This window comes from Nycticebus coucang, chromosome 15, assembly GCF_027406575.1.
Source record: "Nycticebus coucang isolate mNycCou1 chromosome 15, mNycCou1.pri, whole genome shotgun sequence".
Lineage (NCBI taxonomy): Eukaryota > Metazoa > Chordata > Mammalia > Primates > Lorisidae > Nycticebus > Nycticebus coucang.
In genome coordinates, this window is record NC_069794.1 from 58,215,770 (window position 1) to 58,359,948 (window position 144,179).

General features: G+C 39.9%; 1 pseudogene; it reads left to right on the forward strand.

The window, feature by feature from the left end:
• Window positions 1-40,222: 40,222 nt before the first annotated feature.
• On the forward strand, window positions 40,223-101,312 carry LOC128566446 (40S ribosomal protein S19-like; annotated as a pseudogene).
• Window positions 101,313-144,179: the final 42,867 nt, after the last annotated feature.

The following is a 144,179-nucleotide window of genomic DNA, read 5'->3' on the forward strand; positions in this document are numbered from 1 at the left end:
ACTATAAAAATCTACCAAATCTGTTCAGATATCTAATCATGTACTTAAGCCCTGTGCATTTGTGTCATTTTTCTGTAGCAATTTTTCCACATTATAATGTACTGCTTCCAACAGAGGATGCAACAACCTATAAAATCAGGAAGATGGATTGGTGATTCCTATGCTCTTTCTGCTTTGGCAATCTGGGTCCAGGGCTCCATTCCCACAGGTGTAGTTGATATTTGCCTACCAACCACAGGGGCAGACATACTGGTTGTTTATACCAAGCCTCCCTTTAATTGGTGCATCCCTGTGCTGTAGGGTTAGTAAATATTTACAACATCAACCTTGCCTTATATGTTGGTTACCTGCAACACACAAACCCAAGTCTGTAAGTTCCCTGGACATAATTGACTGACTCCTGGGCTCCTTAACATTTACTCAAGCCCTTCAGGTGACACATGCAAAAAAAGAGGGAAAAAAATAGGCCAAGAAAGATCATGTGACCTGCTTTTAATTAGGTCATAGGACAAAGAGGCTAGACAACTAAGCTTAGAATCAAGGCTTTTCAACTGTAAGGCCAATATGCTCTTCATTAAGCATCCCAACTGATTTTCATGTGATTCAGTCCTGTCTTTATGGACTCTTTAAACTGCTGCCTTACTTTATATATTTAAGATCTGCATTCCCATCACAGATTTTAAATGTAAATTTGCCAAATTGATAAATAGAAGATGGAAGATATTTGTAATTTCTTTCCTCTCACTCTTCAGAGAGGTTAGTAGGAACTCATTTCATCATTGTAATCCCAACTCATGATTTAATGATAGGTGGGAAAGAGGATGAAGTATTACTCTGTGGGTAGGTGGAAACACCTATTTCTGAATTCTCCCTCACCTATTACTTCAACAAGAACATCCCTCAGCCCTGACCCCACCGAATTCCTTGCCTCTCCATTATTGTCAGCACCTCCACTATTGCTTTAACATAGCAGTCCTGCTCTGAAATGTTTTTACTCTCATTTAGTTACCTATTAAAATATGCCTCAGAACCACCTGAGTTTCAGCATTTTGGGAGCTGGGATGTTTTTTCCCCTAAGTGATCACTTAAAGTAGGTTTGAACTGTCCTCTGAAAGAAGAATCCCATGGAGCTCTACAGTAGGTTAAAAGGCACGACATTGAAAATAGAAATCTCTTGCATCTTGTAAAATCCAAATGAGTCTTTTGAACAAACAAAGACATCTCCCCTCAGAAAAAAGGCTTTCCTTTTCCGGTGTCAAAATCTTGGGGCCATTTGGGTTTACTCAGATCTCCAGTTACTGTCATCCTTTCTGCCTTTTTGTTTTTTATGTTGTTTACTATAAGCAGCATGAAGTTTTTCATGTGTTCTAGCTTAACCACAAATTGTACAGTTACATAGGCTTGAGAACTCTAAACAACTACAAATCACTAACAAGTCTGTACAAGAAGACATTGAAAATCCAAATTCATCTCTCCCAAATGAGGGGTGTGCTAACAGGAGGAAATATAAACAGCATGGAGAGAGATACATAAGAAAGGTACTAACACACCAATTCAGACTCTCGTCAGACATCTCTTTGGCGCCCCTGTCAGCGGGAAGCCAATTATTTGAGAAAGAATGAAGTTTGTTTTATGAGCACAATATTATAAATGCAGCCCCTTCATCCCAACATCAAGGAAGAATTCTGCATCTCCAATAGAAGCCAGCGGTGTTGTGCAGTCAATGAGGTGGTGATGTGCCTAGGAGTTTAAAGCTCTGGTAGGACTATGGGAGAAATAAATGAGCTCCTTAGCTCCCTAAATTTAGCTTTTGTGATTAATCTGTGACACTTAATTTCTGTTAACCTGCAATAGAAGGCTATGGCCCTCAGAACACAATAACTAATGTCTCTGCATAACTCTTGACCACATGGGCTTCTTAAGGTCTCTAGTATGACAAGCCTTTAATGCCACTGGCACTGGAAGCTTATGATCTTCATCAGAGGGACAGACACAGAAGCACGGAGCATCACTCTTCATTTCATTACTTACTGACATTATTATTTTTTAATAATGTAATTTTTCTACAAAGAAACCACCTTTTAAAAGTTTGCACATTAAAAAATATTTTCATTAGATGGCAATCTTTGCCCTTATTCTGAACATGAAAACATCTAGTTTGTCTAATTTTGTTTATCCCTTTCCTTCATATTCAAGGGAACAGATAGCAAGGTGCTTAATTACTTTGCCCAGTGTGCTTGGCTAAATACTGGTGTGAAGCATGTCACTGTGCTCCTAAACGCCTGCCAAATTTTATCCAGAGAAAAGGAACATTTTACATTAATGAGAAAAGAAAAGGAAGTGGGCTATCTGATAGATCTTTTGGGTGATAGAAATATCACTTTTATACCTGAGTACTGTCAGTGTTTCTAACATTATTACCATTATTGTCTTCGTGAACCAGCCTAAGTTTGATCTGTAAGATTAAACCAAACTACAAATACTTAGCCTCATCATGGCCTTTCTGTGTAAAAGATACAAAATTTCTTGAAATGTTAACCAGGAAGGCTATGTTAACCAGTGTGATGAAAATGTGTCAAACGGTCTATGAAACCAGGGTATGGTGCCCCATGATCACATTAATGTACACAGCTATGATTTAATAAAAAAAAAAAAATGTTAACAGAAAAAGAATGAAAAAGAAAGAATCTACTCACTTCCTTAAACTAGCTGCTTGACTTCGACAGTTATTTTCGTACAATATTTGCTCACTTTCTAAAGCCAAAGTTGTAATTTCTGTTGCAATTGGTTCTTTGACACATAGTTTATTTAAAAGCATATTGTTTAATTTCCAAAAATTTGGGGGATTTTCTAGTCATGTTTTTACGATTAATTTTTATCTTAATTCTGTGGTCAGAGAACATACCCTGTACGAATTTGATATTTGGAAATTTGTTGTGACTTGTTCTAGGTTCCACCACAGGTGTCGGGTAAGTGTTCAATGCAAATGAGGTCAAGTATGTTAGACATGTTGTTCAATTCTGCTATATCCTTAAAATTGTTTTTGATCATATTTAGTCAGTCACTCAATTAACTAAAACTATTGTGGATTTATCTTTTTCTCTCCTCTGGTCTATCAGCTTTTCCTTTATAAATTTTGATCCTTGTTTTGTACCTATACAGTATTGTCAGTGTTCCTTCGGCAGATTAACCACTTTATTATTGTGAACATCTCACTAATAATTCTTCTTGTTTTAATATCTATTTGGTCTATTATTAGTTTAGCAAAACACTTTTCTTTTGATTAATATTAACAAGAAATGTCTCTGTCATCCTTTCCCTGCCAACATTTCTGCCTGTTCATTTTTTAAATTGTTTAAGCAAGCAACATAAAGCTTTTCTAAAATCTGGTTTGACAATACTTGTCCTTTAATTGGAGTATTTAAGCTGTTAATTGAAGGCACCTACTGACATATGTGGGTCTAAATCTCATCCCTGCGATACCCGTCCCTGCATGCGGCATGTTCTCTTCCCTCTGATTTTGTTCAGTTATTTTGTATTATTCCATTTCCCCTTTTGTTGTCCTATTTGCTATACTCTTAGTATTCTTTTAGCAGCTACCATAGAACGAAACATGCATTTTTACTTTTACCATGACATAATGCAAGGACCTGAGGGTAATTCAATTTCATTTATCGATTCTCCAAACTTTTCTATTTTTGTCATGTGTCTATCCCATACTTATTAAATTCTACAAAGCATCAGTACATTCACTACTTATTTTGATTGAGCCATATATTTATCCTTTATATTGCCTCTCATTTTCTCCATGCTTCTACCTGGAATCATCTGTCTGAAGAACTTGCTCTAGTTACTATGGTGAAGTCAACTGGGTAATAAAATTCTTTCAGCTTTTGTTTGTCTAAAATATTTAGTTTGCCTTGCTTTTTAAAGGATATTTTTACTGGGAAAGAATTCTAGGATGTTTATTTTTTTAATTTTGAATAAATAATTTCATTGTTAGCTAGCTTCCATTGTTTCTTTGGGGAAGTAATATGATGGTTTTATTTTGGTTTCTGTCTGCTTTTAAGATTGTCTCTTTTTCTGCCAAGCATGGTGGCTCACGCCTGTAACCCCCACATTCTGGGAGGCCGAGTTGGAGGATCATTTAAGCTCATGAGTTGGATACCAGCCTGAGAAAAGTGAGACGCCATCTACTAAAACTAGAAAAATTATCTGACTGTGATGGCCCTCAGCTATAGCCCCAGCTATTTGGGAGATTGAAGTAGGAGGATTGCATGAACCCAGGAGTTTTAGGTTGCTGTGAACTAGCCTGATGCCATGGCACTTTAGCCTAGGAAACAAAATGAAAACTCTTTTTTTGAAAAAAATGAATTCTCTTTTTTTCTTTGGTTTGCAGCAATTTTACTAGGATATGTCTAGGTATGGAATTTTATATATATATATATATATATGAGCATCATAGCTCACAGCAAGCTCACATTCCTGGACTCAAGCAAGCCTCTTGCATCAGCTCCCCTGAGCTGCTGGGACTACAGGTATGTGCCATAACACCCAGCTAGTTTTTCTATTTTTTTTTAGTAGAGATAGAGTCACTCTTGCTCAAGCTTGTCTTGATCTCTTAAGCTCAAGCAATCCACCTGCCTCAAGCTCCCAGAGTGCTAGAATTACAGATGTGAGCCACCACGCCTCGTCTGGTATGATATTTTTTATATTCATCCTAGTGGAGATCTATAGCACTTCTTGACTCCTGGTATCTTTCATTACTTTTGGAAATTCTTAGTCATAATTTCTTCCAGTAGGGTTTCTCCAACAGAAATTTAATTGAGGGGTTCTAAATGCAGATATGTTTGGCCTATTCATTATATCCTATATTTCTCTTATGCTGCTATTTTCTTATGACTTGCCTTCTAGGTCACATATTCTCTCTTTAGCAGTTTTTCTCATCTGCTGTTAAACCTACTGAGTTATTAATATATCATTTATCATTTTTATTTTTAGAATTTACATTTGATTCTTTCTGAAATTTATTATCTCCTTAAATTCTCCATCCTCCCTTTTATTTTCATCATGTTTATTACATTTTTCAAATAATTTCAATATCTATATCTTATCCAAGTCTGTTTTTAGTATGTTTTTCTTTTCCTGGCTTTCAGGAACATAAGCATTTCTCCTAGCATTGCCCAGTAATTTTTATTAAATGCCAGATATTGTATATGAAAATTTAAGGAGTTAATTTGAGACTCTTGATAATGTCAGCTTCTTCAAGAAAGTATTTACTTTTGCTTATGGCAAGGAAGGGAAAAATCATTTTATTCCCCCCCCCACTTTGGAAATAATTTTTTTATTAAATCATAAACACATAGATCATGTATACATTAATGCATTTGTAGGGTACAATGTGCTGATTTCATATAGAATTAGGAGCATTTACATCACACTAGTTAATATATACCTCATCTCATTTACTTAATTATTGTATTAAGACATTTATACTCTTATACTTAATAGATCTGACATGTACCCTTGCATTATGCACCATAGGTGTGATCCCACCATTCACCCTCCCTCAATCTAACCTCCCCTCTTCTCTCCCGTCCCCCCCTTCTCCCTCCTTCATCCTGGGCCACAGTTTTGATCTCTTCTTCATTGGTTTCATGATAGTACTGAGTACATTGGATATTTTTTCTTTCATTCTTGAGATACTTTACTAAGTAGGATATGTTCCAGCTCCATCCATATAAACATAAAAGAGGTAATGTTTCCATCTTTTTTAAGGCTGCATAATATTCCATGGTATACATATACCATCCATTCATGGGTCAATGGGCACTTGGGCTTCTTCCATGACTTGGCTATTATGAATTGAGCTGCAATGGACAATCTGGTGCAAATATCCTTGTTATAAAGAGATTTTTGGTCTTTTAGATATACACCTAGTAGAGGAATTGCAGGATCAAATGGCAGATCTCCTTTTAGATCCCTGAGTATTCTCCATGCTTCTTTCCAAAATGAACGTATTAGCTTGTACTACCACCAGCAGTGCAGAAGTATTCCCTTTTCTCCACATTCACGCCAACATCTGTAGTTTGGGGATTTTGTTATGTGAGCCACTCTTACTGGAGTTAGATGATATCAAAGTGGTTTTGATTTGCATTTCTCTGATGATTAAAGATGATGAGCATTTTTTCATGTGTCTGTAGGCCATGTGCCTGTCTTATTCAGAGAAGCTTCTGTTCAAGTCCCTTAATCTGATCAGAGAATAAGCTGATTTAAATTGGGGCTCAGCTTTGTGGGGCTGGTCTATTTTTTAGTCCATGCTTGCTTCAAGGATGTAGCCCATCCAAAGCCCTAATTAAAACTCTAGAGTTAAAAAGGAGGTCTGAAAGGATATTGATGGCAATGAGTATAATAGTTAACCTGATGGTTTCAGTAACACAGCTATTATGGTCTAAATGTGTCACCCAAAATTCCTAAGTTGAAATTTAATCTCCATGTGATAGTATTAAGAGGTGGGCCTTTTACAAGCTGATAAATTACAAAAGCTTCACCCTCATGAGTAGATTGGCACTCATACAATGAGGTGTGAGGGAGCTGTTTCTCCCTTTTTTCCCATTTCTCCATGTGAGGGCACAGTGTTCAAGGCACCATCCTGGAAGCAGAGTCAAAGCCCTCAGTACACATCAGACTGTCCAGTGCCTTGATTTTGGACCTTCTAGCTTTCAAAAAATATAGGAAATAAACTTTTGTTTTTTATAAATTATCTAGTCTTAGGTATTTTGTTATGGCATCACAAGCAAATTAAGACAAAGGCTTTTTAATTTTCACTTTTTATCTAGGTCTTTCTTATTCCCTTGCCTGCCCCACTGCTAACTTCATTTTCTAGCCTTTCAACAAGCTGAGTAGGGGCTGAGGAAAGGATTGAGGGAAAAGACCCTATCCCAGAACACACACCCACAAGTTATCTCCAACACCATTTCCAACATCATTCCCAGACCCATCACCTCACTCTCCTACCCAAGTGGTGTATCCCATGCAGCCCCTTTATTGGGGCCACCTTATAGTGACAATTAGACCTTTTAAGCAGAAGCCTTTCAAGATATCTCTAAACTTTCTACTTACCTCCGTGTCCACTGCAAGACTTCTGTCAGTCTATCTTCAGGAGCATCTCCACACAGCCTCCTGCTTATTGCATTTTCCAAGCCAGTGCCAGGCCCCAGACCCTGCCTCCAGACTCCAGAAGACATAGTTTGCCCTCTCCCTAGACTCTCTGTACTTAGCTCTGCTCCCATGGTAACATAGGAACAGACATGTTTCTCCCGCTCAGCCCACAGTCAGCCAGGGTGAGATGTCAGGCTCCCCTTCTGACCAACACCTGTCCTTCTTTCCAGTCCCTTTTACATGGTATAGAGTAGGGAGAACTTGCTTGCCTTTAACCTATTAGGAAAGGAAAGAGTACAAAATGCTGATTCATTTGGGTGCAGAGTACAGAAACATAACTATAATGGCTTAAAATGAGGTTTGGATGATGAAGGACATGTTTTAACTCCCTTTTAATTAGTCCCTATTTTAAAAGTGTTTCTTGTCTTAAACACAATGGGCAAGGTATTACTTGTCCTTTATGCTTCCACCAGAAGTCAGGAATTTTGTACTTCTATCTAAAGCAAATTGCCATAAGATGCTATGAATTATTAATTACTTGATTCTAAAACATTATTTTTTAAAACCTAAATGTTTAACTTAATAGAATTTTTTTCCTCTGGAGAGGAAGATTTTCGAGTTTAGAAAGGACACAAAGAATATAGGCTATTACCTCACAGTTGGCATCCCCTTCCTACCGAGTGACATAGGATCAGCATTGAGGACTGACTTTTAAAATAATTTTATGTTATCAGACTACATTGGACAAAGCTTTCTTCTCTCTATACTTTCATGGGCCATGAGATCAGACTATTGCAGCCATTATCACCATATCCGAACTTCAGGAAGCCATGTAAAAATGCATATTCATTGAAGACACTGAGTTGCTTTTCTTTATTGATTCATTTCCAAACATTTACTGAGTGTCTCACTCTGGGCTCAGTGCTGAGTTACAAAAGCCAAAGAAATGGTGACTTCTCTCAATGAGTTTGCCGACTAATGAAAACTAAAACTTGGCTGAGCAATGACAGAGGTATGCACAGGGTGCTGTGGGAGTCCAGAAGAGTGCAACTACCCCGTCTTGGGTGATGAAGAAGAGCTTTCTTAAGCAAGTACCATTTGAAATAGCTTTTTTTTTTTTTTAAGCATCATTCAGTAGATATTTATTGGGTATTTGACATGTATCAGACATTATGCCAGGCATAAGTACCAGGAAAACAGTGAACTTTTTTTTTTTTAACTAAGTGATTTTCCTTCAATCATTTGAGTAAGAATTAGCCAAAGGATTCTCAGTTTTCTATCCTGGATAATTGTGTAGATGTTGTAATACCAATAAAGATGGAACATGTGTGACCAATATTTAGAAAGAAAGATCATGACTTTAATCTTAGAACTTATAAGCTTGTGCTACTGGCCCAAAGAAGCAAAGATGGCTGGTAAACATTTGGATATAATAAATAGTTATAAAACTGGGAGGAGATTTAGGCTGGAAATATAGGTTTTTAAGTTATCAGCATATAGTAAATATTGAAATATCGATGAATAAAATCAGAAAGGGGAAATTCATAGCAGGTTTACACTGTTCGGGGCATGAAATCTGTTTGAGACTCTGATGAAAAGAATGCACTCTCTTTTTGTAAAAATGTACGCATAACTTTTTGCATATAACTTACAATGAGTATATAGATTCCCTAGAGCTTATTATGCATGTACTTCAGATTAAGAAAACACAGGATGTGATAAGAAGGGAAGTGAACTGATGATTGAAATTTTCTGAGCTACAATCAAAAGTATTGATGGTCAAAAAAGCATATGAACAAAGCTATCCACACAAAGAAAGCTTGGAAAAAGTTGGTTTTCTTAAATTAAATGCTTTGCCTTTTTATAACTCTTTAACTATATAGTGCCTGCCTTTGGAACAGTACCATCTACAAAGCACATTGCCACAAAAATCCAAAACCAGAAGTAATTTTGAAATATGCATGTGACATGGATTTAGTTCTAGTCCTACATGGGTCATTATGAAAGTTTTAAGAAATGTACATGTCCACATAGACAGGAGCAAACAAAGCTCTCCCAGCAACGCTGATAAGCCATGCAAGGTGAAAACTCCGCAGGTGAATCAGATAGGAGGTGCCAATGGTGTTTCTCGGAAAGGAAATAATGGAACATAACACTGTCTCAAAACTTTCATAGTGACCGTCATATCACAGTTCCAGAGAACAGACTGAGCTAGAAGTAATGAGTTTCCGTTTGTAAGGATTTTTACAGCTCAAGAGGTATTGGCTTTTCTAAAACTTTCCTTTTCTCTAGGTTGCCCCAGCACTGTGGGGCATAAGCCTCATTTCATTCTTCTTTGCTTATAAGTCAACATTTCCCCTTCAAAATTTTAGGGTCCTTGTAGATAAGGAAGGACAGATTCTTGTTTGTCTTTGCCCATAATGCTACTCCCTCTCCCTCAGCCCCCATACACCTAGTTACAAAGTCTCACATACATATTTGATAAATATTTGTAGAAATAACCTGAATTGTCTTTCCAGGCACAGAATCTTCTTTATACTAATAAAGCAGAAATAAAAAGTGTGGAAGACAATAAAAAACAGAGGTTCCAGATGCCTCTTTGTAGGTGAGGTCTGATGTCTCTCATTTCTGCAATAATTTTGCAATAATTGACTGGAAGAAGCATCGCGGTAAATAATATTAATCAGCCCAGGGTCTCCACACCACACTTTCCATGCTTGTTTCATGCTATTGACTGAAGAAAACAGAAGATAAGAAAGATGAAAGTTCTCAGAACCAAAGGATAGAGGACTTCTATTTTCACACTACATAAAAAATTATCTCCTAGACAAAAGAAGACTATTGTTTATGCACCATGAAGGACAAAACAGGTGTTAGTACAAGAATAGATAATCTCAGGGGTCACAAAGTGAATCCTTCGCTCTGCATAAATCAACACAAATCAGGAACATGCATGCAAGAATTAAAGGCAATTTAGCCTTGTTTGCCATGCAACATTGTAACTAAAGCTGGTGCTAACTGACTTGTTAAAACATTTCACAGGAGCCTAAAGGGAAGCCATTTTCTGACCTTTGCAGATTTGCAGTCCCACCTACTATGAAACGCAACAGAATGTCGATGATGTTTTCAAAAGAAATTGCTGGAACTCCTTGTTGATGCCTTCATACCCAGTGACAATAAAACTGCACTCACTGTTTACAAGGAGCATTTTTGCTCCGTTCCTATACACAAAAAGCCAAGTTTGCTGCAATATCAGACAGGGCAATTGTCTGGTTTTGTGTTGTTTTGCTTTTTGTTTTGGTCCAATTTTATCGGTTTGCCCATCTTGAGCTATCTAAAGGGCGCTTAAACCCCAATGACTGGCGGTGCCCATAGTTCAGTGGGTAGGGCACCGGCCACATACATCCAAGCTGGCAGGTTCAAACCTAACCTAGGCCAGCTAAACAACAATGACAACTGCAACAAAAAATGTAGCCAGGCACTGTGGCGGGCGCTTGTAGTCACAGCTACTTGGGAGGCTGAGGAAAGAAAATGGCTTAAACCCAAGAGTTTGACGTCACTATGAACTATGACGCCACGGCATACCGGGGGCAAGAAAGTGAGACTCTGTCTCAAAAGAAAAAAAAGAAAGAAACCAATGACTCACAATTCAAAACCATGAAATAAAATTAAAAATCAGATAGACACCAGTTTCAAACTAGACTTGACATAAAGTGAACCTCTTGAGCCTAGGGTAAGCTCTGGCCAGAGCTATGAGTTACCCAAATTATGCATTTTTCTATGGGAATAGAGGATCTGTTCCTTTTCCAAAATTATTTCACAGAGGCTGAGGTAGCTCTGGAGAATATAAAGTATTGTTTTGATCTCCAATCCCCTGCTTCAAAAAATTCTAAACCAAGAAATCAGTTTGTCCTAGACTAAGAAGGTGGCACAGTAAACACAAGGCAAAAGAATTGCTCTTCGTCAGGCTCAGTGTCTCGTACTTTTATAGTGAGTCAAGTGCTTGATTCAGAAGATTGTGGAAGAAAGTTAGGCCCCGGAAAGGAGGAAAATGGCAATGTTAGAATAGTTATTGGGAAAGGAGGAAAAATAAAGTTGTGATTCCTCAGCCCTAAGGATAAAAATCTGACATGCATTTATTTTTAAAAATCTGGGCCTCACCCAGGAACATTCTCTCACTCTCTTCCCTGTGTTCCATCACATGATAAACTCCTAGCCATCATTCAAGCCTCCGCTCCTCTGTGTCATTTCTCCTAGCAAACTTCCATAATACCATGAAAACAACTCCTTTCTCCCTCCTTCACATGTCTATCTCACTTTTTTTAAGAGAATGCTTCCCCCACCACTCCAAGAGCACCTTGAGGACCTTGGATTACAGTCATCATTTTCTTCCCAGAACTTATCATTATGGATGACACAAAATTTTGCTTAATAAGTATCTGCTGAATAAGTCTTAGTAACTAACAAGAAAAAACAATTAACCCCCAGATACTTAAATTAGGTAGAAAACGAATAGAACTCCACTCACTGTGTGTCATGAAGACCTAGTCTGAAATTAGGGAGGCGCATCAGAACACAGCAGCAATGAAATCAGCCTTGGTTGTTACAACCCGTGAGCTGGACTGGAGACAATTCAGAGAGGAATTTCATCAGAAAAAGGAATGGAAGATAATTATCTAGCCTTTTAGGTTCATTTTTCAAAAGGATTTTAGCAATGGGCACACATTTTCATCCAGAAAAGCATGAAAATATTTATCCAAAAATATCCCCATGTGCTCTATAATTATATTCTGGGCAAAAATGTTCTATACCCACAGCAGTTTTACATATCACACAGGTAAGGAAATGAGGAATCTTCTCCCACTCAGAAATTGCTCAGTCCTGTTTATGAGCAGATACTTAATGCTATATGTAAAAAGACCGATTTTAAATGAACACTGAATGGATGGCTGCACAGATTACCATGGACACTGTCCAAATGCAGCCACATGGCATGATAGGAGCTGAAAGCTTATTGAAAACATCTATTCCTTTTTAATAAACCAATTCGCAAAAGTACATTTAGGTACATACTGGGTTACTTGAATAACTTTCTCTGGAAGAGTCTCTCAATTCTCTTCAGTGAAGAGGCCTATATGATGATCTATATTATGGACATTCCAAAGACACATGCACGCACACACACACCCATGCATTCACATCCATGTTTACTCATACACACACACATATACTCTCTCTGTCTCACACGCACACTCCCAGTTAACAAGCTGCGAGACAGCTCAATACAGAGCGATCATTTTCAGAATAGCTAGTTCCTAGTACTCAACATGATGAAAAGGAGGTAGCTAAGAAGTTCAGCTCAATCACCAGTTGGATTTTATGGTCACTATTCAGCAGCACTCCAAGTCCTATAAATTGAAGTATTTGATATTACTGCTCCCACACATACCCAAATCACTGCTAAATATTAAGACTAGCTGGCAGGTCTTAGCATTATCAAAAAATAATCTTGATATTTTAAATCTCAAAAAAGTATGCTATAATCACAAAATCTGGACTATTTAAGATAGTGTGTCTTAGGCCTTGAAGTACCTTGATGCTTCTCTAACTCCAGTGAATGAGCAAAACTTCCTGGTTTCCCTTAGTTTTTACTTTAACTAGACTTGAAACTTGACTATGTGCCCATGGCAAATGAATGAATGACTAGATGGGTAGAGAAACATTCTCCAGTTCAGATTAACTTCATCCAGGAGGAGTGAATATGTGGTGTTTGCCATGATATGTGATGGTCCTCTCCTTTATTTTTTATTTTTTTTAATGTATTTACTTATTATTCCAGGTTAATATAAGGGTTCGTGTGATTAGGTTACACTGTTTGCATTTGTTAGGTAGAATCTAAGTTGTAGTTGAGCCCTTCACCTGGGATGTGTGCCATATACCCGCACATCGTACCCCTATGTGAGAGCTTGGTCCTCTCGTTTAGAAAAACAAAGGGGAAAGCATGCCCAAGAAAAATCAGCCTTTCCCAGGTGCATCCACGGCCCAGATACATGTTTATCAACATCCTGTTCCCCCAGGTGCTTGACTTCATCCTGGAAGCTTCGTTCATTTAGAGAAGAGACTGGATCATGCACCTACTCAACATACAAATTGTCATTGTTTTTTGCAATAGTGACATGAGAGAGAAATGACTCAGCTTGTACCTCTGAACAAAGGGGGAAGAACTGAGCAATTGTCCAATGACACTAATCAGAGCAGCAGAAAAAAATGTATTATTCATAGCCTACTTTTTCCTTAGTTGAAATGTTTTGACCAGAAAATCTGATAATTATTTCAGATTTACACCTCATTTGTCTTATGTAAGCATCATTTCACTTATACTAAAGATAACAGAGTTATCTCAAAGGTTTTTGTGTAATCATTGGTGCTAAATAAATGAAGTTTTGGAGTAGACTCCCCCAAGAAAGTTTAAATAAATATGTTCACAATTGTGTTTCATAAAGGTTTTACAGAGTTTACATGATACTTTTTAGCCAAATAGAGATTCAGAGAGAATGAATATAGAAATACTTATGGAATCCAAATGAAGAATAAGATCGGATTGATCTGACAATATGTACTCTGCATTGGTTATGTGTGCCTACATATATGCACACAGATTCAAAGACACACACATCTGTATACCATCCATATATGGAGCCTGACAAGTTTGTGAAATCATCCTAGAAAAGGAACTACATGCCTCATTGCTGGATATCACCACAGTCACCTTCAAAGTACTTCCCTTGGGAAGCTGTGTACTGAAACCAGTGCCTGGTCCACCCTTCAAAGCAATCTTGGAACTCTTTTTCTGGAATGGCCATGACCTATCATCATGTTGCCCTTGATGTCCTGAATGTGATCAAAATGTCTTCCTTTCAATATTGTCTTCATCTTCAGGCAAAGAAAAAAGTCACTGGGGCCAGATCAGGTGAGTAAGGAAGGTGTTCCAATACAGTTATTTGTTTATTGGCTAAAAACTCCCTCACAGACAGTGCTGTGTGACTAGTGCATTGTCTTAATGCAAGAACTCATTTTTGCACACACCTTTTTCATGTTAAGATTTTCTTAACTGTTCTTCTATCCGTGTTTACTTGGTCTGCTATGTTTCTGATGATTTTGACAAGCAATTTGGCAAAGCTTTGCCATGTTTTTATCAGGGCTGGTCACAGAGGCAAGTTCACAAACTTTCTCTAGGATGAGTTTACGAACTTAAATTATCAGACTCCATACAATGATAGCTCTAATAATCATTCCAGAACAAAAGTTCTAAAATTGCTTTGAAGGGTAAACTAGGCACTGGCATCAGTGCATAGCTTCCCAAAGGGAGTACTCCAAAGATACCATAGTGATATTCAGCAGTGAGGTAGGTAGCACTTTTCCTAGGATGAGTTCATGAACTTAATTGTCTGTCCTCGTATACTATATGCTGTCTTTAAAGTTATCACACCTCAATCATGCTGGCTGCATTTTTAGTATTTGTAGCATCTGCAAAGCTACAGTAAAATTAAAAATAACAAAAAGACAGCAAATGGGTCTTTGAAAACTATGCCAAATAAAAGCCCTTTTAGTTTGAACCAAACCACAGTGTTCAATTTGCCTCTGCCCCAGACAAAACAGCATCCATTTGGAATGCTACATGAAAATGTTTTGCTTTTGTGGAGATAATTGGCTCTAAACAGTCATAGTAATTAACAGCATCAGGTAGCTTGGGCAGCATTTGGTTGCCCATTGCCTATTTGTTTGTTAGCAAATGGGAGGGTGTAAGGGTGATGGGAACAGATGGGAAAGAGATGCAAATACTTCATTGGCACCTTCCATGGATGCCTCATGCTGACTCTCTCTCTGTGGCACATCATTAGTGCCTCTGACTTCAGAGCCAGGTCTGAAGAGCCCCGCAGGCCAGCACAGATACCACTAGCTGGGCAGCTGCCCTGCCCCACATCCTGCTCCTTGCCCTCCGCATATCTGGAACAAAGAGAGAATTTCTGTGCTAATAACTTCAATCTCTGAGCACTTTGGTTTCACGGTGGAGGACTATTCTTTTTTTCAATAGTAACACCCCAATAGGGCTGTAGTTATAGGTTAATTAGGCATAAAGACAAAATGTGAAAAGACCCAGCTGTTCCTCTCAGGGAGGATCCCAGACAGTTATTGTAACTGATCACTATCTTCCAGCCATGACTCTCTAGTCTGGTGACAGTACCAGGAACCAAGTGTGGCCAAAGTCATGGGGAAGGAAGGCCAAGGTGGGATGCTTGTTTAAAAAAAAAAAAAAAAAAAAAGAGTAGGGGGAAGGGGAATGAAAAGGAACAAGGAAAGAAAAGAAAATAACTATAAAGAGCCATAATAAAAATCTTTGGATAAACATAGTGTGGCTGATGTTCATTGAGCAACTAGTATCTGCTGGGTACCAGAGCAAGCAATTTACAGAACACAACACTGTGAGCTTGATATTTGAGAAAATAAGGGCTTAAAAAAACATGTAAAGTGGTTGGATGCCATTTATCTAGTAAATACCAGACTGTGATTCAGACCTGGAAAGTACTTTCCGAAGGCTCTCCTGGGAGTTGCACAGACGGAGTTCTGCCCTGGACCCACTCCTGTGTAGTCAAATAATTTCCAGCAGATCACTGACTTTCAGTATCTATCTCTAGAGAAAAGAGTGGACATTCCAAGTATGGTTGACAACCTCCTACATCAGAATTACCTGACAAACTCTAAAAATACAGATATACCGGTGTCCTCTTAAACCTAATAAATCATAATCTCTATGGTAGTACCCAATCCTACCTTATTAAGATCTTTAAGTTCATTACAGTGTAAAGAATGTTCAATCACTGATCTTTAAAGTATCTTCCAAATCACAAATTATACGTCATTGGTAGTTGATATGGCATCCAAGGAAACTACCTCATTCATATTCAAATTTTGCTTAGTTTAAAACTCAGAATAGTTTCATTCAGTATAAAGTTTTTTACTCACAGGAAATGATTTCAATGACTCTCCTTTATTTCCAAAATTTAAACGCACCTTCAAAGAGTAAAGATTAATTTCTATAGGACAGGCACAACGGGTCATACCTATTATCTCAGCACTCTGGGATCCTCCTTAAAGCAGGGGGATCACTTGAGGTCAGGAGTTTGAGACCAGCCTGAACAATAGTGAGACCCCTATCTCTACAAAACATAGAAAAAAAAATTAGCCAGGCGTGGTGGTGTGCTCCTGCAGTCCTAGCTACTAGGGAGACTGAGGCAGGAGGATCAGTTGAGCCTGGAACTTTGAGGTTACAGTGAGCTGTGATGATGCACTCCAGCCAGAGCAACAGAGAGAGAGACCCTCTCTCGAAATAAAAAATAAATAAGTAAAATAAAATTGGTTTCTAAACATCAGGAAACAAAAAACCTCAGGTTTGGGACTGTTCTACAAATTCCTTCAGCCATAGCAGGAGGAAATCAGACCTTTTGAAATCAGACCTCTATTGGGACAATGTTAAAAATAATTGAAACTCTTTTGAATGTATGAAAACTGAAAAACATAAATAAATAAAACTTGATTACACCTCCCAAACAGGTTGAACCATTTGAAATTGCTTTTTCCTTGCAAAAAAAAAAAAGGCAATTTCACATAGTTCAACCTAATGTGTATGCATATTTGTGCGTGTATATGGGTTGTGACCACAGTATTTGAATATCAACTTGTGTGATCCTTATTATTCAATGTTGCCCTGTTAATACATTCTCAATAGATGCTAAGTGGTGATATTGATAATGAATTTTCTAATCAGCTTCCCAGCCTGTGTACTAAATCCTTAAATCTTAATAAAAAGTTGAATATTCCCATCCACAGTAGACTAATAAATAATCAAACTGAAAATCCACTAACTTACCTTTTCCCATCCATTCTCAACCATAATCTACCACACAAACATGTGCCTCCAAGCCATTAAGAGCACCTTCCCCAGTTCCTCTGCACATGTGGGTTTACTTTGTCTTTTGAAAGGCAGCTTCATGGACTAACAGATTTTGTCATTAGCATATTTTTCCCCTGTTGGGAGCCAGTTTTTTCAAACTAAGTATTCAGTGTTGTCACTAAAAATATATCAATAGGAGAAAGAAATGTGAAAGTTAAGAATTAGGCAAAATGACATACATTTGCCTGGATTGCAGATGAAATAAAAACAAGTGAGCTCTCACTCTGCCAAGTGAAATATCTGTGCCTTTTTACCCCCCTCTGTGTCTTCCTCCCTGGTGCCCAACTCTTGGTGCCAGAGGGATTATTTGGCAGCAGTGAACTCCAACTGAAGCTTCTAGTAGCTCTCATTCAGCGGTAAAATTGTTGTCTTCCTCTGATCCTCAGATTATGGAGATGAGGAGATGAATGTATAGCACTAAGATTCCCCACCGAGATAGCTTTTCACTCTTTTCAGTAAGAAAAAGATCAAAAGGAAACTGGCTAATTACCATACCAAAGGAGACAAAATCCCTAGAGCTTTATCGTTGTTGCAATCCAATAATAAACAGCCGAGTACAAAAAAGATTATTTGATAATGACACGCAGAATTGAAAGCCTTTGAAATAGCAGCTTCTGGAAAAAAATATTTTTGGAAGGGAAAATATCCATAATTATACAGAATAATGCTTACACATGGGGGAGCAGCTCTGCATTCCTGTGAGAGCTACTTGCAGAACGGCTCTGCCTAAGAACTGCGGTGTGGATCGCATTTACCTGCAAAACTCAAAAAACCTATAAAAGGTTCCAAATCCCTTCCCCAGTAAACATTTTGCTCTTTCATATTCCCTAAAATTAAACACAAATTTTGTGTCTTAAAAATAAGAGTCTCCTTTTTCCAGACCAGCACCCAATCAAAGGCTTGAGCTCAAAACCAAAGAAATTTGCAAGTCTTTAACACTCATTATCCTCTCTACAGCCTGTTCTGGTTTAGAAACTCTGCAGTCTCTGTAAATATGAATTTTTTTCAAGGGAGGAGAAGAAAGCAACTGTTTAATTACAAACAAGTTACTATGGGACACACACATAGGAATCCACCAGGCCTAGAGAGAGAGACGGCCTTGAAAGAAAATCAGGCCCTTATTCTTTGGGTTTATGTTAATATTGTTGCACTTTTCTTTGACATTGAAGGCACAATAATTTTTCAGGAGCCACAGTGGGTTGGGCTAAGTTGTGAACCCACCTGCCTCTTTCTTCAAGGCATACAGAGACCACATTAGTCATCATGAGGCCATAGGTCAACACTGGACAGCTAGATCAGGCTTCCATATGTGAAGCTGATCCTCATCCAAATCAACACCAGGACCTCTGAGGGACAGGGACAGGAGATGGTGGGACTCTGAATGGGGGCGGGGGTGGGGGTGGGGGGCAAGTGCTAATAGAAAATTTCTGCATTGAAGAACAGGAGTTGCACCTGAGCCAAGATCCAGTTTCCATTTAAAATGCCTACCAGCCACACAGAAAGTATTATTTTGCCTGGAGATCACCCAGGTTATTATAATAGACTTGCCAGAGATCCTGGGCTCTAAGTCATTTGCATTAAAAAACCCAAAAGCCCAGGTTTTTAATAATATTTTATCTTATTTCTAATCAAATGAATTATCATTAAAGAGTCAAACAGTAATGAATCTCTTTATAATTTTGAGTTTAAATGAATAATTCATCTCCTATTTTATAGATCTCTTTTTTAAAAACAATAAATGGATGAGTAGTATGCCTTTGGCCCTCGAGTGGCCCACCTTTCTCCCTGTCACCTTTATGCCCTTTCACTGGACAAGATCACTTATAGATCTTGTGATCTTTTTAGTTTCATACACAATTCTTTTTTGTTGTTCTTCTTCTATAAAAATTGTCCTTTTCCAACGCAACAAGCCCCAAATCAGAATTTTACTTAGAAAACGTGTCTGCAGAAGTAAAATAAATGCCATTTACCCACCACTCCAAAGTATTAATTAGACTTCACTGTTTGCCAGCTAAGTACCAGAGGAACCCATGGTGATTAGCTGCGCTAATTGGAATTTCAAGTGGTGCTGATAACCACAGAAAGATAATAGGATTATACCTTTCCTCCCTGAAAAAAAAAAAAAAAGAGCAGCTTTGTCATAACTGTTTAGATGATGGCTTTAAGCTGTTTCACACCTAACTACACCCAAGGAAAGGGAACATTTTTAGGTTCTATTTTTATTACTATTAAAAAAAGTTCTTCCAAATAGCAGCAAAAGTAGAAAGGAAAGTCCCTTTGTCTGGGTTACTTCCCAAAAAGCATGAAATAGCAACTTTACTTGGCCACCAACAGGAATTCAAGCTGAGTCGGAAACTCAGCTAATTCTACCCCTCCTTGCAGGAACATATTTTGTTTTGCTTTGCAGAAACTCTCTCAGAAATTTATGAACACCTTCCATCTCCCACATGGCCAGAACTATAAATATAATTCATCTTTGGGAAAGCTGGGCAGATGTTATTATCTGCATTTTATACATTTAGAAACTATTGTTTGCAGAAATTAGTGAATCTTTTCCAGCATTCTCTTCACTTGAGAACATTCCACAATTATAGAAATGTAGCAGTTTCCAAGCCTGACTGTTCCCACAGGTGGCGAGAGGCAGAACAGAGTTATAATATCTTCTGTCTGCTCTGGAGCCAGACTCTGGGCCATCCACCCCAGCCCAACTGCCTTGCGTGGGCTCTGCTGCCTCTGTGTCATCGTCACAGATAAAACTCCTAGTGCAGGTGAATAGCTGAAAACCCTGCCAGGGGGATCACACTCACTATCTTGACATCCCTTCTGATTTCTAGGCCAACCATTGCAAACTACGCTATAAACAATCATAAAAGAAAATTATACCAAGTTATAAAAGGGGTGAGGTCGGAAATCTTCCTCAGATGTCAAATATTTAAGTGAGATAACGTAGATTTATCTCAAGTAAATATGAAAAGCAAATGCTGGCCCTAAATTTAATAATACTTGCAGTCTAAATTCTGATGGCCATGAAGCATAGAGTTTATTCTCTTACTAATCAGGTTCTTTCAGCAACTTGAGGAGCAATATGGTATTTTATTAAGTAAAGGGGTAAAGCCAAACCTACATTGCAAACCTCTCTGGCCTAAAAGAAATCTTGGGTCTATTTAAACTGCACAGCCACTGGTTCTGCTCACACTTGAGAGCATGACTTCTCCAACACATGGGTCACCTGGAGAATCACAGGAGAAACAAAGACCACATGGAGTTGCCATAGCAACTTAATTAACCCTGAAAAGCCAATTCATTTCTACGTATCCCCATCATATGTCCAGTTATAATTTTAGACATGCTTTGGGTTGAGATATTACATCTCCAGAAAAATCTCTATCTAAATCTTAATATTTTATCAGAGAAAGCAATGATTACCCAAGATCACAGTAGTGAAAGTAAGTCTGGAGAAACTCAGTCAAAGGCAAGGCTCTAGAGGAATCAAAGAAGAAAGTGCAGAGATGGATGTAGTAGTGTAAAGAAAAGCAGGAAAACGATGGATAAGCCCTTTCCGAGGGAAATCAAACAGAGGGCAAAGGCTTACTAAGAAAAATATAAGTAAAGACAGTGGACTTCAGGAACAGGATTACCAAAAGTAGAAGTTTGCCAACAAGTGAAGTGAGTTGAACCAAAATTTTGCTCATTTCCCTTGGCTTGTCAAACAACCAAAACAGCTTTTCTGGTTAATTTAATTTTTAGGATAAATAATGAATAAGTTTCTCATTAGAATAAGTGTCATGCCAGAAAATAATTTATCTCTGTATCTAAAGCCAAATACTATAGACATGGCTCTTAGAAAGTACTCAGAGTTTTGAGGGAGGGAGAAAGAGAGAGAGAATGTTGATTGAAATATTTCTTTTAAAAATCCTGAATCTCCATGTGACTATTATTGGTATATAGAAATGCTTCCAGGAGACTCTTGGTGAAGTCTTTAAGGTCATATCATCAGCAAAAAGTGATAATTCATCCATCCCTTTCCCAGTTTGGATACTCTTTATTTCTTTCTCTTGCCATATCTGGCTATCACTTCCAGTACTATGTTGAATAGAACAGGTAATAGCCAGCGCCCTTGTTTTGTTCCGGTTCTTAGGGGGAATGCTTTCAACTTTTCCCCATTCATTATGATGTTGATGTGGTTTTTCATATATGGATTTTATAATTTTTAGATATGTTCCTTCTATATTTAGTTTCTTGAGGGTTTTTATAATAAAACGGTGCTAGATCTTATTGAATGCATTTTTTGCATCTATCGAGATGATCCTGTTGTCTTTGCTTTTACTTCTGTTCATGTGGTGAATCACATAAACAGAATTTATTGATATATGTATGTTGAATCATCCTTGCATCCCGTGGATGAAGCTCAGTTGGTCATGGTGGATTATTTTTTTGATATGCTGTCAAGTTCAATTTACTAATATTTCATTAAGGATTTTCATGTCTTTTTTCATTCACATCAAGGGATGTTGGTCTTGTAGTTTCTTTTTTTGTGTCCTTTTCTGGCTTGGTATCAAAGTGATACTTGCCTTGTAGAATGAGTTGGGGAGGAGTCTATCTTTTTTGACATTATGGAATAATTTCTGCAGTATGGTTACATGCTCTTCTTTGTGGGTCTGGTAGGATTCAGCTGTGAATGTATCTGGTCCAAGGCTTCTTGTTGTTGGGCCAGATGCTGCTCATTATTGGTCTCTCTGTTCCTTCCTGACTGAGTCTTAAGAGTTTGTATGTCAAAGACTCAATTCCATTCACAATACTTACAAAGAAAATACAATACCTAGGAATATTCTTAATCAAGGAGGTGAAAGATTTCTACAAAGAGAACTACAAAACACGAAGGAAAGAAATAGCACATGAAAAATTAAATCATATCATGCTTATGGATCAATAGAATCAACATTGTTAATATGTCCATACTACTGAAAGTGATTTACAGATTCAACAGAATCCCTACCAAAGTACTAATGTTATAATTCACAGTTGTAGAAAAAATAATGCTATGCTTCACTTGGAACCAGAAAAGAACCAAAAGAGCAAAAGTAATCTTAAGCAAAAAGAGCAACACTGAAGGCATTACATTATCAGATTCCAAACTATACTACAAGCATGGTATTGGCACAAAAATAAAGACATAGACCAAGGGAACAGAATAGAGAATCCAGATATAAAACCATCCACATACAGCCAACTGATTTTTGGCAAAGCAGACACAAATATGCACTGGAGTAAAAAATCCCTATTAAATAAATGGTGTTGAGAAAATTGAATAGCCACATGCAGAAGAATGAAACAAAATTCGTATTCCTCACCACTCACAAAAAATAATTCAAGATGCATAAAAGACTTAAATGTAAGGCATGAAACCATAATAATTTTAGAAGAAAATGTAGGAAAAACTCTTGTAGATATAGGCTTAGGCAAAGAATTTATAAAAATGACCTGAATGGCAATCACAACAACAACAAAAAAAATAATTAAATGGGACTTTATCAAATTAAAAAGCTTCTGCATGCTAAGGAAATAAGCAACAGGTCCAAGAGACAACCTACAGAATGAGAGAAAATATTTCCAAACTATACATCAAATAAAGGGCTAATAACCAGAATCTACAATGAACTCAAGCAAATCAGCAAGAAAAAACCAACAACCCCATTAGAAGGTAGGCAAAGACATGAAGAGAAGCTTTTCAAAAGAAGATAAACAAATGATAAACATATAAAAAAAATGTTCAACATCTCCAATCATCAGGGAAATGCGAATAAAAACTACAATGAGACATCACCTTATACCAGTTAGATTAGCTTTTATTAAAAAGTGTAAAAGCAATAGGTGCTGGCACAGATGCCAAGAGAAAAGAATGCTTATTCACTATTGGTAGGACTACAAATTAGTACATCCTCTATGGAAAACAGTATGAAGATTCCTTAAGGAAATAAAATCAAACCTACCATTAGATCCAGCAATCCCACTACTGGGTATCTACCCAAAGAAAAAGAACTGAGTTTTTTAATGTGTGTGTGTTTATGAGATAAAGTCTTGCTCTGCCACCTGGGCTAGAGTGCCATGGCCACAGCCTAGCTCACAGCAACCTCAAACTTCGGGGCTCAAGCAGTCATCCTCCTTCGCCCTCCTAAGTAGCTGGGACTATAGGTGCATGCCACCATCCTCAGATAATTTTTCTATTTTTAATAGAGACAGGGTCTTGCTCTTGCTCAGGCTAGTCTCAAAGTCCTGACCTCAAGTAATCCTCCAGCCTCAGCCTCCCAGAATGCTGGGAGGATTATAGGCATGAGCCACCACACCCAGCCAAGAAATTATTTTGTCAAAAAGACATGTATGTTTGAATGTTTCTTGCAGCATAATTCACAATGGCAAAGATGTAGAAAAACCCAAGTGCTCATCAATTCATAAGGAGATTAGCAAAATTTGGCATATATATATATATATATATTTGGTATATATATACCCTGTTTCCCCGAAAATAAGACAGTGTCTTATTTTTTTTTTTTTGTAGAGACAGAGTCTCACTTTATGGCCCTCAGTAGAGTGTTGTGGCCTCACACAGCTCACAGCAACCTCCAACTCCTGGGCTTAAGCGATTCTCTTGCCTCAGCCTCCCGAGTAGCTGGGACTACAGGTGCCCGCCACAACGCCCGGCTATTTTTTTGTTGCAGTTTGGCCGGGGCTGGGTTTGAACCCGCCACCCTCGGTATATGGGGCCGGCGCCTTACCGACTGAGCCATAGGCGCCGCCCGACAGTGTCTTATTTTAAGGTGTGCTCCCAAAGATGCGCTAGGTCTTATTTTCAGGGAACGCCTTATCTTTCTTGTAAGTAGGTCTTATTTTCGGAGGATGTCTTATTTTCGGGAAAACAGGGTGTGTGTGTGTGTGTGTATATATATGTATGTGTGTCTATACATATACACACCATGGAGTACTATTCAGCCACAAAAAACGATGAACCAATGTCTTTTAACATTTTGGATGGAATTAGAAACCATTATCCTAAGTGAAGTATCTAAAAAAATGGAAAAGCAAACACCACAAGTACTCACTATTAAATTGGAACTAACTAATCAACATGCAGGTGCCCAGAGGGCAGCAAAACTCGTGGAAATCAAGCAGGGGGAGGGGATGTGAGGAGAGGGATGAAAACCTACCTAACAGGCACGATGAACACTATAATGGGCTTACCTATAGATACGACTCAAGCATTTACAAAAGTGATCCATGTAACCAAAAACATTTGTGTCCCCTTAATATTTTGAAATTAAAAAAAAAAAATTAAACAATTCACGGATGCTCAAGTTCCTCATACAAAATAATGTAATATTTGCACATAACCTGTACAAATTTTCCCATTTGCTCTAAATTATCTCTAGATTACTTATAATACCTAATACAATGTAAAAGCTTAAAAAGAACCTGAGTCTTTGCCAATCAAGAAATTTTAATAACTGCAACTATATCTGTGCAGTGCAAAAAATGATGATCCAGAAGGTCATCATATAGGAGACCAAATTATATGTGTACTTATTGCCCTAGGGATATAACTCTAAAAACATTTAGGTTTGAGTTTTAGTATTAGTGGAAAATGGAAGGTCAGTGCAAAAGAACTATTGGAAACTGGAGAAAAGGAGACCTCAATTATGTACTGGCAGACCAGTTAGAGAAACAGTCCCTGAGGTAATTCAAAAGTTAAAAATTGATACCCAAAAGTGGAGTACTGCTACAACAAAACCTGAAACTCATGGGATTTGGAATTGTATAAAGGCAGAGGCTTCATAAACCTTAAGAAGATAGTGGTAGTTAGAAGAGCAAAGAGATTATTCCAGAACCTGGAGAAGAAAACCCAAGTTACATGTGGGGAGATTAATTAGCAAAATTGTCACCTACAGTAACATGGAAAATAAAAAAGATGCTCAATTAATTTAAGGATCCAACTATGGTGATATCTATGCAGAATGTTGAAAGTAGAACCTGGCATCCATTAGTTGCCTAAGATAAGTCATGGAAAGAGTAAGATAAACCAAAGAGTTAACTATTCTGTTTTTGAGCAGAATTCAAAGAAAATGCAAAGGACTTTAGGGTTCAAAAACAAAGTAAATTCTTACCTCCAGTGATCCTTGGGAAAATGTCCTTTAAGTAAGAAATTATGTCATGGAAAGCATCAAATCCAGGGCACTACTATTAAAATGGGTCTCAAAGTCAAAATCAAATCAAGGATGCTGATTTCAAGATCTCAGAAAGATTTGGGGCCTTCCCTCATAAACTTTCTTTGATAGACAAAAAAACTTCTAAGGATCCTCAGTCTTTCTCAGCTAGGAAAAAAAAATGCCTTCTAAAAATATTCAAGGCATTATCCCAGGGCACCCTGACTCACAGACAGAATTAGAAAAAGGTCAGTCTTGAACAGTTTTGTAGGTATACTTTTGTCTAATGAAGTGAACCCCTAATAAGCTTTATAAGAAACCCACAAAGTTTTAAAGAGAATTGTACTAGCACAAGAGTTGCCAGACTGTACTAAAAGAAACAAAGACATTTCAAAATGAAAGGAAGCCTCTGTGCTCTCAATCTTCTATGAGCAGGATGAAGATTGAAAAAGTCATTCAGTTGCACTTATGAGCCATGGAGAATCCCTCCCAGATATCAGAACTAGAGTTACCCAATGACTGATAATATGTATAACTAGATTTTGAGGTTGCTAAAAACTGGTGAGTGCTGTATTTCTCTAATTTCCCCTTTCTTTAATGGGAACTTTTATTGCAGGGTTTCGATCCTTGCTTCACCATTATAGGTTGGTGATTATGGGATAAATACAACTTAACACTTCAATTCATAGGTATTCAGATAAGAAGCAGCCACACTTAAGGAGCCTCATCCTTACCTAGACCTGATTTATATGATGAGATCCTAGACTTCAAGCCCGAGTCTGAAGCTACAGTGGAATGAGACTTTGGGGGGGGTCTCATCAAGAACAGAGTTTAATTTATTGCCTCTATAAGAAGCATGAGAATGATTAGCGGTCAGAGGGTTGACAATGATAAAGAATATTCTGATTGCCATCAATGAGCTATGCCTCCCACCACAATTGTGGACAATTGTGCAAATCTCTCCCAGATTGACTCTGGGCCTGACCATGTGACTACTTTGATTTATGGAACATTACCAAAAGTGATGTAAGCGAAGGATTGATAGACACCTGCACTTATCCTTTTAGAACACTCCATCTTGAAACCCACTGTGAGGAAGTTCAAGCTAGCCATTTGAAGAGAGCACTTGGAGGTAGAGATGCCCAGATAGCCCAACAATTATACTAATGAATCTGAGTCAATCGTCACGTGAATAAAAAAGACATTTCGGATATTCTAGCCCAAAAGACATTGAGCACAGATGAATTTTTCCCACCAAGCCTTGCCCAAATTGCATAATAATGAGCAAACGTATGACTGCTATTATTTTAAACCACATTTGGGAATGGTTTATTATACAGCAATAGATAACCAAAATGAGGCGAGTGCGTTTTCATTTTTTTAATTATTTTTTCTTTGTATAAATATTCTGTGCGAGTTATGTTTCCCATTGCTTGGAATTTAATACCTAAAAATATGAATGGAGGGGTCCAAATTCCAGTTATTTGAAGGTTCTGTTTCACATGTTTCTAGTTAATATCATATAGGAATGACCCTATTATATTTTGACTTATGTGAGAAAGCAAAAATAAGCACTAACTTCCTAACAGAAGACTAAGATTTTTAGGACATACTGGCACTGAGATCACAGGAAGTTATTCACCATCAAGTTTTCCTGTAGTATTTTCTTTGGGGCAATTATCACTGCATGTAAATACTAATTTATTTGGTCAGTCTTTTCTTATCCTTACCCCACAGAGGAATTTAGCCTCCAGTGTGTCTTTTTCATTGTTAGATCCCAGCACCTAGAACACTGGTGCATAGTGAGAGTTTAATACACACTGTCTAAAACAGGATGTTAATATAGGATATATTTTTAAGAAAAAAAACTGCCATTATAGGTGCCTGATAGCATTTCTATTCCTCCTCTCCTTCATGACATGTAGAAGACACTGTTTCTTAGGTCCCCTGCAGTTGAGTGGGGTCATGTGACTAGTTCTGGACAAAGGCTGGGACCAGAGTGACTTGTGTCACTCTGTGTCACTTTTCAGTTGAAGCACTTAATATCCAGTGCAGGCTTCTTCATGGTCTCTTCCCCTGTCATGGGAAAACCAGATGGAGCTGCCTGGGATGCTTTGCTCCCCTGTGGCAGACGACCCCCTGAAGGAACTGCCTGCCCCGTAGAAGACTTCGCCTCAGCAAAAAATAAACTTTGTTACATTAAGTCATGGAGAGTTTGGAGCTGTTTGAACCTGCAGCACAACCTAACTTATCCTGACTGGTGTAGTGCTTGACAATGAGTTTGTAAACACTTTGAACTCAGTAACTATAAAATCCAGACGGTCATTTATAGATTTAGTGATAATTTATTGGGTGTCTATTCTGTACAAGGTACTGTGCTTAGTCAAGGAATAGAAACAAAGGTGGATTAGACACTGCTTTCAAGGAGTTTATAGTCTGATGAGAGAGATAAATTGTGTACATAATGAAGTGTAGGACAAGGTATAAAATTGTGAATGTCATAAAACAGGCACAAGCAAGTGCTTTAGAAATTTATCCGAGATGCATATGATAAATATTTCTTAGCTCAGACCCTTATGAATATGACAACTTATAAACGCAAGAAGAATGACTTCCTGTTCACGTGTGCCAGAGAGCAAAGGTTTGAGCTGTTAGGCTTTCTGTTTCCCTACATTCTCATTTCTCTGTACATCTCCATGCTAGGCTTGTTATGAGTTTAATTGAGTTCCTTCAAAATTTATGTGTTGAAGTTCTAACCCTCAATGCCTCAGAATGTGACCTTAGAGACAGGGTTTTACAAAGGCAATCATGTTAAAATGAGATAATGACAGTGAGTCTTAATTTACTATGACTGGCCTCCTAATAGAAGGAGAAACTTGGAGACAGATATGCACACAGGGGAAGGAGCATCAGGACAGAGATCAAGGCGATGAGTCTACAAGCATTGCCATCAAAACACCAGAAGCTAGGACAGAAGTATGAAACAGATTCTCCTTCATAGCTTCATCCACCCTGCCAACACTCTGATCTTGGATTTTTGGTCTCCAGAACTGTGACACAACAGATTCCTGTTGTTTAAGCCCCTCAGTTTGTGGCATTTTGTCACAGAAACCTTAGTAAGCCAATTATAAGCCTTGAATGTATGCACCAGGAAAAGGAATTAGAGCCTGTGACTATGTAGCCAACTCTGTGTTCTGCCTACTCATTATCTAGTTCTCTTTCCTCCTCTTTCCTGGCAACAAACTAAGTTGATTAGAAAAAAGTGGAAAGTAACCCCAAAGTTTTATCTACCATTGCCTATGGTAGAAGAAAGGAAGAAGGAAACAACTGGCGTTTGGGGATCATGAGTTGATTTTTCCCAACTTCTGATTAGCTCCCTGAAAAGAAATAGCGAAATGGGTAGGCAATGTGTGTGTGTGTGTGTGTGTGTGTGCGCGTGCACGTGAATGCCCGTGCTATTGCTGTTCCTCCTGTTCGCCTTCTTTCCTTCTCCAGGGAATGACTTTTAAACATGATTATCATTATTTTCCCCAAGACATTCAGTAGAACAGCAATTCCAAATTTTAAAGTGCTCTATAACCTTTTCATTGTTTGGGTTTGAAATTTTCTCAAGTTTATGTGGATGTGAATGACATTGAGATTATTTGCCTCATTGTGTTGCAATGGGTTTCTAACTCACTGACTCTCTGAGCCTTATGCACACCAACGTGGAGCACGCCCTTTGGGCATATTTCCCACTTTTGGTCCCTCTTGCTCTTTTCAATGTACAAGGTATGACATGAAGTAATGATGCGAGCCTTTACTGTTTTTTTGGACAAGTGTTTCTGAAAGCAATTCCAAATGAGGAAAACCAGTCTGTGGAGTAGTGTCAGATCCCTGGTAGACTCCACACTTTCCCCCAGGGACCATTTTAAAAGGCAAGCCTTTTCAGTTACCTAAATTCTGATTTTTTTAAATCTCACTAGTTTATAGTCCCAGCTAGGATCTAACTACACATTTTGCTTCTCCTAAAGGCAAACCAGCCATTGCCAACACACCTATATAGTGATAAAATGTGCATTCTTTGCTAGACACCTTACAGAATAGATAAATGACACATTTTCTGCCCTCTAGTGAGGATAAAAAAGAATAATAAGAAAGCAGTTTTTTCCCCTAAGTGCATATATTAACATTTGACTTCATAAAAAATGCTCATCTAAAGAACAATAATTTCCCTTGAAGTTAAAAAGTTTTATGGTAGATCTAACAGTAAAGGGAAAAGGAAAAAGGTCATGGGGCTAATAATAATAATTAGCACTTACATTGGCACTTTCTATCTTCAAAGCATTTTGTGAAAGATTATCTTGTTATTATTCTCAACATTCTTGTCAAGTTTATAAAGCTTTCTGATGTTCCCTCTAGTGTAATTCCATACAGTATGTGAACATTCCTTTGATTTTTGCACACAAGCACTGCTGAGGTTCTGATTAGCCCTCGTGGTGTCTCGTACCCAGTAAACTCACAAACTGGTGGGTAGAATGGATGATGCTTCCTAGCTCCAAAAGTATACTGAAAATTGAGGAGTCTGACTAGAGAATTAATCATCACTTTGAGCACCCAAAAACATTTTATCAAAATTGGGTCTTTTTACATTTTTCTTCATAAATAATGGACTCTTCAAGGACAGAAATTTTGTGTTTTTCATGTTGATTCCAAGTATCATTTAGACTTGTGCTGGCCCAGAGCAATGCATTTGTTGAACAAGAAAAATTAAGTCTTTATGGAAAAGTTGTTATTAAATTGTGAAGAATAAATGATACGTGTACCTCTCCTGACCTCAGGAAATTGGTACAAAAAATGAATCAGGACTTATACACAGGAAACAACTGAACGCAAAATACAACTAAATGCTATAAGGTGTGGTTGAAGAAATTAATGCCAGAGCAAAATTATACTTGGCTTTTTTTTTTCTTTTTTATTTTGTTTTGTTGCCTTCTTAACTCATTAATATATATATTATATATATGTATATGTATATATACACACACACATCTTCAGCTTTTAACCTGAAATAAAATGTTTCTGTATGTTAAATATTATATTGACTAGTTCTTAATATAAAACTTCATCCTTTTGAGAAATACATACATATATACACACACACACACACACACCATCTATTTAAACTTTCTTTCTGTACAAAACAACAAAGGTACACATAGAAATGCACAACTGCAAATATCTACACACAGCATACGCTGAACCTTAGTGGTGATCCTTAGCATAAATTACAGCTTCTGATATTTGGGGGAAGAGTAATACAGCTTCAACTTTTACTTGAAATTTTATATTTTTTTACAAATTTTAAGAATTCTGATAGAACTTTTCTTTATTAATAAGTGGAAATCTGTTTTTCATTCCTTTTCTTTTGTTTCATAGCCATTACGTAAATCCATAACCCCACTATACATTTGAATGCCCTGAAACCTAAATCTGTTATTTTTCCAAGATACAAAGCCCACCAAACCTAGGCTGCATCCCTGACTCCTCCCTGTCGAGCGTCTGCATTTCATCAGCCACAGTTCCTAGTTAGACTACCTTGTTAACATCCCTCAAATTTGTCTGCTTTCTGCACCCACTGTTTCAGCCACGTTTCAGCACCACGGTCAGCGAATCATTCCGTCTCATCCTACTTTACCCACAGCTCCACCCACTTCCCCCTCCAGATTCTTCCCTCTCCAAGACAACCTTTATTTCATCACTTATTCCGGTTACCAATTTATTGTCTCTAGGCCCCAAAGGATACGCTCCTCTGCCCTGCATCTTCATATTGGAGCGGGACCTAACCGGACGTGATTTCTTTTGTAAGCGGGCACAATATTAGACCTGGTCGGTAGAGGGCGCTAGAGGGACACTGCACGAGGCAGAGGCTTCTCTCCCAGATTGCAGCGCCATTCTGACCAAGTGCTGAGCAGCTTCCTTCCTTTCTGTTGGGCAGCTCTCTTGCCAGCAGCATGCAGACGACCCAGTGATCAAACCCTCTACAGAATTTCACCATCTCTGTAGCGGGTGGCCTCCTCCTGGGCAGTCCAACCTGCATCACCTCAGTGAGCTCCTGGCCCCTCCACTAGACCACATCGTATGAATCGGCCTGGAAGCTGAGGAGGGCCTTCTTCCGAGTTTGCTCCTTGGCTGGGTGCTCCTTCAGCCCTACGAGCAGTTACTGCTCTGGACACCTCATTCCTGTTTCCTTGAGAATTCCCTTTGTACGTTTTGGTAGGAAATACCCTTTCATTATTTCATAATTTTTATGCAGTATAATTATGTATAAAATTACATTCAAATTACAGTCATGTGTCACTGAATGACAGGGCTATGTTCTGGGAAACACCTAGCTAGGGGACATCTTCCTTGTACAAACATAATAGTGTGTACTTACACAAACCTAGATACAATAGTCTTCAACACGTGCAGCCTACAAACCTAGGTACAAACCTGCACAGCGTGTTACTGTTACTGTACTAAATACTGTGGGCAACTGCCACCCACACAATGACAAGTGTTTGTGTATCTAAACTTAGAAAAGATACAGTAAAAATACGGTATCATGATCTTGTGGGACCACCATCATGTAAGCTATCTGCGGTTGACCAAAGTGTCCTCACGCAGCCATGAATATTCCACTATGGTTTGTTTCTCCTGACTGAACCTGGACTGGTTCAACACTGTTGCTCTTTCTAAATATAAATCAAATCACATCAACTCCTGCTAAGATCTGCAATGACGTATCATATATAGCACTCAATTTAAAAATCTCTAGGTGCAAAACAAAACTCCAGTTGGGAAATGTAATCACTTAATTTGACTGCCTCTGTGCAGCAGAGGAGCCAAATGCAGTTTCAGCTGCTGCTGGTCTGTGTGCTTAGCAGACATATCAGGCCACATGATACCAAGGGGCGACTCAGACACACCCCACCCTTGTTGTTTATGAAGCTCACCTCCAACATTGGACGACCACACAAAAAACACCCATTTCACTTGCTCACAAAATTTCAGGTACACAGGAGTAAAACAAACCCCGCCTTAATAGCACTGAGTTTTTTCCATCGTTCCAGCTCAGTCCATAGGCCTTCGACACGTTCCCTTTACTGAGAGGCAAAGTACTCTGACAGGATTCAGGGCATGTTTCAGATAAACTGTGCTCTTGGCTTAAGTCATCTCAGAGTGGTTGGCTCTACTTATTTCCCTTTAAAAGGCCTGCAACTATTTGGCAATGGGTGTAGTTCCAGGCTGCTGTACCTGGCTCTCCTTTTCCCACAAACATCACCAGAAGCCCAATTCATCACATTCTTAACAGCACTCTTCAGATTTATCTGTCAGGGCAAAGGATCCAGATTAAAAATGAAACAACCATTTCACTTGCTTGACAAGGGGAGCCCCGGACTGCCAAATATCCATCCCTATCACTGGAGAACAGGACTTTAGGAAATAAATAATAAATACTTTCTGACCTAGGGCCACCTAGCCTGGAATACGTAGGGGCATCTTATCTTAGTGCAACAATTATTCCAGTTAATAGGTTAAGGGATATATATAAGATTACCGGTAATCCTTTCACACTGTTGTTCAGGGCTTGTTTGAAATGCAGGGCACACATATTTAAGGATTAGCTCCCTCTCTCCGTGCTCATACCCTTAGAGTGATACCATTTCCTGCTATCTTCTCTTGTGGAATAGAAATGAAGAATAGTTACACTCGGGGAGTTATTACAATCAGGCTCTTTTATATCTTTAAGGCAATTACAGGCAAAGACAAGAGTGCCTAATGCACAGCATTTCCAGAATTTGTAATTTCGGCATCTTATCTTGCCAAGCCGTGATAACATCCAGATGTTGCCCTATTGAAAGGTGTTAAATAGAATAAACCTCAAGCCAAGAGTACTTCCATGTTATATTTTGGAGACTTCCAAAATGTAAAAGCATGTATTTTTTTCTTTAAAATATCAGAACTTCAGTAGTTTAGGAAATAATGTTATGAAATTTTCATGAGATCTTAGAATTTAATAATGATAATAGCAGCAGTAATATTTTATTTCTTCATTTAACCAGCACTTGTATAGTATTAACTGTGCTTTTCCAATATTAACTTATTTAATTCCCTCTGTGCTCTCTCCTGGAAAAACAATCTGCACCACAAACTTCTCCTCATCAGTTGTTACCTAATTCCAGTTGGACAGTGTAAAATTCCACTTCTTCCAGGGTTATTTGCATGTAACCCAAAGAGAAATGACACTCACTGAAGACTTGCCTTTGCTAGGTGCTAAGATAAGGGTGGTCTTTGTAAATCCACAAGGAGAAGGTACTGTCTCATTCACAGAGTTTGTCTAAGAATTAAGGAGAAAGAAAATTAAACCCTAAGGTCAATACTTCTCAGCCACATTCTGACCACAAGATATCTAGAAAAGATTTGGAGGCAGCAGGATTTTTCATAGATGGACTACCCATATTACAAAGAAACCAACTCCACTCATACGGCAATGCCGGTAATGTCTTTGTGATGCTGCATCCCTGCAGACACAAGCAAGAACAGAAAGCCGTGCACTCAGTGCTCTTATAGTCACAAATGTGGGCCTGCAGTGTGCTGGGTGCTGGCAGGAGCATTGGGGACAGTGTGCTAAAGAGGAATGACAAATAATGCCACATTTGCGCATCAAGAAAGGCTTCTCAAGATCTAAGGAGAGGCCTGAAAAATGAGAACAAGTTACAGCCAGGTTCACATAGCTAGCCCTGCCCACTCCCTCAGACCCTTAGTTTTGCTGCCTTTGCTCTTGAGACTGTCCTTTCTCTTGACCTGAGTATCTGTGGGTAGAGAAATGACTTTAAAAGTCCAAAGTAAGATGCATCTCCTAAGATCTGTCCTCTTCTAGAAATTTTTTAATGATGAGGCAAACATTCTAACTAGTTTCTTTCTTTTTTTGGGGGGGGGACAGAGCCTCGAGCTGTCACCCTGGGTAGAGTGCCATGGCATCACAGCTCACAGCAACCTCCAACTCCTGGGCTCAAGCGATTCTCTTGCCTCAGCCTCCCAAGTAGATGGGACTATAGGCACCTGTCCCGATGCCCAGCTATTTTTTTGGTTGTACTTGTCATTGTTGTTTGGCAGGCCTGGGCTGGATTCAAACCCACCAGCTCTGTTGTATGTGGCTGGTGCCTTAGCCGCTTGAGCTACAGGCACAAAGGTCTCACTAGTTTCTTATTCCAAGAAGATTCTCCATGACATTTCCCAGCTGCTTTTAGGAGTGAACATATAAACTTTATGGTATCTGTAGCGGGGAGATGCAAATGACACCCACAAACCTCTTCCCCTGTGTACCTGGATAAGGCAGGGCTAGCTGTGTGTCCTAAGGACAAGAAAGAGGGGAATGTTTATCTTATATCCACCCCCAATCTTCCTCCAACTCGCCAAACCCCCAAATCCGAAAGCCAGTCTGAACATCAACTCATCCTAGGGCAATGGCATCTTTCTCCAAGGCCATAGCACAAGGTCAAGGGACCTATGCTGCAGAATCGCATGGACCAGAGATAAGAGTGGCGTCAGGTGCCCCTGGGCTGTTGAGAAGTAAAATGCAGAGGCCATTCACAGCAGGAGTATCCCAAAATCTCAAAAGCAGGCTACCCCCTCTACCAGAGTAAAGCAATGAGACCCAGGGAGAAGCCTAAAAGGTCAGGAACCATGAGGAGCCATGTCTGGGAAGATTCAGAGAAAAGAAAGGGAACAGAGATCTCAAATAACTACACAGGATTCATACCTGATCTCTGCAACCAGGAGAGGGACATACTGAAGGCTTAGAGGAAGCCAAAAGGTAGCCAGCTCCTTCATTTCATAGCTGGCAGAAGAAGGAAAAAAACCACTTACTTGTTCCTAAGGATTGTCTTCTGCAGAGATGCTTCAGAGAAGAAAACTCAGACCAGAAACATACTGCCATGCTTGTTCAGTGTTGTCTTACAGCTGCCACCTTTCACTCCCCAGACTACTTCTTTTCTCAGCTATTCAGATCCCTAGGAGCCACATTTTGTATGGATCTCACAACAGCTCCCAACCCAGCATGTCTCACATAAGGGCCAGGAGAAAAGCACTCCCTTCCTACCAAAGACAGACATGAGATTAAATGTAACTCCAGGAATTTTTGTGAGCACACATTGTTTGGGGACATAAAGATGAAAAGAAAAATGTCCCCACCCTTCCTGAAAGAGTTCATAGAGTACAAAGTAAAAGACAAATTGATAAAAATAATAGAAACACAATTTAGGCCCTCATTCATTCATTCATTCATGTATTCCACAAACATCCCCTGGTCACAGTTGGGAAGTGGAAGTCTATGCAAAGTGGTATACGAGCACAGGGACACTGCTGCTCTGCCAAGCAGAACCCAAACAAGTGGGGAGAAACCAAACAATCCAACTAGGAAAGCATTCTGACCGGTGCTTGGTCATCCTGCTCAGAAAGTGCTTATGTCAAGGTAAAGGTGAGAGTTGGGGTGTTTTAGAGTTAGCAGGGAAGAGAAGTGACATTTATTCAGCACTTTCCTTGTAACACCCCTGTGTGCTCCATAATGACCATAAGCTCTCGGAGGGCAAGATCCATGTCCCACTCTCCGTAGGATCCCAGCCATTCATCAATACCTCATACACAGTAGTTAATAAACATGTTTCCAACTGAACCAAACTGAAATTTCCCAATTCTTGTTTTTCTAACCTTACAGATGGCACCAAGGACTGAAAAACCAGAAAAAGTAAAGGAATAAATTCTGAAGTACCACTAAATTCCCTAACAGTTTGACTTTATAAGTATCTTTAATTCTTTCTCTCTATTCTTGCTAGATGGACAAGGCTAACACCTCAGATGGGTTCTCATTTTATAAATTATTCTTTTAAAGAAATCAGTTTTCTCAACTGTCTTAAAAATTCTGTAAAACGGGAGAAGAAAGAACCGGAAACCAGGAAGCAGCAGTCGGACCGTGGGTATTTGTTCCGTATTCACTCTACACATTCATCAAGGGCTCAAAAAGGGAACATCAAGGTTGCCAAATCAATAAAGTTTCTATCACGTTTCATCTCTGGATTTTCAGATTGGTTTGGTAATTCTGTTTCTCAAGCCTGCACATCTCAAGCAAACGAGTATGATTATCCATGTCTTAGCCCAGTAGGCAGTTTGTCAGAAAGCTATGACGCCAGGGCACTCTACCCAGGGCTAGTCTCAAAAAAAATGAAAAGAAAAAAGAAAAAAGAAAGCTCCCCCAGTCCTCTGCGAGCAGTCTAGCTGTCTTCCAAAATAGCATTTAAGGGGACATTTTCTTTTGATGCCTCCTACAGACTAGAAAAAGTCTAAATCACATCCCCGTCGACCTCCGGCTCTTCTTGCTCTGGCTGGATCAGTTTATGGGGCTTACTGTGGGCTGTGCTATGACAGCACAGATAAAGGACAGGACCCAGAGAGGTAACTTTATACACATCACACCGATGCTGCTGAAGCCTCGGAAGCAACGTTTCATCAGAAAACAAATCAGTACTTGAGCTCAACTGAGTCTCTTGACAGACATGACCAACCGGAAAGGACTTAAATGTGCCGCCCTAGGAACACCGGCTGACCCTGGGGAGCTGCCTTTATTCATTAATAGCAGTTCCTGAGTCTTGCCAGTTAATGCGAGACCCTCTCCAGAGACATGCTCCATCACTCCTGATTTGGCTTCAAGAATCTTGATTGCAACTTAGAGACTCAGAATTTAAGAAGAGGGAGGAGGGACAGAGAGGTAGGCCAGGATGAGTGGCAATGGTGAGGGAAAGAAGCAGGGGGAGCCACTGGGAAGGATGGACAGACACAGACACAAAGCAAGAGGCAAGGAGACAAGACAAGGAGGCAAAGACAAAAAATAGAAATGGCGAGAAGGGGAGGCTGAGGGAAAACACTTTTCAAAGCAGGGCTCATTATTCTCTTTTCGGACATGTTAGTAATAGGTTTCTAATGCCACTGACGTGGCTTGCCTTGAATTCTAAGGGCTGACAATGGTTATTTCCTGAAAGACCCGCTGAGTGGAGTAGAGGCGTGGGTTAGGCCAGCAGAGGAGCTGAAAGGAGAAGGGAGCTGCTTTTCAATTTGGAGAATGATGTTCAGGGAGGAAAGCTGTTATCGGGGAGAAAGATGTGCGGCCCCCTCCTCACCAAGGCAGCGCACATTTAGAGCTGACTGCAAAGAAGAATTGTCTGATAAAATGTTTGAGAGAAATAATTTGAGGGTAATGGAGAGAAAATAAAGGCTTATATCCATATTATCATGCCTGTGCTTGCTAATTAAATCCTTTTTTCTACTTCCCTCATTCTTGTTTGTGCCTCTATTTTTTGCACTAAAAGAAAGCCTCACCATGTTTCTGACAAAAAGAAAAAAAAAAAAAGATGAGTAATTTCTATACTATATTGTTACATCAGGAAATTTTAAATGCAGTGTTATAAATCTTTTTTGTTCACCGAATATGCTGTCAGTTTGAAGAACAACTGTTTAGCTCCTTTTATTTTATTAAGTGTGAGTTTAATTAATCACAATGGAATCCTATTCAGACTATTTTCCAACCCAAGAGGCAATTGTTTCCTCTAGCAGGATGTTTCCTTCTAACTAAAGACAGCACTAAACCAGAGAAAGCGTTAAAACCCTGATGCGAGGCATAATGAACTCCCATGCAAAGTAGTTATATTAATGTAATGGAGTTGAGATCTTAATTGCACTCATGTTTATATTTGCAACCTCCTTTTTTAAAGCCTTTTTATTTTACTAAATGGTTTGAACAACGAGGTAGGAGAGGTTACATGGCCTGCTAAATAGAGATGGGTTTCATCACACTAAAGGGGAAAGGAAATGAATCTGGGAGGGAGGACTACCTAATTTAATTTTGTAAAGTAGGTTTTATTCTCAGTTGATAATGACTAAAATTGCTCTGTGAAAGCAATCTGTCCAGAGCCAGAAAACTCCCTGGACGCTTCAAAAGAAGCATGTCCAATAGCCCTTTTTGTTCCTCCCTATGACAACCATTAGCTGCCACTGAAAAACCTCCAGCCTGAGTGCTGAATTCGGTACAAAGCAATTTAGGTTTATGCAGCCTCTGGCCTCTGATTCAGAAGAGCTGATATATGGTAAGGTAATTTCCAGCCAAACTTAAGGTGGGAGAAACGGCACAATAGGAAGCAGAAAGGAAAGTCCCCATCAAGCCTCCTATAGAATAAGCATTTGATTAAGAACTAGTGCCTGATGGGTGAGCAAATGAATGGATGGATAAAGGAATCTATCAGGGCATTTAGTCCAAGGATGGGGTCCCTCATCTGTCCACTCTTTTGCCTGTCCTTGTTCATCAGACACAGATCAAGAGAAAATATACTCATTTCCTGATTAGAACGCAATAAGGCACACACTGGACAAATATGACACCACCTTCCCAAAGCTCATCCAAGAGCCACCAGGCCCTGCAGAGAGTTACGCGGTGACCTCGCAAGAAACTTCTCTCAGCCCTCAGGGCTTAGAGTTACTGTTATTTCCCAGAGCAAGGAGTTGTTTTATTACATGGATACTAACAATTGTAGAAACTGATCATGTACCCTTTGTTCAGATTGCTGGGGAGCTCAGAAAAAATTCTGCGGCCATCCTCTGCAGTACCCATCCACCTCAGGGCAGGCCGGGGACAGTCTAATGCCACCCTCACTTGATACTACCACCTTTTTATAAACCTCAGCTTATTTGTTAGTTGGTTTGCTTATAGCTTATACAGTGGATTTTGAGATACCACTTCTGAGTTTTCTCTAAGGAGAAAATAAAGAAGGGAAGTAAGAAATAGAAAAAGAGATAAAAAACAAACAAACATGGAGTTGAGTAAGATATTATGAAGGCTTTGAACGTTAAAAGACATGGCCAATTTTCTATTGAATACCAGGCACTGTATTAGCTGTTGAAGATTTCATGGTCTAATGGGGGAGAAGAATGAGAAAAAAGCCAAATTATTCTAATCTATAGGGTCCTACTATACAACTATGAACAAACTACTACCCAGGGGTATAGGAGGGACCACCGTCATCTGGTTGGGGGGTTACTGTTGGCTTCCCCAATAATTTAACACTGTGCTGGACTGCAAAGGTGCGAAGGAATTTACCAGGTAAAGAAGGGAGGAGAGGGTGTCCCAAAGACAGGAAACAGTATATGCAAAAGTCCAAAGGCATCAAGTGGTAGGTTGTTTCTAGTACACAATGAGAAGCTTTATTTGGCAGAAATTTGTTATGCTCCCAGGTGGGAGCAGGAACAGAAGGATAGACCCTGAGACATAAATCATAGTCAGATTTGACAAGCCCAGAATGAAATCATAGGGAGCTTAGAGATTTACATACCAGGCAGTGGGAAGGCAGCAGTATCTTCAAAACAAGACAGCCACGTGGTGAACTGTACTTTCTTTTTTTTTTTTTTTGCAGAGACAGAGTCTCACTTTATGGCCCTCAGTAGAGTGCCGTGGCCTCACACAGCTCACAGCTGGGCGTAAGTGATTCTCCTGCCTCAGCCTCCCAAGTAGCTGGGACTACAGGCGCCTGCCACAACGCCCGGCTAATTTTTGGTTGCAGTTTGGCCGGGGCCAGGCTTGAACCTGCCACCCTCGGTATATGGGGCCTGCGCCTTACCAACTGAGCCACAGGTGCTGCCCTGAACTGTACTTCTTAAAAAGAAATCTATATGGATTGGAATGAGGAGGAAATGCAATAGAAGACGGGTTAAAAGGGCTGGAGTTGAGTGGAAAATGTTAAGGACAAAGATCAAATGAAAAGAGATACATGAACCTTCCTGAGACAGAATGACGGATGCATTAAGTGATTGGACACAGAACCAGGGACAAGGGTGCCTACTGTGGGAGATGGAGGATCTACTTGAGGCTAGTAACCAAAATCCAGAGCACAAGAGGAGGAACAGCAGGGACCTAGGACAGCTCCGCGTGTGGTGCCTGCAGGACATTCAGGTAGATTGCAGGTAGCTAAAAATATACATCTGGAGCTGAGGCAAGGCAACAAGCCAAGGGAATTAGATTTGACATTTTGCAGCATATAAATAGTACCTAAACAATGATAAAAAAAAAATGAAATCAGATCACTCAGGACATAGCATGTACAACACAGACAAAAGAAAATATGGAACCCTGAAATTGGAGATTATTTTTCATTTTAGCAATGCTTTTTTCTGGAGATTTAAAAAAGGATTTTCTTAGGCTTGACTTTCACCTTCCTGGGGAAGTCTAGGACCACAGTGTTTTCAGGCAGAATTAACAACAAGGTAATCTTGCAAATGAGTTTGAGTACCTTTCCCAGAGACGTCACTGAGTTCATTAGAAGAGTGGTCAGCCATCCAGACCCCTTAAGTTTTGTTAGAAAAGCACCATACAATAACTTCAGCAAGAAGGCATCTCTCAGTACTTGGAAAAGAACAAGAAATATCCCCAGGGGACCAAGGTCGTGTTTGGAAAAGGCAGCAGAGGTAGGAGACTGGGCTGTGTTCCAGTACAGAGTGATGTCTCAAGGCTGTTAAAATACATCAGAAGCTATGAATGTTGCTTTGAAAAAACAGAGGAGTATCAGGAAGTGTTAAGGAACTCATGTTGATGTCCAGAATGGTATAAACCAAAAGGACAGAAACTACCAGCTGGTTTTCGATTCCGTGAATGACAAGAGTTAGGATGCTGCAGTGTTTAAAGAATTAAAAGAAGGAAGAGAGTGATACAGAAAGGAGGAGGGGAAAAAAGAGAAACAGCCTGGAAAGGGCATAGAACAGAGGAGCAGAGGAGAAGGCAGCCAGCAGGGGCCAAACTGCTGGTCTGAGAGTGAGGGCAGGGGCTGAAGTCACTGAAATAGCCCAAAGATAAAGACAGAGTGACCAGACGGAAGAGATCAAGGACAGACAGGATTTTTTAGGGTGATGGGTAGAGGTGTAACCGTTGAGAAAATAGTTGTTACTCAATCAATAAAGTTTTAACCTGATGCAACAGACAGGTAGAAGCCCTGAGCTGACACAGACACAACCGGAACCTTCCCAACAGGACCTTATTTGGAAACAGGATCTTTGTAGATTTAACCAATTTAAGATGAGGTCAGTAGGATGGGGCCAAAGCCAACATGACTACCCTGTTTCCCCGAAAATAAGACACTGTCTTATTTTAAGGTGTGCTCCCAAAGATGTGCTAGGTCTTATTTTCAGGGGATGTCTTATCTGTCCAGTAAGTAGGTCTTATTTTCGGAGGATGTCTTATTTTGGGGAAAACAGGGTAGTACTCACCTAAAAGTGGGAAATTTGGACATAGGATGGAGAAGACAATGTAAAAATGCCAGCAGAATATGACGTGAGGACAGAGGCAGACATGGATTTGTGCTGCCACAAGACAAGGAGGGCCTCCCCCAGACACTGGAAGAGGCCCAGAGGCTTCTCCCCTAAAGACTTCAGAAGGAACGTGGCCCTATCAACATCTTGACTGATTTTTGAACTTTCAGTGTCCAAAACTATGAGATAATAAATTTATGTTATTTTAAGCCACTCAGGTTTTGGTACTTTGTTAGGGCAGCCCTAGGAAACAAATGGAAGAGAAAGAGATGTACATGGAGGTGGGGATCCGCAGAGGGTGCTGAAGGGAGCTGGGGATCCGCAGAGGGTGCTGAAGGGAGCTGGGGATGGTAGAGCCGCGGCAACTCGCCTGGGAGGCTTTCAACAACAGAACCAGGAGACCTTGCAATCCTATGCCCTGACACTATTCAGGACTCTCTTGATTGCAGTTACTAATGTGCTGCAACCTGAGGTCTGTGGGACCAGAGAGGGCAAGAGAGGAGGCGCAGGAAGACAAAACAGGATGTTGAATGCACGGCAGGGCAGGGGCTGGGGCCACAGACAGCAATTTTCTATGAGAGAGTAATACATCCCATTTGTCCAGCTGACAGAGAAGCAGCAACATAGATCAGTGAGGATCAAGACAATTACGGAATTGGGTACTTATAAGCATTTTTTTTTTTTGGACAGAGCCTCACTATGTCGTCCTTGGTAGAGTGCCATGGTGTCACAGCTCACAGCAACCTCAAACTCTTGGTCTCAAGTGATTCTCTTGCCTCAGCTTCCTGAGTAGCCAGGTCTTTTTTTTTTTTTTTTCAGGGTTTTTTCTTTTTTTTTTTGACCGGGGCTGGATTTGAACCTGCCACCTCTGCTATATGGGGCCGGCACCCTACTCCCTTGAGGCACAGGTGCTGCCCAGGTCTTTTTTTTTTTTTTTTTAATCATAACATTATCATTATTTTGAGCAGAAAACTCAAAATAGCAACATTTATGTCACATTTACTTACCATGTTGCTAACAAGGCAGACAGAATTAGGAAATTATGCAACATGGAGAAATAAACGTTTATAACAGAGAGGTATTTGAAAACTCAGTAAAGAAGAAGTTAAATATTTACATTATTCCAGCAGAGGGTTATCCATCAGAAGGGAAGGGGGAAGGGAATCTCATTTATTGAGTGTTACTTAAGGCCTGCCCCTAGCGAATCATGGAACACGGGGGCCTCTCTTAGTCTCCTCAGTGACTCTAGTTTACAAGTGAGATACCTGAGACTCATAAAAGTGAAGAAATGTGCCTGAGCTGGTGAGATGCAGGGCTGAGGCCAAAACTCCAATATGTCCACCTCCATTGGCTTATCTCTGTATCCTACATGTGGACCTAAGTAGATAGAAATTAGAATTAAATCTCTCAGGAACCTAAAGAGTCAGCAACAGAAATGGGCTGAGATATATTAAAAGGAGACCATGAAAGGTCTTAGTGGGAGCCTGGACCCCCCCGATTGGGCACTTGCTCAGCCCCTGGCCTCAAATAGCTTTTCTCTCTCTCTCTCTCTCTCTCTCTCTCTCTCTCTCTGTCTCTCTCTCTACCAGCTCTTCACTGGAAGAGGACCTGGCTCCACTCCCTGGAACCCCCCAGCCTCTACCCTGAGCCAGGTGTATGCTCCCCACATCCTGAAGTAGCTCATTACAATCAGGGGCTGAATAGTAAAACAGAAATTAAATTGACACTTTGAAGCATTAATCTCAGCACAAATTAATATTCATCAACATCTGCTATTTGTTCAGGTGAATGTTCAGCTTAAACAAAAAAAGAAGAAAAAAAAAAATAGCAGTCTTTCTACCCGGAGACAGCATACACCAAAGAAAATGGAGATATGCCTTCCTGTTTATGCAAGGAAGAACCCAGCTCCCTGTGGAGACTGCCGCTGCAACAGACCTCCTGGGGGACCAAGCAGATTTTTCAATAAGTCATTTTTATTTGGCCACTGTTTTCTTTCTGACTCTCAAGACATTGCCATTCCTTCTCAGGAGGGAAGGAATGAGAAGCAGGGTGATGTTTGTTCCATCTCAGCACTCGGCAACCAGCGCTGCCCCTGGTGTCTGCCATTGGATCGTCATCATCTGGGCAGGGGAAATTTCTTCACTGGAAAATCACCAGCTTAATTTCAAAATGTATGTGAAGAGAATTTTTCAGAGGAACAAGATGGGATAGTGGAGCCACACAGGTAGCTCTGCATGGATGGAGAATGAAGCAATTACACAGTAAAACCCTGTGCTGTTATAGCCAAGGGGGGTGTTGGATGGTGTAACACAGAAAGTATCACTGAGTCAATAATATCTTTGGAGCAAGGGAGTATTTTTTAAGATCATAACCAAGCAAACAGTTGTTCTCTTCCTGCCAAAAAGCCAGGAAAACTTCTGAAAGCCTTCCCATGACTACAGGCCGGAGCAGATTTGAGAGATACTTAGAAACATGATCTGTTCCCTGGGTAAAAGTGGGAAGAGCACTTTGGAGAATGTATTTCTTTACATTTCAACATTTCTTCCCCCTCTATCCCAGATGGTTGAAACACAGTCACTAAAATGGTAGAAATATAGTTAATGAAGAAAATAAATAAATCAAAAGACTACAAGTTCTGCATTCTTGGGGGAGGGGTAAATCCTCAGTGCATAAATCTGGTAACCAGCTTATTCCTATGTTGAATAATGATGGAAGGCTTTTGATTTTGCAAATGAGTGGAGAATGTACTAGTAATTAAGAGTGAGGACTCAAAAAAAAAAAAAGAGTGAGGACTCAAAGTTAGACTCTAGAGCTGTCTTACTTGATACCTGTGTGAGCTAGGGCAACTTACCTTCTCTGTGCCTCACTTTCCTTATATGTATGTAGAACCTGAGTGTTGTGATGGTTAAATGAGTTGATACTGGGACTTAGATCAGAGTAAAGAAACAAAACGGGTAAAGAAAAAATAATAATTTAAGAAATATTATAAAATAAATAAATAAGTAAATGAATGTATACATATAAAGCATTTGACCCAGAATTTCATCACTTATAAGTATTATATAGCTGTTAGCTATTGATACAAACTTACTATAAGAATTTTGTATTAGAAAGTCTCTGGTAATTCTATTCATAGAGATGATATTGCTGGAAGTGTACTGGTCATGTATTAAATCCATTCTATTTATGGGAGAGAAGGGAGGAAAGAGGCAGATAAATGAATGGACAAATAATGATGATGTTATGCAGTGAGAAGAGCAATGCAGAGCATGAAAGAGGTTGATAGGTTAAAGACTAGAGACCAATTTCAAGCTGAGTGATCAGGGAGGCCTCTCTGAGAAGGTGACATCAAAGTAGAGATCTGTATGAGAAGAACCAATGTTAGGTAGAGCCAAGGAAGAGAGAAGAGGGGCAGATGTTTTGTCTGTGATATGAGAATGTATGAACTGAGCAACCAGAAAGAGGTAGAAAGACCACAAACCAGTGATATGGTTAAAACCACAAACAGGGTGGGGTGGCGCCTGTGGCTCAGTGAGTAGGGCGCCAGCCCCATATACCGAGGGTGGTGGGTTCAAACCCAGCCCCGGCCAAACTGCAACAAAAAAAATAGCCAGGCGTTATGGCGGGCGCCTGTAGTCCCAGCTAATTGGGAGGCTGAGGCAAGAGAATAGCGTAAGCCGAAGAGCTGGAGGTTGCTGTGAGCCGTGTGACATCACTCTACCGAGGGCGGTACAATGAGACTCTGTCTCTACAAAAAAAAAAAAACCCACAATTATTGTACCCTCAATGAATCCCCAACAGTAAAAATAAATAAATAAATAAATAAATAAATAAATAAATAAATAAATAAATAAATAAAAAACCACAAACAGGGTGAACTGGAGTATCCATAGTAGGGGTTTCAGCTGTCCTCAATGACCTGGGGTTCATTATGATCTAATTAGCACTATAGTTTTGACACCCCCTCCCCCACCATGAGCTTTTGTAAAGAATTCTGGGAGGATGCTTGCGTACAAACTAAGAGAGTTATGAAAGGTCAGACTCCCCATCACTACCACTACCACTCAGCTTGTCAATCACCCAAGGGTGGGAAATGAAAACTCCACTTAGGGGGAGGAAGGATAGTCGCCTCACCATATAAAAGCAGATGTATGCTAAAAACTCGGGGTTATCTCCGCTTGTATTCCTTCCTTAGAACCTACTATGCTTAATAAAACTTACTGCTTGGATTGCATATCTGTTCTGCGTGTTTATTGTTCTGTCGTTATGACCCTAGGAATCACTCTTTGGTGCTGGAATAAGAACCAGGTACCGTGAACCTGACACAACCATTTCCACATAGACTGGGGGGAAGTGACGAAAACAGTGAAATCTCCGATTCAAAGCTCTGAAAAAGGAGCATACTTGGCAAATTCTAGAAATAGAAAAACAGAATGGCTGGAGGGAGATGGGTGAAAGAAAGCAGAGTAAGATAAGAGGTAAGAAAAGTAGGCAGGGGCTAGATATGTTGGGCTCTGCAAAGCAATAGGAATTGGATTCCTTCTAAAATGCAACAAAAGTCATTGGGAGTTTTTAAGGAAGGATGCCATAGGATGTTATCACTGATTTTACAAGATCACTCTGGAACCATGTGGTAAGCACCTGCTGAGGTGGCCGACCAGTGATTCCACCTCCTGATGTTCAGACACTTGCATAAACCCTTCCCTCAAGAGTGGGCCAGACCTAGTGACTTGCTTCTAATTAATATAACATGGCAATAGTGATGGAACGGCTGGCACTTCCATGGTTAAGTTAGGAAAGGCCGTGACTTGCCTGCCTTCTCCCTCACCCTGAGGAAGCCAGTTGTCATGTTGTAGACCCCCATGACAAGGAATTACAAGGGGCCTCCAGCCAACAGTCTATGAGTAACTGAGGCCCTTAGTCTAAGAGTCACTGATGAACCAAATCCTGCTTACAATCATACTTGTGACATAAGAAGCAGATCCTTTCCAGTCAAGCCTTGAGCTCCGCTGTCAGAGAACCTCACTAAGCTGTACCCAGATTCCCAACCCACAGAAACTGTGCAATAATCGAAATTGTTATTTGAAGTCACTAAGTCTTGGGATAATGTGTTACACAGTCATAAGTAACTAATAAGGTTACTGTGCAGGGGATGGACTGTAAGAGGACAAGCATAGAGTAAGGAAAACCAGTTAAGTAGATACGACAGTAGATGAAAAGAGAGATTATAGCAACTTTGGTTTGGACAAAGGTAGGTGGGATGCCGCGGGGACAAACTCAAGTGCTGTTGGAGGAAAAGGTGGAAATAAGACTAATGGAGTTTTTACTTGAAAAACTGGATATATACAGAGATAGAGGAATGGCAAGAAGCCATTCTAGATACCCACACTACATAATAAATTTAAGAGTCTGGAGTTCTGGGAAGACATTAGGGCTGGAAAGTAGATTTGGAACTCATGGGCATTTATAGATGATACGTAAATCATGCTACAAGATGAGACCCCCCCCTTTAGGGAATGTATCAGTTACATTGCTGCATAATAAGCCACCCCAAAACTTAGTGGAATAAAGCAACCATTTTATTTTGTTCCCACTTTCTGCGAGTCAAGAATTTATCAGAGCACAGTTGGAAAAGCTTATGTCTGCTCCTCCACACCAGGGTTCCCAGCTGGACTGTCTGTTGGAGTGCTATGCACGATCTCTCTGGGGACTAGGGCTTCCCAAGTATTTCTACTGCTGGCAGCTCAGGATTTCAAAGACCAAGTTTCCAACACAAGCAGGTAGAAGCTTCATGGTCTTTTTTCACTTGGCCTCTGGCATTGGAAATCATCTCTTCTGCTGCATTCCAGTGTTTACAGATGAATCACTATGCTCAACTCTAATTCAAGGGAAGGAGACATAGACTCCACTTCTGGATGAGAGGCATGTCAGGGAATTTGCATACATGTCTTAAAACCACCGTGTAGATTTAATACATATGGAAAGAGAAGAGAAGGAAATCCCATGGTGTGCTGGGGCACACAATTTTAATGTTGAACAGAGAAGGAATAACTAGCGATGGAGATTGAAACAAAAGTCAATAAAAGGAAAACCATTTGTCAAGTATGAGATCATAGAACCAAAAGAAGCGTCTATTTCCAGAGAGTAGGAGTTGCCATTGTGCTCATGAAACAGTTAAATATGACAGGGACAGAAAAAATTGGGGGATTGGTGACCAAGAAGTGCTGGTGAGCTTGCCAGGAGCAATCTCCTCAGGGCTGCTGGGATGGAAGCCCTTTAAATGGGGTTGAAAAGGGAGAAAGGAAATGAGGCATCAACCATGGCTGGTAGTGAACAAAACCACTGCCTTTGTTCAAACAGATCACTTGCAAGATCCTACAAATCATAACATCCCAGAATCTTTCATTTAGAAGGTCATTTGGTACGTGATCTTGAACATTTCTGATGTTAGGGAGCTCATTGCCTTTTATAGCAGCCCATTTAGTCAATGTTAGAAAAGTTATTTCTTCCAAAGAACTCATTACTGACACCCATTTGTCTTCATCTGCCTGAACCAGTGCACAATGTCCCTTCAGGCTCATTCTCTTAAAGATGAAACACCTCCAGTGCCTTAAGTTATCTGTGCACTTCCAGCCTACTTGTCACCCCTGAATATGCTCAGGATGCTCCTGTACACAGTGTGGCATTCAAAACCAAACTCAACAGCTTGAGTGCAGTTAGAAGATTCCACACTCTGGTCCAACCATTATATCTAAGATCCTAAGGCTATTTTAAGTTTTTGTCACACTGCTGTCTTACAATAGAAACCACCAACACTCATCCACATTGAGCCTTAATCATTATTATTGCAATTGTTAAATGTTCAAATATATATATGTGTGCATATATATGTTTTGTTTTGTTTGAGACAGAATCTTGCTCTGTCTCCCATGCTTGAGTGTAGTGGCATAATCGTAGCTCACAGTAACCTCACATTCCTGGGCTCAAGCAATCCTCCTGCCTCAACCTCCTGAGTAGCTGGGACTACAGGTGTGCACCACCATGCCCAGCTAATTTTCTTATTTTTTGTAGAGATAGGGTCTTGCCCTTGCTCAGGCTGCTGTCAAACTCCTAGCCTCAAGAAGTCCTCGTGCCTTGGCTTCCCAGAGTACTAGTATTACATATTATGAGCCAATGCACCTGGCCTAGATTTCAATCATATTTGATGCAATAAGATCAACCAATTGTTCTTCCAACGCCCAGATGCTGCCAAGCCCAGGTACATGGAAAAATACCTGGAAAGAAGTCTTTAACCCCTCCTGATATACTCTGTTGCTGTAGCTTTTTTCTTTGCACTAAGATGAGAAACAGAAATAGGAAAAGCTCCTGAGGACATTGGGGACCCAGGTCAGTCTCTGGCAGACCAGGAGTCTCTGAAGGGGTAAAATTGTGTGTTGCGCACAAGTAGAACCAAGGAAATCCTGGACCCCAGATCCACTTTACCAGTCTGGATACCCCCCCAAGCTTTTTCTATCTCCTTCCTAGATACATTAAACTTACAAGAAATCAAATCAAAATTCTCATTCTAAATTCACTCACAATACCTTTGAGCTAGTTCTTAAAAGTTTGTCAATCCTCCTCCTGTGAAACTATTGAAAGTATTTTGAAGTCATATAAATGAATATATGTACCTATAGACTATTTTTTTTTACTCTAAGAAAATGCTGGAAAGCCTGCATCACTCTAGAGCAGTGATTTTCAACTGACGTGCTGCAAGAGGCTCTTAAGTCTGCTGTGAAAATTGTTAAAGATCATTAATTAAATTATTTTTGAAAGCAGTTCAAAGCACAGTAAGTATATTCTTTTTTTACTCTTTCTTCTTTTTTGATCAACATAATTTAAGTGCACTGCAGAAGGTTAACTATATGTTCAAGTGTGCTGTGGAATAAAAAACGGTTGAAAAACACTGGTCTAGAGAGACAAAAGTCCTACAGAGTGAGCTGAGAAAACGTTGGGCCTATTCTAACAGCTCTGTCAGGGTAGCACATGCAGGCACACACCTGTAGGCAGGTGAGCAGGCGGCCTGCTGTGCTAGCCTAAGCCAAAACCACTGCCTTTTGTTTTCTCCTGGTGCCTCCTAGCCTGGAGCATCTGGGCGAAGCAGGTGGCTAACATGTTCTGAGCAAGTTGAATCGGGAGAGTCTCATTACCCCTGTCATGACTTACCCACATTTTCTCCCTTCCCTGGAGAACTTGAAAGATGCTGTTTGGATAAGAAGAAATAAAACATAAAAGTTTACCTATGAAATATTCATTTTCAGAGACTTTGTTCCAGCTGCTCAGATTCGGGGTCTAATAGACCAAGGGAGGATTAGAGGATATGCTTTAGTTCAGAGCCCTCTCCAAGTCTATCAAACTCTTTCCTCATTCAGCAGGCTGCAAGGGTGCAGATTGTACCCAGAATAAATTGTGCATTTTTATGTCTTTAGTATCTTGGCACATTTCGTATGAGAATAATAATGATTATGAGCTCTCCACAACGCATGATATGGAGGAAGGAGGTCAAACCATGTTCTTTGAAGTCAGACAGTCAGGAAAGTTACTGCAGATGCTTTCATACGCTTGATTTGAGACTTTGGGCAAGTTTCACAAAACCTTTGAGCCTCAGTTTCCTTAACCTTCAATTAAGCATAAAAATGTCTCCTCGTGGGTATATTCGTGAGGACTGATGTAAGATAACTTTAGAGAGCAGTTTTAAATATATATTATTTATAATCCCATCTCATTTTTTAGTATCAGAAAATATTTATTAATGATTAAAAATGGCAGATAACTTTTAAAATGCCATCAATGAAGTACGTACCAGATGGATTCTGTAGAAAAGCCGAATAATTTAATTATAACACAAGTTCAAGAAGTTCCCCCGTAACTTGAAGCATAAGAGATAAATGTGATAAAATATTAAATACATGAGAAACACAAAGGAAATTATCCAGAAGATCTGGTATTTATGTGTAACAAGAATTTCAGAAAGAGAGATTAGAGTGTTCAAAAGATCAATAATCAAAGAAATAAAAGAAAGTCACTCCGAGCTGAAAAAGACATGGCTCTTCTGTTTGAAAGGGTTCACCACGTGTCACATAATGAATAAATTGAAACATACATCAAGACCTATCTTGTTTCCTTTTTTTATTTCAAGTACTAGAGTGGGGGAAATCCCATAAGCAGCCAGGCTTTTTTTCTTAAACTTCACAGAGCTTTGTATATAACAAATGGTCCATAAATTTTACTTACTTTGCATTTCTCTCCCTTTAATCCACCCTGCTCAAGGATAATACCTAATCCACCAAAAACCTTGCTTTGATCATATCATTCTCATTGCAATGTGGGTCACTTCTCACTGTACAAGAGATAAAATCCAAACCCTAGCATTACCCATTTCACTTTAACTTACCTTTCAAACCCTATCTGTACCAACTACCAAAAAAGAAGCCTCAGCCCCTGCTGGCAGCACGATTGCAGTGCCCGTTCCTCTCCTCCCTTGTCCATCTCTGTGCTCTACTGGGCTTATGGCCTTGCCTCCTCTAGGGGATTCCATTTTCACCCATGTCTGCTAATTAAAAGCCCGAAAATCCACTAAGAATCAGATCAAATACTTTGCCCCAAATACCCCAAGATGGGGTCACTCTCTCCTTCCTAAAACATGCCTTACACTCACTGTATTTTTAATAAACTACTTGGCAGATGCTATTTCTTGTTGTTTATATACATGTCAGAGACACATGTCAAAAGGTATAATTTATCTGATGGGTTTATTCCCCCCAATAGACTATGAACTTCTTAAGAGCAAAGACTATATTTCATTGTCTTATATCTCTAGCATCTGATACCTACCAGGTGCTCCCTAAAGGATACCACAAAGGTAGATTCAATAACTCTTTGGTTAAGAAGGGATTACATGCAGTGGCTCATGCCTGTAATCCCAACACTCTGGGAGGCCAAGGCAGGTGGATTGCAAGAGCTCAGGAGTTCAAGACCAGTGTGAGCAAGAGTGAGACCCCCATCACTAAAAATAACTAGGCGTTGTGGCAGGCGTCTGTAGTCCCAGCTACTCGGGAGGCTGAGGTAAGAGAATCACTGAAGCCCAAGAGTTTGAGGTTGCTGTGAGCTATGATACCACGGCACTCTACCCAGGATGAAAAAGTAAGGCTCCGCTGAAAAAAATTTAAAAAGTGGTTACAGATTCAAATCCTACAGGTGCCAAGGTTTACAATGTTAGTGGCTGACATGAGCTATGTCAAAGAGAATTAGGGAGTGTGGTGACCATGGCATTTTGGAAGAAAGAATCCTCCTTTCTAGACGAGTAATCTGGTAGGAACGTGGGCCCAGTATCATCAGGTCATCTGATATTTTCAGTGAAGCCAGAAACCCCTATCTTTTGTATGTAAAATCTCCGGATTCTTAACCATTAGAAAATAAGACCATCATCTGTTTGTTGAAATACTACTGTACAAGTCCATCAGATAGACCAACCCAAATACAAATTATAAGATGCATGTTTGCAACCATAAGATCTATGGATGTGGCTGGCTACAAGATGATCAGGAAAGAGCCCTTTAGAAGCCCAGATCAACTTTGCAGAGTGGCAGGTGGAGCCAGAAAAACTATGCTGAATAGGACTTCTCATTCTATCTAAGACAGACTAACAGATGGAAAGCTGGGAAGACAAGGGAGGGAAGGCAGTAACAGTCAGACTTCAACAGGATCAATGTGTTATGTGTGGGACTTCTGAGTGAGTAACAGCCACTCCTAGAACTGAGCTCAATAGGGATCCTCCCACGCCACCAACCAACTAGTGACTCCCCCAACTCAGTCACCTGACCTACCTAATACCAGTAGGAAGCCTGCTACATGCTAATAACAGGTAGGTATTAATATGATTAACATTTAGCAAGATAAATATTAATCAGCAATATAAAAGCTGAAGTCTAGAAACTTAAAAAAAAAAAAAGGAATGCAAATGGAGAACACGCATCACTAAGGAAATTATACAAAGATACAGAGCTGAGCAAAGTCTCCAAAGACTCCCAAGTCCAAAGAAGAAAAACAAAGATTCACAGTCATTCTTTGGGGGACGTTCTACTCACTAAAGAAATTCAATTACGATGATGCTGATCAAACGAAAATCTTAAAATAGAGAAGCCACGGGAGAAGGGCTGGTTCTGAGCGCTGAATTCATTTACATGTAGAATAAGACGGGAGTTAATACACCGTAATGGCTGTACACAGAACATTTATGTTATGCTATTAACATGGAGGTTAATAGCATGAAAATAGTTAATCGGTTCCCTATTTTTCTTAACACTTAGTTAATAAATAACTGCCTACATTTGACACATGAAGTTTAAAAACATGACATCAATCTTTTTTTTTTTTTTGGTTTTTGGCCGGGGCTAGGTTTGAACCCGCCACCTCTGGCATATGGGACAAGCGCCCTACTCCTTGAGCCACAGGCGCCGCCCGACACCAATCTTTTAATATTCTTTTACATCTTATTCTCCAGACTTTAGAAAATACTTTGGGAACTAATATTTCTTATATCTGAAACATACTAATTTGCTTCATTTCACTCTTTGGGGGGGGTTTCATTTAACTCAAAGTGTAATTAATATTTTTTTATTTTATTTTATAATTTTTTTTTTCTGTACCTGAATGTTTATTGTAACCCAATTCATTTATTTTTTTTATTGTTGGGGATTCATGGAGGGTACAATAAGCCAGGTTACACTGATTGCAATTGTTAGGTAAAGTCCCTCTTGCAATCATGTCTTGCACCCATAAAGAGTGACACACACCAAGGATGCAAGGCTGGTTTAACATACGCAAGTCCATAAACGTTATCCACCATATTAACAGAGGCAAAAATAAAGATCACATGATCCTCTCAATAGATGCAGAAAAAGCATTTGATAAAATCCAGTATCCTTTTCTAATTAGAACACTGAAGAGTATAGGCATAAGTGGCACATTTCTAAAACTGATTGAAGCTATCTATGACAAACCCACAGCTAATATTTTACTGAGTGGAGTAAAACTGAAAGCTTTTCCCCTTAGAACTGGAACCAGACAAGGTTGTCCTCTGTCACCTTTACTATTCAACATAGTGCTGGAAGTTCTAGCCAATACAATTAGGCAAGACAAGGAAATAAAGGGAATCCAAATGGGAGCAGAGGAGGTCAAACTCTCCCTCTTTGCTGACGACATGATCTTATACTTAGAGAACCCCAAAGACTCAACCACAAGACTCCTAGAAGTCATCAAAAAATAAAGTAATGTTTCAGGATATAAAATCAATGTCCACAAGTCAGTAGCCTTTGTATACACCAATAACAGTCAAGATGAGAAGCTAATTAAGGACACAACTCCCTTCACCATAGTTTCAAAGAAAATGAAATACCTAGGAATATACCTAACGAAGGAGATGAAGGACCTCTATAAAGAAAACTATGAAATCCTCAGAAAGGAAATAGCAGAGGATATTAACAAATGGAAGAACATACCATGCTCATGGATGGGAAGAATCAACATTGTGAAAATGTCTATACTTCCCAAAGCAATCTACCTATTCAATGCCATTCCTATCAAAATACTAACATCGTACTTTCAAGATTTGGAGAAAATGATTCTGTGTTTTGTATGGAACCGAAAAAAAATGGCTAAGGCCGTTCTTAGTAATAAAAATAAAGCTGGGGGCATCAGCATACCAGATTTTAGTCTGTACTACAAAGCCATAATGATCAAGACATCATGGTACTGGCACAAAAACAGAGACATAGACACTTGGAATCGAATTGAAAACCAAGAAATGAAACTAACATCTTACAACCACCTAATCTTCGATAAACCAAACAAGAACACACCTTGGGGGAAAGACTCCCTATTCAATAAATGGTGTTGGGAGAACTGGATATCCACATGTAAAAGACTGAAACTGGACCCACACCTTTCCCCACTCACAAAAATTGACTCAAGGTGGATAAAGGACTTAAATTTAAGGCATGAAACAATAAAAATCCTCCAAGAAAGCATAGGAAAAACACTGGAAGATATTGGCCTGGGGAAAGACTACATGAAAAAGACTGCCATGGCAATTGCAACAACAACAAAAATAAACAAATGGGACTTCATTAAACTGAAAAGCTTCTGTACAGCCAAGGAGACAACAACCAAAGCAAAGAGACAACCTACACAATGGGAAAGGATATTTGCATATTTTCAATCAGACAAAAGCTTGATAACTAGGATCTATAGAGAACTCAAATTAATCCACATGGAAAAAGCCAACAATCCCATGTATCAATGGGCAAGAGACATGAATAGAACCTTCTCTAAAGAAGACAGACAAATGGCTAAAAACACATGAAAAAATGTTCATATCCCTATATATTAGAGAAATACTTCAGAGTTTTCTTAACCAGTCTAACCATCAACATCAGTCCCCCAATAACTATATGTATGTGACCCACAGTTATTTTTAGTACACTGAACTCTGTGCTCCAGCAACTTTTGCCACGGCCCAAATATAGATGCCATTTGAAAATCAAGGTAGGGAAAAGTCAGACAGGCTAGAAATAAGCCAGATATCTACCAAGCAAAGACATGTCTGAAAATAGAGGGCAAAAGCCAAAATCTATTAAATCAAGACTAGATGAAGACATGTGCAAAAAGTGTCTGGAAGCTGAAACTATATAACCAACAAAAAGGCAAGTTAGAATAGATGAACTGGCCACTTCAAGAGATGGGACCCAGAAAAAAATCAATCAGACATGACAGTGGACAAGCACAAGAACTGGTCTCCAACATGCAGAAATGGATGGAAGTCAGAGGGACACAACGGAAACAAGAGGATCAAGGGTATGGGGACGTGTGCGTCTAGATGCAGTTCTCCGGATGACTAGCTCCTGCTTCAATGGTCTTCAACTGTTTCAGTCAAGGATCACCTCCTCAGTAAGCATTCAACAATTTATCAAACCAAATTAGAAGCCTATATCACAACTATAGTACTCCAGATATAACTTTACCAAACACTTGCTCAGTATACCATGAAGTTGATGTACTTGCCTGTCTCCACTAAGAAATTGCAAATCCGCTAAGAGGAGGCATCGTACCTTATTTGACACTGCATCTGCAGCATGTAAAATGCTACTTGGCATAAAATTCAAAAAAATTCCAGTTGAATGAGTGAATGAGTTTCTGCATCTAGAATTTAAATGCAGGAAAAATGGCTGCTGACAAATAGAAGAGTTAATATCCTATAACAAAACTCATAACAACATTGCTCTTTATCTCCTGTCACCTTAAGTCTCAACTTTGTAACGTGTTTTGCCACATAATTAAATGCTTTCAACCCACCTCTAACATAAATCTCTATTCAAAATAGATGGAAGTCAAGAGGAAAATTTCTTTTCTTCCATAACAAAATGTGCTATGGGAAAGTGATTCCAAGGCCGGAGGCACTTATCCTTTTTTCTGCACTCTCAGCAAGTCAGCATGTCACCCAGCTGGCCATCCCCATGGTCACAAGATGGTTGCCACGTGTCCAGACATGACACCTTCTGACAGAACAGAGCACTTCCTCCTATAGAACCCACAACAGATTCACATCTCTTTGACCAGAATTTTGTCTCAGTAAAAATCTTCAACAAGTCACTGACAAGAGAAATGAGATCACTGGGATAGGCTCAATGAAGTCCATGGCTAGGTGGGGCAGGATTACCTGAACAAAATCAGCATAGTGGGAAAAGGTGTTGAGTGAGCAGGTAGCCAACAGTGTTTCCTGCAACTGCACACAACGTCATCCATGGTCTGCCTCCTGCCTCTTGCCTCCAGCCTCCTCTCCTACCAGCCCTTCTATCTCAAATCCTGCCTTCCAATGAGTGTTGTTCCAACACAGTTCCTGTTTAACCAGACCATTGTGCTTTTGCTCTGTGTTTTACATCTGCCTGAAGTGTTCTTCCTGCCTGTCTAGTAGGTAAATGCCTACTCACTCTCCAAGTCTCCACGGAAGCATTGTTTTTCTATAATGCCTTTCTCAACTTCAATAATGAACTACTCCATTAATGTCCACCCCCGCACCTGTCTGCCACTTCTACCGTAGAATCACACATACTGAAAAGCGCTCCTTTGTTCACACCTTTATCTCCCCCATTAGACTAAGAGCCCCTGGCGAGCAGAACTTGCCTTATTCATCTTTGTATCCCCAGCCTCTAGAGCAGTGTCATATATTTAGAGGAACTTCATGTAGGCTTGATAAATTGAGTAAACTTGAATGAGCTAACTGAATGTGGCTGTGTTTAGTATTTCCAGCAGTTTCTCTAATGTAACTCTGTCTTCTGTGGGGGACTTTGTGAAAGAGCAATTAGTGGACAATTCCACAGGGACCATGCTCTGAGCTGCCTCCATAGACAAAACTAGGAGAGGGATTCTGACTTATCCAAAGCCCAGAGACCATGGAGCTCAGAGTCCTCTCATGCAGAGCTGCCCATTCTGCAAGAATCATTCTGGCATTAGCACTAAACAGCCACACCCAGGAAACTCCTCAATCACGCGTAAACCAGGACAATGTCACTGAGCCCTCAGTGGTCCTGTTGTTATATCCCCATCCCAGGAAACTCCTCAGTCATGGGCAAACCAGGACAAATGTCACCAAACCCTGCTATGCCTTGCCTCCCTTTTTACCATCTACATGGAATTTTGCTTAAGAAGGAGAGGATCATTCCCCATCAAGTGCTTAATCTCCAGGGAAATGAAAAAAGTTGTTTGTTATCATTTTCCTTGGAGAAAGTTATAAAGATTTCTCACCTGGGGTTAAAGGTTTAGAAACTGTGGCTAGAAGTGAGCAAATTATAGACACCCTAAATGGTTGTCCAGGGAGGAGAGTTACACAACATTAGTTGTTTCTAAGGCAACAACTTGCCAGATTTATGCCAGAGCTTTGGAACCACTTCCCCCTAGAGCGGATGATTATATGCTCATTTATCTCCAGAGAAGCCCTTAAAGTCTCTTTTTCAGAAAACCTGTTTGGCTAAAAAACACAGTTTTCAAGATGGAGGGTTACTGTGCACATTTCCAAATCTCTAGAGAAATGCTTGCGGAGATTGCAATGCCATCCTCACATTTGGCTATGATTCCATGTGGCTTCACTTCAGCAGAATTTCCTCTCTTCTGCATGGTCTGTTGCTTTGGAAGGAAATTCTAAGGAAATATCCAAATGGTTATTTACATGTAGAGGTCTCCTCAGAGCAGTTCTTACTAGGCAGTCAGTGAGTCTGCACCGCAAAATGGTACTGTGTGATTGGATTTGCTGATGATGATGACCCAGAACAAAAGGGAATTCCTAAGGAAAAGGCCAGCCCTCATACACAGGATGATCCAATTCACTTGTGATGAGCAGTGCCTAGTAACTCCCTCTGTGTGAGGCTCTATAGCTGAAAGGGACCTTAGCCCAGCCCTTGTTTATGACTGCCTCTCTTCCCCGTGAGTGCTAAGACAGTCACTTCTCAATACTGGTCTCAGCATAGCTGTGTCAAGAGTGTACTAACCCCAGACTTACTCTACACCCCTTGTTGGTCACATTCCATCTGTGTAATGTGCCTGGGAATCTGAGACCATAACAAGACCATTTGTAACAGTACAAATCTTCAACAAGTCACTGACAAGAGACATGAGAATGCCTAACACGTTCTCATCTACCTTGTGGTAGATCCCTCGGACTAAAACATTGAAAAACATTTAAAAACTAAAAACATTTAAAAATAAGACTATGCCTTATTTTTCTTTGAGTCAGACTGCTGTGGTTTGAATACAAGCTGTGTCACTTACAGCTTACGTTACCTTGGCAATTCCTTTGTTTGTCAAAACATTCAAAAAATAAAAATGGAGATCATCATAGAATTATTCTGAGGATTAAGTGAATAAATGTAAAGTGCTTAGGACAGGGTATGATACTTGATAAGTGTTATAAAAATTTAGCTGTTAGTATTCTGTGTGCCCTTAGTATCTAGCATAGTCTTTAGCACATAGCAAACACTAAACAAAAAAAGAACAGAAGAAAGAAAGTTTACTGAACCGAACTCAAATGGCCACTCACAAGCAAGGCATAGAGCTCCCCATTACCTACCTTCTTTGTTGGCTGGTTGGAGATGTGCCCCTTTTCTTTGATTGGAGTTTCCAGAGGGGCTTGGAGGAAAGGGACAAATGAAAGTTCTGCTCTCTGCATAAATTCTAATCTAAGAGGGTCCATTGAATGTTAGCACTTTGGAAGTTCAATGTGATACAGGTTCTCTGCTCAGGGCTGGATGGGGACCTCCTTCCCCATCCTCCTTCCCCTGACCTTCTGATGAGCTCAGAAATCAGACCCCCGTCCTCAGGGCACAAACAGGCTGCCCTTTCCAGGCCACACCCTCTGGACTCTACCAAGGTCCTGAACAAAGCAGCCTGCAAGGTTCTGGTGGTTCCTCCTTGAGTAGGGAACACATTAGGGAACGCATACCCTAATTCCTCGCCTGAGGCAGAATGTGCAAGGACACATTTCTGTGCTAATTTTAGGATCCTTTTCTGCTCCCAGACCTCTGGCCAACTGGGGTATACTTCCCCCAAACCCTCCCACCTGCAGGATAGAATTTCAAACTCCTAGACTCCTGAGTGGGAAGACTCAGGGGGCTTCCTGCTTGGGTTTCCCCTTTTTGTGTTTCCCCCTCTTTTGCTTATCAGCCTTTCTCTCTCTCAATAAACTCTGTCGTTTACCTGCATGGTCTGTGATTTCATTCTTTGAACCCTGAGATCAAAGACTCAGCTTAGAGAGAAATTCTGGCAACAAGAAGAGAGAAAAACACACTGGGTTGGGGAGCTCAGGAAAGGCTGCATGAAGGAGTTGTCTCCTTAGCAGAACCCTAGGGAGAGTCAGTGGAGTAGAGAGGGAGCACATTTGTAAATGAGAAAGCAGCGTACAATGGTGGGAAATCAAAAAGTACGATCAAGAAATATTGAGCAGTCTCCATGGGCATGGAGGGACCCAGAGCTCTGCTTTATCCTGTCAATTCTATCCATTTAGGCCCCAAGAATGGCATGATGGCCAGGATTAACCCGAAGGTTGTTTCGAGAAAGCATTTGTTTTTCTTTCCCAGTTCCTACCAGGATCCAACTAAGTCACTTTTAAAAATCATAGGGAGTTATTAGTTGGTTTGAATTTGGTATAGCAAACAGAGACTTTTCAAATGGCATCACTATACCTCTGTTCTTCCACAGAGAACATAGTAGGTATGTGAATAACCACTCCTAATGTGCTCACTGGAAGCACTAAGAGAATCTTAGATGAAAAACCAATGTACTACCAACAAAAACCAGCCGCTGAGGCTGGTGGGGTGTACAGTTTGCACACAGGAAGGTATGAAGACCCTGTGGCCAGCACAAAACAAAATCGTGAGGTCATTCACAAAACAACTGTCATTTAAGTTTGTCATTTAAGTTCCTTTACATAGGATGTTCCTTTTTCTTTCTTCTCCCAGAAACAGAGTCTCTCTGTCATCCAGGCTAAAGCACAGTGGTATGATCATAACTCACTGTAACCTCCAGCTCCTGGCCTCAAGTGATCCTCTTCCCTTAGCCTTCCAAAACACTGGTATCACAGGTGTGAGCCACTGCACTAGGCCCCAGAGGTCTCCTTTGAGTGGTGATTCTGAACCTTCCATAACTTGTGGCTGTTATGGAAGCTGTTCTCCTCTGTCCCCTCCATCACTCAGTCATCTGATCCCACCATGTCATGATGACATTAACATGTTCACACTCCTAATACATTATTCTGCATGGCCTTTATGTTAGCCTAAAAACCTTACAGTCTCAAAAACCCAGCTCGTCCAAAGTCATTCCTGACTCCAAAGGAGAAATGATCCAGTTTCTCCAAAAACAAAAAGGCATTAAAACAGGGAGAAGGAAAGAATTGTTATTATAAAGAGTTTTATGAAAACTAACAGTCAAGTACAATGTATAAGCTTTGATTGGATTCTGATTTGAATAAAACAATGGATATTTTTGACAATCAGGAAAATTTGAACACGGAATAGATAATAAATGATATTAAGGAATTATTACTAATTTTGTTAGATATGACTGTTACTGTGATTATATTCATTTTTTTATGTCTTTATCTTTTAGAGATACCTACTAAAGCATTTAGAGCATTTCTTCTTTGTGATTTGCTTAAGAAAATCACAGTAACAAGTAGGGCAAAAGATGAAACAAAATTGGCAAAATGTTGAAATCTGCTGAAGTCATGTGGGAGGGTTCATAGGTACATTACACCATTGTCTCTAGTCTTGTGTATTTTTAAAAATTCCATAATAAGATATTTTTTAATATTCCCAGCCCTATCACATTGGCCAATTAAATAGTGCATTCCACTACACATGGCACTTGGGCAGAGAAATAGCTCCCCTCATTGGGTGCACCAAGCAAAGGAGAAGAAAGAAAGGCCACTGATTGTCCAAGCCTCACCTATTGCTCCTCTGGCAAACCCAAAGAAGTGCAGTCTATCAGATGCAGTGTGCCCCTGAAAGTGAGCACGAAGGACTATTGACATGCTACCACATATGATCACTTCTAGGCCATGACTTCACAGTTTCTGAGCATACACTCCCACTTGCTTATCCCAGGAAAAGTCTCCAAAGTCCAGTCTGAACAAGGGAAATGTGTCTCAGAGCAGGACTATTCCTTGATGGGGGCTGAACCTGCCCTTGCCTATCAAAAGAGGATCTGGGTCCCATATTCCCCTCTCCTCAAAAACTGAGAAAATAGAAGAAGCAGGAATATGGTTTTCTTAGTCCTTAGATACCTCTGTCAGAAAGATGAAACCTTGATTATTATTGACTCAACTCTCTATCTTACTTAGAGAGACAGAATTAGAGGTCATCTTAGGAATCAAAATATTCTAACGTCAGATTGCTCTGGCCTGTCTGAAATATTTCCAATCTTTATCATGTTACCAGCGCTCAAACACAAACATATGCTGTCCGCTTTTCCTTTAAGCAAATGATCATACCCAGATACAAATCTTATTTTCTTCATCTGTCTAGAGAAATTCTAAGATAGATTTTTTGAATGATATATGTGATTTCAGTAACATTAAAAGGAGCAAAAAACAAAGCAAGGCACTAATATGGCAGAGGTAGAGAAAGAAAGAAAAATTGTAATAGCTGCCAGTTATCAAAAATTTACTATGTGCCAATAACTTTACACACATTCGCCTCACAAATACTTTTCAATCCGGGTAACATTATCTTCATTTTTGCAGAGGGGGTAATCAAGACATGTGAAACCTGGATGCTAAATAGTAGGGACGGAATTCTACCTTCTGTTGTATCTACTTCCAAAGTGTAAAATTTTAACTATTACTTATCAGAATGGATTAGGGAACAGACCCAAGAAGATTCTAAAATTGTATGTACATATGAAAAAATGTTTTTAACAAAATGCAATCCAATGGAAAAATGGACAAAATGGACAAAAACAAAATGCATTTTGTTTTTAACAAAATGCAATCCAATGGATTAAAAAAGAGAAGAATAGATTACTCCACTTCTCTTATTTATTTATTTACTTATTTGTAACAGAGTGTCACTGTTTTGCCCTCAGTAGAGTGCTGTGGCATCATAGTTCACAGCAACCTCAGACTCTTGGACTCAAGAGATAGTCTTTCAGAGATGAATAGAAACTTCTCTAAAGAAGACAGATGAATGGCTAACAAACATATGAAAAATTGCTCATCACCCTTATTATTGCAGAAGTACAATTCAAAACCACCCTGAGATACCACCTAACCCCAACGAGAATGGCCCACATCACAAAATCTCAAAACTGCAGATGCTGGCATGAATGTGGAGAGAAGAGAACACTTTTACACTGATGGTGGGACTGCAAACTAGTACAACCTTTTTGGAAGGAAGTGTGGCCCAGAGGACAGCCAGAAGAGCTGTCAGTCCAAGACTTACAGAGAACTCAAACTAGACCTCCCATTTGATCCTGCAATCCCATTACTGGGCATCTACCCAGGAGGAAAAAAATCCTTTTACTATAAGGATACTTGCACTAAACTGTTTATCACATCTCAATTTACAATTGCCAAAATGTGGAAACAGTCTAAATGCCCACCAACCCAGGAATGGATTAACAAGCTATGGTATATGAATACCATGGAATACCATTCATCAATTAACAAAGATGGTGACTTTACATCCTTTGTATTAACCTGGATGAAAGTGGAACACATAATTCCTAGTAAAGCATCACAAGAATGGAGAAGCAAGAATCCTATGTACTCAATTCTGATAAGAGGATAATTAATGATCTAGTACACAGTGAGGGGTGGGGGAAGGTACGAGCAGAGAGAGGGAAGGAAGTGGGTGGGGGAAGGGAAGAGCAGAGAGAGGGAAGGAGGGAGGGGGTCACGGTATGTGACACACCTTTTGGGGGCAGGACACAATTATAAGAGGGACTTTACCTAACAAATGCAATCAATGTAACCTGGTTCTTTGTATCCTCAATGAATCCCCAACAATAAAAAAAAAAAGAGAGAGAGATTCTCTTCCCTCAGCCTCCCCAGTAGCTGGGACTACAGGTGCCCACCACAACACCCAGCTATTTTTAGAGAAGGGGTCTCACTCTTGCTCAGGCTGGTCTCAGGACTCCTAAGCTCAAGGGATCTACCCACCTCGGTCTACCAGAGAGCTAGGATTATAGACGTGAGCCACCACGCAGGCTTATGCTCCATTTCTAATTGGTGATTCTCACTAGTACAATCAGTCTACAGACTCTTCTTTTTGCTTCTTTATATTTTTTAAGTTTTCCATGTACCTGTCTTGCTTTTGCAACAAGAAAAACAAAAAGAAAAAGAAGTTATGTTTTAAATTTGTAAGTACAGAGGAAGTGTAGCATCCTAAACTTTTTGCCTATGTCTCCCATAATTACCTGTCTTCTATGAAAATATAAAGCCCTTGGCTGACTTGGCAATACAGTATTTACTCAAAGACAGCAAGGCCCAGAGGACTAAAGCTGACAGCCAGAAGAGCTGTCAGTCCAAGACTTAGGGCAAAAGAGCAACATGCCACAAGCACAGAAACGATCAGTCTCAGCCCCACTTGGCTGTTATTGCTCTCCTGTGATTTCTCATCCTGTGAATTATTCCAGTGCTTGTATATTTATTTTTAAATCATGTATCAGCAGAGTTATTCTCAAAGTCTCTATCACTGAAGTATTAACAACTTCCAGCTGAGAAAATATCTTTTCACTTTGCCTAAGCCTAATCATTATTTTCTGCCTCCTACAGGAGTTTCAGTATCATACAAAGGATCACAATACAAAAGGCCATGTGGATGATTCTTTATAAACTGGCTTGGTAGACTTCCAGTGTATAATTTGGGTGTAAATTTATTTAAAGATGTCAGAAGTTTGAATTTTCTTTCTAGGAAGAAAAACTTCGCCCCCTGGTTCTTTGAAAGCCTAAATATGAAGGACCCAAAATGAAGAAGAAGAAAAGAATAAAAAGATTTCTTTCAGAATTTTCATCTTAAAGTCTCTCATTTAAAAGTGAATTTATAGAGTTTGGAAACTTTGTAGTCAAAATTTTAATTGTTTAGAATGTAAAGCTCTTGTCTTAACCACCTGTACAGAAAAATGTTCTCTGTCTGACCTAAAAGGTCGTCTAAATAGAAATATTCAGGGCAACCAACCCTAGCCCACGATTCCACGAAGAAATGGTTTCAACTCCATATTGTGTTTTCTTATGTCAGTTGCAAGTCCCGTTTACAAGTCTGTACTAGCCAATTTACTGGGCTTCTTGTTAATGAAACAAGTCAGGAATGCACTACCTTTACAAACCAATTTCCTTCACTCCAGGCGCAAAAAGCTCCCTTCTCAGGCAGCCCAGACAACAATCTCGCAAATACTTGTCTCCTGCCTGGCTTCCATATACTCTCGACACCAGCAGTTAGTTGACAGGAATGTCCCTTATTCTATGTTTTCCCACCATTGGGGTACTCCTTTTTATCCTCCTTAAGCACTCAGAAATCTTTCTTTTCTTCTCTACTTCATTTTTCCTGCTCTTTTTAAATTATTTATTTATTTATTTATTTATTTATTTATTTATTTATTTATTTGAGACAGGGTCTTAATCCGTCACCCTGGCTATAATACAGTGGCCTCATCATAGGTTATGGCCACCTCTAATTCCTGGGCTCAAGGGATCCCCTCACCTCAGCCTCCAGAGTAGCTGGGACTACAGGCATACATCACCATGCCCAGGTAATTTATTTCTAATCTTTTGTAGAGATGGAGGGTCTCACTATGTTATTCAGGCCTGTCTTGAACTCCTGGCTCTAGCAATCCTCCCATTGCAATTTTCCAAAGTGCTACGGTTATACGCATGAACCACTGCGCCCAGTCCATTTTACTGTATTTTTTTATTTAAAATGGTTCTTAAAAAAGTAACATGAAATTCAATCTCATATCAGTGTAAATGTCTGATGGCCCACAAGGTTTTCCACTGCCCAGCCTCCTCCCCAATTCACTCCCTCCAAGGATACTATGTACTATGGAATGCTCAGAAAAGCCACACTCTGTATAGGAATGATATCTTGAACTGCAGAAATTTATGAATCAGTCAGCTTGAAAGAACTCTATGGGTCCAAGAGGGATTTGGACAGCAAATAAGTTACCATCTAAGGTCAGTACCAGCATCTTCCTATAAGAAGGGCAGGAAACTGTTCATATCTATGTTATGAATGTGGTTTCCTCTCCTGTAAGATGGTAATAATAATAATATGGGCCTCATAAGGTTGTCATGAGAATTAAATGAAATAATGAATGGGAAACTCCTGGCACATTGTAAATAAACAATAAATGTTAGCTCATTAGCTCCCTTCTTTGCCTTCCCTTCATTTATTCACCCATTCAATTAATATTCAATGAACCAGCTTCTTTCCGGATTTGAATCACTTCCCAGTGGTGATATGAGTTAGAGCTCCGGGACCTGCCTGGTCTCCTCCAGGCTAGTAGGATACAATTTAATACCCCTTAGCATAATACACTAATTGGTCCCTTAGTGACCTGAAAGAGTTAATGCATTATTGTAGGATTTAATTTACCACTTCCTGACAAAATGAGCTTTAGCATTTTTATACATAAATTCCCTAGAATTATAGTACACAAATTTTCTCTCTCTCTCACTCACACAAACAGACATACACACACACACAGACACACACACACGCTGCAACTCCCCAGAGCTGTAAGAGAGGTTAAATGATAGAATTAAAATAGTCCATTTAGAATATACTGAGCACTTTTTCTCTGATCAATCACAAAAACAAGAAATCTGAGAAATATATAAATTCAAATAAGGCACACATTTTTTACAATCTTATAATTTCCAAAAAAAATGGTTCTCAGGAAGCACTGTATTTTATTTTATTTTCTGATAAACTTTTATATAATACCTATTTTATAATTCATATACCATCACAAATGCTTCATATGCTGCTTTTTTTTTTTTTCTTTAGGTAAAGTCCCTCTTTTTTTTTTATTGTTGGGGATTCGTTGAGGGTACAATAAGCCAGGTTACACTGATTGCAATTGTTAGGCAAAGTCCCTCTTGCAATCATGTCTTGCCCCCATAAAGTGTGACATACACCAAGGCCCCACTGGCCCCTCCGTCCCTCTTTCTGCTTTTCCTCCCTCCCCATTACCTAATTGTCATTAATTGCCCTCATATCAAAATTGAGTACATAGGATTCATGCTTCTCCATTCTTGTGATGCTTTACTAAGCATAATGTCTTCCATTTCCATCCAGGTTAATACGAAGGATGTAAAGTCTCCATTTTTTTTTAATACCTAAATAGTATTCCATGGTATACATATACCACAGTTTGCTAATCCATTCCTGGGTTGGTGGGCATTTAGGCTGTTTCCACATTTGGGCGATTGTAAATTGAGCTGCAATAAACAGTCTAGTACAAGTGTTCTTATGATAAAAGGATTTTTTTCCTTCTGGGTAGATGCCCAGTAATGGGATTGCAGGATCAAATGGGAGGTCTAGGTTGAGTGCTTTGAGGTTTCTCCATACTTCCTTCCAGAAAGGTTGTACTAGTTTGCAGTCCCACCAGCAGTGTAAAAGTGTTCCCTTCTCTCCACATCCACGCCAGCATCTGCAGTTTTGAGATTTTGTGATGTGGGCCATTCTCACTGGGGTTAGATGATATCTCAGGGTTGTTTTGATTTGCATTTCTCTAATATATAGAGATGATGAACATTTTTTCATGTGTTTGTTAGCCATTCGTCTGTCATCTTTAGAGAAGGTTCTATTCATGTCTCTTGCCCATTGATATATGGGATTGTTGGCTTTTTTCATGTGGATTAATTTGAGTTCTCTATAGATCCTAGTTATCAAGCTTTTGTCTGATTGAAAATATTAAACTGAAAAGCTTCTGTACATCTAAGGAGACAATAACCAAAGCAAAGAGACAACCTACACAATGGGAAAGGATATTTGCATATTTTCAATCAGACAAAAGCTTGATAACTAGGATCTATAGAGAACTCAGATTAATCCACATGAAAAAAGCCAACAATCCCTTATATCAATGGGCAAGAGACATGAATAGAACCTTCTCTAAAGACGACAGACGAATGGCTAACAAACACATGAAAAAATGTTCATCATCTCTATATATTAGAGAAATGCAAATCAAAACAACCCTGAGATATCATCTAACCCCAGTGAGAATGGCCCACATCACAAAATCTCAAAACTGCAGATGCTGGCGTGGATGTGGAGAGAAGGGAACACTTTTACACTGCTGGTGGGACTGCAAACTAGTACAACCTTTCTGGAAGGAAGTATGGAGAAACCTCAAAGCACTCAACCTAGACCTCCCATTTGATCCTGCAATCCCATTACTGGGCATCTACCCAGAAGGAAAAAAATCCTTTTATCATAAGGACACTTGTACTAGACTGTTTATTGCAGCTCAATTTACAATCGCCCAAATGTGGAAACAGCCTAAATGCCCACCAACCCAGGAATGGATTAACAAGCTGTGGTATATGTATACCATGGAATACTATTCAGCCATTAAAAAAAAAATGGAGACTTTACATCCTTCGTATTAACCTGGATGGAAGTGGAAGACATTATTCTTAGTAAAGCATCACAAGAATGGAGAAGCATGAATCCTATGTACTCAATTTTGCTATGAGGACAATTAATGACAATTAAGTTTATGACGGGGGGGAAAGCAGAAACAGGAACGGAGGGAGGGGGGTGGGGCCTTGGTGGGTGTCACACTTTATGGGGGCAAGACATGATTGCAAGAGGGACTTTACCTAACAATTGCAATCAGTGTAACCTGGCTTATTGTACCCTCAATGAATCCCCAACAATAAAAAAAAAAGAAAAGAAAAGAAAATATGCAAATATCCTTCCCCATTGTGTAGGTTGTCTCTTGGCTTTGGTAGTTGTCTCCTTAGCTGTACAGAAGCTTTTCAGTTTAATGAAGTCCCATTTGTTTATTTTTGTTGTTGTTGCAATTGCCATGGCAGTCTTCTTCATGAAGTCTTTCCCCAGGCCAATATCTTCCAGTGTTTTTCCTATGCTTTCTTGGAGGATTTTTATTGTTTCATGCCTTAAATTTAAGTCCTTTATCCATCTTGAATCAATTTTTGTGAGTGGGGAAAGGTGTGGGTCCAGTTTCAGTCTTTTACATGTAGACATCCAGTTCTCCCAACACCATTTATTGAATAGGGAGTCTTTCCCCCAAAGTATGTTGTTGTTTGATTTAACGAAGATTAGGTGGTTGTAAGATGTTAGTTTCATTTCTTGGTTTTTAATTCAACTCCAAGTGTCTACGTCTCTGTTTCTGTGCCAGTACCATGCTGTCTTGATCACTATGGCTTTGTAGTACAGACTAAAATCTGGTATGCTGATGCCCCCAGCTTTATTTTTATTACTAAGAACTGCCTTAGCTATACGGGTTTTTTTCCGGTTCCATACAAAACGCAGAATCATTTTCTCCAAATCTTGAAAGTACGATGTTGGTTATTTTGATAGAAATGGCATTGAATAGGTAGATTGTTTGGGAAGTATGGACATTTTAACAATGTCGATTCTTCCCATCCATGAGCACGGTGTGTTCTTCCATTTGTTAATATCCTCTGCTATTTCCTTTCTGAGGAGTTCATAGTTTTCTTTATAGAGGTCCTTCACCTCCTTCGTTAGGGATATTCCTAGGTATTTCATTTTCTTTGAAACTATGGTGAAGGGAGTTGTGTCCTTAATTAGCTTCTCATCTTGACTGTTATTGGTGTATACGAAGGCTACTGACTTGTGGACATTGATTTTATATCCTGAAACATTACTGTATTTTTTGATGACTTCTAGGAGTCTTGTGGTTGAGTCTTTGGGGTTCTCTAAGTATAAGATCATGTCGTCAACAAAGAGGGAGAGTTTGACCTCCTCTTCTCCCATTTGGATTCCCTTTATTTCCTTGTCTTGCCTAAATGTATTGGCTAGAACTTCCAGCACTATGTTGAATAGTAAAGGTGACAGAGGACAACCTTGTCTGGTTCCAGTTCTAAGGGGAAAAGCTTTCAGTTTTATTCCATACAGTAAAATATTAGCTGTGGGTTTGTCAAAACTTCAATCAGTTTTAGAAATGTGCCACCTATGCCTATACTCTTCAGTGTTCTAATTAGAAAAGGATGCTGGATTTTATCAATTGCCTTTTCTGAATCTATAGATAGGATTATGTAATCTTTATTTTTGCCTCTGTTAATATGGTGAATAACGTTTATGGACTTGCGTATGTTAAACCAGCCTTGCATCACTGGGATGAAGCCTACTTGATCATGATGAATGACTTTTTTGATGATAAGCTGTAATCTATTGGCTAGGATTTTGTTGAGAATTTTTGCATCTATATTCATGAGTGAGATTGGTCTGAAATTCTCCTTTTTGTTTGGGTCTTTTCCTGGTTTTGTATCAGAGTGATGTTTGCTTCTTAGAATGTGTTGGGGAAGATTCCTTCTTACTCAATTTTTTGGAATAATTTCTGCAGTACAGGAATAAGCTCTTCCTTGAAGGTTTGATAGAATTCTGGAATGAAGCCATCTGGACCAGGGCATTTTTTGGTTGGAAGATTTTTTATTTCTTTGATCTCAGTGCTTGAAATTGGTCTGGTCAGGAGCTCTATTGCTTCCTGGCTAAGTCTAGGGAGAGGGTGTGATTCCAAATATTTATCCATTTCCTTCACATAGTCAAATTTCTGGGCATAGAATTTCTGGTAGTATTCAGAGATGATCCCTTGTATCTCTACGGGATCAGTTGTTATTTCCCCTTTATCATTTCTGATTGAAGTTACTAGAGATTTTACTTTTCTATTCCTCGTTAATCTTGCCAATGGTTTATCTATTTTATTTATTTTTTCAAAAAACCAACTCCTTGTTTCATTAAATTTCTGAATGACTCTTTTGTTTTCAATTTCATTGATCTCTGATTTGATTTTGGATATTTCTTTTCTTCTACTGAGTTTAGGCTTAAATTGTTCTTCTTTTTCCAATTCCATAAGATGGCTTGTGAGATTGTTGATGTGCTCTCTTTCTGTTTTTCGAATGTAGGCATCTAAAGCGATGAATTTTCCTCTCAAAACTGCTTTTGCAGTATCCCACAAGTTTTGGTTGCTTGTGTTTTCATTGTTGTTATGCTCAAGGAAGTTAATGATTTCCTGTTTTATTTCTTCCTGCTCCCATCTGTTATTCAACAGAAGATTGTTTAATTTCCATGCCTTTGGGTTGGGTGGAGCATTTTTCTTAGAGTTGAGTTCCACCTTTAGTGCCTTATGGTCTGAGAAGATACAAGGTAAAATTTCAATTCTTTTGATTCTGTTGATATTTGTTTTGTGTCCCAGGATATGATCAATTTTGGAGAATGTTCCATGGGGTGATGAGAAGAATGTATATTCTTTATCTTTGGGATGGAGTGTTCTATATGCGTCTATCAAACACAGTTGTTCTAGGGTCTCATTTAAATCTCTAAAATCTTTAATTTCTGTTTAGAGGATCTGTCCAGCTGTGTAAGAGGAGTGTTAAAGTCCCCTGTTATTATGGTATTATCAGATATCATATTGCTCCGACTGAGTAAAGTCTGTTTTAAGAATCTGAAAGGATTTAAGTTGGGTGCATAAATATTTAGAATTGAAACGTCTTCTTGTTGTATTTTTCCCTTGACCAATATAAAGTGACCATCTTTGTCTTTTTTGACTTTAGTTGCTTTAAATCCACATGAATCTGAAAATAAGATTGCAACTCCTCTTTTCTTCTGAATTCCATTTGCCTGAAAAATTGTCTTCCAACCCTTGACTCAGAGCTTTAATTTGTCTTTTAAAGCCAGGTGTGTTTCTTGCAGACAGCAAATGGATGGCTTCTGTTTTTTAATCCAGTCAGCCAATCTCTGTCTCTTCAGTGGGGAATTCAAGCCATTAACATATATTGAGATAATTGATAAGTGTGGTAGTATTCTATTCATCTTATTTTGTGAGAGTCCATTGCTTAGTTTTATCTTTTGCATCAGTGTGGAGGTTAGGTTCTGTCCTTTAATTTCTCAGTTCTTACTTTGCTGCTGATCCATTGTGGTGGTCAGTGTGCAGAACAGGTTGAAGTATTTCCTGTAGAGCTGGTCTTGTTGTGGCGAATTTCCTCAATGTTTGTATATCCGTAAATGATTTGATTTCTCCGTCAATTTTGAAGCTTAGCTTAGCAGGGTACAGAATTCTGGGCTGGAAATTGTTCTGTTTAAGTAGATTAAAGGTAGATGACCATTGTCTTCTTGCTTGGAAAGTTTCATTAGAGAAGTTTGCGGTCACTCTGATGGATTTGCCCCTGTAGGTCAACTGGCGCTTACTCCTGTCAGCTTGCAGAATCTTTTCTTTTGTCTTGACTTTGGACAGGTTCATCACAATGTGTCTTGGAGAAGCTCGGTTAGAGTTGAGGCGACCTGGGGTCCGATAGCCCTCTGAAAGCAGTGTGTCAGAATCTTTGGTGATGTTTGGGAAATTTCCTGTTATAATATTCTCTAGTATGGCTTCCATTCCTCTGGGGCATTCTTCTTCCCCTTCTGGAATTCCTATAACTCGTATGTTGGAACGCTTCATAAAGTCCCATAATTCTGACAGTGAACGTTCTGCTTTCTCTCTCTTCTTTTCTGCCTCTTTTACTATCTGAGTTATCTCAAAAACTTTGTCTTCTACCTCTGAAATTCTTTCTTCTGCATGGTCTAACCTGTTGCTGATACTTTCCATTGCATCTTTAAGTTCCCTAATTGACTGTTTCAGTTCCTTCAGCTCTGCTATATCCTTTTTATATTCTTCATATCTTTCATCTCTTATTTGATTCTGTTTTTGGATTTCCTTTTGGTTATTTTCCACTTTATCAGCAGTTTCCTTCACTGTTTCCATCATTTCTTTCATTGTTTTGAACATGTGTATTCTCAATTCCCTTTCTGTCATTCCTACCATTTCTTTATAGATGGAATCATCTGCAGTAGCTACCTCATGGTCCCTTGGAGGGGTTGTTCTGGACTGGCTCTTCATGTTGCCTAGAGTTTTCTGCTGATTCTTCCTCATGAGTGATTTCTTTTATCTGTTTCCTTGCCCTAATTTTCCTTTCACTTCCTCTTGCTCTTTAAGTTCTTGTGCCTGTGGAAGTTGCGGGCGGGTTTAGACGGATTGAACACACGCGACCACTTGCCGGTTTTCCACTATTTTAGTCCTCCTCTTGGGGTCCAGAAGTCTCTCTCTGACTCCCTGTATCCTCGCAGGGGTGATGATAGGCAGATCCCACCAGCCAGAGATGCCTGGAGTCCTATCTCCCCAGACTCATGGTGCCCAGATGCAAGGAAGCTGTTACTCGTCTGCCATCTTGCTCCGCCTCCTACAGTAGGGTACTTTGACACAAACTTAAAAAAAAACCACCTTCTGGGGGTGCCCAGTTAGGTGGTTCCCTTGAGGTCAGCAGCTCTTTGCTAACCTGATCAGACACAGTACTCCACCTCCACCAAGTAGAAAGGAAAGACAAAAATCCTATAAATCAAACCAAAACAAGCAAACAGAAAACTTTACCAGAGAAAATTGGGTGAAAAACCAAATAATAGTGGTAGAAACACTAGCAAAAATGAAGTTCTAGTTATTGAAAAAGGCAGCAATGGGAAATTATAATTAAACTAGAAAAATTAAGAAATAAAAAAGATCTGTAAGGAAAAGGTTGAAATTAAAAAACAAAACAACATCAACAACATCAAAATAAACAAAAAAACAACCAAACCAAAAAACAAACAAACAAAAAAAAAACCACAACCAAAAACAAAGCAGTATGTATATGTTGTTGAATATTGTCTGGGCAACACGTGGTCTTCTGGGGTATGAGATGTTAATCACAGTTCTGATACGACTGGAGTCCGCTGATTTCTCAAACCCCAGCAGGTAGACACCCTAAATTTCTCTTCAGCCACCTTAAAAGGCACTTTGAACTTGTAAACTTGCTGAGCAGAAGCTTTCCCAGGAAAGTGCTTGTCACTGGAATCACTGCTGAAGTGGCTATCCACTTACCCAGTATGCCAAAACTGGTCTCACCTGAGGGTTAGGGCTGCAAGGTGGCTCAGGCCCCACCCTTAGGCTGCTAGGTTCCCAGCTCCCACAGGATTCTAGCTCTGCGACCCTGAGGGTGGAGCTTACTGGGGCAGATCACTCACAATGGCTCCCTGTGACTCACAGCCAAACACTATTAGATCCATCTCGCTCGGCGGCTCAGACTGGGGCCCTAGACAACAGCCAAAGTTCTCCACACTCCCGCTCAGGCTCTCCCCAAGGCAGTTCAACTGAGTGCCAAGTCCAAAGACACCAAAACAGTTCACAGGTAAGGCCTTTCCGGTTTGCAGTCTCGATGCTACTGAACTTACAGTTGTGGGCAGGTTTAGACCAATTGACCACATGTGACCACTTGCCATTTTTCCACTGTTTTAGTCCTCCTTTTGGGGTCCAGCAGTCTCTTGCTGACTCCCTGTATCCTCTCAGGGGTGATGATAGGCAGATCCCACCAGCCAGAGATGCCTGGAGTCCTATATCCCCAGACTCACGGTGCCCAGATGCAAGGAAGCTGTTACTCGGCCGCCGTCTTTCTCCCCCCCCCATATGTTGCTTTTTTAATTAAAATCCTATCATCAACATTGTTCAAAATCACTGAAACACTGTAAAATATTTCAATAGCCCTTCATATTCCATCATATAGACATGCCATCATTTATTTAGCTATAAGTCTATTGCGGGATGAGAAGGGACACTAAGAAAGGGGCTTCAAGGGGGGTGGGAGAAAAACCTGGCCTAGGGAAACAAAAGTCTGGAGACTTGTAAGACTGTGGGTATGAAGAAACCTGGGTAACCAATGACCAACAGAAAGAGACAATCAATGACCAATAGTAAAGGGCAATACTACCTGGAGGTGCAGAAATGCCAATGAAAGACTTGCAGCCAATTTCAGATGTAGAGGGTATTTATAGCCCTGCAGGCCTTTGTATTTATTCCTCCTTCCCTTCATCTCATTCTCTCTCCTTCTCTGCTCCTTTATGAGATAGACCCTCTAAACTTTCTGTTCATTCTTCCTAAATAAAATTTGTCTTTGTTATACTGAAACTTCTGTGGTTATTCTGCTCTCTATTCACACTGCCTGTGCTGCTCCACTTTTATTTTCTGTTTTCATTCCTTTTTCCTTTCAGTTACCTCTATGCCTCAGCTGAACTTCTCAGCTCAGCAGAGTAATCAAACCAGGTCAACTGGGTTCAGGGATCTGGACCCCTGACCCCCAACAGGGGACATTTAGGTGATTTTTCTTTTTGCTTCTATTATAAGTAATATTAAGACATTCCAGTTCCATAAATACATTTTTAAAAGCATTTCTGTTATTCTCTTATGCTCAATTCCTCTAAGTAAAATTACCAGATAAAAATGTACAGACATGCTGAAGGCTCTTGATGAAAGCTGTCAAATTGGGTTGCATAAACCAGTGGTGTTAACCTTCTTCTCACCACACACTGGCCAGCCCTCAGTATTTACACTGTTAATTTGGCAGATAATACACTAAATTTTACCTTTGTTTTCATTCACATTAGTATGATTACAAATGAGGTTGATAATTTATTTCTATTTATTAGCCATTTGTTCTATCTGTTCTGGGAATTATAGGTTTATGGTTTTGCCTATTTTTATTGATAACATAGAGGTTTTATTATCAGGGATATTAACTCATTGTATATTAACATTTTCCTACCATTTTATTTTTAATTTCTGAAATATTTACTCCAGAGAAAAGGGCCATAGACTCAATCAAAGTGAAGGTATTTTTCTTGTTAATGAATATATCCCATTGAAACATCAATAATCCATAATCTCATTTACTTTTAAAATTTCATGTTGTTTTTGACACAGAGTGCTTACTTTAAATATTAAAATCAGTCTCTTCCTTTGTAATTTAGTCCACTGTCTTTATGCTTAGATAGTCTTTCCCAACTTAGAATTGGGTAAATGTTTATCAAAAGTTTCTTCTTGGCCAGGCTTGGTGGCTCATGCCTGTAATCCTCTGGGAGGAACAGGAGGAACCCTTGAGCTCAGGAGGTCAAGACCAGCTCAACAAGGAGTGCGACCCCATCTTTACTAAAAATAGAAAAAAATGAGCCAGCCACCATGGCAGTCACTGTAGTCCCAGCTACTCAGGAGGCTGAGGCAGGAGGATCACTTGAACCCAGAAGTTTGAGGTTGCTTGAGCTAGGCTGACGCCCTGGAACTCTAGCCTGGAACAACAGAGTAAGGCTGTCTAAAAAAAATTGTCTTCTAGTTTTCCTAAAGTGGCTTCATTTTTCACTTTTTAATTCATCTAGGATTTACTCTGATGTATAGCAAGAATGTAAATAGATCTCTTTAAATAGATATTTCAATACCATTCATGAAATCCTTTTAAATATTACTTTCTAATAAATTGGAGTCTATGTGTGTATTATATACTACTTAAAATTAATTTGCCTATATATTATTTCATATTGTATTTTGAAGTCTACTAGGTCTGTTCGTTCCCCTACTTACCCTACAAAAGACTTCTTTTTCAAAAACTTTTGTGCCTATTCTAAACTAGTCATTCCTTCAGAAAAAATTCTAGAATTATTTGGTCAAGTTCTCAATATTGAGATGAGCTAATTGCCATCTCAATATTCTTTTCTTCTTTCTTCCTGCTAGTAGAGCCCTTATTTTGTTCAAGAGAAGAATGGTCACAGCCTCCAAAGATAAATTTATTTCCAGGCTTCACTATAATTAGACTGAACAATTGAATCCATTTTGGTTGGTTGATGAGGCAATAATCATTTAAAAGTATGTGCACAAATTCTTTGGTATATCTCCCTTCAAAATATGGAAGTGATTGTCTTACTGCATTTTGTGCTGCTATAACAAAATACCCAGGACTGGGTAATTATAAAATGTAGAAAGTTACGTCTCAAAGTTCTGAAGGTTGAAAATCCAAGGTCAAGGTACCAATGTTTGGTGTCTAGTGAAGGCCTTCTTGCTACACCCTCATGTGGCAGAAAGCAGAAGAACAAACGAACCAACTAACTAAACACTATGAAGTTTATAAGGGTCTAAACCCCATTCCTGAAGAAGCAGCCTTGGCCCAATCGCCTCTCAAAGGCCCTACCTCTAAATACAATCACATTGGCAACACCTGAGTTTTGGTGGCTATATATTCAAACCACAATATTTGTCTTATGAAGCTTGTTCTATAGTAATGTGACTTCTTCCTTGCTGCCTCTCAGGTCACTTGCTCAGAGGGAAGCTAGCTGCCATGTGAGAACACAATGTGGAGACTGCAGCAAGGCCCCTCTTAGCAAAGAACCACCTCAGAACTGGATTTCTCAGCCCAGTCACACCTTCAGATGACTCCAGCCCCTGCAACATCCTCACTGCCATTCCATGAGAGGCCTTGAGCCAGACCCACCTAGCTAAGCCTTGATGGAATTCCTGATCCATAGAAATTGTAAAATCATAATTATTTGGTTTGGGTTTTAATGTTTTATTCCCTACAGTATTCTTGTTCTTGTGGTTGTTGCTTTAGCACTGATTTTGAGAGTTAATTCTTCCACTGAATAGATAATTAATACAAAAGTGTGAGTAGATGTCCTCTGGAGGCCATTTATTTTTCCTCATAAATAGAAAATATTTTTCTTCTTTTACTTTTCTTCTTTTACTTTTTGAAGGTAGATGTGATGCCAGAAGTATAGCAGCCATCTTGCAACCACAAGGCAACAGCATGAGTAGGAAGGCGGGTGCATGAAGGATGGTGGAGCCAAATGAGTGAAAGCCAGATGCCTAATGACACTGCAAAACAGCTGACACAACACCAGCAACTAGCTGGGAAATATGTCTTTAACCCAGGAAACATGTCTCTCTCATTATGTGAGAAAAATAAAAACGGTGTTTGAGCTACTCTTGGCCAACTAATTATCGCTGCCAAATGCATTCCTAACTGAAATTTGGTGTCAGATATTACCACAGGGCCATCGCAGAACTAGACACTTTGTGAATATGTCCAATGTGATTTTAAAGTAATAAATGACAAATTTTAACAGCTGTCATACAGTAAGAAACATGTGTAGACTTCCTTTCAAAACTTAATGTTTGTAGGAATAATGGCAACTGAGTTAACAAATGGCAGCAGAATTTAGATTACCTCAGGGCAAAATGCTTCAAAGTCTTTGGCATATCCACAGACACCCTATTGGAGCACATTTTTTGTGCTGATGTACATTAACCAGTAATCAAATAGCCTGCAATCAGGTATTGATTGTAATTCTTCAAAATGCCCAGGAAACATGAAATTGAGTTTAAAAATGTTTTATTTATATTTAAATTCTAAGACCCTACATGGTAAAGCAACTCTACATGTCTTTTAGAGAATAACATAGACCAACCATCCTCAAACACTGTTCATGAATAAATTCCTTCTCCCAGTGTTCCCCAGTGAGGCCATCCATATATTTGTCTCTCTCAGGACATCACTTAATCTTCAAAACACAAAACAACATTTTTTTAACTTAACTATTCATTTCTTTTAACTTAACTATTATGTTTCACAAGATATATTCTTGAAATCATACTTCCATATAACTGCCAGAACTAAAATGTGAAAAGCACAATGTCAAGAAATGGTAAGAGGGCCTGTGATCTGCATCCTCCCTGACCTCTGAAAGAGATGTGCCGGGACCCGTGATCAGCACGCTCCTGGATCCCGGTAAGAGCTGCGCTGGGACTGCTACCCTGCCCGCCAGGCCTCCACACACCCTGATTAGGATCTCCAGGAGCTGCGCAACCCTGCGTCCTCCCTCCTGTACCCTCCCTGCCTCAACACCGTCTTCTCATCTGGCCAGGGATTCTGGTAGCCACGTGTCCTCCAGAGCCCTCCCTGTCTCTGTGCGGAGCCCTTCTCCTGGCCAGAGACTGCTGGAGCCTTGGGGTCTCTGTGCCAAAGTCACTGGAGGCACCAGGCAATCCCAGAACTGTGGGCACCACCCCCCACCCTGTTGCTAGATCTGGTGTGTCACACTCTGGAGCTGTTTCCACAACCAGAACTCCCAGGCTGGGGCAGCCCAGAGGAACTACACAGGGTCACTCCCTACAAACATCCAGCAATGATGGAGCAATTCCCCTGCGGTCTAATCTCAGAGAGACACCACCCCAACTCTGAGGACTGCCAGAGGCAACTGTGAAAAACAATCATGAGACAAAATCAAAGGAAAAACTCTGGCAATACAAATAATTAGAATAGATCAACTCCCCCAGGGAACAATGGGGCAGACACAGCACAAGATCCCATGCACAAACAAATAGCTGAGATGTCACAAATTGAATTCAGAATCTGGATAGCAAATAAGATCAAATTAGAATTCCAACAGTAACCCAAAAGACGTCTCAAGAATTCAACGAATTCAAAGACCAAACGACCAAAGATCTTAACACATTGAGACAAGAAGTTGAAGCCCTCAAAGATCTGAGAAACACAATAGAATCCCTTGGTAACAGAATGGAGCAAGCAGAAGGAAGGATTTTGGACATTGAAGACAAAGCTTTCCAAGGCTCCCAAACTCTCAGAGAGGAAGAAAAATGGAGGGCAAAAACAGATCACTGTCTCAGAGAGCTCTGGGATAACTCAAAGAAAACCGATATTCATCTTATAAGGATCCCTGAAAGTGAAGAAGTGGCTTCACAAGGCATAGAGTCTCTTCTCCATGTGATTATGGAAGAGAAATTTCCAGACATGCCAAGAAATTCTGAATTTCAGAAGCTGACAGTTTCAAAACTCCAGCACAACTCAACGCCAAAAAGACATCCCCCAGACACATCATAATCAATTTCACTAAAGTTAATATGAAGGAGAAAATGATGAAAGCAGCTAAATGAAAGAAAACCATTACCTACAAGGGGAAGAATATTAGAATAACTTCAGATCTCTCTGCTGAAACCTTTCAAGCTAGAAGAGGATGGTCATCAACTTTTAATCTCCTAAAACAAAATAACTTTCAACCCAGGATCCTGTACCCAGGTAAACTGAGTTTTATTTATGATGGAGAATTTAAATACTTTAACAACATTTACATGTTGAAGAAATTTGCCACAACTAAACCAGCTCTCCAGGATATTTTCAGACCTATCCTCCATAAAGACCAGCATAATCCTCCACCACAAAAGTAAACCCACCCAGAAAATTTTGATCAAATTCCAACTTCCACAGATGCAAAAGGATTAAAAATGTCCACTGGACTCTTGAAAGGCTTATCAATATTCTCAACTAATGTGAATGGTTTAAATTGTCCTCTAAAGAGGCACAGGTTGGCTGACTGGACGGAGGGAGGGGGGTGGGGCCTTGGTGTGTGTCACACTTTATGGGGGCAAGACATGATTGCAAGAGGGACTTTACCTAACAATTGCAATCAGTGTAACCTGGCTTACTGTACCCTCAATGAATCCCCAACAATAAAAAAAAAACCCTCAAGCCAGATATCTGCAGCATACAAGAATCTCATCTTACATTAAAAGACAAATATAGACCCAAAGGAAGGGATGGTCATCTATACTCCAGGCAAATGGAAAGCAGAAAAAAAGCAGGTGTTGCAATCCTATTCGCAGATGCAATAAGCTTTAAGCTTTAACCCAACCAAAATAAGGAAGGATAAGGATGGACACTTCATATTTGTTAAAGGTAATACTCAATGTGATGAGATATCAATTATTAATATTTATGTACCCAACCAGAATGACCTCAATTTATAAGAGAAACTCTAACAGACATGAGCAACTTCATTTCCTCCAGTTTCACAGTAGTTGGAGATTTTAACACCCCTTTAGCAGTGCTGGATAGATCCTCCAAAAAGAAACTAAGCAAAGAAATATTAGATTTAAACTTAAAAATTCAACACCTGCACTTAACAGACATCTACAGAACATTTCATCCCAACAAAACTGACTACACATACTTCTCATCAGCCCATGGAACATACTCAAAAATTGACCACATCCTGGCCCACAAATCTAACCTCAGTAAATGTTAAAAAATAGAAAATATTCCTTGCATATTCTCAGACCATCATGAGGATATGGAGTTCATCAAGTTGAACTCAATAACAACAGGAATCTGCATACCCATACAAGAACATCGAAGCTAAATAACCTTATGCTGAAGGATAGGTGGGTTACAGATGAAATTAAGAATGAAATGACCAAATTTTTGGAACAAAACAACAATGAAGACACGAATTATCAGAACCTCTGGGATACTGCAAAAGCAGTCCTAAGAGGGAAATGTATAGCACTGCAAGCCTTCCCCAAGAAAACAGAAAGAGAGGAAGTTAATTACCTAATGGGACATCTCAAGCAACTGGAGAAGGAAGACCATTCCAACACCAAACCCAGCATAAGAAAAGAAATAACCAAAATCAGGGCAGAATTAAATGAAATTGAAAACAAAAGAATTACACAACAGATCAATAAATCCAAGTTGGTTTTTTGAAAAGATCAATAAAATAGATAAACCTTTGGCCAACCTAACCAGGAAAAAAAGAGTAAAATCTCTAATTTCATCAATCAGAAATGGTAAAAATGAAATAACAACAGACCCCTCAAAAATTCAAAAAATCCTTAATAAGTATTACAAGAAACTTTACTCTCAAAAATATGAAAATCTGAAAGAACTCTACCAATACTTGGAAGTACACCACCTACCAAGACTTAGCCAGAATGAAGTGGAAATGTTGAACAGGCCTATATCAAGTTCTGAAATAGCATCAACTATACAAAATCTCCCCAAAAAGAAAAGCCCAGGACCAGATGGCTTTACATCAGAATTCTACCAAACCTTTAAAGATGAACTAGTACCTATATTACTAAACCTCTTCCAAAATATAGAAAAAGAAGGAATACTACCCAACACATTCTACAAAGCAAACATCACCTTGATCCCTAAACCAGGGAAAGACCCAACAAGAAAAGAAAATTATAGACCAATATCACTAATGAATATTGATGCAAAAATACTCAATAAGATCCTAACAAACAGAATCCAACAACACATCAAAAAAATTATATACCAAGACCAAGTGGGATTTATCCCAGGGTCTCAAGGCTGGTTCAATATATGTAAATCTATAAATGTAATTCAACACATAAACAAACTAAAAAATAAAGACCATATGATTCTCTCAATTGATGCAGAAAAAGCTTTTGATAATATCCAGCATCCCTTCATGATCAGAACACTTCAGAAAATCAGTATAGAGGGGACATTTCTTAAACTAATAGAGGCCATCCATAGCAAACCCACAGCCAATATCATATTGAATGGAGTTTAAATTGAAATCATTTCCACTTAGATCAGGAACCAGGCAAGGTTGCCTATTGTCTCCATTGCTCTTTAACATTGTAATGGAAGTTTAAGACATTGCAATTAGGGAAGAAAAGGCGATCAAGGGTATCCACATAGGGTCAGAAGAGATCAAACTTTCACTCTTCGCAGATGACATGATCGTATATCTGGAAAACACTAGGGATTCCACTACAAGGCTTTTAGAAGTGATCAAGGAATACAGCAATGTCTCAGGCTGCAAAATCAACACCCATAAATCTGTAGCCTTTATATATACCAACAATAGCCAAGCCGAAAAAAAGTTAAGGACTCTATTCCTTTCACAGTAGTGCCAAAGAAGATGAAATATTTGGGAGTTTATCTAACAAAGGATGTGAAAGATCTCTATAAACAGAACTATGAAACTTTACGAAAAGAAATAGCTGAAGATGTTAACAAATGGAAAAGCATATCATGCTCATGTCTGGGAAGAATCAACATCGTTAAAATGTCTATACTACCCAAAGCAATACATAATTTTAATGCAATTCCTATCAAAGCTCCATTGTCATATTTTAAAGATCTCGAAAAGATAACACTTCGCTTTATATGGAATTAGATAAAAACTCTAATAGCCAAAACATTACTCAGCAATAAAAACACAGCAGGAGGAATCATGATACCAGACCTGAGACTGCACTATAAATCGATAGTGATCAAAACAGCATGGTACTGGCACGAAAACAGAGTAGATGTCTGGAACAGAATAGAGAACCAAAAGATGAATCCAGCTACTTACTGTTATTTGATCTTTGACAAGCCAATTAAAAACATTCAGTGGGGAAAAGATTCCCTATTTAACAAATGGTGCTTGGTGAACTGGCTGGCGATCTGTAAAAGATTGAAATTGGACCCACACCTTTCACCATTAACTAAGATACACTCTCACTGGATAAAAGATTTAAACTTAAGACATGAAACTATAAAAATACTTGAAGAAAGTGTAGGGAAAACTCTTGAAGGAATCGGCCTGGGTGAATATTTTATGAGGAGGACTCCCCAGGCAATTGAAGCAGTATCAAAAATACACTACTGGGACCTGATCAAACTAAAAACCTTCTGCACAGCCAAGAACATAGTAAGTAAAGCAAGCAGACAGCCCTCAGAATGGGAGAAAATATTTGCAGGTTATACCTCTGATAAAGGTTTAAGAACCAGAATCCACAGAGAACTCAAACATATTAGCAAGAAAAGAACAAGTGATCCCATCTCAGGTTGGGCGAAGGACTTGAAGAGAAACTTTTCTAAAGAGTGTATGATGCCCCATAATCATATCATTGTATACAGTTATGATTTAATAAAAAAATTAAAAAAAAAAAAAAAGAAGACAGACGCACGATCTACAGACACATGAAAAAAAGCTCATCATCCTTAATCATCAGAGAAATACAAATCAAAACTACTTTGAGATATTACCTAACCCCAGTAAGAGTAGCCCACATAACAAAATCCCAAAACCAGAGATATTGGCGTGGATGCGGAGAAAAGGGCACACTTCTACACTGCTGGTGGGAATGCACACTAATACGTTCCTTTTGGAAGGATGTTTGGAGAATACTTAGAGATCAAAAAATAGACCTGCCATTTGATCCTATAATTCCTTTACTAGGTATATACCCAGAAGACCAAAAATCACAATATAACAAAGACATCTGTACCAGAATGTTTATTGCAGCCCAATTCATAATTGCTAAGTCATGGAAGAAGCCCAAGTGCCCATCGATCCACGAATGGACTAGCAAATTGTGGTACATGTATACCATGGAATATTATGCAGCCTTAAATAAAGATGCTTACATGGATGGAGCTGGAACATATTCTTCTTAGCAAAATATCTCAAGAATGGAAGAAAAAGTATCCAATGTACTCAGCCCTACTATGAAGCTAATTTATAGCTTTCATATAAAGGCTATAACCCAACTATAGCACAAAAATATGGGGAAAGGGCCAAGGGAGGGGGAGGGAACGGGGAGTCAGGGTGGAGGGAGGGTAATGGGTGGGGGCACACCTATGGTGCATTTTAGAATGGGTACAGGCGAAGCCTACTAAATGCAGAATACAAATGTCTACATACAGTAACTAAGAAAATGCCATGAAGGCTACGTTGAACAGTTTGATGAGAATATTTCAGATTGTATATGAAACCAGCACATTGTACCCCTTGATTGCACAAATGTACACAGCTATGATTTAACAATAAAAAATAAATAAATAAACAGAAAAAAAGAAAGTGATAGATAAAAAAAAAAAAGAAATGTTAAGAATGTTGAGCCAGATTCTCAAACCAAAATGCTAATTCCCATCATCACTTTAGAAAACTATTTAGTATTTACTAATACTGAACATATGTGCATTCATTGGCCCATCAATTTCACTCCTAAGTATACAGCCAACACTAAGGGTACATATGTTCTGGAAAAGATATGTACAAAAATGTATATAGCAATCTTACTCATAATAGGCAAAAACTGTAAACATTCCAAATGTTAATCCACAGTAGAAAGGATAAATGACTGTGCATATTCACCCACTGAAATACTAGAGCAATGAGAATGAATGAAGCATTGCTACAGCAACCACACTAATGACGCTCACAACCATAATGTTAAATGAAAGAAGACAGACACAAAAGAATACACATTGTATGATTTCATTTATTTAAAGGAGACTTTAAAAACAAACTGACATGTGATAGAAATCAAAATAGTTGGTATCCTTCTAGGATAGTAATTACAAGGTAACATGGGCTGGGGAGGAGGGTTCTGGGGTCTGGTAATGTCCGATTTCTTCACCTGAGTGGAGATTATATGGGAACGTTCATTTTGTAGTTTGTAAGATTCATAAGGGCACATTTTTCCATATATGATGTGTTATACTATACTGAACAAATGATGTCATTTTTTCCCATTTTTTCCTACAGTATAACTTTTTTAAATGTATGATATTTAAGTGGCTATATGAAGCAGGCAAATTTGTGACTCACAGAAAATTTAACTTCAACAAACCAAAGGCAGAAAAAATTGATAACCACTGCTCTAAATCAAATCAAACAAAACAAAACAATGGTTGTGCACTGATCCAGAAAGGATGAAAGGCTGAGGCAGTGCATTGCTGAGTGGAGAACAATGTAAATAATATCAGCCGTTTTACTTTTCTTGCCCATCTCGGCCTATATCGATCCTCAAAGGAAAGGCAATAACAGAAGTAGAAGGTTTCACCTCCTGTGCCACCTTTCCTGCTTTTGATTTAATGTAAAGTTGAGAAAGGGGTAATACAACAGGCTGGCATGTAGCCAAATCTGGTCTTCTGTCTACCTTAATTTGAGCCCAGTTGTTTTAGGTGGCCCTGCTCGGAGTTATTTTTCTTCTTACCGGCTGCCCACTGGAAGTGCAGGTAATCCTAAGAGCATCAAGGCCAACAGTCGCTTTTGACACCTATCAACATTCACCTCTTCACTCAGACTCTGACTCTCAGAAAACTTTGAGCCTCTGTTCTCAGTTCTGCCATGCCTCTCACTCAGCGGTGGGCATGTGTTGGTTAGGGCAGCACAGAGAAGAGTTCAGGTAGTCACCAAAATAATTGAAGATAACAAGAATAAGTGAGTTTTAGCAGGAAAGGAAATGTTTATTTTCACTGTTTGGATAGCAAACCGAACCCCATCCTAGCGAACACAGGCATCATGGAGAGCTCAGTGCTGGATGCGAGGCACAACTTTTGAGGGGCATCAGCCACTTCTTGGAAATTCCCAGGGTCTTGATCAACTCCATTCCGTTAACATTTTGCCATAACAATTCACATCCTATTCATCCACATCAGAAATCCCCAGGGATATAATCAGTCCCCCAAAACAACCAGCTCCCCCAAACAACCCACCTACAGGGTTTTGCACCTGCACGGTTCTGATGAGCATTTTGTCTCATTCTCAAAATAGCAGAGGTCGGCCTGACCCAAGCCAGTCCAGAATGGCCTACCCCTATCCACCATCCACTCTGCTCCTGTCTACCTGCTTAACCTACCATACTCTCCAACGGAGTATGAAGCATGCATGTTAAAGATGACTTCTCTGGCTCTTGGGGATTTTTTTGTTGATGTTTTATTTTAAAGATGTGACTGCAGGTCAGATGTCCAAGATGGTGAACTTCTGTCTTGAAGGTTTATTCTGAAAGTAAGATGCCTCTCCAAAAGTCCTACCTGAGGCTTAATCATTTTTTCTTATAAAAATATGCCTAGAATTTTGTCAGAAAAAATATATATTTAATGAAACTTAAATATTTTTACAATTAAAAAAAAATCCAAGCCTCATAAAGAACGAAGATAAATACAGTCAGAAAAGAAATCAGACAATTGCTAAAATGAAATATTGAGCAATAATAATGCAAAAAAAGTAACATTCACATTGTCAGGTAAGAGCATGTCTAAAATGCTCTGACTCTGAGGTTCCATATGGAGTCATCAGTTAACGTCTTCTCATTTTTGTTTTCTTTACAAGGTTTTTGTTTCTAGTCCTCATCTTAAACGTTGTTAAATTTTAAGCCTCTTTAATTTTGTAAAGGCAAAAAGTGGAAACCAAATAAACACATGTATAGAGAGAGAGAAAATAAAAATAATTTAAAAAAATAAAAAATAAAAACAATCCAAGCCTAGAGAAATTCACTTAGACTGTGGTGAGAAAGTACTATATGTTTATAACAGTTTTCACAATTTATACATGGCAAAGCTATTTATCTGCAAGAGAGAAAACGACATGCACCTTTACTTCTTCAGGTGCCCTAAATTTCGAGGTTTGAAATAGTTCTTTGTAGCACCTCCCTGGGATTTTGACAGATGCTTCAGGCTATTGGTAAACTTAAAGAGATTTAACAAGAACCTGCATTGCACCATTTTCTTTTAATCTGTGGCATAGTTTGTTTAGTTATGGCTGGCTTTAAACGATCCAAAAGCTGGAAGCATCTGGAATCCTATTTGTTCCTTGAGTGGACTAGTCATTAATGAGCTTATCTGCATGGCTGCCTCTGAAGTTAAATCTTATTTCTACATCTACTTTTCTCTAAGGACTTATATTTTTTGCTAGGATTTGTTGGACACAATTTGATTTGTTGACTTGTCATTTGTACACTGCCCAGACTTTGGGGTTTATTTTAAAAACATGTTTTAAATGTTCCAAGGCTCAATACCCTTCACTTGCTTCTTTCACAAGGTAGATGTTCTAAGCTCAGAGTTATTTTTCTTCAAAACACTGTTAAAGGCTAATGGTAGCACGCAACCCTACCCCCAACTCTCCTCACCACTGTATGCTTCTGTCCACAAAAGTCAAGTCCATTCTTCCTATTGTGATCAAAAGCTCAAGATCTTTTGAGCACTTTTATTAGACCATTAGACCTCACCGCTTTTTGTCTTATCTGTGGTGGCCATATTACGAAAATTATACAAGGGCCTTTTTTTCTTTTTGGCTCATCAGCATCCATTTGTGTTTGTGTATTTATTGTGTGGCCCAAGAAAACTCTTCTCCCAATGTGGCAGAGAAGAAAAAAGGTTGGACACGCCTGCAGGTGACAAGAATCTATGGATTTACAGAGCAAAACTCACTGTCAGCTCACAGTTCCAGGTCTGCCTCTATGTGAGAAAAGGCATCTTCACACATCTCAAGGGAGTTCTCTTCCAAACCTGGGTGCAGGAGTCATCCCTGCCCTCAACCTGGGCTCTCTCTTCCTCAGTTCTGCTTTCTGATTACTCTCCTAAGCCGCCTACCGGAAATAATCCCATCTGCTCTTGAATCCAGGGAGGACAGCGGGGAGGTGGAGGTTATACGTTCATTCACAGGAGCATAACCCCCACCTTCCTTTATTTATTTATCCTCTTGGTTGGTTTCAGAAAAGGTTGGAGGTGATTGCATGAGCCACCTCCAAAGAGAAACCCAAGTAATACTTTTAGGTCACAGTGATTTGGGGAGGGGTATAATGAGACCAGGAAAATCCTTCTGTCCTTGCAATGACCTACATCTAAAGTGAAACGTTATTCAGCCTTTGAAGAGAAGCTTTTGTTTGGGGATTTTCAAGTATGCTTGTCAGGTGCCTGCCCATCACTGGTAACATCTTCAGAATATACTTGTCATCTCCCTAACGTCAGTAAATCCATTCATTCCCAGCTGTAATTTATCTCTTGATAAATCATGCTATCAAGTTGAAGTGTGAAAGCAATACCCTCAGGACATAAAATACCACTGAATCCGCTGTTTGGTTAATTTATTACTATTATTAGGGAACTGACAGGATTACTTTAAAAATCGAGCGCCCAGAGGCCCCAGATTTTTATCAGGTCTCCGATACTGGAACAGTGTTCAATCACGCCTGGCTGGCCCAGCCACATCCCAGCCTCCCCCTGCCACCAGTCCCTTTAGAGAATTCTTGTTGGAAGGAGGGAGTAGCTGAAGCCAGGCACTAGCTTCTCTGCAACATTCAGACAGATAGGTAGGTCTGACAATCAAGAATATAAAGCCTTGGGGCTTTTTCTCAAGGAAGTGGCTTGCTTTCCTGAAAGGGCTGTCTGTCTCTCTATTCAATCCTTGACAACCTGGCATTATGGATGTTGAAGCACAGCACTAAAGGCTGACATAGTGCAGGGACAGAAGCTCCAAGCCAGGAAGTAGCAGACGTGACTTGAAATCCTAACCTTGGCATTTAGCTAGCTGTGTGACCTTGGACAAGTAATTTAATGGTTCTGAACCTTAGTTTCTATAGCTGCACAATGGTGTTAAAACAGAGTCCTTAAGAGAATTAATTAATGAATGTGGAAATGCTCACCTTATCATAACTGGCCAAGAATGTTTGCTTGTTGCTTCCTCTTAAGAATACAATAGCAAAGGCAGAATTTATAGGGATGTATCAATTAATTTTTCAACCACATATGACTATCCATTTCTTGGTCATACTCAGATTTGTTTTAATTTGGTATTAAATTCATTGCCAAGCATTAAGATATATGGTAAATAAAGACACTTTCGTAAAATTTTTCATACCTTAGAATCCAATGAGATGTAGATAAAAACCCAATACAATTAATGCCATGATCAACTCCAACCTTACAAAAAAGGAAGGAGGGGAGAGAGAGTGGGAGGGAGGGGGGAGGGAGAGCAGACAGGCATAAGGAAAAGAATAAGTTGCAGCCCTCGGAACAGAATTTCACACTTTCAACAGTCTAGGTGAACTTTGTTGTAAGAAATAAGGCCCGGTGTAAATTACCAGGGAGCTTGTCTAGGCACATGTTGGTGTCAGAGCAGGAACCTTCCCAAGTCCCTGCTATTGCTCTTCTGACTTGTTTCAGACACTCCAGCCTTGTTGAAAAGCCACTACCAGTCTCTCAGCCAAGGATACTTGTCCCTGATCTCAGCACCCCTCCCTTTGCCACTTCTGACAGATCTAACATAGCTTCCCGGAGTAGCCTTTCTAAAGGCCTCTCTAAGTACTTTCTAAACCCAGTGTCCTCTACCACTTAGGCCCTTATTCTGCTGTTTCTTTATAGCATTTAGCACTGCCTGACTTATTTATTTATTTATTTATTTTGTCTCCCACTAGAATGTAACCTCATGAGTACACTGGTATTTGCCTATCTTATCCACCACTGCTATGAATGCCTAAAATGATTCCTAGCATAAAGAAGGGAGTAAGAGGAAGAAAGGCTGGTGTCCTCCACCATTACTTAGGGACAAAGTCTTTCTGCAGCCTGTAGGCATTCAGTTTCTGAAATCTTGAGTCTCAGAACAGAAGTAAGGCAAGGTCAAGTGGGCGTCACCTACCCAGCCTTATTCAGATTCTAGTAGTCCTGTGGTAGTCTTCTGAGTAGTCTCCTAGCTGGTATCTACCTCTTCCTCAAGACTGTCCTGTATTATTTCATCTACTCCATATTCCTCTTTTGTTTTTTATTTTGGGGGGGTTCCCTTTTATTTGTTTGATTTTTTATTGAGGTACAACTGATGTACTATTGTACTTACTAACTACTTAAATTATATAATTTAAAAGAGTTTTGACATATGCACACAAGCTTGAAGACATCACTCCAATCAAAATGAGGAACACTTATACAACCTCCCAAATTTCCTAATGACCCTTTGTAATAGCTACCCTTCTGCTGCTGCCACAGATTAATTTGTATCTTCTAAAATTTCATATAAATGGAATCATTTATATGCTGTATGTACCGTACTTTTTTTTCTTTCTTTTTTCTTTTTTTTTTTTTTTTTGGCTTAGATTCTTTCACTGATTATAATTATTTTGAGATCATCCATGTTGTGGTTATCAATAGTTCTTTCCTTTTTACTGCTAAGAGGTAGTATATTGAATGGATATACCACAATTTATTTACCTATTCACCTATTGATGGATATTTGGAATGTTTTCAGTTTCTGATGATTATAAGTAAAGCTCTATTAATATTCATGTATAAATCATCATATAGATGCTTTCATTTTTCTTGAATAAATACCTAAGAAAAGAATACTTGATCATATGGTAGGCGTATGGTTAACTTTTTAAGTATCTATCTAATTGTTTTTCAATAAAGTTGTTCCATTTGATATTCCCACCAGCTGTTCATCATTGTTCCAGGAGTTCCACATCCTCACCAACATTTGATATTTTGACAGCAACATCTAAATGAGAGACAGGTCTGATCACACCATTCCTCTGCTTAAAATTATACACCATTTCCTATGCCCCTGCAGAATAAAACCCACCTTCCTGTTTACCAGCTCCTGCCTCCCAGCACAAACACAACTTCCACCACAATACCCTTTCTTTTCCCCTGCCCTAGACCTTTTCCACTCAGACCACAAACCTGCTTTGGTTTTCCCTAACTATACATCACCTTTTTCAATCTTTCTACAAGTATTTCTGCATTCCTCATTCTTATGGGCAAAACCGTGCAACTCTCTCCAAATTTATATGTAGAAGTACTAACCCCTAGCCCCTCAGAAAGTGACAATATTTAGAGATAGGGGCCTCACAGAGGTAAGTAAGGTAAAAGGAGGTCCTTAGGGTGGACCCTAATCTGATATGCCTGGTGTCCTTTTAAGAAGAAGAAATTTGGATGCCAACAAGTAGAGAGGGAAAACAAGGCAAAGACACAGGAAGACACTGGCCATCTGCAAGCCAAGGTGACAGTCCTGGAAAAGATCCTTCTGGCTGGGCACCTGTATCTCAGTGGTTAGAGCTCCATCCCTGTGCACCGGTGGTGAAGGGGTTTGAACCCCACCTGGGCCTGCTTAACAGGGGGAAAAAAAAAAGGAACTCAACCCTTCTGGCACCTTCATGTCAGACTTCCAGACTGCAAAACTGTGAGAATTAAACTTTCATTGCATTAGCCACCCAGCCTGGAGTACTTCCTTATTGCAGCCCAAGAAAATAATGCACTCACCTCTTTAATGACCAGCCCAGTTGTTACTTTCTCTGTCAATTATTTCCCCATGTCTCTTGCCCAGGTTTTATTGCTTTCTTTTGTCATTCTCATGGTACTTCATTGATACCTTTATGGAGAATTTGTTCTCACTGTAGTAATTATTTGTTTAAGGGTCTATCTTCCCCAGTAGGCTAGATTTTTTGAAGATGTATTTATCTTGGCATCCCATGCTATCCAGATGAGTCTCCTGACATGGCATAGGCATCTATTTATTTTTGTTACATGAATTCTCTGGAACTAGTCTGCTCATCCAGATTTCTTTTGCCCATCGCTTCCAATTGTCCTTTTTAAAAGAAATAATTATAGCAATTATTCCTCATGGGAATTTATCCCAAGGAGATTTTTAGACAAGTATATAAAAATGGATGTATAAGAAAGTTCATCAGAGCATTGATTATAATATCCAAAAATTGCAACCAGCATAATTGTTGCAATAGAAATTAGTTAAATAAATTATGGTATGGCCCACAGAAGAACATTGTATAGCCAATAAAAATGACAATGTAGATCTGTATTTATCTATCCACAGAGGGAAAAAAATACCACCTATTATTGAATTAAAAAAAAAAAAAAAAAAAACAAAATAAAGAGTGATGCTCGGGAGCCCTCGCCAGGGTGGTCTCATGTATGCTGGCCTTGACTCTGGTGGGTGGGTCAGGCTTCTCCTAGATCAGCACCAGAGCTGTAAGACTGGTACATTTTATATATTTTGGAAAAAACTTTGCTGAAGATACTGAAAAAGGGACAGTTCTGACAACTTGTGAGGAAGGAATTTTCTTCCTAAGTATTAGAGGACCAGCTCACTTCTAGAGTTTTCTGAAATGAAATTAGAAAGAGACGGGCATTGAAAAATAAAGAAAGCAATGTCAGAATTGAGTACTTAACAGGTTTGGCTCAAGCAAGATGGCGGCTGAGTAACAGCTGCCTTGAATCTGGGCACCATGAGTCTTGTAAGATAGGAATCCAGGCATCTCTGGCTGGTGGGATCTGCCTATTATCACCCCTGTGAGGATATAGGGAGTCAGCAACAGACTTCTGGACCCCAAGAGGAGGACTAAAACAGTGGGAAAACGGCACGAGAATGTAAAGAGCAAGAGGAAGTGAAAGGAAAATTTAGGGCAAGGAAACAGATCAAAGAAATCACTCATGAGGAAGAATCAGCAGAAAACCCCAGGCAACATGAAGAACCAGTCCAGAACAACCCCAAAGGGACCATGAGGTAGCTACTGCAGAGGATTCCACCTATAAAGAAATGTTAGGAATGACAGAAAGGGAATGTAGAATACACAGGATGAAAACAATGAAAGAAATGATGGAAACAATGAAGGAAACTGCTAATAAAGTCAAAAGTAACCAAAAGGAAATCCAAAAACAGAATCAAATAAGAGATGAACAATATGAAGAATATAAAAAGGATATAGCAGAGCTGAAGGAACTGAAACAGTCAATTAGGGAATTTAAAGATGCAATGGAAAGTATCAGCAACAGGTTAGACCATGCAGAAGAAAGAATTTCAGAGGTAGAAGACAAAGTTTTTGAGATAACTCAGATAGTAAAAGAGGCAGAAAAGAAGAGAGAGAAAGCACAACATTCACTGTCAGAATTATGGGACTTCATGAAGCATTCCAACATATGAGTTATAGGAATCCCAGAAGGGGAAGAAGAATGCCCAGGAGGAATGGAAGCCATACTAGAGAATATTATAAAAGAAAATTTCCCAAACATCACCAAGATTCTGACACACTGCTTTCAGAGGGATATCGGACCCCAGGTCACCTCAACTCTAACCGAGCTTCTACAAGATACATTGTGATGAACCTGTCCAAAGTCAAGACAAAAGAAAAGATTCTGCAAGCTGCCAGGAGTAAGCGCCAGTTGACCTACAGGGGCAAATCCATCAGAGTGACCGTAAACTTCTCTAATGAAACTTTCCAAGCAAGAAGACAATGGTCATCTACCTTTAATCTACATAAACAGAACAATTTCCAGCCCAGAATTCTGTACCATGATAAGCTAAGCTTAAAAATTGACGGAGAAATCAAATCATTTACGAATATACAAACATTGAGGAAATTCGCCACAACAAGACCAGCTCTACAGGAAATACTTCAACCTGTTCTGCACACTGACCACCACAATGGATCAGCAGCAAAGTAAGAACTCAGAAATTAGAGGACAGAACCTAACCTCCACACTGATGCAAAAGATAAGACTAAGCAATGGACTTTAACAAAATAAGACGAATAGAATACTACCACACTTGTCCATTATCTCAATAAATGTTAATGGCTTGAATTCCCCACTGAAGTGACATAGATTGACTGACTGGATTAAAAAACACAAGCCATCCATTTGCTGTCTGCAAGAAACACACCTGGCTTCAAATGACAAATTAAAGCTCCAAGTCAAGGGATGAAAGACAATTTTTCAGGCAAATGGAATTCAGAAGACAAGAGGAGTTGCAATCTTATTTTCAGATTCATGTGGATTTAAAGCAACTAAAGTCAAAAAAGACAAAGATGGTCACTTTATATTGGTCAAGGGAAAAAATACAAGAAGAAGATGTTTCAATTCTAAATATTTATGCACCCAATTTAAATGCTCCCAGATTCTTGAAACAGACCTTACTCAGTCTGAGCAATATGATATCTGATAATACCATCATAACAGGGGACTTTAACACTCCTCTTATAGAGCTGGACAGATCCTCTAAACAGAAATTAAACCAAGATATCAGAGATTTAAATGAGACTCTAGAACAACTCTGCTTGATAGACGCATATAGAACACTCCACCCAAAGATAAAGAATATACGTTCTTCTCATCACCCCATGGAACATTCTCCAAAATTGATCATATCCTGAGACACAAAACAAATATCAACAGAATCAAAAGAATTGAAATTTTACCTTGTATCTTCTCAGACCATAAGGCAATAAAGGTGGAACTCAACTCTAACAAAAACGCTCGACCCCACACAAAGACATGGAAATTAAACAATCTTCTGTTGAATAACAGATGGGTGCAGGAAGAAATAAAACAGGAAATCGTTAACTTCCTTGAGCATAACAACAATGAAGACACAAGCAACCTAAACCTGTGGGATGCTGCAAAAGCAGTTTTGAGAGGAAAATTCATCGCTTTAGATGCCTACATTCGAAAAACAGAAAGAGAGCACATCAACAATCTCACAAGCCATCTTATGGAATTGGAAAAAGAAGAACAATCTAATCCTAAACTCAGTAGAAAAAAAGAAAGATCCAAAATCAAATCAGAAATGAATGAAATTGAAAACAAAAGAATCATTCAGAAAATTAATGAAACAAGGAGTTGGTTTCTTGAAAAAATAAATAAAATAGATAAACCATTGGCCAGACGAATGAGGAATAGAAAAGTAAAATCTCTAGTAATCTCAATCAGAAACCATAAAGGGGAAATAACAACTGATCCCACAGAGATACGAGAGATCATCTCTGACTACTACCAGAAACTCTATGCCCAGAAATTTCACAATGTGAAGGAAATGGATCAATATTTGGAATCATACCCTCTCCCTAGACTCAGCCAGGAAGAAATAGAGCTCCTGAACAGACCAATTTCAAGCACTGAGATCAAAGAAACAATAAAAAATCTTCCAACCAAAAAATGCCCTGGTCCAGATGGCTTCACACCAGAATTCTATCAAACCTTCAAGGAAGAGCTTATTCCTGTACTGCAGAAATTATTCCAAAAAATTGAGGGAGAAGGAATCCTCCCCAACACATTCTATGAAGCAAACATCACCCTGATACCAAAAGCAGGAAAAGACCCAACAAAAAGGAGAATTTCAGACCAATCTCACTCATGAACATAGACGCAAAAATTCTCAACAAAATCCTAGCCAATAGATTACAGCTTATCATCAAAAAAGTCATTCATCATGATCAAGTAGGCTTCATCCCAGGGATGCAAGGCTGGTTTAACATACGCAAGTCCATAAACATTATCCACCATATTAACAGAGGCAAAGGAGGATCACATGATCCTCTCAATAGATGCAGAAAAAGCATTTGATAAAATCCAGCATCCTTTTCTAATTAGAACATTGAAGAGTATAGTCATAGGTGGCACATTTCTAAAACTGATTGAAGCTATCTATGACAAACCCACAGCCAATATTTTACTGAATGGAGTAAAACTGAAAGTTTTTCCTCTTGGAACTGGAACCAGACAAGGTTGTCCTCTGTCACCTTTACTATTCAACATAGTGCTGGAAGTTCTAGCCAATACAATTAGGCAAGACAAGGAAATAAAGGGAATCCAAATGGGAGCAGAGGAGGTCAAACTCTCCCTCTTTGCTGATGACCTGATCTTATACTTAGAGAACCCCAAGGACTCAACTACAAGACTCCTAGAAGTCATCAAAAAATACAGTAATGTTTCAGGATATAAAATCAATGTCCACAAGTCAGTAGCCTTTGTATACACCAATAACAGTCAAGATGAGAAGCTAATTAAGGACACAACTCCCTTCACCATAGTTTCAAAGAAAATGAAATACCTAGGAATATACCTAATGAAGGAAGTGAAGGACCTCTATAAAGAAAATTATAAAATCCTCAGAAAGGAAATAGCAGAGGATATTAACAAATGGAAGAACATACCATGCTCATGGATGGGAAGAATCAACATTGTTAAAATGTCTATACTTCCCAAAGCAATCTACCTATTCAATGCCATTCCTATCAAAATACCAACATCGTACTTTCAGGATTTGGAAAAAATGATTCTGAGTTTTGTATGGAACCAGAAAAAACCCCGTATAGCTAAGGCCGTTCTCAGTAATAAAAATAAAGCTGGGGGCATCAGCATACCAGATTTTAGTCTGTACTACAAAGCCATAGTGATCAAGACAGCATGGTACTGGCACAAAAACAGAGACATAGACACTTGGAATCAAATTGAAAACCAAGAAATGAAACTAACATTTTACAACCACCTAATCTTCGATAAACCAAACAAGAACATACCTTGGGGGAAAGACTCCCTATTCAATAAATGGTGTTCGGAGAACTGGATGTCTACATGTAAAATACTAAAACTGGGCCCACACCTTTCCCCACTCACAAAAATTGATTCAAAATGGATAAAGGACTTAAATTTAAGGCATGAAACAATAAAAATCCTCCAAGAAAGCATAGGAAAAACACTGGAAGATATTGGCCTGGGGAAAGACTTCAGGAAGAAGACTGCCATGGCAATTGCAACAACAAAAATAAACAAATGAGACTTCATTAAACTGAAAAGCTTAATGAGACAACCTTACAGCTAAGGAGACAATAACCAAAGCAAAGGGACAACCTACACAATGGAAAGGACATTTGCATATTTTCAATCAGACAAAAGCTTGATAACTAGGATCTATAGAGAACTCAAATTAATCCACATGAAAAAAGCCAACAATCCCATATATCAATGGGCAAGAGACATGAATAGAACCTTCTCTAAAGATGACAGATGAATGGCTAACAAACACATGAAAAAATGTTCATCATCTCTAGATATTAGAGAAATGCAACTCAAAACAACCCTGAGATATCATCTAACCCCAGTGAGAATGGCCCACATCACAAACTCTCAAAACTGCAGATGCTGGCGTGGATGTGGAGAGAAGGGAACACTTTTCAGTGCTGGTGGGACTGCAAACTAGTATGACCTTTCTGGAAGGAAGTATGGACAAACCTCAAAGCACTCAAACTAGACCTCCCATTTGATCCTGCAATCCCATTACTGGGCATCTATCCAGAAGGAAAAAAATCCTTTTATCATAAGGACACTTGTACTAGACTGTTCATTGCAGCTCAATTTACAATCACCAAAATGTGGAAACAGCCCAAATGCCCACCAACCCAGGAATGGATTAACAAGCTGTGGTATATGTATACCATGGAATACTATTTAGCTGTTAAAAAAAATGGAGACTTTACATCCTTCGTATTAACCTGGATGGAAGTGGAAGACATTATTCTTAGTAAAGCATCACAAGAATGGAGAAGCATGAATCCTATGTACTCAATTTTGATATGAGGACAATTAATGACAATTAAGGTTATGGGAGGAGGAAAAGCAGAAAGAGGGATGGAGGGAGGGGGGTGGGGCCTTGGTGTGTGTCACACTTCATGGGGGCAAGACATGATTGCAAGAGGGACTTTACCTAACGATTGCAATCAGTGTAACCCGGCTTATTGTACCCTCAATGAATCCCCAACAATAAAAAAAAAAAATACAGAACCATATGTTGAGTTAGTTATTTGTACAAAGGTATGTCTGAGTACAGCCATAGGTACCCATGCACATAGAAGCATGTCGAAGAATATTTGCAAAAATGTTACAACAATTAACGACGAGGTGTAAGATTTCAGATATTTTTCTTTTTTCTCTATATATATTTAAGAATTCATTACATTTTTAAGAGTAAGCATACATTAATTTATAACCACAATAAAGTAGAAGAATTATTTCATTTTGAAGAAAATATATTTTTAAAAAGGAGGATAATAACTGAACTCCATAGTTCTGCTAGATAAGCCCCTTTATCTGAGCGTGGAAAAGATATAATTCTTCTCACCTGAAAGCAGGTCATCCCCGGCCCAGGCCACACAACTGGGTATCTGCTTGACACCATTAGGAGCTACTGAGCTGCTGCTACCCACCCTTTCTGGTCTGATCCCAAAATAAATCCTGTAGTCCAGCTTTCAATGCCTAAGTTTCTGTTAGTTATTCCCTTTAGATATTTCAATTAGACGGCTATTAAAATGCATAAGCAAAAGCAAAAAAAAAAAAAAGAAACAACTATTATTGAGTTAGAGATATGGTAATTCCAATGAATTCCCCAGCAAAAGGTTGATATGGGAAAGGACAAAAGGAAAAATGAGCAGAAATTGGTGATAGGGCTGGAGTAAATCCAGCAGTAACAGACTCAATCCCTGGGGAAAGTATAGAAAGGGCAAGGGATTAGTCAGGGTTCCCTAAAGAAACAGAGTCAGTAGGGTATAGATAGATATAAATATAGACAGATAAATAGACATAGATAGACATATAGATATGAGGAAGAGATTCATTGTAGAAATCAGCTCACATGATTGTGGAAGCTGAGCAGTCCCCTATATGCCTTCTGCCCACCACAAAACCAGGAAAACTGGTGGTGTGATTTGGTCCAAGTCCTAAGGCCTGAGAACCAAGAGTACTGATGTCCAAGGGCAGGAGAAGGTAGATCCCAGCTCAAGAAAACAGTCAGAATTTGCCCTTCCTCTGCCTTTCTTCTCTCTTAGGCTCTCAGTAGATTGGCTGATGGCTGCACACATTACTGAGAGCCGTTTCCTTTACTCGGTCTACAGATCCAAATACTAATCTCTTCCAGAGACACCCTCACAGACACACCCAGAAATAAGGTTTTTCTAGCTTTCTGGGCATCCCCAAGCTCAGTCAAATTAATGTATAAAATTAACCATTGCAGACAACAAATAAAAGGAGTGTCTGGGGAGAAAAGCCTCAGCTATTTTGTAAATTCACTAGGGTGGACCTACTGCTTCTTTAGTGAGGCACAAATAATTAGAAAGTGCCTCAAGAAGAGAGATGAGAGAGAGAGATAAGAGGGTGCTTGATTCTCCATCAATGCACCCTTTACTTCTTTTGGGCCACACCTGCACACATGGTTGATGATTATCAGCTGCAGTGAATAGCTTTGTGAAATATTACCCAGTGTTTTCCATTCCTCATATGAGATCTGACAATTAAGTTTGCAAACTTGCCACCATTCACTTATGTTGGCAGCACTGTACAACAGTTCAGTAAGGTTTCATAAGCCATCAGTATCTCATGGCTCTGTTTGTGTCAGTGTGTGGCAATGTCTTGCTGAGTGGAGTTCATTATTGTTGCTGAATATTTTTGTGCCCCCGTGACAATGTAGCGCTTGAATGAGAACACCAGACATTTGCAAATTTCTTGTTAAACTTAGCGAAAGTGAAATCAGGAACATGATAGTCCAAGTTTGGAGGGCTAATGCCATGAAGAAAACAGCAGTGTAAAAAAGGATTAAACATTTTTCTGGGGAGAGAGAAAGGGTCACTGAAGAAAAGAGGTCAGAGCATCCAGTAAGGAGCAGAACTGACAAAAAATACGGCAAAAATTCGTCAGATTATGTGTCAAAATTGTTGGCTGTGAGAAGCATAGCATACCAAGCAAACACTGATAGAAAAACAGAAAAATCATAACTGAAAATCTTGCCATGAGAAAGGTGTGTGTAAAAATGGTCCTCAAGCTTACTGACAAATAAAAGCAAAGGAGAGTTGAAGTTTGCCAAGACCTTTTGGAGAAGCAAGACAATGTTTCAGGCCATGTTGCTAATCTCCCCTGCAGCAGATCATATTTTCCAAAGATAGCCACATGTATAAATCTCCCACTTCACATACTCACAAAGCAGCATGCAAAAGCCTTCCTATCCAGAGGTGGGGTCAATATTTGCCCTCCTTAAACACACCAGGGGACATTTGTAACTGCCTCAACTGACAAAAGTGTGCTGTGTGACTTGCAGAGTTTGTCATAAAAGGCAATATGATTGCCACCTAGTTCCCTCTCTTTCTCTTTCCCTCCCTCTCTTTCTCTTACTCTCTCTGGAATCACACCCTTGGAACTCAGGCACCATGTGGTAAGAAAGCCTGAAGCACATGAATGGAGTGGCCATGTGAGAATCTTCCATCTGATTGCCCAGCCAGGCCCCCAGCCAACTACAACCTCTAGATACCACAATTGCAAGATTTTGGATGATTCCAGCCCCCTTTTTTGATTATTTCCAGCTGAGGCCCCAGACATGGTGGAGTAGACATAACTTGTCTACATTGTGCCTTGTCTGAAGGCCTGATAGATGAGTATTACTGCTTTGAGTAATGACTAACAGATCACCCCACCCCATATAATTACCCTCGGATTCAGTTGGTAAAAGAAAATTGTGTCAACTACATTTTGAGTTTCCAAAGCAGTTTTTCAAGAATTATCTTTATGGAAATGGCTTAAAGGAATTGGAGTTGGAGTCTAAAAATCCCAACATTTGACAGCAAAAGACAAAGGCCTGAAGAACTTAGAGGCATCATATTCTTGACTGGTAAAACAAATTTGGAAGAAGGCAAGATGTTAAGAGTGAGTTTTCCATTCTAAGAAGCGATATTTTAAGAACAGGGTTTTTTTTGTTGTGTGTGTGTGGTTTTTTTTTTTTTTCCTTCTTGAAGAGGAGAGAGGGAATCTGAAGAGTGGACTTGGAGGGGCCTGAAACCTGGACAAGGGGCATCAAGGCAGGAACTCAGGCAGCACAGACCCCGGGGGTACCAGCAGGTGCTAATGGGAATCACTAACGAGTGTCAGGGATGGGGGATATCAGGCCTCTCCCCAGATATCACCAGCCTTTGTGGGTGATGACCTAAAACCAGATGGGCCTCCTCAACCATACATGAGTTGCATAGCCAACTTAATGCCAACCCTGGGGAAGAAGGAAAGAGTGAAAAAAACAGTATGAACAGGTTTCACCTGGAGTTGATCATGTTAAACAATATGCCATCAGGGGGAGGATGTTCAGCGCAGAGGCCACAGGATGCCTGAGTTACTGTAAAGATGTGCACAGCAGGAGTCCGTCAGAGCTCTGGTGGCCTTCCTCAAAAAGTCCAGGAAGCTGAAGTCCCGGACTGTGTGGACACAGTCAACCTGACCAAGCATAAGGAGCTTGCTCCCTATGATGAGAACTGGGTCTACAGACGAGCGGCTTACATAGCACGGCACCTGTACCTCCGGGGTGGTGCTAAGGTTGGCTCCATGACCAAGATCTATGGGGGACATCAGAGAAACAGTGTCATGCCCAGCCACTTCAGCCGAGGCTCCAAGTTTACGGCCCGCTGGGTCCTCCAAGCCCTGGAGGGGCTGAAAGTGGTGGAAAAGGACCAAGATGGGGGCCACAAACTGACACCTCAGGGACAGAGATCTGGACACAATCGCCAGACAGGTGACAGCTGCCAACAAGAAGAATGGGGACAAATGATGCTGGGTTAATAAATTGCTTCATTCGTTAAAAAAAAAAAAAAGTAAAATGCTGAGTAGGTGTTAAATTCACTTATTAAAAAATGAAACGACATTGTTTATATACCTGAGTTAGGGCATAAGGAATTTGTACCTCCTTTATCATTCTGATATTCAGCTTCCCTGCTACAGTGTAACTCTCAAGAGGGGAGGGAAGTGACAGACCCAGAGCTAACACTCAGTGCATATGTGTTGAAGGTAATAAATAAATGAATGGATAATGACTTCTAAAGAATTCTGGAAATCAGAGAATATGAGTCATCTCGGCCATCTCCAACAAGTCAGGTCACATTTAGCACTTCCCTAACCTTCTCTGGAGCCAAGAGTCCTTATCTGTAAAATTAGGTGATCTCTAATTACACCTCCAACTTTATTTTTTGTTTTAGGCTAGTCAGGTGAAGCAGTGGGAGTGGAGAAGGAACAAAGGAATCTGTAACTGGTTGTAATCAATTAGTTGTAAACACCGCTGCCCTCGGACCAGCCTGTACCTCTAACTTTAATACCCCACCGGACCTACCAAATTATTAAAGAAAGAGAATCAACACCTACTCATTTTTATAGGCCCAGAATCTAGCATCATGCTTAGTAAAGAGCAGGTATTCAATAAATATTCGTTGGAGGAATAAAATGAACCTTACACTATGTTTCAAGTCCTAAAAAGGATAATGTATAATTTGGTTACCTTTTTAAATACATAAATGCTAAATGAAAACTAAAGATAAATAACAAATCGAGAATATCCTAATATCATCTTCACAGTACAGCAACATCTCCTAAGTGCCCGGCATTTAAGGTGCAATGGTTTTATTGCCCAGGAGTCTGGCACCGCGATTTGCTCTGACTTGCATCCTCCCTGCTCTTCTGACTGACAGCCTCTCTGAGACATCTTTTGGTGGGCAGCTTTTGCCCTTGGTGCATTTTTCATCAAAAGTACATGCATCCTGTCATCTTTTATAATCCTCAGAACTTGAAGATTGTCCTTTACTTAAGTTTTCTGAGCTGAAATTAGGTTTGAATAATAATCAGGATTGTGGATCTTCTTAAGCAAAGGAACTTTATGAGAAAATGCTATCTTATGATTCTTCCAGGCATAGAGTTTCAGAGTTGAAAGATTTCTCTATCCTAGGATTTTATCTTATTAATATTCTCCTTTGCAATTCAAGTACCAAGAACTGGAAAAATCTCTGATTGTCCTGCAGCAATGGAATTAAAGGCTCCTCATAACATACAGAACCAGAATTGTGCCATAATTTAGTGAAATTGAACATCACTCTATGACTGCTAATTTTCCATCAAAATGATTCCGCTTCCAACCAAGGAAAGAAAAGGTAAAATCTTGATAGGAAAAAAAAAAAACACATTTTCTGGTTATTATAAACAGTCTCAAATGATTTAGGGTACAGATGCTATTTTACCATTGTCCTAAATTTTTACACAAGGTTCTGCTGAAAATCTTTGTGACTAGAATGTTGTAATTGGAAGTTTCCCTTTTAATCTTCCACTTGGTAAACCCAGCTATAATTGTATAGTGATGATGCATTCTGTTCTAGGAGACTGCTGTATCAGCATATTCATTTTTAACCTTTATTTTCAATTATTTGCAGTTTGGAATTTAGTCTCCAAAGTCAATTTGGGAGAGTTCTTCTCATATAATAGAGGAAGCTAATTTACCCATTCTGCAGTTGCCAAACTCATTTAAAGGTATGAGGACATACATGTTATCCCCAAGTTCTGAAATATACTCTTAAAACTTTCCTCATATATTTTTTGGGGGGTGGTACAATGTGCTGGTTTTATATACAATTCGAAATATTTTCATCAAACTGGTTAACATAGCCTTGGTGGCATTTTCTTAGCTATTGTGTTAAGACATTTATATTCCACATTTAGTAAATTTCACATGTACCCTTGTAAGATGCACCATAGGTGTGGTCCCACCAATTACCCTCCCTTCGCTCATCCTCCCCCCTGTCCCCCCCCTTTCCTCTTTCCCCATATTCTTGGGCTATAATTGGGTTATAGCTTTCATATGAAAGCTATAAATTGTTTTCATAGTAGGGCTGAGTACATTGGATACTTTTTCTTCCATTCTTGAGATACTTCACTAAGAAGAATATGTTTCAGCTCCATCCATGTAAACATGAAAGAGGTAAAGTCCCCATCTTTCTTTAAGGCTGCATAATATTCCATGGTATACATGTACCACAATTTATTAATCCATTCGTGGGTCAATGGGTACTTGGGCTTCTTCCATGAATTAGCAATTATGAATTGGGCTGCAATAAACATTCTGGTGCAAATATCTTTGTTATAAAATAATTTTTGGTCCTCTGGATATATACCTAATAGAGGAGTTGAAGGATCAAATGGCAGGTCCATTTTTAGATCCCTAAGTGATCTCCAAACATCTTTCCAAAAGGAAGGTATTAGTTTGCATTCCCACCAGCAGCGCAGAAGTGTTTCCTTTTCTTCACATCCATGCCAACATCTTTGGTTTTGGGATTTTGTGAAGTGGGCTAATGTTACTGGAGTTAGATGATATCTCAAAGTGGTTTTGATTTGCATATCTCTGATGATTGATGATGAGCATTTTTTCATATGTTTGTAGGCCATGTGCCCGTCTTCTTCAGAGAAGTTTCTCTTCAAGTCCCTTGCCCAGCCTGTGATGGGATCACTTGTTCTTTTCTTGCTAATACTTTTGAGTCTCTGTGGATTCTGGTTATTAAACCTTTGTCAAAGACATAACCTGCAAATATCTTCTCCCATTCTGAGGGCTGTCTGCTTGCTATATTTACTATGTTCTTGGCTGGGCAGAAGGTTTTTAGTTTGATCAGGTCCCAGTAGTGTATTTTTCACGCTGCTTCAATTGCCCAGGGGGTCCTCCTCATAAAGTATTCACCCTGGCCAATTTCTTCAAGAGTTTTCCCTGCACTTTCTTCTAGTATTTTTATAGTTTCATGTCTTACGTTTAAATCTTTAATCCAGTGAGAGTCTATCTTAGTTAGGGGTGAAAGGTGTGGGTCCAGTTTCAGTCTTCTACAGGTCGCCAGCCAGTTCACTCAGCACCATTTGTTAAATCTTTTCCCCACTGAATGTTTTTAATTGGCTTGTCAAAGAGCAAATAATGGTAAGTAGCTGGATTCATCTCTTGGTTCTCTATTCTGTTCCATACATCTACCTCTCTGTTTTTGTGCCAGTACCATGCACTTTCCTCGTGTATTAATCATAAAGCAATTATTATTGCTTTATAATAATTATAAATAATATAATAATCATAAAACTATTATTTTTCATAGTCTGTTAATTTTAATGTGCCCTTACAGTGAGATCTGCGCAATTAGACTACAGAGCTTCTGGACAAAGTGCCTTTGCTTGCTTTTCATAATCATATAGAATAATAATTCCATACCTTTTCTAAAGCAAGCACCCCTACTTCCATTAAAGAAAATGTATAGTTGTTTCCTTTCAAATATTGGTAATTACAAGTGTTCTAGCATAACTTCATGACATGCACATGACAGCTATGGAAGTCTGACCCTGAGACTGTCGTGCTGGAATGAACCAGAACACCACCCAGGAAGTGTGCTGTGCATTTCTTTCACTCCACACGATACCAAGTCCACGTACTACTCATTTGTTTGATTTAATGAGATCTCTTTTAAAATGAAAACATATTGACTGAACATCATAATGTACTGTCGCACTATGACATGTGAACAGTTAGGAATTAGTCTAAGAATTTAGTTATCGAGTTAAGTGTCAAAGGCTTGGGCTTTTAACAATGAAACATCAGACAAGCATCAAAATAGAAGTAAAGAATTATACTTTTTATCAGCTCCCCAAATAGTAGTTTATGTATGTCTCCACTAGCATTTATTTAGCATCTGTTTACTTTAGGGAAATTACCTTTGCCTAGTTCCCTAGAGATCAGAGGCTGAGACAAAGATTAGAGGCCAAGGCTTTGAGGGGGTGTAATCCCAGGGTGGTGAAGGGCAAAAGATTAGGAACAATGAAGGGAAAGAGGGCAGGTCTCGCAAAGTGCCATATTACCGAATTGGCTACATCTTTCTAGAAAACACAGACAGTTGTTCAATCACATGACCTCCCTTCTAGACAGTTGTATGAAATCACTGCACTACAGAATAGTTTATTGTGAGTGGGATGGGATGAGTTATCTGCCAACAGCCTCTAATTCCTTTTTATTATTGGCCAAAGGTCATTTTACCAAGTGTCAGCTCCACTGCCCACTTCTGGGTTATAATATTCAGTTCCTATTAGAAGGTGCTGGAGAAGCCAGATTCATAGCCAACAATGAGATGCTTCCTCTGGGTATCAGAGTGGTGGGGATGTTATAGCTTCCTGGCCCCTGCTATGAGTTCGGTTGATCAGCTATGAGGCAAGAAGCCCTCAGACCCTGGCTTCATCAGATAATATGCCCTCCATGCTATGGCCCACATGGTGGTGGTAGGATTCAAACTATGGCGGGAGCAGCCAGTTTTCCAGCGAGCAGCCATCCATGGCCTGGCAAGCAGGTGGGGCTAAGCAAACCTAGAAAGGCATATACAATGGTTAGGTATCAAAATTATTTCTGCATCCATTTTTCCCAAATGGACTATGTGTTCCTTGGTGGCAAGAATCTAATCCTCTCATTCATCTTTGTATCTTCTGAAGCTAAGGATTAAAACACAGCAACCCAGATGAACAAAGCCTTGTTAAGATACATTTACATAACTGCTCACCTGGTCTGACCTTTCAGTGCACTAGAATGTTGATTATTACTATCCAGTGGGTTCATCATCTCAAATGTTTACCTGTAGCACTTCTGGAATGGGATTCTTTCATCCAAGTTGTTATTTTTTTTAAATAGCAAAAATAATAATAATAAAGACTTAAAAAGAAAAAAAGAAACATTCCCAGTATACTATAGTAGTTAAGAAGAGAGGCTTTGGAATCTAACAGGCCTTGTGAGATATTGTGTGACCTCAGACAAGTCACCTTGCCAGATTTGGGTTTCCTTTTCTGAAAAATGGGGATGAAAATATCTGTGTCATTGCACTGTTGGGAATGTGTTGGATTGGGCTATATGAATGTGATCAGGCTGAGACCCGTTTCCAAGCACCTGTTTCCCATATGATTCAAGTTTAGGATTTGCCACAAAAGGAACTGGCATAAAATTTGGGAGGTGAAAGTAAAGCAAAGGGGAGGGGAAGGGCAGAGACCCTCTCTGCAGTCAGATCATGGTGATGAGAAAGACAGAAGTACCTGGTGGATCCCAGCTAGTCCTGACTTCGCTCTGCACCCAACTATTTATTTTTTTGTTTATTGAGACAGAGTCTCACTTTGTCACCCTGGGTACAATGCAGTGGAATCACAACTCACCTCAAACTCTTGGGTTCAAGTGATTCTCTTGCCTTAGCCTAGCTAAGACTACAGGCACCCGCCACGATGCCCAGCTATTTTTTTGTTTGTTTGTTTTAGCAGGCCCAGGTCAGGTTCAAACCCACTAACCCCAGTGTATGTGGCCGGCACCCTAACCACTGAGCTATTGGCACCCCTGCACCCAACTTCTTGACTGCTGACTCTCCTGATCACTACCAGACACTCAGCTGCACCCTACAGGGGCAGTAGTTGTACAGAGGCAACAGTCTCCCCTGGACCTCTCCAAGGACTTACCCTGTGCCTTTTGTCTCTGGCAGTGAAGTGGGCTCCTCCTTTCAGATTTCTCCACAAGCTCAGATTATCCACCTGAGCCAATGCTCCAGGAGAACTGTTCACTGACACCTCTGACCCTCCAGCTTCGTCTTCCAGACTTTCACTTCCCCATCTCTTTCCACAGTTACATAATCAACCTTCTCTCTATAGGAAACCTGATTTGTAGCTCTTGCTGATTTCTATAGGGTAAATACTTCCATCTTTTGAGCTGCCAACATTAAGTCCCTGAACTCAGCATTGGGAAGAAAGGTGCAAGATTACTCAGGAGCCCATGTGAGCTGGCACCAGTGCCCCCTCTGAATAAGTCCCTCAATCCAGACTGTTTACAGAGGCTTTGACTCCCTGACTGAGCTCTAACTCATGCAGAGAAATTAGGAGACAGGAGGTGTCATGCACAATAACATGCCTGGCACACAGTAAACGCTCAATGAATTAAAGTTATTGTGTCACAGAAACCAATCCTAATGTTACATTTGGATTTGAGTCTGCTAAGGGCATGTGTGTACTTTGCGATCCAAAAAGGGAAAGAAAAAGGTCCTGAAATAAAAAGATTTTCTAATTAATGCACGAACAATTTATATAGATTAACACAAGGCTATTTCCTTCTTTACAAATTAAGTAAACAAATTCCATTTCCTACAAAACAAATATGATTTAAGCAAATAGTAAAATCTTTTGTACATGTGGCAGTGGAAGGTTACACTCCATGAATATTAAACAGCAACTTTGTAGTTAACTGTTAAATGAATATCTCAGAAAAAAAAATGTATTGTTACTAAGTCCATCCAGTAGCTTCTAGCTTTTTTCCAATAAACTTAATAACAGACAAAGCCTGTGTAAACTGAAGTTTAAATATGGCTTTTCCTCTCCTGTCTGTTCTCTTAAATGTGTTTTATCTGACTCTGTTCCTGTGGCCTCCAAAAGTAAATATCCTTATCAGCAAAGTGCTTACAAAATTCAAAGCACGTGACACGTAGGATTCCTTTTCTTCCTGAGCTTGTCAAATAGCATTATGGCTTACAGCTGCTTTTAATTTTAGAGCAGGGTTTCAGGTTTACAATTTTTGTTTCCCCAGCTAAGTCTGACTAAGTCAATGCTTACTTTGGACTTGCCTTTTATATAGATAATTAAACAGTTAATTCAGGCATAAAAATATACAATAAGCTATTCATTCTTCTTCCCCTCAGAATCGGTAAAACTTTTAGCCAGACGTTGCTAAAAGAAATATCTCCTCACAGGTACTGTGCATATTCCGTTTCCTTGCCCAGAATCCACATTATTCACTGATCTTCTTCTCTGTTTTACAAAATTCTACATCTACACCACTGTGCTCTGCAAAGATGCATCTTCCTATGGGGGCTTTTCTTTGAAATGACAGACAACTTTCAATTTCTCAGTCAACAATTGTTCAAAATTTATCTTTTAAGACATCAAGCTTATTTCGGAGGAGATTTGGTTTCCTTTAAAGTGTGCTCTTTTTACAAATGGTGGCTGCCTCAAATAGTCACTCAGAGGTGACCTTTCTTCGTTCTGATCTCTCTGTATTTCTCTGAACTGCACTGGGCACAATAAGGATTTTATAAATCCTGGCTCAGGTAGGAGGGAGCAGAAGAAGAAAGCAACACCTAGGTTAACTGTAAGCTGAACAGACTTCCCTGTTGTAAGGAATTTGCTACATCCGTGTTATGTCTTATGTAAACCTATCAAAAATGAAGCAGGGGAAGTCACTCCAAGCAATAACCTGGATGGAAGTGGAAGACATTATTCTTAGTAAAGCATCACAAGAATGGAGAAGCATGAATCCCATATACTCAATTTTGATATGAGGACAATTAATGACAATTAAGGACGTGGTGGGGGTGGGGGAAGTGGAGAACAGAGAGAAAAAGAAGGAGGGAGGGGTGGGGAAAGGAAGAGCAGAGAGAGGGAAGGGGGAGGGGGATGGGGCCTCGGTGTGTGCCACACCTTTTGGGGGCAAGACTTGATTGTAAGAGGGACTTTACCTAACAAATGCAATCAGTGTAACCTGGTTTCTCATACCCTCAATGAATCCCCAAAAATAAAAAAATAAATAAATAAAAAAGAAATAACGTGCAGAAGGCTGGTGATGAAAGCAAAAATACTGCAGTTCGGTATCTGGAAATTAGCCAAAGTTAGGACAGAAATGTGGCGGTAGACTTTACAATGCCACCACGGGTCATTTTCTGCCCCTGCCTGACCTTGGGTTGATGGAGTCTCATTGTCATCCTTAGACTGGAAATGTTTAAGCAGGAGGTATAGAGAGAAGCTTTGCGATTGAGTGAAGCTATGGAGTGAGGCAAGGTTAACACTTCTTTCTTTACACTTTGCAAAAGAATGACATCAAAATGGTTGGCTTTCACTGTGCTGTTTACATAGGCACATAGACTTTACCTGGCAGAGAATAGGAGTCCATTGGGTGACTTCTAGCATAGACTGGATAGGAGTATATTTGAATTTGAGTGCAAGGCCAGAGTTAAGGACCCTCTAGGGATTATTGTGAAAACCCATGCCAAAAGTGGCAGAAGCTAGGACTAAGGCAGTGTCTGGTGCATAGACAGAGGAGAGGACTTAGTAAGAAATGGAATGTTCCCAGTAAGGCTTCATGGATGCTTGTGAGGTCTCAAGGGTGTCTCCTCAGGCTCTGATTCAGGAAATGGGCAGATTTCCTGGGGTTTCGAAGTGAGGTAATGGGAGGAGGAAGAGCTCAGCCTTTGTGCTGCATGTGGGTTAACCCCATAGACTTACCCCCAGTGGTCTGGCCTAGGCAGCTGTGGAAGGTCTCCTGTATCTCCGTCCATCCTGTGGGAGTGTCACCTCCAAGTCCTCGGCTCAGCACCCTGGCTCCTCGCTCATCTTGAGGGATATTAGTGGCCTTGAGGAATCCGCCCACCTCCCATCCAGATCTTCCGTTCTGATTTCCTTGCCCAGGCCCAGACCCTTCCCCCACCTGCTAACAGAGCACGTTCCCTCTCCTGTCTCTCCAGCCCCTCCGCTCCACACAAGCAAAATGCAATGCACCATCTCCCAGCCCCACAGCCTGGCCTGTTTCTCTTTCTGGATTCTCTCCTTTCATCAGGATGAACGGTCTCCTCAGCCAGAAACCTGGATCGTCAGCCTTGCCACTCCCTCCCTCATGCCCAGCACTTAGATAAATGTCAAGCCTTATTGATTCTAACCCCTGTTCCTCCACCTACTTCATATATCTCCCTCTTCTTCTCCCTCCCGAGCCTTGGGATAGCCACCCGTATCTCCTGCGCTTTGCCATCTACCTCCCTCTATCATTCTCTGCTTCTCTTCTGGCCCCTTCACAAACTGTCTTTCAGTAGGTGACCAGAAGACCTTCTCACCTGCAAATCTGATCATGCTAAAATCCATAACCCCAAGAGGGTGAAACCATAGACTTCTGGTCAAGGCAGGGAGGTCTTTAACATTCAGGTTTAACCCTCTCTCCATCGTCATTTCCTAACCCTTCCCACTTAGCTGCTTCTCCCTACATGCCTTGGTGTTCTGCCCTCCACCCTGACCTTGTCCACCCAGGTCTTACCCTGCATGATTCATCAAGGACATCTTCCCTGACATCTGGGGGAGCGTGGTGCTTCCTTATTTACTGTCTCAGAGCCTCTGTCTATTTTGCACTCCTCTCAATGGAAAATTTATTTATCTTGCCCTTCTGGGGGCTATAATCCCTTCCAGGGTAAGGACCATGTTCTTCTATCCAACATTAGGGATGGTGCTTGGAGCACAGTAGTCCTTCAATACATATGCACTGAATCAATATATGAATAGATATTGAAAGTAAAAGAGAGAGTCGCTCCTATGCTTCCCTGGGAACCTGCCTGTAATTTCTCATTCTCTCTTCCTATGAAACAGCACTTACTCTCTCTCATTCTGAGCTTCCCGACAGCCAATGCATAAAGAGAAACAATAAAAGATACGATGCTCCGGGTCAGAAAAAAAGCAAAACTTTCACTTCTTCAATCGACACAAAGTTCTTTCCTAGTAATAAATTTTAAATGGAATTCATGGCATGTGTTCTTGCACAAGGAACTTTGAACGACATAATGGGAAGTATCTTTAAGCAGTTTTTACAGAAGCTACAGAAATATTCTTCACTTCACTGTTTCCAGAATTAATGGACTTTGGGTTTTTTGTTTTTTTTCCAAAAAAGATAAAGACCTAACACTAAAACATGATTCATGAAAGAGTTTTCACTGGGAAAGGTACCATGTTTAGAGCTTTCAGATGATCATGACTACAGCTCAGCCCATGTAGAAAACAGACTGCACATCTATAAACTCTATTTCTCAAATATCAGTTGTCTCATCCAGGCTTTGACAGGAGCTAAATGACAGCCCAAAATTGGATCCTCTGATGAGAGCCTAGAAAACTCCCACTCATCCAAAGGTAGCTATTTGTAGCATATAAACTTTTGCCAGACTCAGAGGAGAATTTGGCCCAGTGAATAAAAATAGAGACAACAAATGCTCAGAAATTGTAGGAGGAGGAGAGGTTCTGAATTGATTATCCAACCACAGCATTTAGTTTTATTGCAATGCACAGAGGTATTCAAAACAAAAAGTTAACAGTATGGGGGCTGATCACTGGCCCCAAAGCATACCAAGATGTAAGAAAATTCATCTTTCTGTGTCTTTATGTCAAAAAGTACAATTCATTTCCTCCCCAGCCTCCACCTACAATGGCAAATATGTGTTCATCAGGAACTAAACCTCTAGAAATGGGATTTGGGAGGTAGATGGCCAAAGGAAGAATAAGCTAATCTAAATAGTTATCAATCCTTGAGAATGCTTAACACAATAGGAGATTTCATTTTAGCCACTGCCCAGCTTGCAAGTGGGAAGCAGAATGACAGATAACAGTTCAGGTCAGACAGGCATCAGGCCGAGCAATGCAGCTACAGGCTTCATCAGCTCTAGTTCCATCACTGTCCTAACTAAAAAAAAATAAATAAATCGGAGCATGGTAACATCAAAATTCAGTTACAGGAATAGGCCTGCAAGGAATTGTCAGAACCCAAGAAAGACTTACACAATGATGAGAGAAGGAAGCAAAAATATATATATTGTTGCAATAATTATTTTCACATCCAAATCTGCTAACTATTGAGGCCTTCTTATAAAGAAAATGAAAAAGCTCTAACTTCTAAAATAAAGCTGTTAGTAAAATATTAGCAAAGCAGTTTTGTAGAGCAAAGTAAGTGGATGTTACTTCAGTATACTGATTGATATATAATCCAAACATATTGACTTCTGTGTAATTAACAAAAGGATTTAATTAATCTGCTGATTGAAAATGTCATCAATCTTATTCAAGTGAATTTTAATTCAAAGATAATATCATTATGAGTATTATGCACAAGTAATTTCATTTAATTAATCATAAAACTTGTTCTCACATATGCCCATAGGCTCAATAAATCATAAAATTGCTGGCAGATTTTCTTTCTAGGAGAAAATTAAAGATATCAATTTAAGGTACTTTATTTTATATTATTGCTTGATGTGTTCTGAAATGAAAATCAAATGTTTCAAAAGATAACTTCTCTCCTTTTCTCTCTGCTTACATAGTCATATAGGATGACAGTTCTTTTGAGAGCATTCCTGTATCCATGAATATAATTCATTCTAAAGAAACGGTTGTGTTTGCTTAGGCTTGAGGAAGATCTGAGTTTGTTTTTTCTGAAAATATGGCAGAAACACAAGGACCAACTACTGGATAATCATTCAAATAACAAATCTTCATTAGGTTGAATTGCTGAAATGAAACTATTTCAGTAATTATCATTCTTCTCTCATCCCATATTGCAAACTAAAGTGAACAAAACACACTTTGAGTCCAGAAAGCAGATTCCCCAAAGCCAATTAATGTTCCCAAGCTAGTAGGATACTAATTAGCAATTATTTCTGCCCAGTGACGCCCAGGCATCCTGGGTAGCTAAATTTCCCCCTTGTCTAGGTGAGTATTTTACTTCTTAAACCACCCGAGTACACTCATTAAATAATGATAATTTTCCTAGGGTATTTTACATAATTGTGACTTCACTACAGTAAATGTCCTCTTTCCCCATCTCTGAGAAAGATGAATTGTGTGCAGATAAGAAAAAGTCTAAACAGATACAGCTTTAAGATGCAGATTTTAATAAATGGTGTTCAGTTATAATTGAACAGCCTGAGAAGGGTGAAAAGCAGGAATAAGGAGAGATGGGTAGAAGGGAGAGATGTATTTAGATGGAGGGAGAAAAGGGCAGAGACAATGGAGCAGAATTACTTTTTTCTGCCTCCCTCTTCCCACCAGTGTGAATGAATTTGCAGTTAGCCAGTGAGATCCAATTAAACCAAAACTCAACATCCCCAAAGTCACTCCTCCATCCTGTTGTCTTCAGTAATCAAAATGCCAAGAGAGCACAGGTGGTCTGAGGAAAGCCAAATCCAACCTGGGGACTATTGGAGCACATTTTCAGGATGCCTGGATTGTTACCATCATTCTCATTTCCTCTAAAATAAGCAGTTTTCTAAAGTAAATAAATAAATCCAACAATTCTTTTTCCCCTCTCCAAATTTTAAAACATAGAGTGGTATGAAAAATATTCTTTTCATTCATAGGCTACAAAGTCCCTTAAATGGATACATGAAAGTTCTAGGAGATCCACGGGTGTACTAGGACCAACTACTGGATAATCATTCCAGGGCTCTCATGGCCCATAGTTTTTCTAGTGAAGACTCCATCATTTTTACCTGTATTGAATTACATTGGACAAGTATTTATTGAGCACCCATTTTATTCAAGGTAGTATGCTATGAGTTACAGGGAAATCTGAAATAAAATTGTCCCAGCCTTCAAAAATCTTACCATTTGGATGTAATAAGAATGGAGAAGAAAGTAAGACAAATAGACATATTAACAAATGACCCTCACAGAGGCAAATTAATACAGTAGCCACAAAAAAAAAAAAAAGATACAAACAGAATGAGATAAGTTGTCAAAGAGGGAGAGATGATTCCTGGTTTCTTTGGAGGGATTCATTCACTCATTCAAAAATCATGCCATGCACTCTGCCCCTAGGCTATTCTTCTTGCCGGAGCTGGTACACAGTAGTGAACAAAACAAGCAAAAGGGAAAATTAATAAAGTACCACCTTGAATGGACAGTATTTTTCGTTTCAGTGGCTTCTTATGTATCTTTTTCCATATGCTCATAAATAAATGAAAGCGTCAGACTTTATTTTTTGATAAACAGAAGGGAAAAACATTTTGTTCCCTGTTTTAACTGGCACTTTTTCAGTTAACTAGTGAAATGGAGAATAGCATTTTTTACATTTCTTATGTTTATTATTCTTTCACATCTTTGCTGTGATTTGCCTTCTATTTCCATTGACTTTTTTTTTCTATTTTCTATTTGTATTTTTATTATTCATTTGTAGGGAATTTTTGTTCATTCTGAATACTGATCGTTTGTCATGTACACAGAAAATATCTCTTAGTCCATAGCTTGTTTCTAAACCTTGTTTATGAACTCTTTTGTCTTGGCAAAGTCAAATTTCCTTAATAGATTGGGCTTTTTGGTCTTTTTAAAGAATTCCTTCCTTATTCCAACATCACATTTTTTTTTAATATTTTTTCAGTGTGTTTTTCCTGGTAAATCTAGAGTTTTATTTTTCACATTTTTGTCTGAAATTGGTTTGTGTATGGTGTGAAATAATAATCTACTTTCCATTCATTTTCCTTGAAGAAAGTAATTTGTCTCAACACCACGTATTTTATAGGATATCTTCTCCCCTACTGATTTTGATATCACTTCAGTAACAAACCAAGTTCCATGCCTAAGTCAGTATTTGGAGTCTCTCTGCTGTTCTGCTGAATTGCTTATAAATTACTCTGCCAACCTCATGTTGTTCTCAGTATAATAGCTTGGTAGTAACTATCCGGAAAAATGATACCCCCTTACTGGTCTTTTTTTTAAATTGTCTTGGCTTACTTTGCATCTTTTTTTATCCATATGAATTTTAAGAGTAATTTTCAAGGTACCAAAAGCATTCTCCTGAGATTTAGTTTGGGACCAGGGCTGCATTACATCTGTAAATGAACTTTGAGGATAACTTTCGTCTTTAACTCTAGTCTTCCCGTCCATGCATATGATATTTCTCCCATTTAGTCAGGTCTTCATTTTTGTCCATCAATATATTTTCTACTTTTCTCCATTAAAACCTTGCATATTTTCATTATGTCTTTTGTCTCTAATATGTTTTAGTTTTTCTTAATTTTGTAAACGACATTTTATTCTACATTATTTTTATTATTGCAATTTATTGATGTCTTCATGTAACTCTCAGTTTTGCTTTAATTCAGTGCTATGTGGTTAGTTAGGTTCATGCTCTTTGTGGATTGTTCCTTGTATTTGTATAAAATCTTTCTCTGTGGATTCTTTGTTCATCTTAAATTGTATTTTGTCTGACACTTATATTGTTATTTTGGCTTTCTCTTTTTTGGTTAATGATTGCCTAGTATATCTCTTTTCCTTCATTTGTTTTCAGTCTTTTCACATTCTTTTACTTGAGAGACATTTCTTCTAAACTGTACATACCCCCATTGGTAAATTGATGGGGGGAGTTGGCTGCTCATTTATTTGTTTTTTAACTCCTAAAACCCTCCCTTTTAATAAGTGAGTTTAAAGTCTTTTTGTTTTGATTTCAAAAATAACCGAGTAACAATTAGAATGTTTCAGTTGTCTATAATAAATGATCTCAACTGATACTACCTTAAACAATAAGAAAAGGCATTATTTTTCATAACCTGGTCCAGAGGTGCACCAGGTCCCAGGTGCAATATGATCAATGATTTAGTGATGTTATCAAGACCTGGGAGTTCCCATTTTTCTACTTTGTTATTGTCTTCATTCAAGGACAGTTACCCTTATGGCTTGCAGAGCATCCTGTATGCTAGAGTCCAGAGGAGCGATATTCTTGTAACAGGAGGGGGGAAAAAAGTCTCCCTTAACCAGGCAGGATAAATTATCCCCTTCCGTTGGATTAGGCCAATTTAGGACATGTGCATCTCCCTCATGTCATTGTTTGGCCCAGACTCATCACTTGTGATATAACCAATGTTGACATGTACAGTCAGATTCTTTGTTCACACCATTAGGACAAATTTCTGCCTTCACATCTGGTGTTTTCTATTTGCCATGCTTCATTTATTTTCTTGTCTTAGTTTCTGTTAATCAGTCACATCTTCTTCATTTCCTTTTTCTTCACCCATTTAAAGATAAGTTTATGTTTGTTCCTTTAGTAATTATACCTAATTGATATATGTGTGTATATCCTATGTGTATTATATATGTATATATACTGAGATAAAGATTTAAATTTTTCTATCAGAGGGTAAATTTAATATATTTTATATACATATATCTTTCTTGCAAACTAATTAGGACGTCTGCATACTTTAACTCCCTTCAGAAATGCCCTCCATCCACCCAACTCCTCTGCTACTATACTATTGTGTTTTGTGTGTTTGTTTCGATACTCTGGCTCCATCTTGTTTTAAGCACATATTGTGAACAATATTGCTATTATTTCCATTGATTTTAATGTCAGTTGCCATGCAGATTCATCATCATAATTTATTTATTCTCTTTGCTTCTTTCATCTCTTCTTTCAGAAAACTTTTCAATTCAAACCAAAGTTTATCATTTCATATTCTTTTTAGTAACTTCAATCCATGAGTGTTGCTGTGCACAGTAAACTTTCTAAATCCTACTAGGCCTAAAATGTCTTTATCTTACCTTCACTCTTCTATTTAATTTTTCAAATTGGTAAAATAAGCACATGATACATACTCAAGAAATGCCAAATCTCCTCACTCTTCAGTGACAGATTAGCTCATTATGAATTTCTAGACACTCAATTTGCTATTTGGGGTTTTGAAAATATATTCCACTACTTTTTGGTAAGAACTGCCGCTGAGGAGAAGTAGGCTGTCAATCTTATTATTGTGAGATTGTAGTTAACCTTTCTATTTTTCCCCTCCCTTGGCTTTTAGGATTTCTCATGCACACAACACTCTGCACTTGCACTACTAAGTGTCTAGGTGTGCAATTCACCCACATATTCATCCATCTCTATGTTTTCTACATTTTTATTTCTAATTGACCAGTTTTACAGTTGCTCTTCCCAGGTACTATGGGCTTGACCAGCCCCAAACCACTTTAGAAGTTAGTTTATGGTCTCAGAGCTCTTGTTTCAGGCAAGCAGCATACATTTGGGCCCTACACCTGCATGAGACACAGTCCTGGAATTGTCACATAGCCCTTGCTTCCACCTCTTGTTGGTGGCAGAAGTTTGCTTAAGGCTGCAACCTCTGTCTAGTGAACAGTGATTTTTTTCCTCCCTATAAAGGAAATCACATTTATGACCCAGAGCTTTACACAAGGGACCCAATGTCTGGACCCCCTATCCTGGTCCAGGACTTATGAACATAACCTTGTCCCTACAATGATGTTGAAAACAGATTTTAATGTCTCTGTTGGCTTCAGTCCTCTTTGAACAAGGTGACTTTGTCTCCTACTCACTCCTTTGGTTCTCTCTCTCTTTTTTTTTTTTTCTTTTTTTTTATTTCAAACACTATTCTGGTGATTGGTACATTAAAATCTTCAACTTAAGCATTGTATAGGGGATCCATGTGACAGAAGCATTGGTACCCCATTAATATTTTGGTAAATAAGGATGAATAAAGAAAGCCAAGAATATAAGGATTCCTGAGCACTGTGGCAGTGGAAACTCAGCCTCAAAAGTGCTACATTGCACTGCCATGGAATTTGACTCAGTTTCATTACTTTCTCAAGCACCAACTGACATCCGGACAGCAGAGGAGGAAAAAGGGGGTAAGAGCCCCAGGGAAAGTTGCCTAGGGGTGGGTGAAGAATAGGACACTCGTATAACTCTGGAGTGATGCTGAATATATGGTAAGTGGCTTTTGTAGCTGGTGAGAGAGCCAGATTCCAAGTGGAAGCCCTGGGGCTAAGGTGAAGTGATGGAGGTGATGCAAGTTAGGAAGTAAGATTAAAAGCAAAACATTCCAGAGCATCTTCCCAAAGTAGCTTCCAAAGTAGGCAAATAGTATTTATGCATGGGAGAAAAATCTTCCATAGTCAAATGTTTGGGAAACACTGGATTAAATAAAGGTTAAGATAATTCTTAGTAGCAAGATTTCTCAGAGATTTTAATTTGGAAAAATGTCTTTTATGAATGTCTTATTATTATAGCTGTACCATTTTTACTAAATGTATTTGACATAGTGTATTAGTTTTTTAGTGATCTTATAACAAAGTCCCACAAACAGAGCAGCTTAAACAATAGAAATGTATTGTCTTGCAGTTTTGGAAGCTAGAAGTCCAGATTAAACAGATTTGGTTCCTTCTACGAATTATGAGGGAGAATCTGTTCCCATCCTCCCCTCTAGCTTCTAGTGGTTTGCTGGCAATCTTGGCAATCTTAGACTCACCCTGCTTTCTGCCTTACTGTTTACATGGTATTCTCCCTGTGTGGGTGTCTATCACCATATCCCTCCCCCTTTTTTTTCTTTTGAGACAGGGTCTCACTCTGTTGCCCAGGCTAGAGTATGGTGGTGTCATCATAGCTCACAGCAACCTCCAATTCCTGGGCTCAAGTGCTCCTCATGCATGAGCCTCCCTACTAACCAGGCCTACAGGCCCCTGCCATGATGCACAGCTAATTTTTTCTATTTTTAGTAGAGATGAGGTCTCACTCTGCTCATACTCCTGACTCAATCAATCCTCCCACCTCAGCCTCCCATAGTGCCAAAAATTCCCCTTTTTTGTAAGGACAGATCATTGAATTAGGGGCCCACCCAACTCCAGTATAACCTCATCTTAATTCGACTAATTACATCTGTCATTGCCAAATAAAATCACATTCTGAGCTATGAGGAGTTAGGACTTCAACAAATAAATTTGAGAGGGAAGGACACGACTCAACCTGTAACACATAGTCACTGTTTGGCATAAAACGTGTGGCAGAACCAGTGTCACACTAAACTCAGTACTGGTAAGATCAGCCCAGAATAGATTATATAGCAAGAGGTTCAGCCAACAGAGGACTAAAGATAGGAGCCCATTCACTAGGTCCCTAGAGTGCTCCAGGCGATCCAGAAAAGGTAATATGGAGTGGCAGTTTTACAAATGAGATAACAGATGCGGAACATTTAAGACACTTGCCGGAAGTAATCACACTGTGATTCAAACCAAGGTCTGTCTCACGACAAAAAGCACCTCTCTTCTCTCCAACTCTGCTTCCCAAAAGATGACCATCATTAAAATGAGATCCTTGTTGTGGAAATAATGGGGTTATTTTTCCACTCCTCACTAATGTCTAATCCATACTGAAAAGTGAATGAGAGTTAAAACAAAGCAAAGGCAGCAAGGCTTTCTTCTTGTTGTTGAAATAAATCTGTTTAATACATATGAAGCACTCCTGGTTAAATGTTTACCTTTTGAACCCTACACTGAAGGAAATGGTTTCCTGAAGCGCTGGCTAATCTTTTAGCAAACTGTCAAACTAAAAACTTGGGTGCTTCTTGATGAGGATTTTAACTGCACTATTGATTATAGTGCAGCTAGAAACCATTTTCAGGCTTATCTTCATATGATTTAATTGACATTGCGAGGTATTTTAATTGAAGCGTTAGACTTCCTCAGTAGAACTACCCTTTGTTTTTAGCAAGACAATCTAGCTTTTATGCTTTTAATCGCCATCTGTTGTTCAATAAATATCAAATCGTTCCTAATGGTCTCTCTAAGCATAGGGTTCTTTTTTTTTTTTTTAATTTGCTTTTGTACTCAGTGTTCGTTATGGGCAAATGAGTCCTTGCCGTAAAAGAGCGACATTTTGCATGGTGCTTCAGTCCCGTTAGAAAGAAAAAGTGATTAGACATAAAGAGACAAGAGAAATGCTTCTTCTTCTTCTTCTTTTTTTTTTTTTTAATTCTTCTTGGCAGTAGAGAGATTTAGAAAGTCTATTAAAATGTCTCCTCTCAGCAGTGCTGGAGATTTTAGTTACATTCAAAGCGAAAAAATGAACAGAGACACCCCCCCCCAAATTTGTGAGTCACTTGAATTCTCAAATGATAGAGGCTAATATATAAAAAAAGAATGTAAGTAGGGGGAAAATCCACTGTACACAGCCAAGTTCAAGATGAGGCCTCATAAGCCTCATAAGCCTTGACTTCATAAGCCAGTAGAATAGCCTTTTAAACCTGTGTTTTTGTAGGGAGAAAGCAAAAACCATACAAGGACTTCACAACCCAGGTCTCTGACCTGAACCACCCCTCTCTCCTGAGGTGGAGGAAGAAGATGGCCGCTGATTCAAATAGTGTTTAGTAATGGGAAGGGAGAAAGAGCCTCCCCTGGGAGGTGCAGAAAATGATCGCAAGAGAGAAAAGAATGTTTTACTCTTCCTCATTAGCTTCCTGACACAGAACATTCTTCATGAAAGGTCATCTTCCAATGCTAAGAAACCAAATGACACCAGCTTTTTGAAGCTCTAGGGAGTCTATAGATGAAGACTATGGAGCTCTTGGGAAAGGGGAGAGGGACCTGGGTGTATCAGGTCACAATCAACTTTCTAAACAAGAAGTAAGCTTGATTGCTTAGATCAGGGTTTTAAATATTCTCCAAGGGCTGGGAGAAGCAAATTCTAAAAGGTAATTAGAATTAGTTGAAATACAGGGCTATAAATGGGTGACTGGCATGATTTTACAAGAAACAGATCATAACTCAACATTCTAATGACTTTCTTTAGAGAAGGTCAGCAGAGCTATTAACGAGGGACGTGGGCATGCACAGTTCTCCAACCCAGACTGTGACTGAACACTGAACAAAGTACCTCAGTCAGGATTCTGACTCCAATTATCTGGACTGACTGCCTTTTTCCAAGAGTAAATGTTGAGAGGGGCTAAATGGACAGTTGGGCGGCTGTCTGCACTTTCTGCACTTTTCCAGTTCTCTTCCCCCAAAAGGACAAGAATAAAGACGTTGATAAGTTCATTTTGTTCAGACTGTATAGCCAAAAACACAGCAAATTATTATAAATCTGAAAGTCCCCCAGACCCAGCTGGAATTTCCTATACTAAATATAAGGCTTAACGACAGTCTCTCTATTAACCTGCCCCGCCCTGAGACACAGGTGAACATGCCAACATGGACTTATGGTCCACAATGGGATTTAGAAGGGGGACTCATCCTTTGAGCTCCAATCTGGAAGCATAAGCCTGGATAATTTCAAAATAAGCCCACTTCCCATTGTGGCCTTGTGTTGCATTCACTTCTATTATATTGCTGATTGGGTTTCAGCTAAGATCAAAGAATGTATCTATTTTTATTCCCCCACTCTCCATCTTTCAAACTCAATATAGTGCCTGGAACCCCAATAAGTCTTTGCTAAATTAAAAAATTACAAACTAGGAGTTTTTGGAGGAGGCTCAGAGCAGCTTTGAGCTCCTTCCAAAGTATCCTGCTTCCCCCCAGCTGACTCCAGAAACTCTGGGGGGCAAGGGACTCCTTTTAAACTCCTTTCTGCTTTCTCTAGAAATCCAGCATCTGTCCTATTCTTTTGTCCTTCCAGGGTCCACTACTGACTCTTAAATGAACTTAACCCTATACTTCTCCTTCTGCAAACCCAGGACCAAGATAACCATCAGAGTCTGTATCAGTAAAACCCCACATCCAGCTGCAGCTCCCCCCTGACTCGAGGTGCTCTCACCAAACTAAACTATTTGGCCCCAAACTCTGAAATCAAAGTTCCAGCAGAAGTCAAAATCATGAGAGATCAGAGGGCAAATACATCTTTGAGCCATCATACCTTCCCTACAGTATCATCACTCCTTTAACAAGGATTATTTCTATGGTGTCCTATATTTATATATGTCTTATAATTGCCCCATATATAATTATTTGTATATTATGATTATATAATTCTAACATTCGCTTTGATTTCAACAATAGATCCTTTTACATTTATGTTGGACTTAACTCGTGTTGCTCTCAGCTTTCGAAAAATTAGAGAATTAATTGAGGCGTCCCCTAAACTAGCTGCCTGCCTTACATCAGTGGCACACCAGCCTTAGACTCTAGGTTCCTGAGTCTACCCACGTCCTGCCTCAGCTCACCTTAGCTCTGTTCACTTCCTGAACCCTTGGCTCTGAACACCATGCAGGCACACTCTGGGGATGGTTCTGTGTAACCAAGGAAACAATACATCACTTTAATTATTATTTGAAGATGTTTATTATGAGGGGCAACCAGAATAGCTTTTCCAACCCTCCTGCTGTTACGAATTCTAAAGGTTAAGGCTTCCAGTAAACTGTAATTAGAAAAAAATCAACAGAATAACTGCATAATCACCCACTATATTTAGCAAGCTACTGATTTCTGGAGTAACCTGGCATTTCTGCCCTGCAGCCTTCCTGAACCCCTCAGGAAGTCTCCTGGCCAGAACACGGAATGCTTTTCCAGCCCAGCACCTGGAGCAGAGCTACCAGCCTAAAATATCTCAAAATATGTCAGGCATCTCACATAATAAAAAGGAGTCCCAATCCAAAAGAAAAAGAAAGAAAAAGACTTACTATAAAATGGTTGGGTGACATAGTGCTGGTTCATAAAGCAAAACTGTTATATAAAATTCCAGCCAGTCTTGTGTTCCCTTCAGTTCATGCAATATGCAGCCCCATTTCTGAAATTCCAAAGCGTGGCAGTGTGTGCTCTGTCATGCCTTCCCCAGACTGTGGGCTCCTCTCTTTGTGGTTCTTCTGCCCTCATGATGAAATCCTTTTCTCTTTCTTCCCATGCTGCTCTGCTGTCCTTCCCTTCTAAATAAATAAAGGTTACGAGTCAAAAATTCTGTCATTTGCACCTTAGGGAGGAGGGAAAATGTTATTTAAAGAAAAATAATAGCTAATACTTACTGAGCACTTACCATGTGCCAGGAACTGTTTTAAGTACATCATATTATATGAATTTACGTAAGTCTTACAACCACCCAGAGAGACATTTTGATATTATTTAATTTTCATTTTATAGATGTGAAAATCAAGGCTTAGAAAGGCTGAGAAACTTGCCCAGGGTCACACAGGTAATAAATGGCTGGGGTTTTTTTTTTCTCTTTTTTTGCAGTTTTTGGCCAGGGTCTGGTTTGAGCCTGCCACCTCCGGCATATGGGGCTGGTGCCCTACTCATTGAGCCACAGGCGCCGCCCATAAGTGGTTAGACTTTGAACCTAGGTAGTTGGACTCCAAAATCCATGCTCCCAACTTTTAAACTATTCTGCTTTCCAGACACTTTCCACTACTACCAACTCCCATTTTTCAGGAAAGACTAGAGCAAAATAAATGTTAAGTCTGGCTGCTTAGAAGCACCTTTTGATGGCCCTGCACTCTAGCTGTGCCTATGCACAACCTGCGTGTCACAGGCAGCCAAAAGGGAACTATGGGGACAGAACAGGGACAAACAGGTCTTCTGAGCTACGTAGGGACACTGGAAGAGCTGCTCACTAAAGCTTTCACCTCACTTCTCCCTGCCCCCATGTTTCAATGGGAGGGCTATGGGTCCCCTGGTTTCCGCCAGAGCAGCCCTGCCTTCAGCCGTCTCACACACTGGATGTCTGGGTAGGATTTTGACTGAACACAGAGATTCATGGCCCACAAAGGTTTGGAAACCACTGGGATGAAGCAGTCACCCAAGTGTCAGGTTCCTTAATTGCTAAGTCCCTCCCGTAGCTGATTGACACAATCCTGTACTCCCTAGAAAGGCAGGCAGATGTCTGACCCAGGGCACATTCTGCAGGCTGTCTGCCCATTACCACCTCTGTGACTGTCAGCTGTCCTTGCCTGAAGGAGGGAAGTGCTCCTAAGGGAAGGGGACACACTAGGAAGGACTTTGACTTTGTCCTCAGCATGGATAGGCAAGACTGAGAAATCTTTAACAGTAAATGAAAATCAGATGAATCCATGAGAGTCCTTCTCAGCAAGCACAAAGTATTTGAATATCCATTTCTTCCTCTGTCTTCAAACTTCCTTAACTTTAGTTACACAGTTTCCTGTGGTCCTTGAGCTATTTCTCACTTGCCTGTCTATGCCTCGTGAAATGCTTCAGAAGACCTACAAACAGGGTGTGCGTGCATTACGTGTGTGATTTAAGCCAGACCACTTAAATTACCTACTCTGGGGAAACATCTCTCAGCAGGGTTTCTATGGATCAGAAAACCAATGTATTGTTCTGAACTTGCGTTCTCACTCACGTAAATCATATTCAGGGAGCCCTCAGACTGACAGGTTCCAAGGAGGCAACAGAGCACGGTGGCCAAAGGGGAATGCCAGAGCGAGAATGTCAGGGCCAGGTTCACATGCTGGGTTTTTCACCTTCAATCTGTGGAACTTCAGGAGACTTCCTAGTCAAACCTCTCTATCCCATGTTAATCATCTGCAAAATGGGAGCAATAAGAGAGCCATTGGTGGGGCTGCTGCTCTGCGTATAAAGCGCTGCCATGTAGCGGGAGTTCCCTAAGCAGTAGCTGTACCTGGCTAAAGCAACACCTCCCTGCCCCCCTGGGCTCCGCCATGGCAGCCCAATCCTCATGCCACCCCACTCTAGTAACAGCTTCCTGGCTGCTGTCACTGAGGAGTGCAGATGTCCACAGTTAAATAGCAAGATTAGCAGCCCTCCTTGTTGGAGACAACGAGAAGTTACACAGTTCCTGGGGGAGGCTAGCACTTCATTAGGCTTTCTTCCTGGAGAAACTTGAAATTGAAAAGGCTGCCTGAAGTATCTTGTGATCAGAACAAATATTCTTCATTCATTCACCACATATTTATTGAGTACATCTTAAAAATAACAGCCAAGGCTGTATAAACACTCCCTGTGTAAACCCGCTGCTAACTGTTTTTCATCGACTCATAACAACTTTATAAGGGAGGTACGGTCGGTCTCATTTTGCATAGGAGGCTCAGACAGGTCAGCAACCAGGCCTCAGATCCCACAGTGTACAGCAAAGCTAAAATTCCACAAGGTGGCCTGTGCTTTCTCTCTCCTCTTCTCCCTCTGTGACATGGGGGGCTGCAAATCCCACCTTCTTGCTCCATAACCCATAGGAAAATCCCCTGGCTTCTGTCTACACACTAAAACCAGAAGGGAACGATGCTGGAATAAGTTTTCCTATTTAACCACACAAAATCCAGGCTTCGGTTTGAACTTTGCACACAAAACCCCACTAATCTCTTCTGCCACCACATTCAGATGGAAGGTATAAAGTAAGGCTTCCGTGTTTTCAAGCTATACAGATGTAATTGTAATTTAAAAAAATTTTTTTTTCTTAGGTGTGACTACCTTGGGCACCTTCTAAAAATCTGGGTAGGCGAAGCTTTGGAGCAAGATGGCAGCCGAGTAACAGCTTCCTTGCATCTGGGCACTGTGAGTCTGGGGAGATAGGACTCCAGGCATCTCTGGCTGGTGGGATCTGCCTATAATCATCCTTGTGAGGATACAGGGAGTCAGCAAGAGACTTCTGGACCCCAAGAGGAGGACTAAAACAGTGGAAAACCAGCAAGTGGTTGCATATGTTCAATCGATCTAAACCCGCCAGCAACTGTAAGTAAGTACAGTAGCAGCGAGACTGCAAACCGGAAAGGCCTTACCTGTGAACTGTTTTGGTGTCTTTTGACTTGGCACTCAGTTGAACTGCCTTGGGGAGAGCCTGAGCTGGAGTGCTGAGAACTTTGGCCATTGACTAGGGCCCCAGTCTGAGCAGCTGAGCCAGATCGAGCTAATAGTGTTTGGCTGTAGGCCACAGGGAGCCATTGTGAGTGATCTGCCCTGGCAAGGTCCACCCTCATGGTCACAGAGCAAGAATCGGGTGGGAGCTGGTAACCCAGCGACCGAGTAGCCTAAGGGTGGGGTCTGAGCCTCCTTGCAGCCCTAACTCTCAGGGGCAGAGTGAGACCGGATTTGGCACACTGGGTAAGTGGATAGCCACTTCAGCACTGATTCCAGCAACAAGCACTTTCCTGGGAAAGCTTCTACTCAGCAAGTTTACAAGTTCAAAGTGCCTTTTAAGAGGGCTGAAGAGAGATTTAGGGTGTCTACCTGCTGGGGTTGGAGAAATCTGCAGCCTTCAGTCATATCAGCACTGTGATTAACGCTCATACCCCAGAAGACCACATGTTGCCCAGACAATATTCAACAACATATACATACTGCTTTGTTTTTGGTTGTGTTTTTTTTTTCTGTTTTTTTTTTTTTTTTTTTTTTTTTTTGGTTTGGTTGTTTTTCTGTTTAATTTGATGTTGTTTTGTTTTTTAATTTCAACCTTTTCCATACAGATTTTTTTTTCTTTCTCAAATTTTCTAGTGTAATTATAATTTCCCATTGCTGCCTTCTTCAATAACTAGAACTTCATTTTTGCTAGTGTTTCTACTGCTATTATTTGGTTTTTCACCCAATTTTGTCCCATAAAGTTTTCTGTTTGCTTGTTTTGGTTTGATTTATAGCATTTTTGTCTTTCCTCTCTACTTGGTGGAGGTGTGGTACTGTGTCTGACCAGGTTACCAAAGAGCTGCTAACCTCAATGGAACCGCCCAACAGGGCACCCCCACAAGGTGGGGTTTTTTTAAGGTTGTGTCAAAGTACCCTACTGTACACCTATATTGCACTGTCTCCCTCTTTCTGTGCCTCTCTTCTTTTTGTCCATATTCCTTTTACCCATCTCCTCTCCTTTCTCTATTTTTTTTTCTTTTCACTCATTCCTCCTTTCTTCCATCCCTTTCTTGCTCTTCAACCTTCTCAACATTCTGGTCCTGTACCAAAAGGACTCATCGAAACCTTAGTCCACAGGCACTAGAATTTAAAGAGCAAGAGGAAGTGAAAGGAAAATTAGGGCAAGGAAACAGATAAAAGAAATCACTCATGAGGAAGAATCAGCAGAAAACTCCAGGCAACATGAAGAACCAGTCCAGAACAACCCCGCCAAGGGACCATGAGGTAGCTACTGCAGAGGATTCCACCTATAAAGAAATGTTAGGAATGACAGAAAGGGAATTTAGAATAAACATGATGAAAATAATGAAAGAAATGATGGCAACAATAAAGGAAACTGCTAATAAAGTGGAAAATAACAAAAAGGAAATCCAAAAACAGAATCAAATAAGAGATGAACGATATGAAGAATATAGAAAGGATATAGCAGACCTGAAGGAAATGAAACAGTCAATTAGGGAACTTAAAGATGCAATGGAAAGTATCAGCAACAGGTTAGACCATGCAGAAGAAAGAATTTCAGAGGTAGAAGACAAAGTTCTTGAGATAACTCAGATAGTAAATGAGGCAGAAAAGAAGAGAGAGAAAGCAGAACGTTCACTGTCAGAATTATGGGACTTTATGAAGCATTCCAACATTCGAGTTATAGGAATCCAAGAAGGGGAAGAAGAATGCCCCAGAGGAATGGAAGCCATACTAGAGAATATTATAACAGAAAATATCCCAAATATCACCAAAGATTCTGACACACTGCTTTCAGAGGGCTATCAGACCCCAGGTCGCCTCAACTCTAACCAAGCTTCTCCAAGACACATTGTGATGAACCTGTCCAAAGTCAACACAAAAGAAAAGATTCTGCAAGCTGCCAGGACTAAGCGCCAGTTGACCTACAGGGGCAAATCCATCAGAGTGGCCGCAAACTTCTCTAATGAAACTTTCCAAGCAAGAAGACAATGGTCATCTACCTTTAATCTACTTAAACAGAACAATTTCCAGCCCAGAATTCTGTACCCTGCTAAGCTAAGCTTCAAAATTGACGGAGAAATCAAATCATTTACGGATATACAAACATTGAGGAAATTCGCCACAACAAGACCAGCTCTACAGGAAATACGTCAACCTGTTCTGCACACTGACCACCACAATGGATCAGCAGCAAAGTAAGAACTCAGAAATTAAAGGACAGAACCTAACCTCCACACTGATGCAAAAGATAAAACTAAGCAGTGGACTCTCACAAAATAAGACGAATAGAATACTACCACACTTATCAATTATCTCAGTAAATGTTAATGGCTTGAATTCCCCACTGAAGAGACATAGATTGGTTGACTGGATTAAAAAACACAAGCCATCCATTTGCTGTCTGCAAGAAACACACCTGGCTTCAAAAGACAAATTAAAGCTCAAGGGTTGGAAGACAATTTTTCAGGCAAATGGCATTCAGAAGAAAAGAGGAATTGCAATCTTATTTTCAGATACATGTGGATTTAAAGCAACTAAAGTCAAAAAAGACAAAGATGGTCACTTTATATTGGTCAAGGGAAAAATACAACAAGAAGATGTTTCAATTCTAAATATTTATGCACCCAATTTAAATGCTCCCAGATTCTTGAAACAGACCTTACTCAGTCTGAGCAATGATATCTGATAATACCATCATAACATGGGACTTTAACACTCCTCTTACAGAGCTGGACAGATCCTCTAAACAGAAATTAAACAAAGATATAAGAGATTTAAAGGAGACCCTAGAACAACTGTGCTTGATAGACGCATATAGAACACTCCATCCCAAAGATAATGAATATACATTCTTCTCATCACCCCATGGAACATTCTCCAAAATTGATCATATCCTGGGACACAAAACAGATATCAACAGAATCAAAAGAATTGAAATTTTACCTTGTATCTTCTCAGACCATAAGGCAATAAAGGTGGAACTCAACTCTAACAAAAACGCTCGACCCCACACAAAGGCATGGAAATTAAACAATCTTCGGTTGAATAACAGATGGGTGCAGGAAGAAATAAAACAGGAAATCATCAACTTCCTTGAGAATAACAACAATGAAGACACAAGCTACCAAAACCTGTGGGATACTGCAAAAGCAGTTTTGAGAGGAAAATTCATCGCTTTAGATGCTACATTCGAAAAACAGAAAGAGAGCACATCAACAATCTCACAAGAGATCTTATGGAATTGGAAAAAGAAGAATAATCTAAGCCTAAACTCAGTAGGAGAAAAGAAATATCCAAAATCAAATCAGAGATCAATGAAATTGAAAACGAAAGAATCATTCAGAAAATTAATGAAACAAGGAGTTGGTTTTTTGAAAAAATAAATAAAATAGATAAACCATTGGCCAGACTAACGAGGAACAGAGAAGTAAAATCTCTAGTAACCTCTATCAGAAATGATAAAGGGGAAATAACAACTGATCCCACAGAGATACAAGAGATCATCTCTGAATACTACCAGAAACTGTATGCCCAGAAATTTGACAATGTGAAAGAAATGGATCAATATTTGGAATCACACCCTCTCCCTAGACTTAGCCAGGAAGCAATAGAGCTCCTGAACAGACCAATTTCAAGCACTGAGATCAAAGAAACAATAAAAAAACTTCCAACCAAAACATGCCCTGGTCCAGATGGCTTCACACCAGAATTCTATCAAATCTTGAAGGAAGAGCTTATTCCTGTACTGCAGAAATTATTCCAAAAAATTGAGGAAGAAGGAATCTTCCCCAACACATTCTATGAAGCAAACATCACCCTGATACCAAAACCAGGAAAAGACCCAAACAAAAAGGAGAATTTCAGACCAACCTCACTCATGAATATAGATGCAAAAATTCTCAACAAAATCCTAGCCAATAGATTACAGCTTATCATCAAAAAAGTCATTCATCATGATCAAGTAGGCTTCATCCCAGGGATGCAAGGCTGGTTTAACATACACAAGTCCATAAACGTTATCCACCATATTAACAGAGGCAAAAATAAAGATCACATGATCCTCTCAATAGATGCAGAAAAAGCATTTGATAAAATCCAGCATCCTTTTCTAATTAGAACACTGAAGAGTATAGGCATAGGTGGCACATTTCTAAAACTGATTGAAGCTATCTATGACAAACCCACAGCTAATATTTTACTGAATGGAGTAAAACTGAAAGCTTTTCTTCTTAGAACTGGAACCACACAAGGTTATCCTCTGTCACCTTTACTATTCAACATAGTACTAGAAGTTCTAGCCAATACAATTAGGCAAGACAAGGAAATAAAGGGAATCCAAATGGGAGCAGAGGAGGTCAAACTCTCCCTCTTTGCTGACGACATGATCTTATATTTAGAGAACCCCAAAGACTCAACCACAAGACTCCTAGAAGTCATCAAAAAATACAGTAATGTTTCAGGATATAAAATCAATGTCCACAAGTCAGTAGCCTTTGTATACACCAATAACAGTCAAGATGAGAAGCTAATTAAGGACACAACTCCCTTCACCATAACCTCAAAGAAAATGAAATTCCTAACAAAGGAGGTGAAGGACCTCTATAAAGAAAATTATGAAATCCTCAGAAAGGAAATAGCAGAGGACATTAACAAATGGAAGAACATACCATGCTCATGGATGGGAAGAATCAACATTGTTAAAATGTCTATACTTCCCAAAGCAATCTACCTATTCAATGCCATTCCTATCAAAATACCAACATTGTACTTTTCCAAGATTTGGAAAAAATGATTCTGCATTTTGTATGGAACCGGAAAAAACCCCATATAGCTAAGGCAGTTCTTAGTAATAAAAATAAAGCTGGGAGCATCAGCATACCAGATTTTAGTCTGTACTACAAAGCCATAGTGATCAAGACAGCATGGTACTGGCACAAAAACAGACACATAGACACTGGAATCGAATTGAAAACCAAGAAATGAAACTAACATCCTACAACCACCTAATCTTCGATAAACCAAACAAGAACATACCTTGCGGGAAAGACTCCCTATTCAATAAGTGGTGTTGGGAGAACTGGATGTCTACATGTAAAAGACTGAAACTGGACCCACACCTTGCCCCACTCACAAAAATTGATTCAAGATGGATAAAGGACTTAAATTTAAGGCATGAAACAATAAAAATCCTCAAAGAAAGCATAGGAAAAACACTGGAAGATATTGGCCTGGGGAAAGACTTCATGAAAAAGACTGCCATGGCAATTGCAACAACAACAAAAATAAGCAAATGTGACTTCATTAAACTGAAAAGCTTCTGTACAGCTAAGGAGACAATAACCAAAGCAAAGAGACAACCTACACAATGGGAAAGGATATTTGCATAATATCAATCAGACAAACTAGTTTGATATCTAGGATCCTAGATTGATAACTAGGAACTATAGAGAACTCAAATTAATCCACATGAAAAAAGCCAACAATCCCATATATCAGTGGGCAAGAGACATGAATAGAACCTTCTCTAAAGATGACAGATGAATGGCTAACAAACATATGAAAAAATGTTCATCATCTCTATATATTAGAGAAATGCAAATCAAAACAACCCTAAGATATCATCTAACCCCAGTGAGAATGGCTCACATCACAAAATCTCAAAACTGCAGATGCTGGCGTGGATGTGGAGAGAAGGGAACACTTTTACACTGCTGGTGGGACTGCAAACTAGTACAACCTTTCTGGAAGGAAGTAATGAGAAACCTCAAAGCACTCGAGTTAGACCTCCCATTTGATCTTGCAATCCCATTACTGGGCATCTACCCAGAAGGAAAAAAATCCTTTTATCATAAGGACACTTGTACTAGACTGTTTATTGCAGCTCAATTTACAATCGCCAAAATGTGGAAACAGCCTAAATGCCCACCAACCCAGGAATGGATTAACAAGCTGTGGTATATGTATACCATGGAATACTATTCAGCCATTAAAAAAATGGAGACTTTACATCCTTCGTATTAACCTGGATGGAAGTGGAAGACATTATTCTTAGTAAAGCATCACAAGAATGGAGAAGCATGAATGCTATGTACTCGATTTTGATATGAGGGCAGTTAATGACAATTTACGTTATGGGGGGAGGAAAAGCAGAAAGAGGGACGGAGGGAGGTGGGTGGGGCCTTGGTGTGTGTCACACTTTATGGGGGCAAGACATGATTGCAAGAGAGACTATGCCTAACAATTGCAATCAGTGTAACCTGGCTTATTGTACCCTCAATGAATCCCCAACAATAAAAAAAAAGAAAATACCTCACCAGATAGAGGTATTTTAATACTACTTTGCCCTGTTAAGAACATGAAAAGAACAGGAAAGCAATTACTATAAATAAAATCATTCTAGAAATAAAAAAAATCTGGGTAGGCATTTTAGTTTGTTTCAAGCAGAGATTTATTTATTTATTTATTTATGTATTGCAGAAAAATAAAATCCTTTGTTTATTGTAATTAGCATCGAATATTTTGTCAACTGAACAATAACTTTGGGTCCGAAGTATAGATAGTGTAATTATAGTGTTCAGAAAGTCTCTAAAAATACTCACAGTGACATTAAGTTAAATAGGCACCCCTGCAGCACTGCCCCTTCCCCACAACCACACACACACACACACACACACAGAAAGAAGGCAAGGACAACCTCCTTGGTGATTTAGCCTTACAATTCCCATACAAATGCAGTGAAAGTCACATAGCTAACACCCCATGCGGTGCTCTAAAATTTTTATTAATAAAAACTCTATGGAGCAAATCCTCCATAGATTTTTTTGTTTGTCTATGCCAAACAAACAAACATTTTTAGCATAGACTTTGAGACAGGAGGCCTGAAGTGGTCCCTTGAACACAGTGTCATTCAGGCTCTTCGTCTCCTGTTGGTTCAGTGAATTCAGCAGGCTGGCAGGTGCTGTGGGCACCTCAATTCACAGAGTTCCCGGCAGAGAAGCTGCCCCCTTCCCTAGCTCAAAGAGCACAAGGGCATCCCAAGCCCTCTCCTATTTCCCCAGTGGCCAGCGAAGCTCTCTGGCCCCACTCTGGGCCACAGTCCCTGGCTACACTCAACCCTCTTAGAGGCCAGCACCATTCAGCTTCATCAGAACCACAAACCCGAACCTGCAAACTCTCCGCCAAGGGTCCAGCTGTGGAGCCAAGCAGCATGAGCAGTGGGGACTGGCACACCCAAGTCTGGAGCATGCCTCTGCTTCTTCCCAGGTTTGCGGCTTCAGGCCTGTTTCTGGACCTCTCTGACCCTCAGTTTCATCAATTGGATGGACAGTAGCACTTACCTTACAAGGTTAATAGTGAGATAAAATATACAAAAATGCTTGCTAAATGCTCAATTTCATTCTTCTTGGATTACATCCCCTCCAATATATTTTCTCTTCTTTTCCTAATGGAATTAAGTATTGAAATGGAATACTCCTAGGCAAAATTTTGAAAAAGAAAAGGCTTTTTAAAAAGAATGAAATGCTACATACAGAGAATTAGAATTCAGCTGACCTATAGCTATCAGTGGAAGGAAAATCCCAATGTGAGAGGGGGTGGGTAGACCCTGAGGTTGGTCTCCTTCTTGAGATCTGAGGCTGGAAATCACTGCCAGCACCTTTGTTCACAGAAGCTTGTACTTCCCATTTGAACTCCTGCCCAGAGGAGACCTCCACTAGTCCCTTGTGAAAAAGCAAAGATCTAGCCATAACATTTTTAGAAAATTAAACTGATGGCTAAGTGATCAAAAACACAAAAAGAAAAACAACCTGCAACCAGATCATCGGTTTTACACATGTGGCTTCTCCATCTTTAGTAAGCAATGCTCTGTGGGTGGGGGAGGGAAGGTCCCTGCCTGGCCATCCTCTGCCTCCATGTGGGGAAGCCACGTTAGCCCCTGCCATCCTAGAGGCCTCTGAAGCTCCACACTGGAGTTGGCCGGGCCATAGCCCACCTGCTGCCTGTCTTCCCTAGACTGCTCATGGCAGGCATCACTATCAACCACACCCCTCTTCTTCACTGAATGAAGACTTAGCCTCAGTACTCAGATATCAACCAGAAGTTAGTCAAAGTTAAACCAACTTGTGATTCCTGCTTTGGACTTCTCAGAGTAATTATCAAAAAGGCCAAAGCTTAGAGAAGGCCAAGGAATTCCTTTGCATGCCTACCTAAGGCCCACCTTCTGAGTTTTGGTTTCCTATGTGAAGATCTCTTAGTCTCCAAGTGAGACTGGAACAACTTGCGTCAGAGATGCCGTCTACTCCTAGTAGTCTCGGAGTGGAGACTACTTCTGAACAAAGATGCCCATCTTTATCACCAGCTCAAAACCACACATTGATGTGAAAGTCGATAAGAGAAGGGTGCTTAGAAGAGTTTCCTTTGGTAGTTTCCACCTAATTCCCTAGACCAGAATCAACACCAGGGGATGCCACAGTATTGGGTAAAGATGGCTATCTTCACGTTGTTATAATTCTACCCTATTGTTCTCTCTGGGACAAAGAAACGTGTAAGCCACTAGCTGCTTAAAATAATTACTTTATGCTCTATACTACACCTTCCTGAAAATCCCACAAGAAAGGAAGAAAAATTTTCTTCCCTAAATCTAGGTGAGCACCCATCTAGAAATATGAAGATTCTTATTCTTGGGGTGGAGTTATGTCAAGAACCACGCTGGGAATGGGAGGACAGCTCCTTCCTTGCCCCCTTACTTCTTCTGGGCAGGAGAGTGCTTACTAAGTGCCATAATTTTCTTATGTCATTAATTTTCACACCAACTCTTTGAGGCATATATTTTTGATGCCCATTTCACAGATAACACAACTCAGGTTCAGAGAGGTTAAAAATCTTTTCCCCAAATCACATAGCTAAGTAAATAGTTGAGTAAGGACTTGAAACTGAAACTGTACATCTTCTAGTCCCAAATTTTCTCTGCGCACAATGTTGACCCTAATGTGAAACCCTTCAAAGCCACCCTCAAATCCAAACTAACCCAGGACCAAGTTCCTGCTACCATCAACCTTTGCCTTAGGAGGTACAAGAAACAGTCTGATTCCCAAAGGAGGACTTCAGCAGTATTGTTCACAGGGTTGTTCACAGAAATAGCTGATGATGACCAAATGCTGGACTCTCTCAGTAATTCAAGAGTCCTGACTTAATGCCTCTTCAGTCATCAGCTTGAGGCAGACAGATGAGAGCAATATTGTAAGACCATTCTTCCAGAGCAAGAACACTAACCACAACCAGTCCAGTACCATGTACCACCAGGTCTCTTCCAATGCAAATCGCAAATCAGTCACTTTCTTTCCTCTCTACTGTCACCAGCCTGGTTCAAGCCACCATTGTGTCTGTCCAGAAACTCTTAACTCATAGCCCCTCATCCACTCTATTCCAAACTCTTGTCCATGCGGCCATCAAAGTCCCTCTTTGAAAGCTGCCTATAGCTTTTGTTGCTCTTTAAAATAAAATCCAGACACCTAATGATGGATTTCAAGTTTCTCCCTGATCTGGTCCCTGCCTCTGTCCTCGGGTCTTACTGTTTACTTCTTTATCTATTTTGTGTCTGTTTGCCAAAGTAGAAAGCTTGTTGTGGAAAAGGATATTTTTTTTGTCTTATGCACTTTTATAATCCCAATATTTTGCACAGTACCTGACTTAACTAAATGCTCAAAAATATTGAGTGGTGTGTGAAAGTTACCTGTAACATGCAGATGACTATAAATTCTTCCCTAACGCAGCTTCCTAGAGTGCTTCGTTTGAGGTGCTAAGGAAGTGTAAAGGCCTAGAAAAGAAGGCTCGGACTTTTGTCACTGCACTGGTGCTTGAATTAACAGCATGAAAGGAGAAAAATCCTTGTCCTCAGTTTCCCTGCCCGTTAGTGCTTCCTTTCCCATAGACAGATGTGATGATCCTATCACTCAGCAAAATCCTATCATTCAGTTATTGATTGACTTCTATTTGCAAAGCACCAGAGTGTGTACTGACAAAGCCAACATGAATAAGACACAGCACATGCCCAGGAAAAATGCACAAACTCTGTCGGGGGAAGGGTTAAGGATTCACACAAGTAATATATACGATTAACTTACTGTATGCTCTGACAGAAAACCAACAAAGACACAAAGCAACACAAAGGACCAAGCAGTCCATTCCATTTGATGCTAGGTGTAGAGCCTACTTCTGAACTGAGTTTTAATGACAGGCAGGATTTCTCCTGACAGAGGTTCGGAAGAGTCCACAGACCACATGCAAAAGCAGGATGCGGCCCGTCCAGGAAACAGGAAATGGCTCATAATGGCTGGTTACAGAGAGTACAGAAGGGCACAAGTGGAAAATGAAGTTGGACAGATAGACTCAAGCGTGAAATGTGGAACTTTTATTCAGGCTAAAGAGTTGCATCAAATCCTGCAGGAGAAGAGTTTTGAGCTGAGGCATGACCTAACTTAGTTTCTCTTTTGGAAAGATTATTCTGACAGTAGCCTGGAGGGTGGATTAGGAGGAAAACATGGTTGAAGCAAGGACTGGGGAGAACAAGCTGTGGTGGTGATCCAGGCTAGCGGGGGACCCCGAGGTATCAGAGAGAGACAGAGAAGAGGCCGAAGAGCCATGACCTCTATTTCTCACCCAGGAGAGTTCAAGGCTTGCAACTTTGTGATTAATACCATTTCTCCAAACACAGAGTGCAGGGAGAGGAGCCACTTTAGGAAGAAATAGACAAAGTCTTTTTGAACCTGTGAGTTCACTACGGGGAAATAGATGAGGATGGGATGCTGTGGCTAGTGCTCTTGCTGTTTGAGGATGACCGCAGTGCCAGGGGCTCCTTAACCAAGTCTCTGCCCATTCCTTCGTCTCCTCTCGAGCATGGGGAAAATGAGTTATGATTGCTTCTTTCCTCATGGGGGTGTAGTGAGGCTTTGTTTAGCTATTTAAAAAGCTGTGCCACATTCAGATGAAAGGAGCTCTGTTAGGAGCAAAAGGGGACCACGCGCAAAGAAATGTTTAAAGGCTGCCTGAAGGGTAGGAGACAGGCTTGCAGGGGGTTCTTTTTGGCTTCATAATTAGATTTAAAGATCCAGAGATGAAAAACAAAAGATACAGGCAGCAGAAGATATGGATTAGTTCTCTCTCCAGACGGATTAACATTTGGATTGTTTTTCCCAGATGTGACTGGCCAGGATTAAAAGCCTACCATGCTTCTCCCACAAGGGAACACACACACAGAGGCAGTGGGGGCTCAGGGGGGCCCTAAAGAGACAGCTGTCAGTTCACCAGCTCTCCATAGGGACCATACTCTGCAGAGGTGCGAGGCTGGGACCAGGCAGCCTTCGGGCCTGAGAAGCAGACCTTCCCTGTCCAAGGAGCCACCCCCAACTCCTCCACCCTCACAAAGCCCAGGGGCATTGTGCATCAGGCACCAGTGCCCAGGAGCCTAGAAAAAATAGAAATGTTTGCTCGGTCCTGAGCACCAGATGGCTCCCTTTCAGACGGGACTTTCTTAGTGTCCACAACATCCTTTCTTCTCCCTAACCTTTAAGGCAGCCTCTCCAACTGCACCTGGCTTCTACTAGCTGCTCCTCCCCGGGGGCTCTGTGAAAATAGGTCAGACTTTGTGAGCTCTGGAAAAACAACCTCCTCCAGGTTATGAGTCTTGGAAGAAACGGTGCCTTCTTCTGCCTGCGTGACATGGCGCCTTCAACTCACTCTTGCCCTCCTCCCCCTCCCTGGCCATTTCTAGCACTTGAATCTTAACTGTCCTTTCAAGCCCTGACAAATCCAAATCACACTTCCCATTAAAACCTGCCCAGATTTCCCTGCAAGATTTTTTTCTCTCTCTCTTTCCTCCAATCCCCCACCCAGGCCCCTCTCTTGCTCTCCTGGTGGATTTTATTTGTAATAACCCAGAGTTGTCTACTTGCATTATGTTTTTTGTGGTTCTATGTTTTTCTCCCACTCTTGATTTTCAGCCCTTGGAGAGCAGAGCTCTGTTGAACTCACCCTGGTAGCCTCCAGGACCTGCTGCCTTGAAGCTGTTCACTCAGTGTTTGTTCAATTCATTAGAATAGGTGGGTAAAAGCATCAAGTTGTATGCTGCAATGAGGAGAAGCAGGTGTTCTCAAAATGATTCTGTTCCTACCAGCTGCTGGATTTCATAACCCAGTGTTATTGCAGGGGGACTTAGGGATGTCTGGCGGGAGCCACAGTTACAGGTCTGACAGCTTCACTGGCCAGAGCTGCCAGCAGTTCACAGGGGCGGCTGTGTGCCTCCGGGAAGAGTTCTGGCTTGGATATGGCTTGGTGAAATCTTGGTTCCCTCTACCAATTTTGAGCCCTGGAAAATAGGCAGATCTCTTACTCGCTCTAGTTCTCAATTTCTTCATTTGTAAAATGATGATTCCTACCTATCCTTGCAGATAATTATAGGCATAGGGCAAAACCTGTGGTAAAAGTAACCATCTGCACAGTGCGTGGCATTAATAGGCGTGCAATCAATTCTTTGTATAATTTCTTCACTGATGAAGCCTCAGCATGGAGACAGGTGACACACAAGGCTGGTTCTTGTAATGCAGGTTAATTTAAATGTTTAAATGCTATTGAATCTGTAATCTTAGAAACTGAGACTTGAATTCTGACCTAACTTCTCTGACACTCTGAGAATATACTGATTAACTTTTCTGAGCCTTGATTGCACCAGGTAAAAGCCATAGTTCCCACCATCTCCGCGGGCTTATTGTAAGTAATAAAGCCTCTTGCCTTTTTTATGAAATGCAAAGATATTGCATACCCCTACACTCAGCTCCTAGTTAAGAAAGCCATGAAAAAGGTTAGCTTTTACAATTATCTTTCTAGATCCCAAGCTCCTTGGAGTCAGAAACTGGTTCAGTTTTGCTTCTAACTCTATCCTCCCATCCTTAACAGCACACCTGGCAGACAGGGGGTCTCAATGAATGAAGAAAGGAGTTAATGAGGTCTCTGGTGTTTTGAAGTTCTGAGGCATAGAGATTGCGATGATCAGTAATGTTTATTTCATTCTATTGTCTTTCAATAATTTCTAGTCAGATGTAGTGACCAGTTCAAGTCAGAAAATATTTCCGCTATTGAATCTGGGATTGGATTGTATCATGAATGAAAATAAATCAGCAATTTTCTTTTTGTTCTCAATCTAGTTATTATCTCTGTGCAATAATTGGGGATTGAGAGAAATTCTGTGTTCCTTCTTCTTTAATGTTGACCAACAAGCTTGTGATCTTGAATGCATATTAATAATTAGTATTGATTAACTTGATTTACAAGCTTAGGTACATAGCTTTATGCTGGGAATTCTGTAAATTTTCTTGAACTCAGATGCTGACAGAAGGAGAACAATCTGAATCCATGACCACTGTAACTTTTTTCTTAACCAAAGACCCACACTTCTGACCCTGCCAAAACTCACGGCTCTAAAAATAGAAGAGGAAAATGGCCATTGTTAATGTGTCAGGCCTTGTCCAAGGATATTGCATTTATGCATCAGTAATTCGTGCTGCCTATCAGATAAATATTTCTGTTTATTCTTCTTGGCACAGTTCTCTTCTCCTTTGATATTAGGCTGAGCCACATGACTTGCTTTGGACAATGAAACATGAGTGAAAGTGATGCGTGCCACTTCAGGGATGAAGTTCTCAGTGCCAGCATGCTATTCTGTGCACTCGTTTTCCCTCTGCCATGGCAACATGCCACATGGTGGAACTTCCTTCTGCCTGGGACCTAGAGTGAGGATGATCTCGAACAAAGTCTATAAACAACTCCCGATGAGTGTGTGGCATTACCAGGAAAGAAATCCTTGGTGGTTTAAGGCACTAAGACTTGGGCAGTCATTTTTTGCTATAGTATAGCTTGACCTGTTCTTACTGTTAAAATGTGTCAGTTCATTTAATTCACATAAAACAAAATACACGAGGTATACATGGGTTTGGGGAGCCAATTCTTCAAAGCCCTCACTCACTCTGCATGCCTCACAAGCATGGTGCTGACTGCCTCTGTTCCAAAATATGTTCTCAAAGACATTTGCATAGCCAATAGCCTGGGAAAGCAGACATGGTGTCTCCAGCCAGAGGACAGGGGAAGCATTACTGCCCATTTTAAAGTCAGGGTGTCTAAGCTTGGAGTCCCTCTCCTTTAACAGCCACTGTGTGTACCAGCATCTATCTGAGCCATTTGCAAGAAGGACTAATACCAATATGGTGATGTTCATGTTTTGCTGTGTTGTGGACAATAAAGTAGGTGTACCCTGACCCAAAAGTCCCACGACTTACTTCTGTCAGCATCTTTGAAATGAGGGTTGGTAAAATCTCAGAGTTTTCACAGTTCTTGGCAGTGGTTATTAGTGTTAACATCTACATGATAAATTGAGCCTGAAGGAGAATAAGTCACCCAAGGTCACACCAGTAATAATTGGTAGATACTCTTCTTCCTGTTATTTCTCATTGCTTGCCATGAAAAAAGAAATTAAAATACTACTCATTCATTCATTCCTGTATATTCCTGAATACATTCATTTACTTATTCAATTAATGCCTATTCAATAACTATTTTCATCAAGCACTAAACAAGAGTACTGCTTTCTAAAGTTCTTTAAAAATTAGCACTGAGTTCTCCAAATATAGCCAGTTTTGATGCCTAAAGCAAGACAGATGAGAGTACTTTTGTCCTGACATACACTACACCCATTTTCCACTGCCTTTGTCCTGCAAAAGATGTCCCAGATAGCATAGTAAGGAGTAGGGTTTCCCACAATTTAACTTCAAGTACATTTTGCCTATGATACAGTCAAAGGTAGGAGAGATTTGGAGATCTCTGGAGAAAGTACAGAATATATGCAGAGTCAAAGATCTTTGGGGTGATATAAATTACTTGCTACTCAGCAAGGGCAATCCAACCCAAGTAGGTACTTGGCTTGATTCCCCTGTCCTCTCCTAGGCACCGCAACAGACATAGCATAACTAGGCTGCAATAGAGGTTTGCACATCCCCTACTACAGAAGCCTTGGCATCATAGGTCCCAGGAAAACTGAGCCAAGGCTCATACCCACTCCATCCTTAAGTCATCCTCTGCTAATGGGACATAGTGGAAAGGTCTTGGACTGACAGACTTAGGCTCAGCCCTTGACTCCAACTCTCATAAGCAATTTTGTGATTTCAATATAGGCTTTTTTTTTAACCTCTCCAAGCTTCCATTTTCTCATCTCTAAAGCAGGAAAATTATCCCCAATTTATAAATTTTTTGTGAAGACTAATAAATGAGATACCATACATAAAGCACCATGTCTAACACATAGTAGACTTTCAATAAATAACAACTCGCATTATTACCATCATCACCGTGCTTTGACTGGGTAGACAGAACATCCCATTAGACAAACAAACAAAAAAAAATAAAGATTAGGGTCAGAATTTGTGGGTGAGAGCCAAAAGGTCCTGGGAAAGACAAGAATTCTAGTCAACCGTACTGTTTCGGCTCTTTGGCAGCATGAGAGGAGGGCTGCATCGGAGGACTTGGCTTAGAACATGTGAGTGTCCACCACATACAAAGCACTCAGCAGGCAGTGCAAGGGATGCACAGATGAGGCAGATCAGACCTGCCTTCCCAGAGTTTATTGTCTGCTGGGAAAAAGGGAAGATTTTATAATCAAAGAAATCAGTCTAATATGAGGTAAAATGAGAAAAGGGAAGAACATATGATAGTTGTTCATGAAAGGTGAGCTTTCAATTCTGGTGAAGGGCATTAAGACAGTTTCGTATAAGGGTGTTTGGGGAGGGGAGGAGACAAGATGGCTGACTGAATCCAGCTTTCCACAGAGGCTCCCGTCCAGAAAGAGAGTTAAAGGACAAAAATTCAGCAAGTAACCTGGTGGATTTGAGCTGCACTAAGAGAGAAGGTTGTAGAACGCACATCAACCCCGCTGAGGCAAGCTGCAACCACAAGGATAAAAACAAAAGGTACAAAATCCATCACCAAGCAGACGGGAGTCCCCTCCCCCATGAGAATGGCTCAGAGTGCCCCACAAACAACCAGGCAGAGTTCAAAGGTCCTCCCACTACACTTCACGGGAGATACCCTCTAAAAACTGGACTTACCTCCCCTAGGTGCCACGGCATCCTCCTGCCAGGCATAAAACTGTATAAACTGTACATAGTCTCTACATAGAATTCTGAGCTCCCAGCACTCCCCTTCGCTCACACTGGGGTCTGGAGGCCAGTCCCGGTTGGTCGGCGGAGAGGGGACTGCACCAGAGTGGCAGTTCCCTGAGGCACAGTGCAACAGCCGTCTTTTGGTGACAATACGGCCAGGCATAAAAATGTGTAAAGCTGTGTGTGTTCTCTGCCCGCAACCCCAGGCTCCCAGCGCTCCCCGCACTCCCCTCTGTTCTCGCTCCAAGGTCTGGAGGCCTGTCCCCCAGGGGTCCAGACTCTTGGGCGATTGCTCGAGGGGTGTAGACAGTGCTGGGCTACAGCCGGTCAGTGCAGACTCTGGGGTACAGGAGCAGAGAGAGGACGGTTGGCTGGAAGGGAGCTACACTGGAGCAGTGGTTGCCTGAGCCATAAAGCAGCAGCCCTCTTTTGCTAGCAATACGGCTCACTACCGAATATTCTGAAGCCACACCCCCTGTCTCCTTGGGCAACCAGAGACTCTGAGTTTGCCTCAGGCAACTCCAACTTGCAAACCAGGGAAACTCCCAGGGCGGGGCTGACCCAGAGGTCCGCTTTACTAAACCTAAGATGCACCTGGCCCTCAGGGGATCGTCAGCCTATAGAGAATACAAGAGCAAAGACAAGCTGATTTGGAACTCAATTCAGCTTCTCTTCTGCAGGGGAACCGCAGAATTGTTCTGTTCTGTTCTGTCAGTAACATTAATCAGGGGCGAGACCGGAGCTGAGTGAAAACCCCTCAACCTTCATCAAGCACCCGAGGTTGTCAGGCCTCACCTCCTCCTGCTGGAGAGAGGCAGAGTGCAGCCACCTGGCAGACTTCCTTGTGATTCAGGTGCAAACTCCTGGAATACCGATTCACTACAGGCAACTGGGTCAGCCAACTGCAGGGCTATCAGTGACTGGGTGTGAAGTGGTGCAAGGTGGGGAAGGAGGCATCAACCTTCCCAGACTGATTTATTGGCTGGGTGGCTTCTCCTGACTCCACGCAGCACTGGAGCAAGCCACACCAGAGTAGTCACCAGACCCCTGTGATCCAGTTCCCAGAGACCTCTTAAACTCTCTCACCCGAGACAGGTGCAGACTGAGACAATTGATTTGGACCTTTTGAACTGAACCAATTGCCTGAGGACAAATCAGGTGGTGCCCTGGGTGCACAGTGATAAAAAGGTTTGATTTTTCTTTTCCAATTGTTTGCCGGTGAGGGGCAGGGTGACTTAATTGCTGATATTTCTCCACAGCTGAGACTTCAATCCAAAGTATCTGTTTCACTAGGGTGGAACAGAAACCAGCTGAAAACAAGGCAGAACCACTTAATCCCACCACACCAGACAGGGCCCCAGTTTCTCAGGCCACAACACTGTACAGGTCCTTGACAAAGCCCCAGGGCAAAAAATCAAAGGGAGTAAAACAACCATGGGGTAGAATCAGCGGAAAAACTCTGGTAACATGAATAACCAGAATAGATCAACCCCCCCAAGGAAAGATATGGCAAATGTAATTGAAGATCCCATTCATAAACAATTGGCTGAGATGTCAGAAATCGAATTCAGAATTTGGATTGCAGACAAGATTAACAAAGTGGAATTAGGAATTCGAGGAGAAATTCAAAAGTTGTCTCAAGAATTTAACGAATTTAAAGACAAAACCACAAAAGACTTAGACACACTGAAGCAAGAATTTGCAGCCCTTAAAGATATGAAAAATACAGTAGAATCCCTCAGCAACAGAATGGAGCAAGCAGAAGAAAGGATTTCTGACATCGAAGATAAAGCCTTCGAACGCTCCCAAACTCTCAAAGAGGAAGAGAAATGGAGAGCAAAAATGGATCATTCTCTCAGAGAGCTCTGGGATAATTCAAAGAAGGTGAATATCTGAATCATTGGAGTTCCAGAAACAGATGAAGTGGCCTTGCTGGGCACAGAGGCCCTTCTGCGTGAAATTATGAAAGAGAATTTTTCAGACATGCCTAGAGATTCTGAAAATTCAGATAGCGGACAGCTTCAGAACCCCAGCACTACTCAACCCCAATAAGACATCCCCCAGGCATATCACAATTAACTTCACTAAAGTTAATATGA